The 121,896-nt window shown below is 43.8% G+C and overlaps 1 protein-coding gene and 1 pseudogene across 9 annotated transcripts; one reads left to right on the top strand and one right to left on the bottom strand.

The window, feature by feature from the left end:
* Positions 1 to 3,180: 3,180 nt before the first annotated feature.
* Positions 3,181 to 83,841, top strand: FAXC (failed axon connections homolog, metaxin like GST domain containing). Of its 9 annotated transcripts, none has more exons than XM_023254190.2 (8): positions 3,181 to 3,426; positions 4,211 to 4,332; positions 10,100 to 10,235; positions 14,662 to 14,742; positions 25,076 to 25,272; positions 34,039 to 34,262; positions 66,571 to 66,687; positions 75,019 to 83,841. In XM_023254190.2, the coding sequence occupies exons 2-8, from the start codon at positions 4,226 to 4,228 to the stop codon at positions 75,306 to 75,308; spliced, it is 1,152 nt and encodes a 383-aa protein (XP_023109958.2). In that variant the 5' UTR covers positions 3,181 to 3,426; positions 4,211 to 4,225; the 3' UTR covers positions 75,309 to 83,841. The 9 variants fall into 9 exon arrangements, 5 of the variants coding, with proteins under 5 accessions (XP_023109958.2, XP_019686558.3, XP_044913810.1 ...); XM_045057875.1 differs by lacking the exon at positions 3,181 to 3,426 and adding an exon at positions 3,515 to 3,711; XR_006598096.1 differs by lacking the exon at positions 3,181 to 3,426 and having other exon boundaries at positions 3,933 to 4,332; positions 75,019 to 76,563; positions 80,328 to 83,841.
* A 3,955-nt stretch (positions 83,842 to 87,796) lies between these two features.
* On the bottom strand, positions 87,797 to 87,885 carry LOC111560664 (annotated as a pseudogene).
* Between the last annotated feature and the right edge of the window lie 34,011 nt (positions 87,886 to 121,896).

Below are 121,896 nucleotides of genomic sequence, written 5' to 3'. Positions count from 1 at the left end.
GCTCAAAGAGCTCCTGGTGTGAGACACTGGGTTTGAATCTTGGCTGTATCATTACCTAGCTGTGGGAATTGAACTTGTTAATTTATGTCTCTTTGCCTCACTTTTCTCATTTGTAAATGGAGATGGCAATACTTATCTAATACAGGTTGTTTTGAAAAGTTACTGAAAAAAATATCGACAGACGGGTGTTCAATAAGTATTAGTCCCTTCCCTTTTCCTGTCTTGTAAAACCTCAATTAGAATTAGTGAAACAAAGTCCTTGAGAAAGAAAAATAATAAGATCCCTCTAGCGTGGAGCTTATATCCATGGTTATGACACCAAGGCAGTCAGAATTGATGGCGGTTGCGGAAGGGGTGGAGTGAAGATGTCCATCTGGCTCCCACGGTCTTCATACCATTTCTGTAGCTGAAGGAGTCCTAGGAGGGGAGCTGGAAGGCAGACATATTTAGTTCCCTATACCTTCACCCTGTAGGGCACGGTTCCTACACAGCCCCTGGGGATTCGGCCTGGGATCTGGCTCTACACAGGGGGTTCTGAGGGGCCATTCTTTGAAGAGTCCATCTCCTCAGCTCCTCTGTTAACCTAGTTCTGTTCAGTTCCCCTCTGGCTGTTAGTTACACCACCACCACTGCTCTGGGGCTGAGTCCCTGCCTCCCTTCCTTCTCTTTGTGGCTGGATTGCACCCCTTTGTGGAGCAGCTTTTCCATGTAGGACTCAGTCTGATCTTGCACAAAGTTTGGCTAAGGCTTGCATGGCTGCTGTGCCTTCACAGCTATAGATGCTTTCCTTTTCCTCAGAGCCTTGTTCTCACGTCCTCATACCAAACTTCTGTCCACCTCTTGTATCTATTGACTCCTCAGAGATTCCTGCCTCCTTTCACCTTAGAGAATAAAAAAAAAATTTTTTTTAGGGGTGCCTGGCTGGCTCAGTCGTTTTAGTGTCCAACTTCGGCTCAGGTCATATCTCACGGTTCACAAGTTCGAGTCCCACGTCGAGCCCCGAGTCGGGCTCCGTGCTGACAGCTCGGAGCCTGGAGCCTGCTTCGGATTGTGTCTCCCTCTGTCTCTTCCCCCGCTTATGCTCTATCTCTCAAATATAAATAAACATTAAAAAAAATTTTTTAACGTTTATTCATTTTTGAGAGACAAAGAGGGACAGAGCATGAATGGGGGAGGGGCAGAGATAGTGGAGACACAGAATCCGAAGCAGGCTCCAGGCTCCGAGTTGTCAGCACAGAGCCCGATGCAGGGGTTAAACCCACAAGCCTTGAGATCATGACCTGAGCCGAAGTCGGACGCTTAACCGATGGAGCCACCCAGGCGCCCCTTAAAATTTTTTTAAAGTTTATTTATTTTGAGACAGAAAGAGAGAGCATTTGCGTGTGTATGCATGTGTGCTTGCACACACCCCCACACACAAACAGACACACACATGTGGAGCAGGGGCAGAGAGAAGGAGAGATAGAATCCAAGGCAAGCTCTGAGTCGCCATCATGGGAGAGCCTGATTCAGGGCTCGAACTCAAGAACTGTGATATCACGACCTGAGCCAAGATCAAGAGCCCACCACTTTGTGCCACCCAGGCGCCCCTGCCTCCTTTCACTTTTATACAAACTGAGTTTTAATAATCTTTCTTCTCTGTCATAGGTCTAAAAGCTAACTTTTAATCTGCATCAGATTAAGATTATATTCTAGTTTTTCTCACAGGATTTATTTACACATGCATCTAAAAATAGTTCACCTCATGGTGTCTCTGAAAATGTAAACCACACTTGAACCAAAGGCCACATAATGTTCAAAGAGGATCTGACAAGTCCAGGAATGTCCACAGGCCCCCAAGAGTGAGTGGGGTAGGTTGGCCTACCAGAAGAGCTGTGACAGTAAAATGCAGTAAGTGGCTCTTGGGATCAGACCATTCAACTTCGTCTGGTTTCTAACTTGTTTCCCAGACACAGATTTTGCCAGTATTGATTCTCTCTTTTGCCTTCCATGAAGGCTTTGCTGAAGGTAACTTATGCTCATCCCCGTGACTGAACCTAGACACTCAGTCATAGAGCTCAGTACCGAAAAACAAACGGTTACTTTTTAAATATTGGCTCAACATTTAATGGGAGCAAAGGCTGAGTGCTCTGTGGAAGGTCACAGAAGAAGAATGAAGAATGGCTGGTGTCAGCTCCTTGTCTCATCTGGGCACAGAGCATTTCTGCTCTGATCCCGAACCTGCCCACTCTGCTTCTTGTGAACGAGGCCCCGAAGCCTTCTGGTCCTTCTCCCTGGAGGAATCTGGTGACCACCTGTGTCACTCCAGCAGGCCCTTGGGTTTCACTCCCACAAACCTGCTCAAAGGAGTTCCACTTCTGAGTACACACACTCCTTCTTCCGGAGAGGTCAGGGGTACCTACACACTGCTGTATGGGACCCCTCCCCAATCCTGGTTAGTACCTCCCATATCTCCTTCAGGCTGGCAAAAAGTCCATGTTTTAGGAATATGACAGCATTCCCTGCTCTTCTAAAGGGCTGATGTGGCAGCGGAAGTAGAAGGGAAGGGGGAGCTTTCCTTCACTCCAGTGTCCGCCCTCTCAGGAAAAAGCTTGGAGGGTTCCCACATCCATCCTTTCACCTTGGGAGTGATAGATAAATCCCCGACTTGAATTTCTTTTCCAGTTCCTCCAAACAATTTTAAGCTATCCATGCTCTTGCTAAAATTCATGTGTATATCATAAAACCATGAAACATGACCCTATTGTTTGGACTTATGATCTTTTTAAGTTTATTTATTTATTTTGAAAGAGAGAGAGAGAGAGGAAGGGCACAGAGACAGGGAGAGAGAGAATCTCAAGCAGGCTCCATGCTGTCAACTCAGAGCCTGATGCAGGGCTCAAACCCGCAAACTGTGAGATCTTGACCTGAGCCCAAGAGTCCCACGCTGCATTGACTGAGCCACCCAGGTGCCCCCTATAGACTTACCAACTTTTAAAAATGAAATTAACCATGAAGTTAATGGAAGAAAATTGAAAACACACACACACACACACACACACACACACACACACACACACACACACAGTTTGCGAGATTTTCTGCACCGAAAAGAAATGGAAAACAAACCAAAACACCCCACCTCTGCGGGTTCTCCCCATAATGACTTCAAAGGGGGAAAGACTTGAGCTGGGTCTGCCGGAGGGGAAATCTCTCTAGGGTGCATTGTTGCTGTTACTTGTCAAACCAGACAAGCTCTCCTCTCCGTGAGCACATGGCCAAAGCCTAGGTAACTGTGCCCTGTAATAAGAGTGTTTTTATAAATTATGCAAATACACAGCGCCTTCCTGATGGCCAGAACAATCTTAATTCCCGACCTTAATCCGGGCGTTCGTTCCCAGCCCCCGCCGGGTGGCGTCTCCTGCCTGCCACTCGGCGCGGCCTCAGGTGAGTCCCGCGCGCTCCCCGCTCTCCGGCCTGCGGGAGGGGCTGGAGCGACGGCGGAGGGCGGGCCGGGGCTTGGGGGGGACCGAGATCCGGGCCCTGACTGCAGCTTCCTCCCGGCGGAGCCGCATTTCCAGGCACCTCCGCAGCCCTAGCCCTCGCGCGCCGAGCCGTTCCCGGCCGTGCCGCCTGGAGGCGCGGAGCCCGCCGGGCGCGCCCAGCCCTGCAGCTCCGGCCGGGGCGGAGGCCGCCGGACCGCGGAGATGCGGGGCGGGGGCAGGGCGCGGGGTAGGTGACTTTATCCCGCCTCTGTTTCCCTGCCCCGGGGAGCAATGACATCACGCGGCCTTCTCCAGGCGCCGACACAAAGAGCGGCGCGGAGAGGCCGCTGCGGGGGGAGCCGGCGGCCGCCGCTGCCGCCCAGGGCCCCGGGGCCCCGCCGGCCAGGCCCGCCGCCCGCGGCCCTCGTCCTTCCTGCTCCTTCGCCGCCGCCGCCGCCGCCACCGCCGCCGCCGCCTCGGTCGCCTCCGCCCGCGCCGCCCGCGCCCCCAGCGCGCCGCTGAGCCCGCGCCGGGCCGCGCCGGCCTCTTCCCATGCGGGCGGCGCGGGCCCTGGGAGGGGCGCCCGCAGCCAGCCGCGCAGCATGCACTGGGGGGTTGGCTTTGCCTCGTCCAGGCCGTGCGTGGTGGATCTGAGCTGGAACCAGAGCGTCTCCTTCTTCGGCTGGTGGGCCGGGTCCGAGGAGCCCTTCTCCTTTTATGGGGACATCATCGCTTTCCCTTTGCAGGATTACGGTGGGATCATGGCAGGGCTGGGCTCCGATCCCTGGTGGAAGAAAACACTTTACTTGACCGGGGGAGCTTTGCTGGCCGCAGCTGCGTATCTGCTCCACGAACTCCTGGTCATTAGGTGAGCCGGAGAGAGGGCCCCGCGCAGGGGCGCCGAGAGGGGCACCTGGCCAGGGCAGGGCTGACGCGAGGGGGGACCGTGCCAGCCTCTCGGTCACGCCACCCAAAATGCCCAAGAATCCTGCCCTTACCTTTCCCTAGAGGCAGTCCGTGGTCACCTGCCCTGAGGGGCAGTTCGGAGATAACGGGAGAATTAACCCGGTACTGGGAGGGAAAAACATTGGTCTCCCAATCCTTCGGCGCTAAAAGCAAAAATTCTCTGGGTTGTTGTGGAGCAAAATAGTCTGTTATGAAATGCCCTTAGTAAGATCCTAAGTGCAATGTTTGCAACAATAGAACTAGGCCTTGTAGAAATATTAAGTTACACTTTTATGAAATGCCTTATTTGTTTATAGGTAATAATGCTGGAATGTTAACCACTAACCTTATCTTTTACTAGTTCTCCACTATCCTTCCCCATCTGTCAACATCATCAAAAGGCTGAAATTGCAAAAGCTTCCAGAGACCTCCGGGTCCCTGTTAAAGAGGCATGGTCAATTGTAGTGGTGTGCAGGTTTGATGCAGCCTTAACCTGGTTATCTGCTGATCAGGTATTTAACGCTAAGCACCATATTCCGGTTTCAGTGCCATTGTTGTGTGAACAGTAGAAGATCCGAGGACAGCACTAGCACATGGGCGTGTTTGACAGGAACACGGGAGTCACCCAGTGCCGTAAACAGTTTCATCCCCTGCCGCAGAATGTTTACAGGACTGACTCGGAAATACCAGGAAATGGAGGCCCCTACTGTTGGTACATCCAGAACGACATGAGATCTTTGAGTAGGGTAATACCATAGGCTCCTGGGATGGTCCTTTGGCTTGTGGATACATCGATTTATGGTTAAAATTTCCATGCGTTTGAGCCCTCTGTCCCCGGGAGAAGGCCAGAAGCAGGCGGTTCTCAGTAGCTCAGAAAATCCTTCGGCCAGTATTTTTTAAATAGCGAGAAATGTGTTCACACTGCCCTTTTCCAGCGGGGGAATCCTACACAATAGGCTATAAACAAAGACAGTGACAGGTGACCTTTAACAGGCCTGCGGGGATTCCTGGGCATGGTGACAGGCTAACGTAGGTATTTTGAATATTTCTAGTCTTTGAGAGGGTGGGAAATCATTTAGGTCTGAGGGAAGTACTGGCTTTCACTATTATTTAGCTATAATTGCGTAGTTTTATCTTGAACGTATTATATACATTGAATTCTCTCAGCACAGTGCCTTGAATCATCTAGTTGAACCAAGTAAAAAAAATTGTAAGTGGATTATTTCTCTGGATTATTTCCTACTTTTGCTAGTTTTAGAACTCTATTCCAAGTTAGGAGGCAAGCTGTATGAACAACTAAAACATTTGTGCAGTACTTTAAACAGTAACCCAGTTGTTTCTCAGTTATCTTCCAGCCCAAAGCCTTTTCAGGATCCAGAACTGTGTGACTTCTCACCGGTTTAACACTTTGTGGAGGGGGTGAAGGCACAGCTTCATAGGACCAGCTCTAAACCTTGCTTTAATGACCTTGCAGAAATAGGGAGTAGCCCAGAGCTCATCCTGGGAGCAGGCCACGCCCTGGCAGGTGTGGTTGCTGGACAAGGAAGACTTTCTGCCCACAGAAGTGTCCTTCCCCACTTAGTGGACCACTTGGATACTGACTTCGATCTAGGCGTGTTTAATCCTTGGTTGATTCACTTTTGTTTCTTGACAAATGTTTAAACCCTGGGTAGGAAATATGTTATAACGGGGTAGACAACCCTGTTATTATGCACATAATAAAAATGGCTGCCTGTTTTTGATCCCTTAGTAGGGACTCTTCATAGAGGTGCTTTCCTTGCACTTATTTATCCCTCACAGCTCTCGTTGGATGTTTGATTCCCATTTCGTAGATAAGGAGAGTACAGCTGAGGGAGGTTAAAACACTTGCCCAAGATCACACGGTAAGAGTAGTAGAATCCAGACCTGGGAATGTGTGTCTGTGGAGTCTGTACTTTTTTACCACTGGCTCCTAGAAAGTACCGATGTGAAATAAACTTGGATGGGGGAAGAGGAGGAGAAATGTAGAGAACTGGGGCATTGCTCAGGCAAGCGAGGCCTGTGGCGGGGACCAGAGTTTTTGACAGCCTCTAGTGGCACAAAAAGATAGGGGGGAAAGACGGAGCAAGGTCTGGAACTGACCATCGGAGGTCACAAGACAGAAACTTCCATTTAGGATGAACTTTAAGTTTCAGTTGTCTCAGTTTAAGCAAAACCAAACAATCCGGAATATGCAGGATGGAAAATACACCTGGAAAAGATCACAATGTCTGAGGTCATGGGCAACAGTAAAGTCGTGACCACTTGAATTGTCTGCTGCATGGACTTAACCCCAGTGTATGGCCAGGTCTCCAGTGTCTAAAGGAAAGCTGGCCAGTGAGAATTATTTAGGGAGTTAAATTCATGAGTATAAAACCAAAGGAGTAGTTTGGATTTTGTGCGTGCTTTTCCCGCTGCAGTATTTTTAAACAAATATTGCCTCAACCCTCTACTTTATTTCCTTGAGTGGGGATAGCCTAGCAGTTATCTTAAATTCAATCCATTTGGAAATGTGTTGTGTGTAAAGTGAATGACTAAGTGATGATTTCGTTGTTGGTAGCTCATTTGCACGTTGGGCACTTGGGCTCAGCCTGCCCTAGAGAACTTAGGGAATGACAGCAGCCCACAGGTCCACCAACACCTGACCTCCATACACAAACCGCTCATCAGCTGTACACAGAGGCATTGTCATCTGTGACAGCCTTCATGTTGGGAGGAGGGGCTAGTTTTGCTGCTCTGTGGGTATTCTTTCTTTTTTAAGATATTGTATTTTATCTATTTTTTAAAGCTTGTTTGTTTGTTTATTTATTTGTGAGGGCAAGCAGTGGAGAGGAGCGGAGAGAGAGAGAGAAAGAGAGACAAACTCCCCACACAGGGCTCTAACTCACGAAACTGTGAGATCATGACCTGAGCCGCAGTCAAGAGTCGGATGCTTAACCGACTGAGCCACCCAGGCTCCTGTAGATGACCTCTTATACAGCTCTCATTATAAGGCCACTTTAGAAAATACAGCTATGTAGGTGTTTTATAAAATACCTGCTCCTCTGATCCTAAGTTAGAGAGTAGTTCCGGCTGTGTGGAAGAAGGGCTCTGGAGCCAGAGTGGGTTCAAACTAACTTTGCTTTTAACCATGTAACCTTGAATATGAGAGTAAGCTTCTGGGCTACATGGTTTTCTCATCTGTAAAGTGGGGATAATAACAGTAGCCTTCCTTATAGAGTTAATTGAGTTGAATGTGAAATGCTTAGAACAGAGTTTGACATGTAAGAAAGCATTCTGTAAAAGTTGGCCATCATTAGCTATTATAACTTTTATTAGAAAGTTCCAGGCTTGAGCGACCTGAGTCACACTGGCTGTTTTGGTCAAATTAACTAAGAAATTGCCCATTTCAGTGTACTGCTTAAGACCTTGGGATCTGGAGGGGTGCCTGGGTGGCTCAGTCGGTTCGGCTTCCACTTTCAGCCCAGGTCATGATCTTGTGGTTCGTGAGTTCAAACCCCATGTTGGGCTCTGTGCTGACAGTTCAGAGCCTGGAGCCTGCTTCAGATTCTGTGTCTCCCTTTCTCTGTCCTTCCCCTGCTCACGCTCTATGTCTCTCTCTCAAAAATAAACATTAAAAAAAAAATTAAGACCTTGGGATCTGGAGCTATTAATGACCTGATCTTAAAACGATATTCCTTGGACAAGTTATTTGACCTCTGTTAAGCTTCAGTTTCTTTACCTACTGTATGATACACTAAATTTAAACCCTAACAATATCCACTCGGTGGTGTTACTGTCAACATGAAATAAAATAATATGCATGATGTATACAAAGTCATTGCCATATGCTTGTCACATCCATTCTTATTATGAGATGGCTCAAGTTAACCATTAGAATTAGATGTTTCTGGCCAGTGGACCAGAAGATTTTATATTTATCTCCCCTCTTAACAATTCTTAAATTTTGCCTGGCTAATTTACATGAAAATACCACTCTGTGACTTGAATTATTCGCCTGGACAAAATCAGCTAATTGTCAAATCTAGTTCACGCTCTCTAGGAATAGTCTAAGTGGCTCCTTGATTTTAGTATCTGACCTCCCCTGCCTTTCATCTAGACGAAAATCTTTGTTTTATACAGCAAATATTGCCAGAAAACAGCAAATATTTTTATTCTTTTGACCTGACCAGTATTTTCAAACTGAGTCATTCTCAACTCTTTAAGTGGAATGGACGCTTTGCCAGTAAACTTCTCCAAAAGAGTTTGTTTCGCTGAACGCAGATACTATAGTAAGTGAGCATCCATGGATGATGATACAAAGAGCTTGTCTCTTGCTTGGGTGAAAGTGGGTGTGGGATTAGACTGGGAGTGATGTGAGGGAAGCAGAGGCCCAGGGAAGGCCAAGGAGAAGGAACAGGCTTATCTGACTGGGAAGTGCTTGGGTGGAGGGAAAGAAGGGAGGGAATTGCAAAAGGTTCCTGAGGGTGGCGTAAGAGGGAAGCTGTGTGGAAGACGTTGTAGTTTAAGGAGATATTGTAGTTTAAAGGGATTAAAACTCTGTGAATGAGAATAGATTCTGTGACTCCTCTACAGTGTTTGAGAGCTTGACCAATGTTTACAGATTTTTAAAATTTAATCCTCATGATAATTGGTGCAGAACTGATACTGTGTGCACTTTCCATGTGTGAGAGGAAGAGAGGCCTAGGGTAACATGGCCAGTAGGAAGCAGGGCTTGGATTTGTACCCAGGTGTCCACCCTTGGAATCTAACGTTTTCTCTAATATACTGTGTCCGTTGAAAAGCTGTACCAGGGAAATCCTCCCACCGAAAAAAGTAGCCAAGGAAAAGATAGACATGTGGCTGAGGCTGGAGGAAGGGAAGAGGCAGGGGTATTAAGATCTATGCCTGTGGTGAGAGTGGGGACCCTGGGAAACTGGAGAAGGTGAAAGAGAGCTCAGAGGCCGGGTTCCTTGGTATCACACAGGTGAGAGGCCAGGTGAGGGCACACATAGTTTGGAGGAGGGACCAGAATATTCAAGGTCTCGGATTCCCTACAGACTGGTTCATAGCAGAGTAAATCTGCGCTGTTATTCTTGGGTTCTATGGACAGTTTCATCATATAGTCTAGAGGTCAAGAACATAGACTCTGATTGCCTGGTTCAGTCCAGGTTCTGGCATCTAGCAATGTGACCTTGGGCAAGTTAATCCTTTCTGCCTCAGTTTCCTCATCTATAAAACACGGATAATAAGTACCTCCCTCATAAAGTTATTGTGAAAATTAAGTGAAATAATACCTGTGACCCCCTTAGAACAATGCTTGACACCTAGTAAGCACACAGAATCATTTTTATCCATCCAACTTGTTTGTCCCTGGCAGGTAAACATAGCCAGCTGGAGAAGAGGTGGGCCTGTTATAGAAAGCACTCTTCCTGCTCATAGGGTATAGTTATCATCAGAAGGAGGTTGATATATAGTTACTAAGTCCTCGGGATCATGGTGGTAGTTTGTAAGGTTCTCCCGTGTTTTGGCTAAGCTTCTACTCTAAATGCTTCTGGGTGAGGTAAGCCCCTATGACAAAGAGATCTGCTTGTTCATTGAGGAGCTACAACCCACCAGGGACCTCTGAGGAACTAAGGGAATTGTATGTATAACATGTGGATTGTTCTTTATTTCTGTTTTGGTTTTGGCAGGAAACAGCAAGAGATTGACTCCAAAGATGCTATTATTTTGCATCAGTTTGCAAGACCTAACAATGGTGTCCCCAGTTTGTCTCCTTTCTGTTTGAAAATGGAAACTTACTTAAGGATGGCTGACTTACCCTATCAGGTACTTGTGAACAAATGTATCTTTTTTTTTTTAATGTTTTAAGTTTACTTTAATTTTTTTTTTTTTTTTTGAGAGAGAGAGAGAGAGAGAGAGAGAGAGCAAGAATGAGCGGGGGAGGGGCAGAGAGAGAGGGAGACGCAGAATCCAAAGCAGGCTCCAGGCTCCGAGCTGTCAACACAGAGCCCAAGGCAGGGCTCGAACCCACGAACCGTGAGATCATGACCTGAGCAGAAGTCGGGCACTCTGCCGACTGAGTCACCCAGCAGCCCCTAAACATGTTTTATTTTCATGACAGTCATGTCAGAGGGGGGAGTTCCTAATCTCACACCGTGGGAAGGACTTGCTCTTGGTGCTGAAGGGGTGGGTGTGAAATTAGCAGGGCCCAGTCCTTACTAGACACTTAGCAGAGACTTGATTCTAGTGTCTGCTGATTTTTACATTCAATTTAATGAGGGATCCAAAGGGTATGGACTTTTGTAGGGTTCAGGGTCATGGTATTGCTTTTCTGACATAGAGTAGGCTTTGGTTAAGATTGGATAGGCCTCCTGGGCAGCTACTAATAAAGGTGGGTGCCCACCTTTGCCCCACGTGGTTTTTTCCTTTAGGTTTCTGTTTGACGGCATTATATTTTGTCTCTCATGAACCCTGGGGGGCAGAGCACCCAGCAGGCCACCAGGGAGATAGTTGTGGATTTTGTGAGAGCTTTTCCATGGGGCTCCATGTTGTGTTCAGATGACTTTCAGTGAAACATTTGCCCATTTCAGCATTAAAGAATGAACAGAGGAACGCAGTTAAAGGTATACATTTTTCTGTGAGTTGTGTCTCACAAATTTGACAGGTTGTATTTTTGTTGTCATTCAATTCTATGTATTTTAAGAAAAATTTTCCCTTTTTCTTTTTCAGCTAAGATCTAGCCACATACAATATTTTAATGCTGTGGTTTTTGTTATTGTTTTTTAACTTTATGACCAGAGCAGATAGTCTCTGTGATAGTGATTCTTTGGAATTTGCTGAGGCTTTAGCCTAATGTGTGGCTGGTTTTTATAAACGTTGAAAATAATTACATATTCTCTGTTTGGGTGAAGAGCTCCCTAGATTTACTTGCTTGAGTGTGTTTAGTGTATTCTTTAGATCTTGTATATCTCTGCTTATTTTTTTTAGCCTGTTCTAGCAGTTTCCAAAAGGAGTGGGTTAAAATATCCAACGGTATTTGTTGATTTATCTTTTCTTCCTGCCATTCTCTCGCTTCTTGCTTTATGCAAGAGGTTATATGTTTAGGTACACATCATATGAAAGAACACATTTGTACTCTCTTGTTTCTTTTCCCAGTATATAGCACTCAGCTGAGACCCCCTTTAAAAAAAACTTTTTTTTTAATATTTTTATTTATTTTTGAGACAGAGAGAGACAGAGCATGAGCAGGGGAGGGGCAGAGAGAGAGAGCGAGACACAGAATCTGAAGCAGGCTCCAGGCTCTGAGCTGTCAGCACAGAGCCTGACGTGGGGCTCAAACTCACGAACCGTGAGATCATAACCTGAGCTGAAGTCGGTCGCTTAACCGACTGAGCCACCCAGGCGCCCCTCCCCTCTTTTTGTAATCTTGAATTTTTTATTATCAGATATTGAGATTGATTCTCCAGCTTTCTTTTTGTTCATAATTGCTTGGGATATCCTTCCCCATCCTCTTTATTTTTTGTGTATTGTCTTTCATGGGCAATGTATTACTTATAGCCAATCTAAGACTCCTTAACCGGTGAGTTTTTCCATTTATGCTTGTAATTATTCTCTTACTATGACTTATTTCTAACATCTTACTTAAAGTTTATTTATTTATTTTGAGAGAGAGAGGGAGAGAGAGAAAGAGAGGCAGAGAGAGAGGGAGAGAGAGAGAATCCTAAGCAGGTTCTGTGCTGTTAGAGCAGAGCCCAACGCAGGGTTCAAACTCATGAGCTATAGGGTCGTGACTTGAGCCAAAATCAGGAGTTGGACATGTAACCAATTGAGCCACCCAGGTACCCCTCTAACATATTATTTAGTATTTTTCTCCTTATCATACTTTTTTTTTTTCTCATTTCCTGCTCTGTAACAGATAGATAAAAGAAAAACTTTGTCATTTAAAGCAAATTCTATTTATGTCGTTCTGGTGGTTTCTCTGAAGATCCAAATTTGAGTTTACTTTATCTCTCCCCATTTCTCAAATGCTGTGTTGGTTGGTCCTCTGATGATACGAGTGTGTTACAGGTTCACATGACTCTTGGGTCTCTCTTTTCCCAGCCCTGATCCCAAGTGTGTTGTTGTCTAACGTTTTAATTCTGGGATTTTGGAAATCCTGGCTCTTTTTCAGCAATAAACCTTACTAAGTTTCTGACCAGCCTTATTTCCCATATATCTTCTCTGCCAGGATTATTTCTTTTTATTAGAGCACTTCCTTGATATTTTCCGATTGAGCCTCCATTGAGGCTTATTATGCAGTGAACTTCTAGTGGCTCTGTGTGCCTGACGACGTCTTCATTATGCCCTCACATTTGACACAGATACGTTCAAAGTTCTTTTCCTTCAGGGCTGTAGAAGTATTATTCCTTTGTCTTTCTGCATTGATATTGCTATTGAAAAATATGATGTCAGTCTGATTCTTTTTCTCTTTCTCTCTGGAAGCTTTTAGAATTTGCATTTAATCTTGACATACTTAAATTTCACTATGATGTGCCTTGGTGTGGGTCTTTATGTATCTTGTTTGGTCCTTTCTAAACTCTTTTAGTCTGAAGTCCTTAATCTTTTTTTTTAATTCTGGGGAATTACCAGTTTTCTTCAAATTCTTCTTCCTTTTTTATTTGTTTTACCCTTCTTTCTTGTAAGTGTTTTTCTTTTAAGTTTATTTGAGACAGAGAAAGTGAGAGTGTGAGAGAGAGCAAGGGAGGGGCAGAGAGAGAAGGAGAGAGAATCCCAAGCAGGTTCCATGCTGTCTGCACAGAGCGTAACACGAGGCTCGATCTCACGAATGGTGAGATCATGACCTGAGCCGATCAGGAATCAGATGCTTCACCGAATGAGCCACCCAGGCACCTCTACCCTTCTTTCTTGTGCCTTATTATCCAGATACTGAATCTCTGCCTTTATTTTCTGTACTTTTGAACATACTCCTTCATTCTTCTTCCTTCTGGGTGAATTCACCTTTCTGAGCCATTGTACCACTCTGTTCTCTTCTTGTATCTGTCATACTATTTATCTATTGAGGCCCACTTTTATTTTTCTTCGTAATACTTCTCCTGTGTTTGTATTACAACTTCTTCTCTTATACCTTAGATGACACTTATTATGCTAATTAAAACTGTTTGGTCTGTCCCCATAATCCTGCGTCATGTTGTATTTATTCAGTCTGTTGTTCTTCTGTTATAGTGGTTGTATGCCTCAGGTGTCTATTTTTGTTTCCGATTTCCTTTTACCAGAGATGTCGGCTTCCCTGCCTGGGAATTTGTAGGGGGCAAGGGCGAAAGCTTAGCCTCTGAGGGGATGTAGGAAAAGTAAGGAGGTGAGCCCCAGGCATCCCCAAACCGCTCCTCCAAATGCCTCCTACTGGTCTTACAAAGTAGCAGCATTGGGAGGAGGTGGTCTCCTTAGCCGGTAACAGGGGGAGCCAAGCTTTTGGCTTCCCTGATAGTGACGTTACCCCTCCAACTGCTGATGCCCCCAGGCCTCTGCTTTCTGAGCCAGTTTCTCTACAGAAGAGAAGGGGTGGGGTGGTAGTGATTCTCCTAAGGCGGGGCTGGGATGAGAGGCGTGGCATCCTCTTGGCTTGGGGGCCCCGACTGGGGGTGTGTCGGAGCGGCACCTGACCTGGGCTTCGGGTGAGGGGCCCTGGGAGGGCCTGTGGTATTTGGGGGACAGAAGGAGGTTCTTTATGACTGGGAACTGGAATGCAAGGGCTGAGTCTGGAGAGAGGAACAGAGAGATCATTCAGGACTTTCAAAGCAGGAATAGAGGATAAAATAGCACTGAAGACAGACAAATCTTGAACCATCTAAAGGCGGTGGATCAGAGTTCAAAGATCACTGTTCAGCTTGGTGTTGGCAGTCGGCACTGGAAAGCATATGTCACCGAGGGGCTCACACTGAAGGAAGGAACTGCTACCCAGCAGCTGCCTGTCTCTGTCCCATCATCACTCTTGACTAAATCATATCCATCAGCCTTGGCAGCTTTGGGGCAGTCAGGGTGCCAATACCAAACGTTGTGCTCGGTAGCCTCTCGTGGCTCCTGGGTCTCTTGCGCCCCCCCCCACCCGCCGTTGATGAAGCGGTTCTCCTGTTTGCGGGGCTGTGGCAGCTGCCAGGGCGTGCTCCCCTTTCCCTTCTTGTCTTCACGCCTGCAGGTACTGACTGCTGTGGCCCTGTCCTTACCAGTAGCCTGACTACCTTTGTTCGTGTTGCAGCTGCTTTTAGTTAGTGTGTCTGGAGCAGCGGGCACACATCTCACCATGAAGCCTGAAGCTGTTACAGAGGCCTTCGAGGAGGTGACCGCTTACCCCTTGCAAAATTATTATTTCCTGTGTGTGTGTGTGTGTGTGTGTGTGTGTGTGTGTGTGTGTAATTTTTTTTTTTCTTTTAAAGAAAGGTGTAGGTGTGCCTTTTCTTCTGTGAGGTCTCTATGGAAAATAAATGGAGGGGATGGTCGGTTCGGGCGGAGATTTAGGTAACAGAAAAATGGTTCTGTGGTTTAGAAAGGGATGCTCCGTGCCTGTCCCAGGCGCCTGGGGACCTGTGTGCCATCAGTGAGGGTTTGTGCTCATGTAAGTGGTGCCTGGGAGGTGCTGGAGGGCTCAGCGCCTGGACTCGTCTGTGCAGAGGCTTTTTGTCAGAGATCCAGAGAGCTCTACTCTCTGCCCCTTCTTTGCGCTGTGCCTTAAAAAAAAAAAAAAAAAAGGTTAAGATGCCATATTCCTAAGAGCACGACTTTATAGTTGAAGCTTCTTTATTTTGTAACCTAAGAGGGACTGGAATAAATATTTGATGACCATTAGTAGGAACTCACAAGGCCTTTTTTTTTTTTTTTAAAGCCTGATCTATTGGCCACAGTTATTATCTTCTAAAAATCAGGCTATAAATATTGGTAGGTCAATTTCAAAAACTTTTCATTTTGTAATAATTACAGATTCATATTGGGGTCCTGCAGATGTGGTTAATTTTTTTTTTCCAAAACGAAAATAGCTTTACCAGTGTTGTTCTGATTACACGTAGATGCCATATAGTCCTGATAAGAATTTCAAACAATACTTACACAGAAGTGTAAGTGGAAAATGAAAGTCACCTGCCATCCTGGAGGTTGGAGGTTACCATCACTGATACTTTGGTCTCCCTTCCGTACATTTCTCTGGACATGGATAAGGACACCTACATCATTTGCCATAACTGGTTGTAGAGGAAGCATGTATTTCACACAATGCTTCTTTTTATTTTTTATTTTTTTATTTTTTATTTTTTTTTCAACGTTTTTTATTTATTTTTGGGACAGAGAGAGACAGAGCATGAACGGGGGAGGGGCAGAGAGAGAGGGAGACACAGAATCGGAAACAGGCTCCAGGCTCCGAGCCATCAGCCCAGAGCCCGACGCGGGGCTCGAACTCACGGACCGCAAGATCGTGACCTGGCTGAAGTCGGACGCTTAACCGACTGCGCCACCCAGGCGCCCCTCACAATGCTTCTTTTTAAATAGGAGAAAGAAAAAGAAAGAAAATGGCTCCTTAGGAACTCTCTGCTTTGGCTTTCAGCCCTAACTTTTTATTTTTTATTTTTTTTTATTTTTTAACATTTATTTATTTTTGGGACAGAGAGAGACAGAGCATGAACGGGGGAGGGGCAGAGAGAGAGGGAGACACAGAATCGGAAGCAGGCTCCAGGCTCTGAGCCATCAGCCCAGAGCCTGACGCGGGGCTTGAACTCACGGACCGTGAGATCGTGACCTGAGCCAAAGTCGGACGCTCAACCGACTGCGCCATCCAGGCGCCCCATAACTTTTGATGGTTCTGTTTACTTGCTGATCCTGTCTGTTTTCCCCCACCATCTTTTTGTTTTGAAATTTTCTAAAGACAAGCTAAAAGAATAGTACTATAATACCCATATGACCTTCACCTAGATTCACCAGTTATTGCCTATTTTTGCTTTATTTCTCTTTATGTATACCTTTGTGAACAATTTTTTATGAACCATTTGAAAGTAAGCTGCAGGCATCATGACACTTCGCTCTTCAGTACTTCAGTAGGCATCTCCAAAAAATAAGGACACTGGGGCACCTGGGTGGCTCAGTTGGTTAAGCATCTGACCTCAGTGTCAGCTCAGGTCATGCCCGCATCAGGCTCTGTGCAACAGTGTAGAGCCTGCTTGGGATTCTCTTCCTCCCTCTCTCTCTGCCCCTCCCCTGCTTGCATGCTCTCTCTCTCAAAATAAAGAAAAACATAAAAAAAAATGGATATTTTGTTTACAAAGCTACAATACATAGTTGTAAGGAGAAGTACTCAAGTTTTTTCCTTCTTACACAGGGGAAAACCCAGTTTTTCCCTATTGTGTGTTTCTTGTGAGTCTCCTTTACTACTAACATAAAACCCTTCATTTCTGACACTTCTGACAGATGTGAGGAGGTTCTTCCCCCACACCAGGCAACTCTCTGTGACACCCTCTGGGTGTCCTACAATCTAATTCAATTCTGATACTCTACCTGGATGCACTGTCAGATCCCACACTTTAAAGGCTCAGTCTCACAGACTGTATCTCTCCCCCTCTACAGAACTCAGGGAAACACTTCTGTTTATCAGTTTATTAAAGAATACGGTAAAAGATACAAGTGAATTGAGGTGCCTGGGTGGCGAAGTCTGATTAGTGTCTGACTCTTGATTTCGTCTTGGATCATGATCCCGGGTTTTGTGAGATCAAGCCCCACATTGGGCTCTGTGCCAGCAGTGTGGGATTCTCTGTCTCCCTCTCTCAGAAATAAATAAATAAACAAACATTAAAAACAACAGCAACAACAACAAATGAACAGCCAGATGAAGTCATACTTAGGGTGAGGTGTGGGAGGGTCCCAGTGTAGAAGCTTCTGTCCTTGTGGAGTTGGGGTGGGTCACCCTCCCTCTATGGGTGTTTTTGCCCACTGGAAGCTCTCTGAACCCCATGCTTTTGGGATTTTATGGCTTCCTCACATAGACGTGATCAATTATTAACTCCATTTCCAGTCCCAGAGAGGATGGAGGAGGGGGTGGGGCTGAAAGTTCCTGGCTTCTAATCAAAAGGTTTGGTCTTTGTGGTGACGTGCCACCATCTAAAAGCCATCCAAGGAGCCCACCCAGAGTCACCTCATTAACACGAAAGATGTTTCTAGGAGCTCTTGTCCTGGTGCTTTTATTATTTATGAATTTTTATAAGGCTTTTAGGAGCTCAGTTCTGAGAACTAGGAGCAGAGACCAATGTATATATTTCTTATTATTTCGTGACAGTGGATGCATGGACTTTTTTTTTCCAATGTGGTATAATCCACAGAATTTCTCAAATATCTGAAATTTAGCCAGTGGGAGACCTTTCAAGATGGCTCCAGGGGTGCAGTGAATGTAATGGATATATATTTAGCTGAAAAGTTGGGGTACCATGGCTAATGTAGCAAGTCAGTGTCCCAAGACTTTGGGATTTCTTTTAAGGTTTCACATTCTGCATTTCCAAATGGTGATGGTGATGTTAATACTTCTGATGAAGGCACTTGTCAAACACTTCATTGTGCATTTTCTCATTTACTCCTATGATTCTGGATATCCCCATTGTGTAGTTGAGGAAGTTGAGGCCCAGGGGAGATTAAGGGAGACTCAGAGAGGGACCAGGGTCACACTGAATAAATGATGGAACCAGGCTTTTAAACCCAAAGCCTATGGTTTTCACTGCTTTGCTAATAATGTAGTGTAAGTATAGATTAATCTCACCCAGGGCAGACTTACAGAGGGAAACTTCAGCTCAGAAATAATACAGAGGTTTTACCTCTTCATTTTTCTTCTCAAAATTACTTTCAGAAACTCCCCTCAATGGGCCCAGTCAGACTCCAATTGCTTAAATAAAACAGACCAGGAGTTCTTTAATATATTTAAGGAAGTTAAAGAAAATTAAGTATTCTTTTTAAAATAAACACTTTTATTTTAAAAGTAACAAAACCACATTCTGAAGAATTGAAATTCATGGAAAGATCATCTGCATCTCATAGTCTTGCCGGTTACTTTAGACATTTTTGTGTTTCTCTTTTAAATGTTTTTTGAAAAAATAGAATTCATCTAATTTTTAATTAGGTACGATCATAGTGTCTCTAAAGTATTATTTTCTGCTTTTTTATCTAGTAAGCAAAATACATTTCTTCTTAGCTGATATTTTGTTATTTTTATTTTTATTGGAGTATAGTTGACATACAACGTTACGTTAGTTTCAGGCGTACAGCCTAGTGATTGACAATTCTACACGTCATAAAATCCCACAGTAGGTGTAGTTACCATCTGTGACCATACAAAGTTACTACAATACTATTGACTATATTCCCCATGCTGTACTTTTTCATCACTATGATTTATTTATTTTAGAACTGGAAGTTTGTGCTTCTTAATCCCCTTTACCTACTTTGCCTGACCCCTACATCCCTTCCCCCTGGCAATCACCAGTTTGTTTTCTGTTTTTATGAGTCTGTTTCTGGTTTGTGTGTTTGGGTTAGTTTTTTAGATTCCACCGATAAGTGAAATGGTATGGTATTTGTCTTTTCTGTCTGATTTATTTCACTTGGCATAATACCCTGTAGGTCCATCAATATTGTTCAGAGGGCAAATTTCATTCTTTTTTATGGCTGAGTAATATTCCACTGTCTCTCAGTCTGTCTCTCTATCTATGTATGTATCTATGTATCTATGTATCTATCTATGTATCTATCTATGTATCTATCTATCTATCTATGTATCTATGTATCTATGTATCTATCTATCTATCTATCTATCTATCTATCTATCTATCTATCTATTGGTGTATCTATCCCACATCTTCTTTATCCATTTACCTATTGATGGATCCTTAGGTTGCTTCCATACCTTGGCTATTGTAAATAATGCTGCAGTAAACCTAGAGGAGCCTATGTCTTTTCAAATTAGTGTTTTTGTTTTCTACGGGTAAATACCTAGTAGTGGAATCACTGGAGTGTATGTTCTGTTTTTAATTTGGAGGAACCTCCAAACTGTTTGGCATAGTGGTTACACAAATTGACATTCCTGCCAACAGTGCATGAGGGTTTCCTTTTTTCTATGTTCTCGCCAACATCTGTTGTTTCTTGACTTTTTGATACTAGCCATTCTGACTGGTCATATCTCATTGTGGTTTTGATTCGTATTTTCCTGATGATTAGTGATGTTGTGCATCTTTTCATGCATCTGTTGGCCATGTAAGCGTCTTCTTTGGAAAAATGCCTGTACAGGTCCTCTGACCTTTTCAAAATCAGTCTTTTAAAATTTTTTTAGTGTTGAATTGTAGGAGTTCTTTATATATTTATATATGACTCCTTATTGGATATATCATTTGCAAGTATTTTTTCCCATTCGGTAGGTTGCCCTTTTGTTTTGTTGATGGTTTCCTTTGCTGTGCAAAAGCTTCTTAGTTTGATGTACTCTCAGTTGCTTATTTTTGCCTTTGTTTCCCTTGCCTGAGGAAACAGATCCAGAAAAATATTGCTAAGGCTGATGTCCAAGAGATTACTGCCTGTGTTTTCTTTTAGAAGTCTTATGGTCTCAGGTCTTACATTTAGATATTTAATCTATTTTGAGTTTGTTTTTGTGTATCATGTAAGAAAGCTGTCCAGTTTCATTCTTTTGCATGTAGGTCTCTAGGTTTCCAGTGCCATTTATTGAAGAGACTGTCTTTTTTCCTTCATATATTCTTGCCTCCTTTCTCATGTAATTAACGGTATAAGCATGGGTTTTATTTCCGGGCTCTCTATTCTGTTCTGTTGATCTTGATCTATGTGTCTGTTTTTGTGCCAGTACCCATAGTGTTTTGATTACTATAGCTTTGTAGTATAGTTTGAAATCAGGGAGTGTGATGCCTTTGTTCTTCTTAAGATTGCTTTGGTATTCAGGGTCTTCTGTGGTTCTACACAAATTTTAGGATTATTAATTCTAGTTCTTTGATAAATATTAATGGTATTTTGATAGGAATTGCATTGAATCTGTAGATTGCTATGGGTAGAGTGGACATTTTAACAGTATTAATTCTTCTAATCAATGAGCAAGATGATATCTTTCTATTCATTTGTGTTGCCTTTCAGTTTCTTTCCTCAGTGTCTTCTAGTTTTCAGAGTATTGGTCTTTTACCTCCTTGGTTAAATTTATTCCTAGGTATTTTTTTCTTTTTGATGCAATTGTAAATGGGATTGTTTTCTTAATTTCTCTTTCTGCTCGTTCATTGTTAATGTATAGAGATGCAACAGATTTCTGTATATTAATTTTGTATTCTGCAACTTTACTGAATTTATTTGAATAGATTTTTGGTGGAGTCTTTAGGGTTTTCCATATTTAGTATCATGTCATCCACAAATAGTGACAGTTTATTTCTTAACAATTTGGACGCCTTTGATTTATTTTCCTTGGTTGATTGCTACAGCTAGGATTTCCAGTACTATGTTGGATAAAAGTGACAAGAGTGGGCATCCTTGCCTTGTTCCTGATCTTAGAGGAAAAGCTTTCAGCTTTTCACCATTGACTATGATGTTAGCTGTGTGTTTTTCACATATGGTCTTTATCCTCTTGAGGTGTGTTCTCTCTATACCCACTTTGTTGAGACTTTTTACCATGAATCGATGTTAAATTTTGTCAAATGCTTTTTCTGTTTCTAAAAATAAAATTTTTGATGATAATGACCTACTAGAACTTTCATTTCCGTAAGAGTCAGCCACTAATTTTTGCTAATCCAGTTTTTAAAAGCGATCTAGATAAAAATGTACCAAATACTCAGGGAGGGGCTGCTTCAGAAGGAAAGGCAGAGGTACAAACAGTAATATTATAAGAAGAGGGGAACGTACGCTGCATGACAGAAGCATGGAGGAAAGGAGATGATGGTTGCACCTGGGAGAAATAGTTCACCAACAAGGTGAAATTTGAACTAAATATTTTAGGATAGATACGACTTGGCAGAGGTTGGGGAAAAGGATCCCTGTAAAAGGTAAAGAGTGTGCAGAGTCAGAGGGGTGGCAAAGACCTTGACACGGGTGTGGGCAGTTTGAAATCCAGGAAACCGGAAGGGTTGATAGCAAGGGGGCTGGGCAGGTGGGCAGCAGCTAGAGGGCATAGGCCTAGACTGCTATGTGGAAAGGGTTAGAATAGCCCCATGTAAAACCACTGGATAATTTTGAGCAGCACAGAAATTTCTCTCTCTGCTGTTTGCATTGCAGTTTCCTCTGGTGTCAGTGTGCAGGATAGAATCCATCTGCAAATGACAAGAATCCTGAAGGGGCTGTGTTAGGAGGATATGGGTGCTATCAAGGGTGATCTGAAAGAGGTGCTATGTTATATGGTAAATCTAGATCTTTAGTGTACACATGAGAATGTCTGATGTAACAGCAACTTTTAGAGGCATGTGACATTTCTCCTGGTCAACATCAAGGGAAATGTCTAGGGTTGCCATGTATTGTTGTGCAGGTTGTTCGCTGCACAACAGAGCCTGGCTAGGGAGTAGGGGCGACATCTGGACCCACTTCTGCTTGCCAAGCTGTGAACCCTGGCATAGACTCTATTTACCCAGAGGATGTTCTGTTTTCCAAATCGCAACAAAAACATATGGCTAACAGCAGCCTCAATAACTCCCTTTTCTAGGCTAGGCACAGAATGAATTTCTTTAGAATAAACAATGAGATACAGCATACCAAGAGACAGGGACCAGTTAAAGTCCCCATTATTCTCTACCAAAGACAGGAGTGGCAACATTTAACTAGTACCTGCTCAACTCTGCAGAAAAGTGATATTACCTCAAAGGTTTGAGAAGCCCAGGACCTTCAAGCATAGTCTAAGCTCAGTTCTGTGGGCTTAAATAGATAATTGCCTTTAAGGGCCATGATATCCAGCTGTAACCCTGTTATCTTGCTGGAGGCCAACATAGTCTTCAGGTATGCTTAGTATATACCACGTGCAATTGGCAAGCGAAATTTCTAGACACAGAGAGACTTGACTTAGAAAACTGGCAACATTCTATGTTTTTATCCCTTGTGGTGAGATATATGGTTTGGTTTTGGGGGAAATTCATGCGCAAACCTTGCTGTGATTTGGGTGAGAACTAGAATGATAGTTACCATTGTTAAACCCAATGGTTTCTCACAAAAAACAGTCGTTTTTTCATTTCTCAGTAAATTTTGGTTTTGAGCCCAAAAGGAGGATTTGACCAGGTGTCTTCTTGAGTGGGGCCCTGGCAGAGTTTTCTGTCATCTTGGCAAGGAGGTATCTACTTGTCCAGGGCTTGATGCAAATGGTAATTTAAGATTATTTTGTTTCTCAAGGATGCGATGAGGGTTACTGGATACCCCTTGAGCAGAGGTCAGCAGGTTATAGGTTTGTGGATCAAATCGGGCCTGTGAGCTAGGAAGGACTTTTATATTTTTAAGTAGTTGAAAAAAGTCAAAAAGGAAATGAAAACTTCATTGCCCCCAAACAACCCTTTACTGCCACACTCGTTCGTTTCTATATTGTTTGTGGCTGCTTTTATGCCAGAACTGTGAAGTTGAGTTGTGACAGAGGCCCCCATGGCCTGCCTGAAATGTACTGGCTGGTCTTTCACAGAAAACGTTTGCTGACCTCTATTTCAGAGAAAAGTTTAAAGATGTAGAGGGTTGATACATTTAAAATTTATCTCATGCTATCTTTTTAAAGAAAAAAAAATAGCTTTATTGAGATATAATGGACATATAATAAGTTGCCCATATTTAAAACATATAACTTGGTAAATCTTGACATGTAAATACTCAAGTGAACATCACTGTAGTCAGGATAGCAAGTATCCCTCGCCCCCCAGATTTCTGTGCTCCTTTGTAATCCTGTCCCTGCCTGTCTCCCATCATCCCTAGCAAATATGGGTTGGCTTTCTGTCACTATAGATGAGTTTGTTTTATTTGGGGTTTGTTTTATATGAGTGGAATCCTACAGCAAGTACTCTTTCTTTGTCCGGCTTATCTCACGTAGCAACATTGTTTTGAGATTCATCTGTGGTTATGGAGTGTATCAATAGTTCATTCCTCTTCATTGCTGAGTGATGTTCCATTATAAGAATATACCAGAATTTGTTTATTTTTGTACTTCTCAAGGGCATTTCTGGTTTTTGTTTTTGTTTTGAAGTACAAATCAACCTTCTATGAACATTTACGTACACCCATTTGCATGGGTATATGCTTTCTTTTCTTTTGGGTAACTACCTAGGAGTGACATGGCTAGATCATATGGCCGGTGTATATTTAACTTCTAAAGAAATTGTCAAATGGTTTCAAAGTGGTTATAGCACTTTACTTTCCCACGCACAGTGTTTTGAGAGTTCTGTTCCTCTGCAGGAGCTAACATTGCTATTAGCCAATAGTATCTGAACTATCGACTTGCGTGAAGTATGAGGAAGAGTTTGTAATAATCTGATTAATTTAGGCTGTGTAGACAACCAAAAAATTGATTCAGATTTAAAAATTAACTTGGAGGTCTTAAATGACCCAGATTTACTGACAAAACTGATAGAATAAATGCCATCATTACCACAGAATCCTTTCCACCAGCATGGTTAAGATCTTGATGTTTTATATGGCGGGCAGCAAATGTCACTGTAATTCCCAGTGTTCATAAAGTGTATGACTCCCTCCCCCTCACCCCCCCCCCCCACTCCACCCCTATCTGGGACTACATCCTGCCAGATGCTGTAAGATTCTAGCATGGGTGTGAATCAAAGGGGAGCTTATCACAAACACAGATTTCTGGGCCCCCTTGCCAGGATTCTGCTGCAGAGGTCTGGGCTGGGACCCAGGAATCTACATTTTCACCCGCACAGGAGTTGAGTCGAGTAAATTGGATACACATTGTTATACCCAAGTGTTATAATTTCTGGGACCACTTGTTTGCAGTGTAGTGGTATTAAGCATTCTTCAGCCCTGAGCTGCTGGGTTTCAGATGAGGTCTTTGGTTACCAGCCTGGTCAGTGCCAGCCTCATTATGGTTTATTTACTCGTTTTGGCATTTGTGGATTGTTCATGCATTGGAACTGGACAACTGTTACCAGGATCATTTCAACACTACCTCTGCTCTCTGGTCTTTTTTTTTTTTTTTTTTAAATTTTTTTTTTCAACGTTTATTTATTTTTGGGACAGAGAGAGACAGAGCATGAACGGGGGAGGGGCAGAGAGAGAGGGAGACACAGAATCAGAAACAGGCTCCAGGCTCTGAGCCATCAGCCCAGAGCCCGACGTGGGGCTCGAACTCACGGACCGCGAGATCGTGACCTGGCTGAAGTCGGACGCTTAACCGACTGCGCCACCCAGGCGCCCCACTCTGGTCTTTTTTGTAACAATATACCAGAGCCCTGGATAAAATCTGTGGGAGTAAAGTAGTATCTTCATGTGAGGTAAATCCTTTTTTTTTTTTTTTTTCCTCCAAGAGTAACTATTTATTGCCTTAAAGAGTTTATGTGCTGAGTTCATTTACTTAAACGGTCTAATCGCTAGACCAATATATATTCCAACCAATATAGGGTTGGAATGTTTGTTTCTGTTAATCATACAGTGAAATTTAAACAAAACATTGCTTTTCTCTTTTTCAAATTTACTCTGCCCAGAATTATTTTGGTGGAAAACTCTCTGCTCAAGGGAAAATGCCTTGGATTGAATATAATCATGAGAAAGTTTCTGGCACAGAATTCATAATTGACTTTCTGGAAGAGAAACTTGGAGTGAATTTAAACAAAAACCTTGGCCCTCATGAAAGAGCCATCTCCAGAGCAGTGACCAAGATGGTGGAGGAGCACTTCTACTGGTGAGTCCCCCGGGCTTGCTGGGTGAGAGCCCAGGGCCTGTCCCCAGCCTTTGGAGGAAGCCCAGGTTCTGTTGCACTTCTCAGATACTCCCCAGCCTTTTCAAAGTTCTCTACATTCTGACTGACTTGGGGTCAAAGCTGTGACCATTAAGAGTCTAGGTCTCTAGACCAGGGGTAGACATTTTCTGTAGAGGCCCAGCTAGCACCTCTTTTAGGCTGAGCAGGCCCTGGCTCTATTGCAGCCGCTTAAACTCTGTCACTGTAATGCAAGTCATGGATGACGTGGAAGTGACGAACGTGACTCTGTTTCGCTAAAGCAGTGAAAACACTGACATTTGAAATTTCATTTAATACAAAATGTTATTCTTTTGGACCCCCCCCCCCCCGCCACTATTTAAAAACGTAAAATCTTCCTAGCTGTGGTTTGCTGCCCCCTGATCTCACTGAGGTGAGGAAGGGATTTCAATGGATTCTGCCCTTTACTACCACAAACTGCCGAATTAAAACAAAGTTACATCAGATACCCAGAGGAGGGAACAGAAGACTAAGTCAGGATAGAAGTCTCAGGTGAAGTAAATTATTCAAGCTTTGTAAAATTATTGCCAGTTTTCCTGAGACGACAAGAGCTTCTCTCGTGTTCCAGAAATAAACTGCAGTACTGCTCTCTGGGTGTCTTTGCCCCGACTGGCTGGCTCCTAGGTTGTCTTCCTTGTCTGTGTTGATGAGTTGTCTGTGTTCTGCATGTGGCATTGTGCTGGCTATGACACGTGAGTGAAATAGATGCGGTTCCTCTTGGTTTACAAAATCATGGTCATGCGGGGTTTTTTTTCTTTTCCCTTCATCCATTTTCTGGAGTTTTTGTACCTTTCTGTACACTCCAGTGGATAAGAGAAGTTTTCTCTCTGATTTCTGTAAACTTACCTTGTTCCATGATTAAGAATCATGAAGCCCACTTTTTTTTTGGCATTAATTGTTACTCCTGGGTCACTTGCTCACGCAGTAGTTTTTACGTCCTCCACTGAGAGAGCTGATTAGAGAAGTTCTTCCCCATTACCTTCCTATTTCATCAATTCAGCTCTCCTTCTAAATGGAAACTTGCTGTCCCCTGTCTTGGATTTTAAGTGACTCTCTACTTCTCTTTTCCTCTTTCTGCTTGCAGTTCCTGCCCGGTTGATTCCAGGGCAGACCCGAAACAACCACTTCTCTTCCCCCTCTCCTGCGGAGGTGAAAGGGGTGGGAGCAAGGGGGATCCAGGCAGAGAGTGGAGGCAGGGGTGCCGATTAGCATGGAAGTCATCATAGACTCCTCTCCCGGAATGAACCCAGGTGTTTTCCTTTTGAAACCTGTGAAGAACCGTTGGACTTCCCCTCTTAAAGAGTGCAGGGGTTGCAGGATGGGCCAAATGGATGACTGCATGCGATGTGCTTAGCCTCAGGAAAAAGCCTGTGGCACAGAGCCCGTGTCACTTGCTTGCCAGGTTCTGGTCCCCACCTTGCAGCAGTTGAGGGAAATGAAGAAACAGCACAGGGCCACCCTGACCCTCTGTGCCCTCTTTTGATGCAGCCCCCAGAGCATCTCATTTGATTGACGTCCCATTAATGCGGAGAGCTGTCGCTTTGTGAGCTGCCTGAAAAGAGGCTGAAAGTCACCTTACATTTTTATTGGTACTTTTGCTACAACCGTTTGATTTTTGTAGTGATTCATAAAGTGTATATTCCAGTTAGAAAGGCTTTGATCCAGCGAGATTCCCAAGTACCACCTGTCACTGCTTTTTGCTCTGGGTGTGCAGATGTTTTATATGTTTGCTCCCCGGTAGAAGTTCACCTTCTGCTCTTCCCTCCCCTTCTCTCCCTGCACAGGCGCCAGCTAATACTTGACGGGAGGCAGCTCTCTCCCCGTAGGGGAGGGTTGGGTATGGGCTGGGAGGTGGTACCCTAGTGGGGACGAATCTGAATTTTATGGACCATAAACACCCAAGTGCTTGGGGAGTTGCTTAGGTCATACGTAGACTCTTCTAAGGATACTTTTGCTTTTCTAATCCACTCTTTAATTACAGTGTATGTTTTTTTTTGGGGGGGGGTAGGAGGTTAGCTACTATTTCTCCTGTGTGCCTCCTCAAAGGTTAATTTGAGGAAGAAATAGTGAAGGTGGAAGGTCAGGTCTTGACTGAGATACAAATATCCAGTGAACTTGCAAAGACAAATGCCTAATTCCTTCAATCCCCTTTGGTCCCTAGCAGCAGAAGGAAAAACAAGCCTTCCTCTGTTTCATAAGGTCTCTTAACCTTTAGTCATGTTCTCGCCTTGAGGAGACCTCAAACGGGCTTTCTTATGAGCTCTAAATCCCAATGGAGAAGAGACCCCTGTCGCTCCGGTAAGAACATGCCTGAGGCAGAGAGTCTGTGGACATTCTTCCTCAGGCTCCTCTCCTTCCCCTGTCTTGTCTGAGGGCCACACACAAGATGTGCACCCGTAGAAACCAGGGCCGGCCTAAGGAATGGCCCATAGTATGTAGGACAATGCTGCAAGTATGAGCTTTTCATGAGAACTTGATAAATCCTGACACTCAGCAAGCTCCAAGGCTGTGTCTGTATTTACAGCGGTGGAGGGGAGGAAATCAATTGTTTGACCCAATTGATTCAAACTATCTGAAGTTTTCAGATACGTTTATTTTGGTCTGAAACTATAAAAGTACTCCAGGTATGATGTTCTGAAAAGCAAAGACAATGGCAAGCTGGCATTGTTATGTAAATACCATCACATAATTCCGAGGCTCTGCTTCAGCGTTGCTCAAGTAAGCACACTCTGCTATAAAAGTGGGCTCTCTTGCACTTGAAATCCATACAAGCATGTCCAACTTGCATTATAAAACTATTACTGGACATGAAGAAGACAGGTTTTTATCCTCTTCGTTCCACTGGATGCTTACGTTAGATCCAACGCAAGGAAGTTGGTATAAAGGGAAGCATGAGAGACACGTGGTCAAATCAGTGGAATGGCATTGAGTTTTGGTAACAGACACTGCAGCTGCTTTTGTATGAGACACTAGTGTGTTAAGAGTCTTCCAGACCCACAGGGAAGTGTGCAGGGCACTGTGGTCAAGCCATCTAGTCATCCCACTTTGACCCATTAAAATAGAGGCATTAGAACAGGGATTTCAGTTTTTCTTCTAGGTTGGCCATGATTTTTAAATTCTGAGTTTGGCTTTTGGTATAGTTTCACTGATTGGGGGAGGTAGGATCCTTACGAAAATGACTTACCCGAGATCTTGTCTAAAAGCCAGGAGTCTGTCTCTCTGATTACAACTGGGTTGATGTGTCCCCCTCTTCCCTGTTCCCCTTACCCCCATTTTATTTTTTTTTTTTAAATTTTTTTTCAACATTTATTTATTTTTGGGACAGAGAGAGACAGAGCATAAATGGGGGAGGGGCAGAGAGAGAGGGAGACACAGAATCGGAGACAGGCTCCAGGCTCTGAGCCATCAGCCCAGAGCCCGACGCGGGGCTCGAACTCCCAGACCGCGAGACCGTGACCTGGCTGAAGTCGGACGCTTAACCGACTGCGCCACCCAGGCGCCCCCTTACCCCCATTTTAGATGTAGCGAGAGGTCCTGTTTGGAGGGGCTTAGAGTCTAGTGCCTATGCAACTCGGTGAAACCACAGAAGCCGGTTGTATGCCCCTGCACCCTCATGCATGCAGAAGACAAGCAAAAGATGACAGGGATGTAGCAGGACATGGAGAAAGGCATCCTCATGGTCAGGAAGGGCACATGCAAAGACTCATCAAACGGTAGTTTGCCATGGTGTGTAGTTTCCCACAGGTTAATATCGTTTCTGCTATGGGCAAGGCCTCATGTTAGGTTATAACGAGAGATATCTTCATGGAAACAGCAGGGTCAGTTCTTCTTTCCTGGCCTCTTGAGCTCCTTTAAAAAGTGTTGAACAGTGTTTATTCTTCTGTTCCAACTAAGCTAATCAATCTTCAAAAGAAACCTTGACCCCGTTTTGCAGAAGAGATCAGATATATCAGTTGCGATAAAGAAAATGAGTATCAACTTCCTGAAAGAGGTTCTCAGAATGATGAATTATTTTAATTGTTCAGCCTAGTCTAGTTTCCACATTGGCCCTCCCTGCCCTCTCCAGTTAATGATTCATGAATCCTTGTGCAGTGGGCTTCTTCCCAGTAGAGAGTGACGCAGACCTCAGAAGGGAACATGTCAGCCCCTTCTTCATTCTTCAAAGGCATTTCTCTTTTTCCATCTTTCTGTTTAAATATTGTCACCCCATAGAAACACTACTTGGCAGTAGCTGGCTCAGAAGTGAAGCTTTTTTACATTTCAATCAATAGTTCATTCTTTTAGTAAACTTAATGAATGACTACTTGTGGCCGGGCTCCATGCTGGAGGGGGTGGTGGGGAAGCAAGGTGATCAGATGCTATCTCTGTCCTCAGGTGACTCTTAGGCAGGGGGAGACATTGAGCCATCCTAATGGTTGGTGCTGGGGTAGAATTTGAAGAACTGAGGAAAGGCAGCCTGCACCTGCTGGAGTGATGAGGGGAAGGCTTCCCAGAGGACACGATGTCACAACAGAAGCTAGGGACAGTCAGAGTGGTGGGTGAAGGGGCTCGGTGGCAGGGGAAGATTAGGATATCCAGGCAGAGTAGCAGCATCCGCAACAGGATGAGGCCAGAGAATGGCTAGACCAGGCCTGGGTCAGACTGTGGGAGCAGGGCTGGTGTGCAAGCTCAGGAATGGGGAGTTCATGAAGGACTCTGAGAAGCAGCCTGATATGACTAGATTTGTGTTTTAGGAGCTCACTGTGGCTGCCTTGGGGCAATTGGGTTTCTGAGGGGCCTTGAAGGGATGTCAGGAGACCTGTGGTGGATGATGTGCTAATTGAGTTGGAGAAAAGGGCAAATTCACAGGGGGGACTGGCTGTCAGGAGTGAGGGACAGAGAGCAGTGAGGAACAACACCTGGGATTCTTTCAGGTTTGGGCGAGGAGAAGCAGATTTGAAGGGAAGGAAGCTGATGCGTCTGATTTTGGAAATGTGGGTTTGCAGCTCCTGAGGACGCCTCACATGGATCCCTGGGTGTCAGGACAAAGGTCTGGGCTGGGTATGGGTTTGGGAGTCATCAGTTTGAAATCGGGGTGTGAATTAGATCACCCCACAAGTGTAGAGTAAGAGGTAGGAGGAATAGCGATGAAAATCTCAGGAATATGCACGAGGGGGCAGGAAAAGCAGTAGAGACCGACGTAAGCTGAGGGAGGGCTCTTCTATGAAAGACACCGATAGTGCCAGATGTTGCAGAAAGCCCAAGAAAGATAAATATAGAAAGAGTCTTTATTTGGATTTTGCAAGAAGGAGGTATCGTTGATTTGGAGGAGAGTGGTTTCCGTCAAGTGTCAATAGTTTGCCAGAAGCTTGGTTATGGGAGGAGGTGGATTCTTGGTTGTAATGACATGGAAGCATGTGTAAATGAGGTCTGTTGCCTGCAGTGATTGACTCAGGAATCCGTGAGTTACCCATTTTCTTTGGTATTCAAAGTTTGTACCCACTTCACAGGGGTTGACCCTTGTAGAGCCTGCCTGGCCCTCTGCTTCTCTTCCCTGACACTGGCCTACAGTATTGGGCACAGGGAGTGAATGAGGAAAGAAACCCAGAGCAGGGTGGGAAAGAGAACAGAGGAAGACCAGACAGTTTCTCGGGTTACCTCTAGCTATAGACTTCCAGATCAACCCATTGTTCCTTTTACTGTGCCCTGCATTCAACACGCTAAGGCAGGAAGAGAACCTTACACCGTTGCATTGGTAGGGTTTCCTACCAGCTTAGCTGTGTGACCTAGAACGGCTGCCTCTTCCAACCCCATCTGCTACTCGAACCCAGTAGTCATCCAAAGCTCTCTCTCCATCGCTGCATCCTCATCCTGTGCCCATGCCCCCATTTCCTGCTCTATGGAGGAAAGTGAAGTCACCAGGCAGGAGCTCTGAACCTCTCTGCAGCCCCTCACGTCTTGCGACACTTCCCTTCTCTCCATCTCCAAGAAAGCAGTGTCTCTACTGTCACCAAGCTGGCGTTTTTCCAGCCTGGCGTTTTCACCTTCTATCTTGGTCCTTGAACTGTGGATGCCCTATTACCACTCCTTACCCTAGAAACTTCCTTAGGTGACCCCTTTTCCTCTGACGGCTTTAGAACTCTCACTGATATGCCCTCACCCACAAATTCTCTATCTTGAATCCAAACCTGTCTCCTGAGTTCTCAACCTCTGGATATTCTCACTTGGGGGTTCCATGGGACCTTCAAATGCAACAGCTTAATGCATCTTTCATCACCTAAATCTGTACCTGATGTGTGCCCGCCTATAAAGGTTAATGGCATTATCATCCTCTCAAACCATCAGCCTGAGAGAAAATACCTAATCTCTCCTTTTATCTAATCCATTGGCCAACAGACTCTTTTTCTCATATCTCAGGGTTTCTCCTCTGCATTCCCTGTACACCCCCCACACCTGCCCACCACCCCTGCCATTGGTCTAGTTCTTGGGTCTTGCCATAGTCTTCTAAGCAGCCTTCCTACCGGTGGTTTCTCCACTTCCATCGACACATCGATTACGTTTCTTGTCTGCTTAAAATTTTCGGTGGATAAACTTTGCTTCCAAAATAAAGTTCAGCACCCTTTGTCTCAGGCCTGTCCATATCTGGTCCTGGCCCACCCTTCCAGCCTCTACTCTTACAGGCTTCCCCAGGCCTCCTGTATCCCCTGGCCAGTGCTCTTCACACACACTCCTTCTCTCCCTCTCCCTCTGCTCTGCCTGGTGAGCTTCTGCTCATCCTTCAGGACCAGTTATGCTTATCATAAAACCTGTGTAATTTGTCTACAAAGAAGGTACTTTTTTTTTTTTTTTTTCCAGATCAACCCGTCAGTGTAGAGCCACCATATTCCTCATTTTTACTGTTTAGATGCTTCCTGGATGCTATTACCTGGTCACACTTATTGGGATAATTTAGTTTTATTCTCAGATCACGGACTTGCAAAATAATCAAGGATGCCATAGCCCTTTTATTGCATTTCAATCTAGTACAATTAGAATCGAAGTGCTGAGTTATTCTAATGGAATGTGAGAATGTATACCTTAATAACTGCAGGTGTAAAAAGAAGAACAAACAGGAAAGCATTTAGTTTTCATGTTTTATAAAGAGTGTACTAGAGTAAATGTGAGATTCTTTTATGTCAAAGGATCCATTGACTGCTCTGACTGTACATATTCGTTACTTACCATTGCAATGTACTTTTTCCTGTTTTCAGCAAAATCCATTCCCTGACTCAATACTTTATTTTGAGAAATTTACAAAAAGAAGTACCCAAAGCTTTCTAACAAGATTTCTAAGCACTTTTAAAAAGGTACTAAAGAAGAGTTACGGTTACAGTACAAAGGGTATGTTGAAATTGGCTGTAGGACTTTTCCAGTAAAAATCAGGAATGCTTAAAGTTTTTTACAGAAATCTTCTGTTTCTTCCTTTTGTAGAGAAAAGAAGATGGGAAAGAATAGAATTATATAAAATGATCAACATTTCAGGGACTCTGTTTTTCTTTTAAAAAGACGAGGTAGAAAAGTAGCTATAATTTATTACGATTCCTTGTGTTCTCTCTGCAAACATATTTTTCCAAAGTGGCCATCATTGCTCTGTCAACTAACACTAGGAGTAGAGATGACTACCAGTACATCTTTTATTGCTCATTATGGGGAAAAACTAAAGTATCTTATGTCTCTACTCTCACAGCTATACTTTTCTCAGCCTTCAGCAGGAAACCGTTTTAATTTCTATCTACCAGCTTTATTAGCCGTAGAAACAGTCCTGCAATTGCACAAGTTCCGAGAACAAAATCAGTGTCGGCCTGAGTATCGCAGCCAGCACACCGCACCGACAGCGGGTAGCTGCTTAGCTGTCTGTGCACAGAACATGGGAACTCCTGGATGGGAGCGTTTGGCCACGAGCATCATCCAGATGGGAAAAACAACTCAACTAAGTTCCTTTGGCGTTTGTATTCGCTTTAAGAGCCCTGGAGAAACAAACTGAAGCAGAGTTGACTTTCTGGAGAGCAAATCCTATACGTAATATTTATAATTTATATAGTTTATAATAAACATGGACAGGTCTACCTACTCCCTAACCCTCTGTCAAAAAGGCAAAAGTTTTCCTTTTTAAGAAAACTCTTTGACTCTGTAGAATATAAAATGCACTCCCAAATTGCACCAGATTACAAAAGTGCAGCTTAATTAATTACCACAGAGCATATACCTGCATATCCATTACTTAGATCAAGAAAGAGTGAAGCCAGCACCGCAGTCACTGTGCCTCTTTCCTGGGGTCCCCGTAGGTACGCACCTAAAAGCCTGTTGTAGTGGGTTTCTAGTATTTTCTGAGGGGTTGCCTCAGAGGAAGCAGAAGCGTGCCTTGGGAGGTGTTGGGGGCCGGGGGGCGGGGGGTGAGGGGCGTGGATCTGAGGGCGGGTGCCAAGAGAGGTTTGGTGGCATTGTAGCATGGCATCGTTACCTGGATTTGTTTTAGTTTCTCTTCCAGACCCGAGGTCTAGGCCCTGACCAGAAACTGTGGTAATATCTGCCATGCACGCTGCTCTTTGTAAAAGCTGCGCTGACTCATTTCCTCCGGAGCGTGCGAACTTCTGACGCACTCCCTGGAAATGGACTCTGTGGAGCTGACATGTATCTAATGCCCGGTAGTAACCTGTTTCCACACAATTCCAGGACGTTAGCTTATTGCCAGTGGGTGGACAATCTCAATGAGACCCGGAAGATGCTCTCTCTTAGTGGTGGCGGTCCCTTCAGTAACCTGCTGAGGTGGGTCGTGTGCCACATAACGAAAGGAATTGTGAAGCGCGAGATGCACGGCCACGGCATTGGCCGCTTCTCGGAGGAGGAGATTTACATGCTGATGGAGAAGGACATGCGGTCCTTGGCAGGGCTCTTGGGTAACGTACCACACCTTCTATATTCTATGTTTTCTATCCTTGCTTTTTGCATGATTAGTAAAGCACTGTTAGCGTACTGATTTAAAGTTTTATTTTGGTTGGTTGGTTTCTTTGCTTCCACCTGGAGGCTGCAGTCCCCCCCACCCCCCTCCCCCCTCGCCATTTAACCAGATCGCCTTATTTCCAGGATCGAGCGTCTCTCTTCCCAGTCGCTAGGGCGAGACAGTCTCGTGCGGGGGTGGGGGGACCCGGGGGGACCCCCGCGAGCAGAGAACGTAGCACGCGGCGCGGCAGGCTGCCTGGCCGGAAACGCCGCTGGCGTCTCGGCGCGTGTTGTGAGCGGAGGGCGGTTCTGGGCAGGGAAGCTCGTTCACGTGTACACAGGCCAGGGTGAAAGGGCTGCTTGTAAGCACGCGTGCTTGAAGCGTCAACTGTGTATCCGGGGGACCTCAAGCTACTAGAAAGGCCGGCGGCGCAGATTCGTGCACGTGCCCCGAGTCCTTTTTCACGTTTCGCGTTTGTAATCTCAGGCCTCCTCTTACCAGCATGTCGTAACTCTTCTGAGTTTGCGTTCACTGCGCACAGTGGGTTGAACTGTGCTGGGGAAGCCCCTCAGAGAGAAGCCCGGAGCAGCGTCGGTCTGGGCAGCTGAGGCTACCGAGAGTGGAGTTATGTGTCCTTTGTCACCTCGCTGGACACTGGAGGTGGCTGGGCCGATGCGATTCTGTACTGGGCAGAGCTTGAGTCTTAACTATGTCAGCTAGTAAACACGGTCATTTGAATTCAGAAGCTCCTGTGTGTGAAATGATGGTTTCTCCTGGAGACAACTAGTGCATATCGGGAGCCAAGCCCTCTGTGTGACTAGTCACGGGACCTAGTCTTATGCGACTGCTTATTTTGCCTGGGGGACGTGGGTTTTTATTAACTGTCTTTTGGCCCCCTCCATTCTAGAGCACATTGGATTCCTCATCTCCTCTAGGAAGTGGGCTTTGGGGCTTGTTTTGTTGAAACCCATCTGGTGCTCCAGGAACTGGGGCCTTTGCTGGGTATAACCTGCCCCCTACAGGGTGACTCACTCTGGCTCCTTCCCTGCTCTGCATTCCAGATGTTCATAAGACCTGGAGTCCTCCCTTGAACCCTGGCCTGCAGGGGGAGAATCCCAACAGCATGGCCAGCTCTCTGCCACCTTTGTCTTGGGGGGTGGGGGGGTTGCTGTTGGCTCCTGCTCTACACAGACGTTCAAAAGCACTGCCTGGGTTGAAGACTGACGCTGCCTGTATCTTCTGGTTCTTTGCTTTTCTGGGCCCAGAGGGGCTTGCCTGTTGTAGGTATGAAGCGATTAGCCTCAAGTTTGCCTTGTTCCCGTGGAAACAGTACTGGACTCTCAGCCTCACAGAGCAGACATGCAGTGGGCCATTTTCTCCTTAGTAATGGCTCTCCCTGTTCTCAGCTTCCTTTCTAGCTCATGCTGTGGGAGCCCCAGCAAGCCAGGCATTGAGCTCTCAAAGTTAAGACAGAGATTATGCCAGTAAAGTGCTGCTCTTCAAGAAAAACTTAACAGTGTTGGTTTCTTAACCAGGGAGGTGGTGATCATCAGTTTCTGGAGAACTTTGGTTGGGAGAACCAGGGGAGCAGGGTGATAGCAATAAGAATAATAATAACCAGGGGCACCTGGGTGGCTCAGTCGGTTAAGTGTCCGACTTTGGCTTAGGTCATGATCTCACAGTTCATGGGTTCGAGCCCCGCGTTGGGCTGTGTGCTGACAGCTCAGAGCCTGGAGCCTGCTTTGGATTCTGTGTCTCCCCCTGTCTCTGCCCCTCCCCTGTTCATGCTCTGTCTCTTTCTCTCTCTTTCAAAAATAAAATAAAAAGAGTAATGGTAACTATCTATGTTTCTCTGGCACTTAATGAGTTAGCAAAATCCTTCTTCCCCAATTATGGTGAGATGGGAGGTAGATCTATTGTTGATGGCTAGGGTGGGTACCTGGCAAGTACTCCAGACAGCATCAAGTCTAGATGATTTCCTGAAATGAGAAATTGATTCAGTTACTTGAAAAGAAGGAGTTTGCTGGAGTTCTGTTCTGTGTGGGGGCCCCGGGAGCAGCCTAGTCTCTATAGGAGAAGCACTTTTGCTGCCTTTGGGGAGGGAGAGGCTCTTTGGCTGAACATCAGAGTTTTTCTTACTAAACGAGGCAAAAAGCATTACCTCCCCCGTCCCCTGAGGATATAGCTGACTTTTAAGATGCCTAAGAGACTGAAAATGCATAATGACTTTTGTTAAGGTAGTTCAAGATTTGGGGAAATTGTCCAGGGATGTATTTGACTCATCAGGAGAAATTAATTTTTGATGTTTCAGTTCAATTGACTTCAAGGATTGAACGCCTTCTATGTGGCAGGAGCTGGGGAATACAAAAATGAGTAAGAGATTGTCCCGTCTCTCAGATAGCTGATACCTGTTCAGTGGGAGAGATGAACTTATAACTAGGAGAGATGAACTTATAACTAGAAATAAGCAAATTATGGCCCATAGCTGGTGGCCTGTTTGTTTATTTATTTAATCGTCTCTGAGCTAAGACTCGTTTTTACTATTAAAATGTGAGGGGGGAAAAATGCAACAGAGATCAAATATGGCCCAGAAGGTGTAAAATATTTACCATCTGATGCTCCATGAAAATTTGCTGACCTCTGCTCTAAATAAGTACCCATGTTCAAGTTAGGCTGTGACAAGTCCCATGACAGAGGTCTGTGTGTGGTGCTCTGAAGACATGGCAAGAGCAGGGATGAAATGACAGGGAAGCTTGGGAAGCCAGAGTAGAGGTGGCAGTCATGTTGGCCCCAGAAAGTAAATGGTTGTCCCAAGGAAGAAAATAAGGAAGGACCATTTGGGGAAATCATGAGAAAAGGGATCATGAATGAGGGGGATTTTGGAATCATGGTCTAAATGAAGATTAAAAAGTAGTTTGGGGTCATCTTATAAAAAGTAATAATGATGCTGAGAGACTTTATCATACAGAAAACATGGAGGTGGTACAGACTTCCGAGTATAAGAGAGAAAGAGCCATATTTGTGATTTAGAAAAGTGGCTCTGTTGGTGTCATAGTGAATGGCTTGGGCCTGAGGGGGTAGGTGGTAGAGAGAGACTAAAATATAGTCAGTACATATCTACGGATGTAGTTTTAAAAATTGATTAAATTCAAATAAAAATAAAAAATTAAATTTAAACAATAAAAATTAGTTGAGAAAAGATGATGTCTTCATGTTGGGAAGGAGGAGACAGAATTTTTATTTATAGAAATGAAGAGATTATATAGCTAAAATAATGGAGAATCAATTAAAATTACAGTTAATGGAAAGAGTTCGACAAGTTTACAAAGTTACAGGTATGCAGATGGCTAACAGACACATGAAAAGATGCTCCACATCACTCACCATCAGGGAAATACAAATGAAAACTACAATGAGATATCACCTGACACCTGTCGGAATGGCTAAAATTAGCAACACAGGAAACAATAAGCATTGGTGAGGATGTGGAGAAAGGGGAACTCTTGCGCTGTCGGTGGGAATGCAAATTGGTGTAGCCATAGTGGAAATCAGTATGGAGGTTCCTCAAAAAAATTAAAAATAGAACTAGCCTGTGATCTAGGAACTGCACTGCTGGGTATTTATCCAAAATTTGCAAAAGCACTAACTCAAAGGGATACATGCACCCCTATGTTTATTGCAGCATTATTTATAATAACTAAACTATGGAAGCAGCCCAGGTGTCCATCAGTAGATGAATGGATAAAGAAGGTTCCATAATATAATGGAACATTATTCAGCCACAAAAAGAATGAAATCTTGCCATTTGCAACAACATAGATAGAGCTAGAGAGTATTGTGTTAAGTGAAATAAGTCAGTCAGAAAAAGATGAATACCATATGATCTCACTCATGTGGAATTTAAGAAACAAAACAAACGAGCAAAAGAAATAAAAAGAGAGAGAGACAGACCAAGAAACATACTCTTAATTACAGAGAACAAACTGATGGTTATCAGAGGGGAAGTGGGTAGGGGTATGGGGGAAATAGGGAATAGGGATTAAAGAGTACACTTACCACGATGAAATAAAAGAAAATGATAAAAAGTTTACAAAGTAATAAGCATATAAACATTTTGATATCTCAAATAAGCAATTAGAAAATATTTAAAATTTCCATTTACAATAATAAAAAATGAAAATACTAGAAATATGATATATGAGAAATATTCAGGACCTACAGAAATAAAATTAAGCCATCCTAATAAGAGATAGAGGGTTTTTTAGAAAATGGAGAACATACCTTCATTCATTCATTTGAGAGCAATGCCTCTAGAGCCAGAGGTCAAACCTTACCTCCATCGCCTCTTAGCTTTGTGACCGTGGGCCAGTTTCTTAACTTCTCTAGGCTTTAGTTTCCTTATGTATAAAATGGGGACCATAATGGTGAAAAGAAGCACATGTACAGTGCTCAGAATTGCAGCTGGCACATAGTAGGCAGTCAAGTAACAAGCAAGTGTAAAACGCAACTGTGATGAGGGCTGGAAAGAGAGGCTTGTGGTGCTGTGAGAGCCAGTAATGGGGGGAGGATTGCCTAGTGGTCAGTGCTAATCTCCATTCGGTTCTGCTTGTTCCCATGTCCCCTTTGGGAAGGTGGGTGTGTTTGAAGCAGAGATGCCACATGTAGTGGATGCCTGATTTTCATCTCATGCAAGAAGTGCATACATTGTCTGTTTCTATCCCCTCCCCAAAGGGTGAGAATTAACAAAGCATGGAAGATGTAAAAATCAAGAGCAGAAAGGTTAGGTTTTTGGGAAGTAGTTTATGAGAGAAGGATTTCTGGAGTCAGATCCCCAGGGTTTGCATCTTGGACTCCACACACTTAGCAGCTGTGTGACTTCCCATGAACAACTTGAACTTTTTCATCTACAGAAGGGGGGTCAGGACAATGCCTTCATCATAGAGTACGAGGACTCAATAAGCATTTATGTAATGTACTTTCTATAGCGTTTGGCACATAAAAATGCTAAATAAGTATTAGCTATTATCATTATCACTGCCACAGATTTTGTGTGTAACACAACTCCATTAAGAGCACTGGTTTTGGAGAAAGACAGATATCATATGTTTTCACTCTTATGTGGATCCTGATAAACTTAACAGAAACCCATGGGGGAGGGGAAGGGGAAAAAAAATGAGGTTAGAGTGGGAGAGAGCCAAAGCATAGGAGACTCTTAAAAACTGAGAACAAACTGAGGGTTGGGTGGGAGGGAGGGAAGGGTAGGTGATGGGCATTGAAGAGGGCATCTTTTGGGATGAGCACTGGATGTTGTATGGAAACCAATTTGATAATAAATTTCATATATTAAAAAAAAGCACTGTTTTTGGGGAAACAAGTCTAAAAAAACCTTTCCTCTGAGTTTTAAATTTAGTAGTAATTGTAGAAAGTTGGGAAGGTTCAGAAGAACACTGAGAAGGAAACTACGTCACTGTAATCTTATTACTTACTGCTAACCACAGTTGTCATTTTGGTGCATGTCTTTCCAGTATATATGTGTGTAATTTTGAGTCACGTATATGTATTTTTTTTTTTAATTTTTTTTTTCAACATTTATTTATTGTTGGGACAGAGACAGAGCATGAACGGGGGAGGGGAAGAGAGAGAGGGAGACACAGAATCGGAAACAGGCTCCAGGCTCTGAGCCATCAGCCCAGAGCCTGACGCGGGGCTCGAACTCACGGACCACGAGATCGTGACCTGGCTGAAGTCGGACGCTTAACCGACTGCGCCACCCAGGCGCCCCACGTATATGTATTTTTGAAAACACACACATAACACGCATATAATTTTCCAACCGTCTTTTCCTCACCTAATATATTGCAAGTATTTTTTTCTCTATCGTACAATTCTATGTGCCTGGTATTGCACTTGATGTTATAAAAATGACATAAAACTCATCAAAACCCCACCTTCTGCCTCTTTTATATTTCTTTTTTTTTTGTAAGTTTTAAAAAACTTATTTTGAGAGGGAGAGCGAGAGCATGAGCAGAGGAGGAACAGAGAGAGAGAATCCCAAACAGGCTCTGCACTGTCAGCACAGGACCTGATGTGGGACTCGAACCCACAAACCCCAAGATAATGACCTGAGCCAAAGCTGGATGCTTAACTGAGCCACCAGGGCGCCCCTCCTCAAGGATTCTTTGAGGAGGTGATACTTCAGCTGGACTCTGAAAGATAAGCCAGAGTTAGGCAGGCATGTGTGTGAGGAGCAGGAACGGGGTGGGATGGGAGGCTAGCATGGAATACAGAAGGGACTTCACAGGTGAAGGCTCTGACACGAAGAGCAGCTGGGAGCCTTCAAGGAGTGAAAAGATGGCTGGCGTGTTAGAAACTGTGTGAGAACCAAAGTGTGGCATGAGGTAGAGGTAGGAAGGAGCTAGATCACATGGTCTTCATATCACTTACATAATCTTGGGTTGTGTTCTAACACAAGTTGAAAGTAGGGAGGTGGCTTGACCTTATTTATATTTAATGCGCCAGAGGAACCAAGAGTGGATTTATTTGGGGGCCCAGTGAGGAGGCTGTTGAGGTCCAGGAAAAATAAGATGGCATTGTGGATTACAGCTATGGTGTAGAGTTGGACATAAAATGATGGATTAGAGCTATATTCTAGAGACAGGGTTGACTACAATTTGGGGACTTGATATGTGTGTGGGAGGGGAGAGAGATGGTGATGGAGAGGGCAGGGGTAAGGAGTAACCATGTTCTTGACGTGAAAACTTAGTGAACAAATAACCATTCAGAGTTGGAGAACGCTGGAGAAAAGGGGAAGGTCATGAATTTCAGGTGTGGGTATGCTGAGTCTCAGGTGCGTGTGAGGTGGACACAAGGGGAGACAAAGCATATGATAAAGGCGCCCTTTTGAATCGGTAAAAAAACACAAATTAATTCAGTAAATGGTGTTGGGACAGCTGGCTAACCATGTGGAGCAAAATAAGCACAGTACCCCTGCCTTTATTTCATGCACCTGAATAAATTCCAAAGAGATTAAGCATTTAAATGCAAAAAATGAAACCATCAAGGCGTCAGGATAAAATATAGGAAACTTTAATATAATCTTGAACTTGGGAAAGTGTTTCTAAATATGGTACCAAAGGGAAAAGTAACAAAAGAAAAGTTGAATCGCTAGGTTTCTGGAGCAAAATAAAACCTCTTGGATGTCAATAAACAAAGTTAAAATTGAAATGAAAACCTGGAAAAATGTTTGCAACATGTGACAAGGAATTAATGTTACTATTTGAAGAACTTGTACAAATCAGTAAGAAAAGTGAATATTTGAAGGAGAAAACTGGGTAGAAGACAAAAAGAGAATTTGTAAAAACAATACAAATGATGAATACGTGAAGAGCATTCAACCTCTGGTAATCAGAACAATTTAAGTTAACAAATGAGGCACCGCCCTGTCAATCAAATTGGCAAAGGTTTTATTTTTTCTGTTAGTTTTTTTTAATGTTTGTTTATTTTCGAGAGACAGAGAATGAGCAGGGGAGGGGCAGAGAGAGAGGGAGCCCAAGAATCCGAAGCAGGCTCCAGGCTTCAAGCTGTTAGCACAGAGCCTGACATGGGGCTCAAACTCAGGAAATGTGAGATCATGAGGTGAGCTGAAGTCAGACGCTTAACCGACTGAGCCACCCAGGCGCCCCTGTTTTGTTTTGTTTTGTTTTGTTTTGTTTTTTGTTTTTTTTTTTTTAAATATTTTTTTCAATGTTTATTTATTTTTGGGACAGAGAGAGACAGAGCATGAACGGGGGAGGAGCAGAGAGAGAGGGAGGCACAGAATCGGAAACAGGCTCCAGGCTCTGAGCCATCAGCCCAGAGCCCGACGCGGGGCTCGAACTCACGGACCGCGAGATCGTGACCTGGCTGAAGTCGGACGCTTAACCGACTGCGCCACCCAGGCACCCCTTGTTTTGTTTTTTAATGTGGCATGTTGGCGGGGGTGGGAAGGAGGCGCTGACATATTCTGATAGAAATAAAAACTAGTACCTACTTTCTGGAGTTGAGTCCCACAGTTTCAAAAGTCATACCATTTCACATATTTATTTATTAAATAATAAAAAAAAAAAACCCAGGAATCAAAGCTTTGAACCTTAACGGGAAGTCTAATAGGGATAAATGTCAAATTCTGTACTTAGGTCACCAAATTGAATTCCACAAATATAGGGTGGAGAGAAACATGTGAAAAAGAGACTTCAGGATTTTTGTGGATTTCATTCTCAGTATGCCGCAGGTATGATGGACTGTCAAAGAAGCCAATAAAAACCTAGCCTTTTAAATGCCACCCAGTGTTTCAGCTTAAAAGTTGTTTCCTTAAGGAAACCTTTCTGGGTCTTTCTCTCAGTGTGTCGGGCACATCTGTTCCTTGCTTCCAGGCACGTGGTGCTTTCCTCCTCAGAGCACTCCCTGCACCTTCTTTTAATGTTTTAATGATTTGGTTTGACTGTCTCCTCAGCTTCACTGGTGTTTTTATTTCTGTTTCTAGGGCCTGAGTGCCTGGCACCCACTAGGCATTCCACAAGTGTTCGTTGAACAGAGAGTTTCAATGTTAAGTTCTGGGAGCCATCTTTTTTTTTTTTTTTTTTTTTTTCCGAATCCCAAGCAGGTCTTGTCTGCAGGGCTCCAGCTCACAAACTGTGAGATCATGACCTGAGCCGAAATCAAGAGTCTGACGCTTCACCGACTGAACCACCCAGGTGCCCCTGGGATCCATCTTTTAAAGGAACTTGGTCAAACTAGGGTGTATCCAGAGAAGGGTGGTTAGGAAGGTGGTTAGTCTCAAAATAATTTCAGGCAAGGAATTTGAGGATCCTGGGGAAGGATGGTCTGCAGAAGCCAAGATGTACGGGTCATATAGCAGCTTTTTTCAAATATTGGAAATGGTGTTGCAGCAGATGATGGACATGTTTGGGGAGAGGGGAGGAGGACAGAGGAGAAGGTGGAGTGTGTACGTGGGGGAACGACCACAGATTACAAGTCAGGGTGAGGCGGCTCTTTAAAACGACCTGTCCTGAATTGGAAGGGCTTGTCTTGTGATGTGGTAAGGAGTGGCTGTTCTTTGGAATTATTCTAAGGTGAGCTTGCTGACCACCATCAGGATAGCTGAGGAGTCTTTTTATAGGCGGTGAGATCTCTAACTAGAGATGATCTCTGGGCGGGGGCGGGGGGGGGGTCCTTCTGGTTCTGATGGTTTCATGATTTTATATTGGTTCTCTAGAGAGGAGAACAGAGGTGACTTTCCAAGCTACAAAACAAGGCAGAGGCCAAAATAGAGATCACTCAAGTTTTGGTTGATCTCTTGGACTGTGTGTGATTTATGGTTGGCTGTCTCTCCTGCCTTCTGAAGGTCTGGTCCCTTAAATGATCTGTGTTTATATGTCTTGCTATTAAATCTACTTTATAAACAGTGGTTGGTTTTCAATAAACCTCCACTTCTTTGGAAGTTATTTTTACTCAAAGGTTTATGAACAGGGAAATTTTGTTTTTAAGTGAGCTTGGGAATAGGCTATTTTAATGGCTGCTCTTCCTACCCTGTTTAATTATATTATGCAAACAACACTCCATTCACATTAGGCATTTAGGCCTAGGCTGGGAGCCACCTGGGACACAGCAGCCACACATGATACCTCCCAGTGAAGGTGATGGGTTGGAGAAGCCTTCTGGACCAGGTATGAGAAAAAGATGAGAAGCATTAGGTTATATATCACACACGAACACATGTAGCATATGTTGAGGCCAGAGGAATAAAGACATAGAAGTAATTATGCCTGGGGTGCCTGGGTGGCTCAGTTGGTTAGTCCGACTCTTGTTTTTGGCTCAGGTCATGATCTCACTGTAGGTTTGAGGCCCACACTGGGCTCCATGCTAAGAGGGATTCTCCCTCTCCCTCTACCCCTCCCTTGCGTGCTCTGTCTCCTGAAATAAATAAAGTTAAATAAAAGCTTTAAAAAGAAAAAGAAGTAATTATGTCTGTCAATCTAGCTAGAAAGATGAAACACACAGATAAAAGAAGAAAATAATAGACACTAAAGGGAATGTTTTGGAACCTCAAAGCATTAGTGTTTCCTAATGCAGTTTCCAAACCCTTTCCAAATTACTGTCGCCTACTCAGCATAATAGTGGTTCTCAGCACTGATTATGCATTAGAATCACGTCAGGACCTTATAAAACACAGCTGCACAGGCCAAATAATTCAGATCTCTGGGAGGGAGTCTGGGGAAAGGTGTTTTTTAAACTCAGCAAGTGACTAAAATGTGTCTGTAATCTAATCTTGGGCAGCTAGGGAGGTTAGAAAGGCCGACCTGGGTGCTGGGAGGAGGGACTGGGTTGGGTAGAGGCCCCAAGAGGGGCCTGGGCCTTGCTTTGGGCAGCTATCAAAAGGGAGGAAATTCAGAACAAACTGAGCCTACTTCATTCAGTAGGGTGTGCGTATGGTGCCTTGCACAGTCTTTCCTTCTTTCCATGCCGAAAATCTAGTAGGCTGATTTTTTGTGTGGATAAATTCTAGACATTTAGATACATTAAAAATATTTTTAAATGTTTATTTATTTTTGAGAGAGTGTGCACGTGCACTTGTGTGAGAGTGGGGTAGGGGCAGAGAGAGAGAATCCCAAGCAGGCTCTGCTCTGTCAGTGCAGAGCCTGAAGGTGGGCTCGAACCTACAAACTGAGATCATGACCTGAGCCAAAGTCGAGAGTTGGATGCTTAACTGACTCAGCCTCCCAGGTGCCCCATAGATACATTTAAAATTTTTAACAGCATCTTCAAGATGTTGTATCTTACCACACCCCTGGGAGCTAGTTATTTTACAGATGAGAAAGCCCAGTGAGGGTCAGAGAGGGGAAGGAGTAGGTCTCAGGCTGCTCAGATAACAGTAACGCTTTTCTTTGGCTCTAGTACAACTTCCGTATGTTTGCATTGGTGGCTTGTTAAAATCACATGCAGGGATAGTAATAATTTGAGTTGAAAATCATAAATCCTGTTTTTACCTCTATTGATTGGGTTCCAGGGAGTGCCTAAGCTTTTTTGCAAGTTCCTGCTGGAGTACTGTACTCACCTCCTGAAGTGGAAGTGATTTACTCTGACAGGTCTATACATATTCTTCAATAACTCTAAATTGCTTGCAGGCCACTAATGGGCATCAACGCTTGTTTTCAGGAAGTCTGGACTTCCAGAGGGATGAGGGAGGAATGCATAGCCAGGGGCTGGTGGGGCTAGACCCTGCTCAAGGTGTTTGCGCCCTCATGGGAAGTAGGCAGTTGGGGCTAGACTGTGGCTTGTTTCTTTTGCATTTTCATTGTTGCTAACTCAGTGGGTCCAAATATATTGGCTATTCATGAAAACAACCAAAAAAAATGACTTTTAGCAGAATAAAATCAAATGCTAATGAGTACCGAGTTTTTAGAAATCTTTGCGGCTTATTTAGCAACACAGATTGGTTGGTATAATTCTGACAGAAGTGATCTGGTCTCTACTTTACCCTGGGAACGTTCTAGCTATTTCTTCCTCTGAGAAAAGTGTGTCTTTGACTTTATGTTTAAAATTTCAGGATTCCAATTCCTGAATGATTAGAATAAAAGAATGAAAAATTCACAAGATAGCACCGTGTAGATAATGCACTTTTAAAGTCTTTGCCAGTACGCATCCTTTCCTGTTGCCAGATATGGAAGCCCCTCTGCATTTGTGTTCTGGTGGGGTGAGTTGCCTGGATAAAATTCACTGGGTAGACTGCCTAACCCGGGGAGGAATTATAGATAAATGATGACCTGATATATGGTACTACATCATTTTTATTTAAAATTTTCAGTTTGTATTAAAAAGACTAATCAGTAGGGGTGCCTGCGTGGCTCAGTCAGCTGAGCATTTGACTCTTGATTTTGGCTCAGGTCATGACTGATCGATCCTGAGATCAGTCCCTGCATCAGGTTCTGTGCTGACAGCGTGGGGTCTGCTTGGGATTCTCTCTCTCTCTCTCTCTCTCTCTCTCTCTCTCTCTGCCCCTCCCCTGCTCATACATATTCTCTCTCTCTCTCTCAAAAATAAATAAACTTAAAAAAGACTAAACAACATTTAAAACAATGGAAAAAATTTTGGATACCATCATTCTGTTACATAACTCAGTAACAATTTTCTATCTTCCTCTATCTTCCACATGCAAATTCTTAGGAAATCTATGTGATGTACACATATCTTTGTATTCTGTTAATTTTTTAAAGCAAATGCTAAAATTAAATATACTTTACTTTGGAGTAGTAGACTCAGAGGAGTGAAATTACTGGGTGAAAGGTTATGAACATCATTAGGTCTGTTCCTAGGCATTGCCATGGTGTTTTCCAAAAGACAAGCACAGATTTGCAAAGTAACCAATAAAAGATAGAGGTACCAGTTTCACTGAAGGCTTATGAGTAACAGGTCTGATGACTAAAAAAAAAAAAAAAAAAAAGCTGACCACTTTATTCATTATAGACTGTTACCTTAAGGTTACTTTGTACTCTGATTCTTTAATCACCTCCAAGAATCTTTTTTTCCTTTTTAATTTTCTTGTTTCTTACGTGAATTCGCTGTTCCAATCCTTTGTCCATTTTTCTATCGAACTTGAGGTTTCCTTTAAAATGTAACTGATCTATTTATATCTCACAGATCTATGCTCAGTGATGTTTGAGGCAAGTATTTTCTCAATCTCACTTGGAATCTTAAAGATTTATGCAGATGGACAGCCAGACCCAAGGTTATCCTGACCAAGGTTTCAGTCCTGACCCCACCGTAGGCATCCACAGCACTTGTGTGGGCCTTTGTCCAACACCTCCCAGCCTCCACCCCGAACCCTGCAGCAACCTCTGCTCTGTCCACAGAGCTGCCTGCCTTCTCCCCTGGGCCAGCTCCGGACTCAGAGGGCACCTGGCGCTGTTGACTTCTGTCCAGGGCCTCAGAGCCTGTCGGCGCACCCTGAGTAGCCACCTCACTTCCACACTTGATCACTGATTGTCTCTCAACCCTAGGCTCCTTTCTCCTTCACCTTCTCCCCCCCACCCCTGCATTTTGTTAGCCCCCCCCTTCCCCTATTCACTTCACTGTCACTCAGCCTAGCCCGAGATCCATGACGGACGCTGTTCTCATCCCCTCGCCCAGCTCTCCTCCGCCTTTCCCGTCCTGCAGTGCCCCAGTCAGCCTGGTCAGCTTCAGCCTCGTCATTCTGAGGAGTCCCGCCCCCTCCCATCCTTCCCTCTTTAGGAGTCTGAGTTCAAATTCTCTCTTTCCTCTCTTCACCCTGTATTTCTTTACAGGCTCCTCCTACTTACATAGAAGTCTCTCCCTTCTGTCCGATCCCTTGACTTCCCTTCACAAAGCTTATCTGAAAAGCAGCGATTGTCATACTCACCTCCCATTCACTCTTTGCACCACTGTATCCAGACTCCTAGCCCTACCCTGCCCTCAGGTGCTCTTGGAAGGATAAATGGCAACCTGCCTGTTCACCAGATCTGCATAAAAGCCTTATTTCAGGCTTCATTTGGAAGTAGGAAATGTCTACCTGAGGGAGAGACTCTGAGGAGTGTCTCCTGCTGTAAGGCTAATGGAAATGAGGTTTCTTGGATGTGTTGAAGAACAAAGGATTCAGGCTTTCTCTTTCTCTGGAGCTTCATCCTCCATTTTCAAGTCACAGATTTCTGGGCATCCCCTGAGGAGGCATTAGTATCTTGCTGTTTCAGGCCGTGTCCTAATTGGCTATAACCTACCAACCCAATGCGGGCACTTACTTTGTATGAACTCCTTAGTGCTCACAGTGACCCTTCCCATGAAGAAATTTAGGCACAAAGAAGTCCCCTGCCCAGGGACACCCAGTTAGTAAATGGCGGAGCTTAGATTTGAACCCAAATGGTCTGGGAGAAGCCAGAAGTCTTTGCAGAACACTTTTTAGCCTTTATCTTACTTACTGGATCTGTCTGACCTTTCTTTCCTACTTTTGCTTTGCAAGTTCCTTAAATACTGATGGTGAAGGGAGTGAAAAATTCTTTTCTATCTTTTAAGGTCTTCCAGCTGGACTAAAAATTAAATTTACTTGAGATAGATTAACAGGAGGAAAAAAAAAAACAGTTTTATTGCACACATGCAGAGGCCCCATAATGAGATTGAGACCTAAAGAAATGACCAAGGCAGGCAGATTGCATATTTTTTGGACAAAGAGACAATAGATCTATGAGGAATTGATAGAAAAAAGAAAACTTTGGGAGCTTCAGTTAGTAAGGAATTCTAAACAGTATTTGGGCTGCAGTAATAAATTAGTAAAGGTAACACAGGTTGTTTATATGGCCTTCTCGGCTCTAAATTTCCAGTTTCTGGTGGTAAGATTGTCTCTTGTCTCCTGGTACAGGGAGGACACCTTTCACATGGGAGATTTATTTCCTGCTTTCAGGGGGTGGAAGATGGTCTGAGTGTCCTTGCACAGGCTTCTCTTAGTTAACTTTTATGTAAAATAATATGCCAAAGTGGCACATTTTGGGGACAGCCTGCCATTGGCCCCTACAGTGGTTCCTCAGATTCCCTTCCCCACATTCTGGTCATCTCCTGAGTCCAGCTGTTATTTTCATGTAGGTGTCCCACAGCCACCTGAAATTCAGCACATCCCCAAAGAACTCCTTACCCTCCCACCAAACCTGTGACTTCTCTGCGAATGGGATCAGCATCCATTCAGTTATTCAGGTCAGATGCTAAAAAGTCATTCGAGATTTCTCCTTTTCCGTTATCTTCTACCTGGCTTTCAAATCCCTATATTGCCAGAGCCCTGCCTGCTTTCCAGTCTCACTTCTTTTTTTTTTTTTTAATTTTTTTTTTTAACATTTTATTTTTATTTTTGAGACAGGGAGAGACAGAGCATGAACAGGGGAGGGTCAGAGAGAGGGAGACACAGAATCTGAAACAGGCTCCAGGCTCTGAGCGGTCAGCACAGAGCCCGACGCGGGGCTCGAACTCACGGACCGCGAGATCATGACCTGAGCCAAAGTCGGCCACTTAACCGACTGAGCCACCCAGGCACCCCTCCAGTCTCACTTCTTAATCCTACTTGTCCGTTATATGCCAGCTGCACTGGTCTTCTCTCTGCTTCATAAACCCACCAAGCTTGTTTCCCATCTAGGGCATTTGTCTTAGCTGTTCCTTGTGCCTAAAATTCTCGCCCTCAAGATCTTTGCATTGCTAGATCCTCCTGGACATTCATATCTCTGGGTAAATATCACCTCCACAGAGAGGCCTTCCCTGACTCACAGAACTGTTTAGTGTAGCTGTCAGCCACCCGCTGTCATGTCACCTTACTTTTATTCTCTGTGTGGCACTTATCACTTATTGATTGGCTTGTTTATCGTCACTTCATGTGATGTAAACTCCACAAGACCAGTGACCTTGTCTGTTCTGTTAGTCCCTGTATCCCAAGCCTCCAGAGCTGTCTTGCATATAACCAAAATAATATTGACAAGAGCTGATATTTGTGGAGCATTGCCAGTGTGCATAAGCAAATAGTAATACAGTATATAATACCCTCATTTGGTAGTCCCTACTTTCATAATAATTCATAATTTCATAGTAATTTCATAATATGCATAATAATTTCATAATATACATAATACATAATGCATATTATACATTGATTATATAATCTTTTACATTATACTTATTATATATGATATGGAATATCTACTATAAATATATGACACGTACATATAGGTGTATGTATATGTGTGTGTGTGTGTGTGTGTATCCTCACAGTGATATAATAACAATACCTATTCTCATACGATTTTGGTGAGAATTAAATGAGACAGGAACTATTCTCATTCATCCTCACGAAAGGTATATGAGGGTAGGTACATTGTTATTATTATCAGTAGTATTATGCCTGGTTTGTAAGTGAGGAAACTGAGGTACAGAGTGGTTTACTAACTGACCTAAGAGCACATAGCTAATAAGCGGTGGGGTGGGGTCAGGCTTGGACCCAGGAGTTGGTCTCTAGAGCTGAGGGCTCTATCAGTGCTTGCTCACCAAAGGAATGGATACACCTACCTCATCACCAGGGTGCTCACCAAATGCCTTCATCTCCAACTTCCTTTCTGCCCCATCGCTATAGGAGGGGCACCCAATGTCTCTTGCTTAGATTTTGCCACAGCTTCTTAGCTGATGTCCCAATCTCCAGGTCTGCTTTTTAATTCTGCTAGCGTGTTTAATCTAAGATGTAGGCTCTTAGCGTGTTTAATCTAACTGTTTAAGATGTAAATCTGAACTGTAGGCTCTCAGTCTTTTAGACTAACATCCAAACTCCTTTTCTTTACAACTTGAATTCTGCTCACATCTCAATCCTCATTTCCTACTTCTCCCTCTCATGCACATTGCTTTCTACCACAGTAAATTACCCTTGGATTCCTGAAGCACACTGTGCTGTTGGGCAGTTTCATGTCTTCACATAGGCGGTCTCCCTTGCCTTGCTTAATTCCACAGGTGTGTACGTTTTATTTCTACTTGGAAACTTTCTTGATGTTCTCAGCCTCCTCCAGCCCCATGGGGCTGCCTACATTGTATGTTGCTCTTCTCTCCTGTTTCATTTTGTAATGACTTCCATCATGGAGTACCATATTGTACTTGTCTGGCCTCTTTCTGTGCCTCCCACCCCCCCACCCCAACTTTCCCCAAACCTTGCCCGAGAACATTATTTATTATTTTGAAGGAATTGACTGACTGGCTTCCCTCTAACCCTCATACCTAACAGAAGGTCTAGAAAAATAGTAGGCACTCAGTAACTGTGTGCTGAATGAATACTAACTTCCAAAAGGAATTTGAGGCAATCCACATGTAAGGGAGGGGAATATAACATATGGAACCATAATACAAAACTTTCAGAAATTGAGTGAAAAAATCATGTACTTGGAATGAGTGTATTCTTGGAATCGGGCACAGTTTAAGTTTTTTTGGCCACCAAGGTAAGAAGGGAAACTTGAGGGGTACCTGGGTGGCTCAGTTGGTTAAGCTTCTGACTCTTGGTTTTGGCTCAGGTTCTGATCTCACAGTTTGTGAGTTCACAGTGCTGACAGTGTAGACCCTGCTTGGGATTCTTTCTGTTTCCTTCTCTCTCTTCCTCTCCCCTGCTCTCTTTCTCTCAAAATAAATAAGATCTGAGATCCAGAGTCACATGCTGTATGGACTGAACCAGTCAGGTGGCCCTTATAGACAGTGTTTTGTTTTGTTTTTTAATTTTTTTTAATGTTTACTTATTTTTGGGAGACAGAGAGACAGAGTGGGGGAGGGGCAGAGAGAGAAGGAAACACAGAATCGAAGCAAGCTCCAGTCTCCGAGCTGTCAGCACAGAGCCCGACATGGGACTTGAACCCACAAAGCGTGGGATCATGACCTGGGCCAAAGTTGGATGCTCAACCGACTGAGCCACCCAGGCACCCCTAGATAGTGTTTTTGAATGTAAACATTTATAAAAGTTTTCCTTAGTGAAAGCTCTAGGTCTAGCATTGAATTGCTGTTCCAAAGGCATATTTCTGGAGACCTACTTTAATGTAGTTCCTATATATTTTTTTTCTGATATAAGTTATTATAGACTTGGAGGTTAGAGAGCCTAAAGGTTTTTATAACTTATCCTATAGCCATAGCACAGGCACCTCATAGACCCACCGTTTAATATAAGATAGTTTTGGGGGCAGAAGTTGAGGGAAAGTTTTAGCTAGCCCTGAGTCAGCTCTTTTATGTTTAATTCTTTTGGTGACTACCAGAGGTAGAGCTCTTCCATGTTACTGGTTTAAGATAGTTCTCCTTGCATTAGAAACCAGGTGGTCCAGGCTTTGATGTTCTCTCATGAGAACTTAAGGTCCTGACTCATTGTGTTACCTGGTTAGAAGGCCATCTTGCCTCCATGGAACAGTGAGCTGTAGCTGTCTAGGACAGGGCCAAATAGTTCTTCATGAACTATTAGCTCAAGCACCTATACAAGCCTTTGGTTGTGCCCCGGAGTTCTAGATCCAAGAGTTCTATGCCATCACGTATGGGAGGGATAACTTTGGTCTAAAAGATTTGATATGTTTACTGAGTACCTACTAGGTGTGAGGCATGGGGCTGGGTACTGGGTGTACTGTGTTAGCACTCAAGTAGTGCTCATCATCTAGTGTGATTTCTTTCTTCATTGATTTCACAATCTAGACAGAGTCACAAGGAACCATTCTGATGAGACTGTCAGAGCATCTGGGTACCAAATAAACTCCAAGTAGTTCAGTTCAATAACCTGTTAGATGAGGGTGGTTTAGTATAGTCTATTTAAACATTGAGGTTTTCTGCCAAATGTTATAATGTTATAAGATTTAGTCTAGTTGATACAGTTTTCCTCCTTGATCCATTATTACTGAACAAGGTCAGGTGGTTTTGATTTTTTTCAATTAAGAAATTTTCCAGACACAGAAAAGTAGAATAGCAGTCCAATGAATAGCTTTATAATCGTCATCTTGATTTAATGATTGTTAACATTTTGCTATATTTGCTTTCGCTATTTGTGTGTGTGTGTGTGTGCGCGCGCTAGTATTTTAGAGCAAACTACAGGTATCATGACATTAAACTTCCAAATGCTTTTGAATGTAGCCCTGATAGATTCCTCCGGTAGTAGGCAGCCTCCAAGATGGCCCCCAGTGATTCCTGCCTCCTGGTGTTCATCCTTTTGTATAATCCCCTCCCCTTGAGTGTAAGCTAGATTTGTTGATTTGCTTCCAACAAATAGAATATGGCAGAAGCGATGGGATATCCTTTCCAAGGTGAGGTTATAAAAAGACTGTGGCTTCCATTTTGGGCATCTCCTCTCTCTTGCTCTTGCTGTCACTTGCTTGCTTTGACGGAAGCCAGCACTGTTGTGAGCTGCTCTATGGAGACGTCCATGTGGCAGGGAATGCATATCTCTGGCCAAGAGCCAGCAAGTACCCGAGGCCTGTGAATGAGTTTGGAAACAGCCTCCCTGAGTCAAGTCTTGAGTTAACTGCAACCCTGGCCAACTTCTTCATTATAGCCTGTGAGAAACCCTGAGCCTGAGGCACCCAGCTAAGGCTGCCTGGATTCTGGACCCGCAGAAACTGTGAGGCAATAAATGTTTGTTGTTTTAAGCTGCTGAGTTTTGGGTGCTTTGTTATTCAGGAATAAGAAATACACCTACATGGCTCCTGTCCTGTTAATCCCGGCAGGAGACTTAGTGACTGCTGAGTTGTGAAGAGTGATGCCAGGCTGTCAGCAGACCGAAGAGTGCTTATCCTGCTGTGGTGGGTGGCAGGCATCAGATCTCATTTGCCTCAAGTTTTTCAGTAAAAGGTTTTACATCTTTCAGAAGTAGAATCTTATCTTCCCGTCTCTCAAGATACTATTATGATTACCCATTCTGATTCTTAAAGGGTTATTTTTGTCTTGGCTCTGAAGAAATCTGTATCTTTTCCAAAGCAATAGAGCTTGGCACGTGGGAGGTTTCTGTCTCAGGATTCACTGATCTTGGAGAAAGCAGTCTGCACTGGGGAGAGAGTAATGTGGCACGTTTTAAACCGTATAATGGTCAGGATACATGGACAAAAGCATTCAGTACAGGAGTAATAAGGTTTCCTATAAAGTAGGATAAGAATTCTGTCCTGCACTTAAGAAGAAGCTTCACACAGAACTCTGATGTGATATTTAGCATGGTCATGGGCATAGCATTTAAGAACATATAGGATTTCCATGTTTAAAGATAAAATCGATAGCTTTGATTTTACCCCAAGGGACCTGTGCCCACTGAGTGAATCTGAGTAAGATCCATCACTCTGGGCAGGCCCTAAACAGTTCTGGTGGTGAAAGATCTTTACCAGTTTTTGGTGCTTGCTTCAATGTTCGAAAATGGTTGAGGATCCTGGGTTCTGACTAAGGTGAAACCTGAGATCTGTAAAATGAATAAAAGTCCTTGAGGGCTGTGGAGATTGCTTGCATGGCTTGATGGCCAAACACAAAACCTCCCATGGGAATCCACTACTAGTCAGTCTTCTTAAAAGGGTAAGTTCCTTATAAAAGGATTTGAACTTAAATTCAATGTGACATTGAGTTCTGTCTGATGTGTTGTTTCACTAACCAAACCAGAATGTGGGGGCTACCAGATAGTCCTTATTGAATACAGAGATGGAACAACAGGTTCCTTTGCCCGAATACAGGGCAGCCGAGACAGAAATGAAATTAAGGGGAAAGCCTCTTCTGGGATGTAGTTTGAGTTGAGTGATATGTATTCTTTACCCTCAGAAGGTGTACTTGGTGGGGGAGCCTGGGTGTCTCGGTTGGTTAAGTGTCTCACTCTTGGTTTTGGCTCAGGTCATGATCTTATGGTTTATGAGTTCAAGCCCTGCATTGGGCTCTGTGGTGACAGTGCAGAGCCTGCTTGGGATTCTCTCTCCATCTTTCTCTGCCCCTTCTCTGATTGTGCTCTCTCTCTCTTTTTCTCTCAAAATAAATAAACAAACTTAAAAAAGAAGAAAAAAGAAGGTGTACATGGGAAGGTGAGGTGAGATTGGGGAGACCCATGTGATTTTTAAACCCTTCAGATTTCAGTCCAGTGTGTAGTCAGACTCAGAAGCAACAGTATTGTAGCAACTTTAAGAAGAGAGATGAATAGGGGTACGTAGGTGGCTTAGTTGGTTGAGTATCCAACTTTTGATTTCAGCTGAGGTCATAATCCCAGGGTCGTGGGATCGAGCCCCACCTTGGGCTCTGTGCTGAGCATGGAGCCTGCTTAGCATTCTCTCTCTCTCTCTCTCTCTCTCTCTCTCTCTCTCTCTCTCCCTCTCCCTCTCTCTCCCTCTCTCTTCCTCTCTCTCCCTCTCCCTCTCCCTCCCTCCTTCCCTCCCTCCCTTCCTCTGCCTGTCTCTCCCTCTCGCTCTCTGTCTCCCCATCTCTAAAATTAAAAAAAAAAAAAGAAGAAGAAGAGAGATGAATAAGGCCAATCATCAGTGAGTCAGTAACATTACGTCATCATTTGAGAGGTTAGTTGTAGTTCTTTGTGATTTCCAGGAGCTACTGTTTAATGATATTAAATTATAATAATACGTGAGTCTTAGCAGGCATTTGCCTCATTCTGAGGAGTACTTTCCTAATCTAGATTTCCCATGTGTGAAGTTTTTCCACTTGGTGCAAATCCTTTCTCCAAGTTTTCTAAAGTTACAGTTATATGCCCATGGAGGCTTTGGGTGTGTGACGTTCATAAGGTCGGACACATTATGAACACATTATGAGGACACATTATGAGGACTGAAGTATAGAAGAACAAATGCGACTCGTTCCTTATAGTGGGGATGGTATATACTTCCTGGTCTCATCCATAGAGAATCTGAAGAGCCGGGACATCAGCAAAGAGGCGATGGGGAGGGAGAGGCGAGATGATTGGTTTTGGCCAGTGGGGACTCGGTCAAGATGATTCATACAAGCTGAGAAAAATTCTTTTTGGGTGTTCTTTCAGAGAATCTTACAGAAAATTGCAGGGCTAGCTAGTTGCTTTCTAGAATTAAATCTGAGGAGGCATGAAATTTAGGTGCTTCCTCTGGTGTTCTCCTTGATTAATAACTTCACATATAAGATAGCAGCTCCTTTCTCCCCCGTAATGGAAAGAATCACATACACAGCGATTTTAGAGTATGCTGGGAATATGGACAAGAGCTCTTTAAAGGAAGTAGCCCAACAAAGAGGGTCTGGTCAGGAGTGTAAGAGAGAACAGAAAGTAGATTTTATTTTTCCTTGTAGCTTTGCTCTGTTGGCGATTCATATGCGGAAAAAGAGCTTAATGTGTCTTCTGGAAAGTTGGCTGGCAAGATTCTGTGACATGTGCTATCCTTGGGGAAAGTATTCAGTAATTTTTATTTCTCAATTTTCCTCAAATTCGTAATTAAAGGTGAGAGAAGGACAAATAGACATGTTGGTGGTGTCCACATTGACTTCACTGGAATTATCTGCTTATAAGTCATATCAGTGCTCAAGTAGAAGGAAATTCACAATTTCTCTTTATTTCTTAGACTAACAGAAAAATGCATGCTTGAAATTTTTTTGACTTTAATTTCTCTCTTGAACTTATATTTTCTAGCAAAGCCCTTTCTCTCTCTCTCTTTTTAACTTTTTTAATGTTTATTTTTAAGAGAGAGAAAGACAGAGTGCAAGCAGGGGAGGGGCAGAGAGAGAGGGAGAGACAGTATCTGAAACAGGCTCCAGGCTCTGAGCTGTCAGCACAGAGCCTGACACAGGGCTCGAACTCGGGAATGGCAAGATCATGACCTGAGTCGAAGTCAGACGCTTAACTGACTGAGCCACGCAGGTGCCCCGCAGAGCTCTTTGTCTTAAGCTAAATGGCAGAAGCAGAGTTGGTCATGACCAGCGGAAAACGGGAGCAAAATTAGTAAGGGAGGGAACAGGCATGAGTCAGAGGTTCATTTCTGTAGCTATTTCCAATGCCCTGAAGTAAACTTACTACCCACTATTCCATACTGATATATGTGCAGGTGGTCAGCTTTTACTTGGAAATATGTTAGTGGAGATTTATTTTCCTAGGAATGGGTAGAGTAAATATGGCCATAATTTCTGTTGTGATTCCAAAGGAAAGAGCTGGGATGAATGATGGAAGTTCTAAGGAGTCATATTTTTGTCCAGTGTTTGGAACTGTCTAACCATAGAATAGTCTGTCCTGCCCCAGAAGTGATGGAGAAGTCCCCAGCAGGATTGGGTTGGGAAATAGGTGGTGGGAAAGTGGGAGAAGGGATTTCTACACTGGGATAGATGTTGGACTGGTTCTGTCCACAGGCAGGACTTGTTGTGACTACTGGGGTTAAAATAGCAGTTCTAGGGGTGCCTGGGTGGCTCAGTCAGTTAAGTGTCTGGCTTCACCTCCGGTCATGATCTTGCGGTCTGTGAGTTCAAGCCCTGTGTCGGTCTCTGTGCCGACAGCCCAGAGCCTGGAGCCTGCTTCTCCGTCTCTCTCTGCCCCTCCTCCCATTCACGCTCTGTTTCCCTCTGTCTCTCAAAAATGAATAAACATTAACAAAAATTTAAATAAAAAAATAGCACTTCTAGGGGCGCTTGGGTGGCTCAGTCAGTTGGGTGTCCGACTCCGGCTCAGGTCATGATCTCACGGTTTGTGAGTTCGAGCCCGGTGTTGGGCCCTGTGCTGACAGCTCAGAGCCTGGAGCCTACTTTGGATTCTATGTCCCCCTCTCTCTTTGCCCCTCCCCCACTCACACTCTGTCTCTGTCTCTCAAAAATGAATAAACATTAAAAAAAAATAGCACTTCTAGTTTGCAAAGTACTTTCACGTTATTTTATCTTTTAATCCTTACAATAGCTCTCCATTCTAAGAAAGGGCAGAGGTCAAACATAATTACAGCTATTATCATCTAATTGACAGTTTCTATTGTGATAGGTACCTGGTGGACAGAAAAGTAAACCAGAGGGTTAAATGTCCTCAAACAGCTTAAAAACTACGTGAGGAGACAGGACATGCACGTAAATAAGACTATGCGATGGCATGTATGAATTACCTGATGAGAGAGCTAGATCAGTGGTTCTCGAAGTGTGGTCCCTGGACCAGCAACATCAGCATTACCTGAGATCTGTTAGAAATGCAGATTCTTGAGTCCCACTCCATACCTACTGAATCAGAAACTCCTGGTGTGGGGGTAAGGGCATCAATCAGTGTTTTTTAAAAGGCCTCCAGGTGATTATGATGTGTACTTGAGTTGAAGATCGCTGATCTCGTCCAGACCAATACTTCTCAAACTCTAGCACGATAAGAATCACCTAGAACAGTGTCATTCAAAGTGTGGCCCAAGCTCTGCAGGCCCTCCAGGTGATTTTGACTGACCTGAAAGCTTATTGAAACACAGATTTTTCTAGTCTCACTCCCAGACATTCTAACTCAGTAGATGGGATGTGAGAATTTGTGATGCTCATGGTCTCAGATTATTCTTTGAGTAGCCTTGCTCTAAGCCGTTATACCTCTGGGATTTAGCAAAGGAGTGGGAAATGAGAGGTACTCTGTGGGACCACGACAGTGAGGGTGGTCTTCACCGAGTAGAAGAGGGAGGACCTGATCTGAGTCTGATGGGAAGACTTAGGTCAGATAAGAAGTTGTTTGAGGCTGGGGGAATAGGATGAACACTCAGCATGTTTGACTGAAGTAGAGCATGCATACTAGCTAGACCTTGGTGTGCCCAGCTGGGGACTCAGGAAAGTTAGCAGCTGTCAGCTCTCACCCGTTCTCCCCAAGGTGGAGGCTGAGAGCCAGGCGGCAGGCAAACAGCCTAGGACCCGGAGTTCTTTCTTAGTTGTGCCATTATGTGGTCCTACCTCTAAGTGAGACTTTTAAGACCCACTTAGAAAAGTTCTCTGCTTTTCTCCTCTTCCCTTGATTCCCCTGCTCACCAAACCTAGCTTGCTTCAACTCTACAGCTTGTTCTCTCAGTTTGGTCTGAATCTTCAGGCTTGGATTCTGACCATTCTTCTCAGACTCCATGTTGGTTTAGTTCTCCCTGGACAACTCTGTGGCTTCGTTCTCCATATTCACCCTTCCCCCTCATTTCTACCCATCATCTCAGTCCGTCCTAATGGGGGTGAGGGACCTGGCCAACATGCTCAGTCTTCTTCCATATACTCTCATCTTTGTTGTGTTCTGGTGTCTCCTGGTCAGCCCTGTGTTGCTGTCTGTGACAGGAGAAGTGGAAGATACTGTGGAAAGAGCCAGAGGTCAGGCTTGGACGTCAGGATAAGCAGCCTTATATTAATGGGACCACAAGATTTTGACCAGTGATCTTGAGAAAGTCCAATCACAGCTCAAGTCTGAGGTACAGAGAGCAAATATCCTCTGGGGTCCCAGAACATTTTTGTTATTCTTAACTTAGCACCCCCACTCAATTTCTGGTCATCCTTGGGTGCCCCAGTGGTTACTGCATCTGCATCATGGCGTTTGTCATGGAGAGGAGCTGCCCAAACCACTCAAGAAAGGTAAGATCAGATTCTAGAAACACCCAGGACCAGCTAGCATTCCCTAACGTTAGTCAGTGGAGCCAATTCCTTTTGCCCCTGCTGTGGGCTTTTCTTCTCCATGGCTCCTCCCCTCTGACTGTTTGGTCCCTGTACTTGCATTTCTTCACTGGTGTCTCAAGAAGACCACTGGAAGATCAGGGCATGGAGTTCTGTGAAATCACCCTGAGCACCTGAAGTCACCCTGCCGTCATTTGCTGGATATACTCCACACTCTTTTGTGACGGGGGCTCACCCTTATAGTCAGGAGCGCTCTGCAAGGGAGAGGTGTTCCAGGTGCTTGGAGACTGGCCTCTGGTGGAGTATCCCTCAGGGAGTCTGATATCCCTCACCTCCCAGGGTTTCTGATATGTTCAGCCTTCATTTGCCCTCACCAGTGGTTCTGGTCCACGCTCCCAGCCTGGAGGCTGGCAGGGAGTTGTGGGTGCTCAGATATCTCTTAGCTGCTTTTGTCCCTCCCTACAGAAGCTGGTGGGGGTAGTTTACCTACTGAAGATAAAGCTCGAGTTGCCTCATCCCCCAAGCCTGTTCCTTTAGTACCCTTCAAAAATGCCCTTAGTGTTTTGTTTTTGCAATGTCTGGCTGCAAGATCTGGAACTGCTTGGTGAAAGCTGGTAGTGCTGAAGTCTTGAGACCTTAGCTCGGCCTCTTTGTCTCTAAGCAGAGTCAAATCTAAATTCAATTTCCCTCTTAAAATTACTTCCTGCCAACGTCCAAAAGGCCACAACTAGAGCAATTTGAGCAATAAAATATATAATGAAAGTACTGGATTATAAGCCATAGAATAAGATAAGTATTGATGAATACATACTTACATAAATAAATAATTGAATACATTAGTAGATGGGGGATGTAGGGAATAGTAAAATACTAATCAATACAGGTAGAAGGAGTGAGAGAAACAGAAAATCCTGATGAGGCAAACGTCATAGTAGTAATGCTGAAATCAGTGGGCCAAAGTTTGCAGAGAAACATGCTATTTATATAGTTTCAAAATAGCTCTCCCAAGATTCTTAATTGCAAAAGGAAAAATAATACCACTACAGTGAAGAAATCTCACAGGTGCCATCTTTACCACATAGTCAAGGTTAACCTTACCAATGATAAGACACATAGACATTATGGATGCTCTATTATGATGCCCTGAGAAGGCATATTAGTCGCGGGTTCTTCAGAGAAACAGACCAATAAGCTGTATGTAAATAAATAAATATATTTGGTATATTTGGTATAAATATATTTAGTATAAAGTTTTAGTATAAGGCATTGGCCCATGCAGTTATAGAGGCTGATGTCACAAGATAAGCTGGGTGAGTCGGCAAGCTAGAGACCTGGGATTGCTGTTGGAGTGGTTCCAATCCAAACGTCAGCAGGCTCAAGACCCAGGATAAGCCAATGTTTCAATGTGAGTCCAAAGTCAGGAAAAAAGCCCACATCCCCATTTGAAGGCAGTCAGGCAGAAGGAATTCTCTCTTACTCTGGGGAGAGTCAGAACTTTTGTTTATTCTTCAACTGATTGGATGAGGCCCACCCATATTTGAGAAGGTAATTTGCTATACTCAGTCTCCACTTAAATATTAACCTCATCCAAAACACCCCCACAAAAATGTCCAAAGTAATGTTTGACCAAATAATTTAGCACTCCGTGGCCTAGTCACGTTGACACATAAAATTACCTATCACAGAAGGGTACATTATTACTTCCATGGAATTCTTGCCAAAAATGTATGACCTAATCTGTTTTTTAAAATTTGTTTATTTATTTTTAAGAGAGGTGGTGAGGGAGAGAGAAAGAAAGGAAGAAAGAGAGGCAGAGAGAGAATCCCAAGCAGTCTCTGTGCTGACATGGGGCTTGCAGCCGTCAACCGTGAGATCATGACCCGAACGGAAACTAAGTCAGATGCTTAACTGACTGAGCCACCCAGGCATCCCTGCGTGACCCAATCTAATCATAAAAAACCTTAGACAAACTCAAATTGATGAACATGGTGCAAAATAACTGACTAGTATTCTTTAAAAATGTTGAGGTTACGAAAGACAAGGAGAGTGAGGAAGTTTCACTTTGGAGGAGTTAAGGATACAGGACACCTAAATGTAGTGTGGGATCCTAGACTGGCTCCTGGAACACAAGGGGACGTTAGTTGGAAAACTAATAAAATTTGAATGGAGTCTATAGTGCAGTTAATAGTACTGTATTCGCGTTAATTTCTTAGTTTTGATAAATGTGCTGTGGTTATATAAGATGTTGATATAAGCAGAAGCTGATTAAGAGGTAAACAGGAACTCTGTTTTTGTAACTTTTCCATAAGTCTAAAATCATTTCAAAATAAAAAGGTGTTTAAGTATTTTTTTAAAAAGTTTATTTATTTATTTTTAGAGAAAGAGCAAGTGGGCGAGGGGCAGAGAGAAGGAGAGAGAGAATCCCAGACAGGCTCCGTACTGTGAGTACGGAGCCCGACATGGGGCTTGAACTCACAAACCATGAGATCATGACCTGAGCCAAGGTTGGATGCTTAACCGATTGAGCCACCCAGGTGCCCCTCAAAATAAAAAGGTTTTAAAAAGCTTCCTGCCATTTGGTACTTGAGGACTTTTTAATAGCAGAGTATATTTTAATATTCTCTAAATTTATAACGTGTGTGTGTGTGTGCATACACTTGTAATGTTGTATCTGTCAGTCAGCATTTTCCACAAATGCTAAACTCCATCCATTTTTTTTGGAGGCACCTTTAAAAATCCTAGACTTCTTTTCTTTCCTTTTTTGTTTTTTCTATATTCTGTATTCCTAACTAAAGCCTTTTTTTTTTTGTAAATGATCACAGCTCAACCCTCCTTCTGTTCCAGAAGGAACATCCCTGAGACTATGATCTGTGTATATGAGGCATGTTGCAGGGAGCAAAGAGTATGAGGCCAGAGATCAGAAGATCTGAATGTCAGGGGCACCTGGGTGGCTCAGTCGGTTGGATGTCTGACTTCAGCTCAGGTCATGATCTCGCCGTCAGTGAGTTTGGGCCCCGCGTTGGGCTCTGTGCTGACAGCTTAGAGCCTGGAGCCTGCTTCGGATTCTGTGTCTCCCTTTCTCTCTGCTCCTCCCTCACTCATGCTCTGTCTCTCTCTGTCTCTCAAAAGTGAATAAACATTAAAAAAAAAAAAAAAAGATCTGATGCCAGCCTTATTAGTCTGGTTCTATTACTAACTCTGTGAACTTTTAGTTTTAATGCTCTGACACTAAATGGGAAATTTGGGCTGAATACTATATGTACTACTTGAGGTACAGATTCAAATGATTTTATGTGTATATATTCTTTTTAATTTTTAATGTTTATTTTGAGAGAGAGAGAGACAGAGAACAAACAGGAGAGGGGCAGAGAGAGACAGAGACACAGAATCAGAAGCAGGCTCCAGGCTCTGAGCTGTCAGCACAGAGCCTGACGCAGGGTTTGAACACACAAACCATGAGATCATGACCTGAGCTGAAGTCAGATGCTTAACTGAGCCACCCAGGCGCCCTCAAATGATTATATTTTTTTTATTAATTTTTTGTTTTTATCAAGGTCCCATGTGCTCTGTTTTTAGGTTTCCCAAGGTTTTTTTTTTTTTTTTTTTAAGTTTATTTATCTATTTTGAGAGAGAGAGAGAGAGAGAGCACAAACAGGTGAGGGGCGGAGAGAAGGACAGAGACAATTCCAACCAGGCTCCAGGCTCCACGCTGTCACCACAGAGCCTGATGCGGGGCTTGAACTCAGGAACCATGAGATCATGACTAGCTGAGATCAAGCCTTGGATGCCTAACTGACTGAGCCACCCAGGTGCCCCCCCCCAATTTTTTTTGTTTATCCATATGCATTTTTGCCTCTTGCCCCCAGAGTCTTTGGATTCTACAACAGCCATCACAATTTACTGACTTCATTCTGGCGTTTCCCTTAGACTCTCTCTCTCTCTCTTTTTTAATCAAACTAAGGGGATCCACAGTTTCTTTTCTTTCTTTTGATCAGGAAGCTACTGTAGTTGTCCTCTATCTTGTTTTTCTTCTTTCTGGAGGGAAGAAAAGTTTTCTTATGTTAGGGCCTTGAATGGGCTGAGCCCTGGCACAATCCTGGAGGGACCATTGGCTGGCACACCTCTCTTGCCCCTGCACAGTGGCATGAGAGCTCTGGGGCAGGGTGCTTTGGCCAACCTGCGTCTCTCATGCCAGCACTAATGCCAAGGCATGGAGCCAGCAGGGAGCGCCATTTAAGAAATAACTGACACTCTTGAGAACAAATGATTTACCCAGGTTTGCTTTGTTATTTTTGCCCAGACAGTATTTTTTCCGTGTGTTCCCAGCATACAGGTAGTGGGCTTTTAGATCCCAGGGTTAGACCCAGATAAGGGAGACGTTGGTTGGCAATGGGAAACCCCTGAGGGCTCTGGCCTGAACAGCTTGCTCGTGTCGTCACCAGAAAAGACAATTTGGGCATGTTCAGCAAATTGTAGGGCTTTCCTTGGTCCTTGTGTTGTTGTTTTTAACTTCCTTTTAAAATTGAGATGTAATTGACATGAAACATTGTGTCAGGTGTACAAAGTGTTGATTGGATACATTTACATGTCGGTAGCCCCGTATCATTAGCCTCCAGCTTTACTTATGCCATGTTGGCCTGTTAAGTCACATTCACACCTCCAGCCGTTTCTCTTCCCAATTTGTTGACTGTCATTGGATACTTAGTGTTGTCAGCTTGCTGCTCAAGAGCAGTGAAGTGGGTGGATATTTTTAGAGTACAGCGTCTAGAACCATGCTGGCATGTAGTAAACATTGTATTTGAGTTTGTTTCATAAAAATAAGAAGTTTTTCCTACTTTCAAAGAACTTACCATATAGTTGGAAAGATAAAAACCCACCAGCACAGAGCACACTATGGGAAAAAAATGCTACTCAAGAGGCAGGGCGAGAAGAGGCAAGACCCTATCATCTTTTTTTAATTTTTTTTTTTTTTTTAATTTTAGAGACCAAGCATGTGAGTGGGGGAGAGGGGCAGAAGGAGAGAGAGAGAGAATCTTAAAAAAAATTTTTTTTTTACATTTATTTATTTTTGAGAGACAGAGCACTAGTGGGGAAGGGGCAGAGAGAGAGAGAGAGAGAGAGAGAGAGAGAGAGAGAGAGAATCCAGAGCAGGCTCCAGGCTCTGAGTTGTCAGCACAGAGCCTGACATGGGGTTCGAACTCACAAACCATGGGATTGTGACCTGAGCTGAAGTCGGACGCTCAACCGACTGAGCCACCCAGGCGCCCCAGAAGCAGAATCTTAAGCAGGCTGCACACTCAGCACAGAACCCAATGTGGGGCTCCATCTCATGACTTCGGATCATGACTTGAACCAAAATCAAGAGTAGGATGCTAGGGGTGCCTGGGTGGCTCAGTTGGTTAAACATCCAACTTGATTTGGCTCAGGTCATGATCTCACGGTTCATGAAATGGAGCCCTGCTTCAGGCTCTGTGCTGACAGCACAAGCCAGCTTGGGACTCTCTCTCTCCCTCTCTGTCTGCCCCTCTTCTGCTGGCACATGTGTGCTCTCTCTCAAAATAAACATTCAAGAAAAAAAAAAAGAAAAAAAAGAGAGACGCTTAACTGACTGAGCCACCCAAGCGCCCGAAGAACTATCTTCTGTGTGCTCTCCTCAGGTCACCTCATTTATTCGTCTAAACAACCAGCAATTCCTCCCATTTTGTGGTTCATAAATTGAAGTCAATAGGCGCAAAAGGCCTTAAAGTCCTATAAGGTCATGTGTGTAATAGCGAGATTTGAACACAGAGCTGTGTGAACTGAAAGCGCCCATTACCACCAGAAAGAATAGAGAAAGCTTTGGAAGGAGGCTGGTGCTGGACCTTGAAGGATGGATAGAATTTACCAAATGGAGAGAAGTGGGGGGCACATACAGGTTGTAGGGGGCAGGGAAAGGGGTGGGCACAGCATGGGCAAAAGTGTAACCTTGGGAAGCACGAAGCGTGCTTGGGAATGGCAGGTGTTCCCCAGGTGTGCTAGAATAAGGGAGGAGTGACAGACAAAGCTGGAACATGGGTTGGAGGCAGAGCATCCTGAGCCTGGAATTCTGAGTTCGGGCTTTATTTCATAACCCATTTTACAGCCTATTGAAGGTATTTGTGAAAGGGAGTGACATGGTGAAAAGTCTTGTCATGGTGACTTAAGTTCAGGTGGGATATGGAACGGGCTGGAGAAACAGAGGGGCTGCTGTCATGGAAGCTAATGTGTGAGGTACATAGATACGGTGCATGATGCCATTCAGCCTCACAATACCCCTAAGGGATGGGCACTGGTAATACCCCCATTTTCCAGGTGGGCAAACTGAGGCATTGAGAGGTTAAGTACTGACCAGCCTACCACAGTGAATAATGATGTTGCCAGGATATAAACCACCTGTGCTGCCTCTGTATGCCACAGCACCTGAGGAGACGTCCGGGGGCCATTTTAACAGGTCATGTGTGATAGTCCAGGTGGCGAGGACCGAACTAGTTCAGTAGTGATGGAAAAGGAGAGATGGGAGCAGCAGTTCGAAACACCATCATATGTGAGCCTGATCCCAGGGCTGGACCTGTAACTTCACGCCTTCTGTTTATTTTCTGTAATTTTCGCGGAGGCTGGTGCTCAGTGGCGAGAGCGTTGCCGAGACCGTGGGGCAGCATGGACAACCTCGCCTCCAAACTTCCTAAGTAACTTATTTTAGGCTTCTTGTTTTTCCTGAGGAAATGTATTAATCTAAAAAAGCAAGTGCTGAGGTTGGTGTTCTTGGTTTGAGTTACTTTTGAGACCATGTAAGCAAACTTCCAGGTATTCTCAAGCATCTCAGGCTTTCAGTTCTAGCGTTTGAGACAAGGAGGTGGCTCCAGAGGGCTGGGGGTGATCAGATCTCCCTTTTGCCCATGAACCTCCTCCCTCATCTGCTTCTCTTGATATGTTCCCAGTTACTTCCCTGTTTTGCTATTGTATGGGTTGACATATAAAATTATTTAATTTGTTTTACTTTTGTTTCTAATTTTTTTAAGAGAAAGGGGGTGCATGCATTTTGACTCTGCAAAGCTTTTGACGTGCAGTTAAATGAACCTAGAATTCATGTGTGCTGAATGCCATGGTGACTGTGTAGGGCAGTGTGGGCCAGCCCAATGACCTCTGTGCTCTGTCTGTTGCAGGTGATAAGAAGTACATCATGGGGCCCAAGCTTTCTACTCTCGATGCCACTGTCTTTGGACACTTGGCACAGGCAATGTGGACCTTACCTGGGACAAGACCTGAGCGGCTGATCAAAGGCAAGCCCTACAAACCTCTTCAGGTCTTGGGAGTCGCTGTGGGGTGAAGGCAGGGGTAACACAACAGAGAATTCTGGGCCATTGCCTGTGAGCTTGACTGTGCTTTATGGAGACATCAGGCTGTCGTGTCCAGGGCCAGGGTCAGTTTATTGTGCTTAGGATATGTAGGGGTTGAGGAGACGCTGGGCTTCTTACCTGCCATCTTGCGTCAACAAGGTTGACACAAATCGTACCGTGTTTTACACCAGGGCTTTTCTTTCAGCTCCTCACATAGTGGACTTAACACTTGTTGAAACAGGGCTTGTGTTCCACCTCATGCACTTGTCTTGTTGGTCTTCCTTAATTTCCTTTGGACAGTGGTGGCTCACCACTTTCTGGTATATCCAGTGCTGCAGTAACCATGGTGGGGTGGGGCTGATGGGGCTCACTGCCCATCTCGAGGCTCCTTTTGAGTCTGAACTGGTCTTACATATTTCGCATGTAGGTATAGGAACATATGTTTCTGTGTCATTTGACTTCAAAACATTCTTTTCTCCCCTTCCAGTGGGTGTTTGTAGATGATCCATTGAGAGCAGTAGAGCTAGTAAGTTCAAGCGGTAAAAATGGAGGCAATGTTAACCAATGTTTTGTAAGCTTGGTTCTATACAAAATACTGTTATTATTAGTAGTAGTAGTAGTTAGTAGTAGCCGCAGCCCTAGTAGTAGTACATTTTAGCCAGAGAAACACAGCCTTGTGTCTCTGTTGTGTGATCTTGGCTGTAAGGCCTACCAGAGTTAACTTATAGTTGGAGGGGTGGAAGTGAGGATGAATGGGACCAGCCTAGAGGATGAATGTATGTGTGGAGGTGAAGGTAGGGGTGTTAAGCCAGGAGTAAAATTCACGTTAGCAAGGGAGCAGGGAAAGTGAGCTCAACGTGGTTTGATGTCAAGGGACCAGATCTTGATGTGTGTGTGGGGAGGGCGGTGCAGACTGAAGTGGGGGGATGCACATGGCAGCTGGGCCATCTGGGAGAGTCTTGCCCTGTGTTGGTAGATGGGAGCTGTTTGGAGTCATCTCCACTTAAGTGCCTCAGGCCCGGGGATGTGGGGATCAAAGTCCGATATTTGGGTTTGGGAAAGGGTGTGACAGAGTTGACCAAGGTATTTATACCCCAACTGAGTAGGTTGGGGGTATAGATGAGATCACCAGTGAATAGTATATAGAATGCTTTTAATGTTGGGTGGATGGATGGTTGGAACCAAGCAAGGCAGAATCATATAAGAAACTAAGGCAGGTAAACACTCATGTGTGGTGGTCATAGGTGAGTGGATAGGAAGGTTGGTGAAGGCTGAAGTTCTGTGTGTGTGTGTGTGTGTGTGTGTGTGTGTGTGTGTGTGTGTGTGTTTATTTTTTTTTTTAATTTTTTTTTCAATGTTTATTTATTTTTGGGACAGAGAGAGACAGAGCATGAACGGGGGAGGGGCAGAGAGAGAGGGAGACACAGAATCGGAAACAGGCTCCAGGCTCTGAGCCATCAGCCCAGAGCCTGACGCGGGGCTCGAACTCACGGACCGCGAGATCGTGACCTGGCTGAAGTCGGACGCTTAACCGACTGTGCCACCCAGGCGCCCCTGTGTGTGTTTATTCATGTGAGGCCCAGAAGCCCAGACCAGGGCATGGACAGCAGGAGTCATTCTCCAGATCCTCATATTGGTGGTGGTGAGGCTTTAGATACATTGGTTGAAATGGAGGAAGCATTGACTGAAGGTTTTCCAGAACTTCAGCTGAGTGAGGGTAGGAATAGTATGGACTGATACTTAATTTCCTAAATGATCAACATGGAGATATTCCTTGTCTTGTGATGTGTTGGAACTTACGATACTTATAGTATTTAAAATAGTTTCCCTTTATTTTAATCAGATTTTCCAAGGTCACCTAAAATATATTGGTTCCCTTTAGTTAATTTAGAGGTTTGTTTTATATCTACTTTCTGTTCCTATTACTTCCTGCTCCCTCTCTCCATTTCCCTAGCACACCACTCTTACACACCTATGTACACACATCACCACCTCTGCTCACATACTTTTATACACACATATCCCATACACTTGTACACATAGACTTACATTTGTACCCAAGCGTGCACGCGCACACACACACACGCGCGCGCACACGACTGAGGTCATCTGGTATTTAGTCAGAGCATTTAGGTAATCACTATCAGTAGAACTCTCAAATTCTATAGAATCCCTTCTTGTAGGAATGAAGCATCTTTATGTTAAATTATTTATGACTTGGCCCTTTTCTCTTTTACTTCCTGGAAGGACTTGAAACATTTAATGTTATTTTTAAAGAAATGGCCAGCCTTTTTGGAGGATTGGAAGATTAGAGGATTGATTTTGAGTCCCACCCAAGACCCACACATCTGGGGGAATCTGACACCATCGTCTGTGAGGGACTTTGGCACACAGTTTCATGTACTTTGATTCTTAAACAAGGTAGCAGCTTCCAATTCTCCGTGGGGACTGGTATAGCATGAGTCATTAAAGTCCACAGAGGGTTTCTAGGGGCACCTGGGAGTCTGGTTAAGGATTCAGCTTCAGCTCAGGTTCTCATAGTTCGTGGGTTCGAGCCCTGCATCCGGCTCTGTGCTGGCAGCTCAGAGCCTAGAGCCTGCTTCAGATTCTGTGTCTCCCTCTCTCTCTGCCCCTACTCTGCTCATGCTCGGTGTCTGTCTCTCTCAAAAATGAATAAACATTAAAAAAAAGTCCACAGAGGGTCTTTAAATCTCATTTTGGTCATTGATTTCATGCCCTTCTAAATCTTCTGATTGGAGCTGCTAATAGACTAATATTTTGGTCTCAACTTCTTTCTCTGCCTTTGTTCTTCCTGTGGTGGAGACTTTCCCAAGAAGTAACAAGAGGAAGGAGAAGCAGAAACAACTAAGAACCTGTATGATTTAGAACTGGCTCAAATCCAGGAACGTGAATGGCTTAGATCAGGCAGTTTTCTGCCTAGCTTTGGAACAGCCAGGGCACTTTTGGCCTTGCTACATGTGTGAATGTGTGAGTGTATATATGCATAAATATTAGCTTTTGGTCCTAGATATTAATTACAGTAGGGAGCCACAGAGGCTGCTTCTGGAGTCATCTAAAGTAGGGAGAAACTTGCCTTAATTTAGGTGAGTAGGAGGACAGACTTTGAATATTCAACAGTTCTCAAAATATACATAAGTATGTGTTTGCATATATATAGATGTAGATATATGAAATATTATTTCCTTGCTGGAGAGAATCTAGAAAAAATAGAAAAGTTAAAAAAAAAATAACTTGTGTCCCTGTCACCCACAGACAACTGTTAGTTAATATTGTGGTATGTATCCTCATCTTTCATCAAGTACATGTATGTATATATTTTTCAAAATCAGGATCATGGTATTGATACAGTTATAAACCTATACATTTTAATTAGCTGTGTCTTCATTTCTCTTGTCATTCAATGTACCTTAAAACAATATGTTTAGTAGTTGCATAATATCCTGTATCCTATGGCTACACTGTAATTTATGTGATTAATCTTTTTCTGGTCTCATGGGTTATTTCACATACTTTTTTACCAATATTCCGAAGCGAATATTGTATAAATATATATTCTTGCTTATCTCTGGTTATTTCCTTAAGCTAAATTTGTAGTTGGGGAACTTCTGTCTCAAAAGGTATAAGCCCTTGGTCTGTATGGCTAAACTGCTTTCTAGAAAGACTGTAGCAGTTTATATTCTTGTGAGTACCGTCTGAAAGTACCTCGAATTTTGTTCCCCAATTAAGACTGTATAGAATTTATTTTGAAATTTTTGCCATTTTTCCAGTAAAGAATCTCAGTTTTACTCTCAGCAAATTCCTCCTGTAGAGTCCCATTTGACATTTTGTTCAGAGTGTCCTTATTAGGGAATTGCACGTGGATCTGGGCACTCTTTGAAACAGACATGGAGCACTACAGAGTGTGGAAAAGTGGACAGAAGTGCCAGAAGGGAAGGAGTTCTGCGACCTGTCTGCCCGCCTTGTAGCACGTAGCAGGCCCACAGCACGATGCTATTTTTCTGGGTGTGTGAGAACCACAACCTTCTTGTGCTGAGAAACACTTTATTCATTAGCTCTTTTACCAGCAGTCATTTGTTTCTGTTGGGTGACTTTTTGCTTCTTATTTGATTAATTGAAAGGTGGAAGAAATGCTGGATATCCTTGAGAGATAGCTGAGTCTGTCCCCACCCCCCACACTTACTGTTCTCCGTCTGGAAGTGTTCAGCAAGAGGTCTGGTCTCAGGAAGGGGATGGCTCAGATGACTTTTGTGGGTATTTGTATTTTGAGATCTACGAATTTGTATCCTTTAGCTTCAAGGAGATGAGGGGAAGGTGGTGTCCTCATCACAGCATTCAAGTTTGTTTTGAACTTAAAAAAATTTTTTTTATTAAATATTTTTAAATGTTTATCTTAGAGAGACAGAGCATGAGTGGAGGAGGGGCAGAAAGAGGGAGACACAGGATCCAAAGCAGGCTCCAAGCTCTGAGCTGTCAGCACAGAGCCTAATGAGGGGCTTGAACCCACCAACCTCGAGATCATGACCTGAGCTGAAGTCAGACACTTAACTGACTGAGCCACCCAGACACCTCTGTTTTTAGTACTTTTAAACCAAACAGTAGAATTGCTTTATACACATTACTTTGTAACTTGCTTTTTTTTTTTTAAATTGTTTTTTAATGTTTATTTTTGAGAGAGAGAGGGAGAGAGAGAGAGAGAATGCAAGCACGGGAGGGGTAGAGAAAGAGGGACACACAGAATCTGAAGCAGGCTCCAGGCTCTGAGCTGTCAGCATAGAGCCCGATGCAGGGCTCAAACCCGTGAACTGTGAGATCATGACCTGAGCCAAAGTCAGGTGTTTAACCAACTGAGCCACCCAGGTGCACGCTGCTTTTTTCACTTAATAGAATATCGTGTCTTTTTAACATCTGCAAAATATTATATAGAATTGATACACCATAATTTATTCAATCAGTCCCTATTGATGGACATTCAGGCTGTTTCCATATTTCTTTTCTTTCTTTTTTACTGACATAATGCTGTCGACGTTGGTATACATATATGTTTATAATACTAGTGCTTTTATTTTAGTAGAATAGAGAACTAAAAGTGGAGTTTTGGGCCAACAGGTACATTTAAAATTTCAATAGATGACATCAGATTACTTTCCAAAAAAGGTCGTAGCAATCTTATAATTCCACCAGACATGTGCTTACAATGCCTGACCCTCCACATTGGATGTTATCAAATCTTAATTTTTACCAGTTTGGTGGATGAAATTGTTACCTGATTATTGAGTACACTTTAAAAAAGTCAGTTTTTCCATTATTTCACAAAGTTTACATCCTCAGCGTAGGCATTTGTGTTGACAAAGGAATATCTCGCACACACACACAAAGCCATTTTCTACTGCCAACTTTTTTCTATTCTTTTGGCTGGGACATGTTGAGTCCGCTGATGGAGAATCTAGGCACAGAAGGAATTGGCAAAGCCAGACAGAATTGGCAAAGTCAAACATAAAATTTCATTCTTCGTTCTACTCTTTTTTATCAGTGGCAGGAAATGAGGATGGGTATGTGAGCTCCTAGTTTTTGCTTATCAAAGCAAACTCTTTCTGGACTGCATGATAGAATGATCACTTCTTGACAACTCATTATCTTTGAGGGGCAGCACCTATCCCCTCATAATTCTTAGTACCCCGGAGAGAATTTGAGAAAAATAATCTGTGACAGGGAGTGTGCATCTATGAATTCTCAAGTCAGGCTGTGAGATCACCAGTGGGGGGGGGGGGGAGAGGGGGAGAGAGAGAGAGAGGGAGAGAGAGGGAGAGAGAGAGAGAGAGAGAGGTGGTGAAGGGCATGGAGTCTGGAGACTGCTGGTATTTAAATCTTGGCTCTGCCACTTTCTTACTGTGTGACCTTAGGCAAGTTAATTAACCTCTCTGTTGCTTCAGTGTTCTCATGACAGATGGGGATCATAATAGTTCCTGCCTCATAGGATTGTTGCGAGGACTAATTCAACAGATGCATAAAAGCACTTCAAACAGTGCCCGGTACACAGTAAGGGCTATTTGTATGTTTGCTATTATTACTTTTTATTATTGCACACTGAAGTGGTATTAATGTCACCTAGTACAAAGGCAGGGCGGCTCTCCTGGAAGAAAAGTGAAGAAACAGGTGGTAGAAAAAACAGCCACAAAAGAAGTGGATAGAATCGTACATGGTGTAGATCCTGTGGCTATTGGGAATAGATTCTGACTTTCTAGCTGCTCCCTAAACAGCTCATAGGGAATGGACGTGATTGAGGCAAACACGGCTGTCCCCAGACCCTGCTATGAAGTGACCGTAATCCATCTCTGATTACCACCGCCCACCAAACCTTGGTGCCGCCTCCACATCTTTATCCGATTCTTGGTTACCAGTGACTGGGAGCCATACCTGCTGAGGTGTTTCATGACTGCTTTCCTGAGGGAGGATCTAAGTGAAGGTTTGGCATGCATCTTTTTAAGGAGCAATCCTGTGGCTCCTTGGCTTCTGGCTCCGGGGCGTGTGTGTAAACTCTTCGAGGAAGGGGCAATCAGAATGGGCGCATATATGGTATGAGTTGAACTGTTATGATCTGAGACAACTGAAAATGGTGACCTGCAACCAATACTGGCTCACTGTGTGATAGGATCTGTGAAGTAGGGGGATTTGCTTCGTTATATTTTACAGGAGATGTGCTTATGTAAGCAGAACAGCGATCAAGTTTTGAAAAATTTTCATGGGAAAATGTATATAACAACATCATACGAAGTAACAGGAAACATTAGTAATGACAGTAAATAGAAAACATACTGAAAGAAATTACATCAAAACGCTACTGTGATTACTTTGGATTGACGAGATTGTAGGGGGCTTTTGTTTTCTTCTTTATGGCGTTTCTATATACAGACTTCTAATCTTCCCAAATGAGAATGTATTATCTTCTTTGATAGAAAATAAAATAGAGTAGTTAAAGACTATAGTCAGTAGACCTGTTAATGTAGAAACAACCTAAATGGCCTTGAAGGGGGTGTGGTAAAAACAAAATGAAACTATGGTACATCTGAATAATGAACTGCTGTGCAGTTATCAAGGTGATAGTGTGAAATTGACAGTTTTTCATTATATGTTGTTAAGTGGAAAAAAGTAGCATAAGGGACAATATATAGTAAAATGCTAAATAGCAAATGTAAATATATGTAAATGTATATCCAAGGATATAAATGGAAATGTTAATATGGTGAATGTGATTATTGGTAATTCTTTTGTTTTCTGTGTGTTGGTATTTTCTAATATTCTTCAATAAAACCTGGGTTACCTCTATAATAAGTAGATGTTTATATAACTTAAAAAAAAAAAAATCCAAGGAATATTCTTAGGGCAATGAAGTCCGGTAAGGGAGTGCCAGATCATGTATTCGTAAGCAATAGTGCCATCTGGTGGATCAAAGGCAAAAACTCACCCTCTTTATTTTTCATTTGGAATTTGGAAATGAAAGTCAGTTCTGTGTCACGTTTCAGACAAATGCCGGGACAATTTTAGCAACTTAACAGAAGTGTTCCTTTGATTCACAGGAAAAAGAAGTAGCCCAGTAACTGAGTTGGGAACCTAATTATAAGTATAGCCGTTCAATTTTATTTAAAAAAAAAAAATCTGTTTTACTAAATGTACCTGGGGGGGCACACTCATCCGTAGACAATTCTGAATTATCCATTTTATTTAGGATCATTTAGGGCAAAATTTGCATCTTAACATAACTTTCTTCAACGACGTGGCATAGAACCCAGCCCTTAATAGCACCACCAATATTTGTGGAATGAGGAATTACTTCTGGCTGGCTGACCTCGCTGACAGTTGGTGGATTTACATGGGGCATAACTTAATTTAAATATGAACCAGTGGAAGTTCCAGTTCTCTTGATAAGCAAACACAAAATACTAAAATGCTTGACAACGCCCAATGATGGTAGTTGAGCTGCCATTCTGGATAAATTACCACCGCCACCCCCACCCCCACCATCACCCTACGACTCCCTGCCCACTCACACTTCACTCACCCAGCCCACTCACACTTAACTTTTTCCACTCGCCTTTCTTCTTCTGCGCGTGAAAATCTAAATATCTGATAGTCCGTCTTTGGAAAAACACTGTTAAGGTCTACCCCACCGCGTTCTTCCCAACCCCGCAGAAGGCCAAGCTGCTGGCAGATTGCTGCCTTTGAGAATTAACCCTGGCTTTCCTTACCACCCTGCAGGTGAGCTCATCAACCTTGCCATGTACTGTGAGAGGATAAGGAGGAAATTCTGGCCTGAGTGGCACCATGATGATGACAACACCATCTATGAGTCCGAGGAGAGCAGCGAAGGGAGCAAAACCCACACGCCCCTGCTGGATTTCAGCTTTTACTCAAGGACAGAGACCTTTGAAGATGAGGGAGCAGAGAACAGTTTTTCCAGAACCCCAGACACGGATTTCACCGGACACTCGCTCTTTGATTCTGACGTGGACATGGAGGACTACACAGACCACGAACAGTGCAAGTGACGTTCAGCCTCGCTGACCCTCTTCTGCCGGAGCGGCCACTCCCTGGGGTTGGTCCGATTTCCCAGGTGGAAATCCATCTGAGCTGGGAGGAGATCTTCGTGCTCGACACAGTTCTCACGAGCTAACTGGACGATAGCAGCCTTATTTCTTTTTGTACAAACGAGACACAGAACCATTCGGATGGCTCCATTTAAAACAAACAGGCAAAAAGGAAAAAAAAAAAAAAAGTCAGCATGGTTCCTGAAATCCATTTTTGTTTTCATTAGAAAACTAACACTGTGTGGCAGAGCAGGGGCAAGAGCAGATTGTCTGCGGATTGTGTCTATGTAGATCGTCTTCAACCCGAGGGCTTATTTGTGAGACGGATTCTCGAACGTCCTTCACCCACCGGGGTTCCAAGTAATGAGAGAAATCATCGGGGGAAATGTCCAAGAGACAAATATCCTATGGTGGCTGCTTGTATTTTATGTGTGTATATTGTATGTTGAGATAATTCAAATAAAAATCCATAGATATTCAGTGAACACCTACTATGTGCAAAGCACTGTGCTAGGTGCTAATCAGTATAAGATTTATTCTCAGTCCTGCCAGTGACTAGCTGTGTGATTTCGGGCGAGTCCCTTAATTCTTGTGTGCCTCATTTCCCCCACCTGTAAGGTGGGGATAACGATACTCTCCACCTACCTACCTCACAGGGGTGTTGTGAGGATTCATGTGGTAGCACCTCTTGGAAGAGGTGTGACATAAACACAACATTTTATTCTTTATTGTGCTTCCTGCGTATGAACATTTGAGGGCAGAGGAATTCCATATCCAGCCAACAGCAGCCACAGTCACTCGCCAAAGCCGAGCAGACGAAAACACACGCAAAGGCGCAGTTAGGATTCTGTCACCATTCTTCTTTGTGATCTTGCCTGAATGGAAATCTTTTACTGAAAGACCGTTGAAAATGCTTTCACAGAGCATCGACAGCTACACACAGTCTTCAGTTCTGTGTATTTGCAGACGTCTTTCTTCCGTTGCCTGACCGCACGCTGGAATGTTGTCCTTTGTAGACTCCCGAGTGTTAAGTTGCCTGTGTTTGATTTATTTGAAGGGAATAAAGCTCAGGAATATGATGGGTTTCGTAGAGGTGAAGGGGAAAGGATTTGACTGATTTTTCTAAGCAGATGCTTGCCAACGTGTAATGTCTTTTTGACAACAAATCTTGCAAGACGTATCGAAAAGATGAAGTCTGAAGAGGATCACGTGACAGGTATCAAAGCACTTTGTGCAGTGTAGACTCTATGCAGTTTTACTAATGCAACTTTTCTGGCGTTCTCAGCCATTGCCCCGTGAGAGGAAGGCAATGCTGGGGACAAATCTTAATGTTTCTTAAGGATCTCCCGTAGCTGCCCTGTGCTCCCTCTCTGTCCCTGTAGAGCACATGGACCCTTGGGGTTACTGTATTTACTAAAGCGCTCTATCTCTGAAGACATCCTTTTTGTTGACTTAGAACATTTTCCAGTGAAATATGGGGTGAAGATGCTGGGGTGACGGCCATGGATTTGGGCTAGGAGAGTCGGTGTTACGATTTACAACCGCAAGCAGAGCTGCTTTGCTTCTGATCTCAACGGACTCACTGGGTAATGGTTATTCATGGTGGGGCCAAAGAGGCATTTTTCAAAAGAGACAGCAATTTCTGCTGAGAAGTTCGTGTATTTGCTTGAAAAAGACTCTCTTTGAATATGGCTTTTGCAAAACAATCCTAAAATGCTGCGGATTCACAAAGAGGTAAAGGGGGAGGATTGCTGAGGCTGTTTACCATTGGAGCCACAGTGTAGGACCTGTGTAACTGGGGACAGATGCTGAGATACCCTCAGTTAGAGATTCTCATTGCACAGGAAACTCAGTCGTTAGTTTCTTATTAAAAGCATTCATCTTTGAGAGGACCGTTTGGTGCCTAATGAAAATGTGGGGGAGAAGATATGAATGGATGAGCGTGTTGTATCTCCAGCGACACTTGGGAGGACTCTTCACCTCGCCTGTCTCTAACACGTGTGTTCCAAGGTCAGCTGGTGGTAGTTCTGTGTGACTAGGGAAACTTCTGGCTTGCAAATGTGAATGTCATAACCAGCTAGGCTGTGGACCCGGCCACACAAAGACCGAGTTGACCTATCCCCATCCATAGCTGGAAAAAGTTGTGTTTGCAATCTTGCCTGCAATTTATTCTCACTGTATAGCACAAAGGGTGTTGTGTCCTCGCGTCAAGAATGATTTAAGTTATGGCTGTGCAGAGTCACATATCGTTTTACTGTGCATTGCTTGCAGGGCAAGTACATAGAGAGCCAGTGTTCATCGTGAAGTTGTAAAATAAGTCATTCTTTCCAGGTGCCTCTCACAGAGGCTTAAATGGACATTACCACTTGGAGTCTTGGGTACTAGCCTGCCAGCTCATGACTGGGCACTCAACATTCCGAAGGTGTAACTTGATTTGGAACCCTGGAATATACCCAGGTTTTACCTTCCCAATGTAGGTTATGGAAACAAAATGACCAAGACAAAATCACTGTCGGGTGGATGACCTAGGTAGTCTTTATTGGAAGGGCTTTAATTTTACCTGGTTTGTTCCTAAGTTCCCCAGATTTGAAGTGTTCTCCAATATGGTGAACAGGTGCTACTTAAAAGAAAATATAACAAGAAATTAGGGGACATTTTGGTCATCTGGCTTACTTATTCAAGTTGTGTTTCTTTTTTTCCTGGAAAGTGACTTAAGGAGGTGTGATCTTTAATGTTAACAGATGTTTTTTGGTTGGACAGAAGTCCCACTAGCTGTCCGGTTTTTTTGTTTGTGTGTTTGTTTTATTTTTTTCCTCTCAGTGTAAAAATAAATTCTGCCCCTCTATCCACTTCCCTTTGCCCCTCGTCCCCACTCATCAGGATTAAGGAGCAGCAGCAGTGTGATTTAATCTGCCTATGTCAGCTAGGCAGAGGTAAGCTATATTGTCAGAGTTGACCATTTTGTTGTTGTGACATAATGAACTGTGAACAGTTATGCTATTGTTGAGGCCATGAGCTAGCTACCCTGGTGACTGACCACAGACCCAAGAACTTGAATCATAGCTGTAGTCTGGCTCTCCAGTGAGCCCAGCCTGTGTATACTGTGGCATTAGGTATTAGGATACGTTTGCTTGAAATAGTTAGAGTTCAAGGAAGGGAAGAGCTAGGAATTTTAGCTTCATGGGTCTTGCCTAGGTTATTTAAGAGAAAACATAAAATCATAAGAATGTATATAGCTGGGTAATGGATTAGTTGTAGAACGCCCCTTACAAGAGAGCCTCTGAGGTTCTTACTGGCTCCATATCACACGCATATTCATTTGTAGGCAAGACCTGAACTGAAGTCTTTCACCTTGCCTTAGATGGTTCTTGCCGTTACGTTACTTTGACTTTGTTTCTTTTTAAAACCCACATTCCCTGAGAAATCAGTCCATGCTCATGGAACCAGCACATCCCCAGCCTCTCTCAAAGAGTGCTTGGAATCTTCCACTCTTGCTCTCCATGTCTGTTCAGCCCAGTCCAGACCAATTCAAGAATTTACTCTGTGCAAGGCACTGCTAGACTCTGAATGATACCAAGTCACCAAGACTCCATATTCTTTTTTATCTTTTAAAGAATCTATGCCATATTATCACTCCTTGCGTATTTACTGAGCACCTATCCTGTTCCTGGCCCTGAGATCCACAGGAGATCTAGAGGGTGAACAGAACAGACATGGCACCCTGATTTTAGGGCATCCGCTTTTGCCCAGACTAATGCAATGGCCTCTTCTAAATGCTTGGTCACTTCCCTGATCCATTCCACCCTACACCATTAATTTTTAAAAGAATTTCTGGCCCTGATGGGGTGCCATATTGCCTCAGGATGAGGGTCACTCTCTGGGCCCTGGTATTCTCAGCTCTTCCTTCATCTGTTTCCTGGGACATCTCCCAGGGCTTCTCCATATGAGCCATCCAGTGCATCCTGGTTGGTCTCCTTGCCATTGCCTAAACATGCCTCATGTCCCCACTCTGCTTCTGCTTATGCTAGCCTCCCTCCTGAAAGCCCTGCCCTTCCTGTCCACTGGCCCAACTCATGCCCACCTCCCAAAGCCCAACTTCATCAGTTCTGCAAGAAGACTTCCCAGCTCATTATAATCTCCCCTTCCTCTAGAAACACAGCACACATCGTTGGCTTCCCTGCTGGCTGCATGCGAAAGGTATGCCTAGAAAGCAGGCCACACACTAGAAAGTAGTGCTTTTAAACTGTTTGCGTCAGGGATTCCTTTGATAATCTAATGAAAGTCCTATACCTTATTACCAGAAAAATACATATATGCAAATATACAAAATTTTGCATGTAACTTCGGATTTAGAGACCTGAAATCATCCATGGATTCTTTAGGGGGCTCATGGACCCCAGTGGAAGAAGCCTTCTAAAGAGTCTTTAAAAGCTACTGTTGTTAGTGTTCATTCTTTCTTGCCTTTGACATATGCAGAGAGTAGAAAATTGGTATGGGATGTGCATGCAAAAGCAATCTTTGTTATTATCCGTGTTGGGTGTGTGTTGAGTGACAGGGAAGGAAGGAAGAAGAGCTGTCTTACGTTAATTGAGAGAATATCTTTGTTTTGACAGGCTTGGCATTTTGAAACTGACAAGGTTTTATTGTTATTGTTCTTGGTTATCTGTTAACCATCCAAAAAGTTGGTTTATCAAAATTAATTCAGGGCTAGGTAAGCTTCATTTCAGGCCTTAAACCCACCACTTCTGCATGAGTAGGCTTTGGCCCAGGGTTATTAAGGTAGGAGAGAAGAGGCTGGATTTTTCCTTATAGGAAAAAGATCGGCACAGTCAAGTTTTCCTGTATTCATCATTCATTAATTCATTCGTAGGATAACTGTTGAGTGTATTTTCAATAAAAGGATGGTGCCTTTGTTGATAGGTAACTACTCAGGTTCTTCTTTGTCGTCGTCTTCTTCTTCTTCTTTTTGTTTTTTTACAGGGTGAAGTTATTTTTATTGCTCCTGACTATGATCCAGGATCCTTTGTTCTCCTTTATGTGCAGTGCTGTTTAAGTTGAACAAGAACCAGTGAAAATACATTCGATGACATATACTTCCAAGTCTGAATGCTGAACTCTGGCAACACATCTTTAATAGGTCCAGCCATCAATTAATGTGTGATTGTGGAGTGCTTGACCTTTTTTCAATTGCTTCCAGTGGTGAAACTGGGTGAAGTTTGAAAGGATCCCCTTGGTAGGTGGGGCAGGAGGTCCCTCTTTCCCAGAGTTCTTTTGCTAGTACCAGGAGTAAATGTCAACAGATGATGAATATTTTCTTCATTTGAATTCCTTACCAGAAACTTGAGATTTTAGTCCCTGAATTTAAAGGATATCCTAAAGACATTTAAAGTTCCAGGGGCGCCTGGGTGGCTCAGTCGGTTAAGCGTCCAATGTCAGCTCAGGTCATGATTTCGCTGTTCCTGAGTTCAAGCCCTGGGTCAGGCTCTGTGCTGACTTCTCAGAGCCTGGAGCCTGCTTTGGAGTCTGTGTCTCCTTCTCTCTATGCCCCTCCCCTGCTCGCTCTCTGTCTCTCAAAAATAAACATTAAAAAAAAAAAAGATATTTACAGTTCCTTAATGTTTAGGATAAGATAACTGGAATGGATAACTTACTGGCCTTGCTCCTTAGAGATGGTTACAGAGGAAACTAAAAAAACGCTTAAAGGAAAGTGACTCAGCTCTTTTGGGGCTGACAATGGGACGTCCTTAACCATGCTGGCTCCTGCCAAGGCAGGGAACCTGTCCCCACAGCAAGGCTCTCTGAAGTTTCTGTTGTTGGCTAGATTATGACAAAGTGGTGATGCTCAAATTTCAAGAAGATTATGCCCCAAATTGTAAAACGTGTAGATAGATAAAGGGTCCCATCGCAGTAATAAAGTAACTTATGAATGTGGTCTAGCCAGCACCCACACTCCTGATCATTTTAGTGGAAGAAACAAGTTAGAGTAAAAGATTGATACAGTACTTTGGTGTTCTGTACACAACTAAATAATGTCATCAATGAACGTGATGGCCTTCATGAAGTTTAAAAAATTCTGGTTGTCCCTAATTACAACTTTATATTTTGAAACAATCCACTAATTGTAAAGCAATATATATTTATGATACTGGTTAATTTTATAAAAAGTAGTATTGCTACATATGACCATTCACCTCCCTCCCTCCCCATAGCAAGCAATTTTTTTTTTTTTTTTTTACTTTATGGCTCTGGAATAGAATAACTTTCATTTATCAATAATATTTAAACCTTTGGTCTTTCTTTAGTATTTTATACACCTACCTATGTCTTTAAAACCAATAGGAGTCAGCTGCTGAATTGCCATGTTAATTAGCTGTGGCTGAACAGGTAGCAGAGGGAGTACAGTTGTTCAGTGGAGGGCTAGGAAAGAGAACTGCTTTGGATATTTACCATCCCCCTCCTCTTAAAAAACAAAACAAACCCCAAACAACAATCTGTGGACTTTTTCCTTTAACAGTTGTTCAGAATTGAAAGTGTTCTGTCATATTTGCTTCTGTCTCTCCACAAGAGATCGCATTTGGCTTATTCAAACACAAACCATGTCCAGATGATTGTATTTTTACCTTAAACAAATTGTATCTGAATTCTTTTGCAGCAATAAGATTAAAAACAGTATCAAATTTTCAAGGAATCTCTGCTTCAGTAGGGGCGACATGTTTGTGTTACTCCTGTCAAAATGATTACCTCATGTGATCAGTCTCATGGGATCATGCTTATTGTAAACATGTGTTTTCCCCAGGAATCTGCATCAGGCAGCGTGTCTCACGACTCAAACGGTAATGATGGCTGGGAAGAGGAGGGTCTGAATCCTTCATTTGGCGATGCTAAGATTTCACTGAGTGGGAGGAGAGAAGGAAAGGGTGACAAAGGTGGCCTCTTCAGGCAGCACGTGGTACGGCTGTGTTGGAGACGTGTCAGTCACCTCGCAAGTTGTCTAAGGGGTGGCGTCAGTAACATAATACAAAATCCAGGTTTACAAATCAAAAACAAATGCAATTTGTAGGGAAGGATTGTTTGTGGATGTATGAAAGGCTGGTGCAGGAAGCACTGAAATAATGTTGATCTTTGTCTTAATTTATATGCTCAAGTGCTGGGATTGTGCCATCTGAAGCCAAGCCTGGGAAATGGGAGAGCAGCTGACAGCGATGACCTCTGCTCAGTTCCTTTGATTCTGGAACTTCCTTCTATTCTGTCAAAAGGGTCCGTGGTATATGGTTTCCATCTCATGAATATAAAATGTACAAAGTAACGTATATTTGTTTTATAGATGCCCTTTAAGTGGAGACACCCCAAATCATTCGTATTTAGGTAGTGGTCTCCAAACCTTTGTGCTCATTCACCTCATCAGTAAAACTTTCTGAGCATGCCCTTTAGCATATTTATTTATAAACACACACACATACACACACACACACACACACACACACACACACAGAGTGCTCATACTGCAGTACTGATGTATACATTAAAGACCATGGCAAACATAGAAATTTTTAAAGGCTGTTGTTCTGGACTCAGTAGAGTTTAGGGAATGGGGCAAGGAGTACTTACAGGCAGCACCTAGAAAGCTGCAACTGATTAAAGAATGTGTATGTAACATTTGTGGCAAAGTGGATGTAAAATAGGCATGGGCGCATGATTTTAGGTCAACGAATGTATGTATGTATGTATGTATGTATGTATGTATGTATGTATGTATGTATGTAAGTATTTTTACTTAAAATGGGCATTTGGGGTTGGGGAAGAGAATGGTGAATAAATAGATGTCCCCTTTACAAGAGCTATTTTAATTCTGTTTTTGGGACCACATGATCTAGAATGTTTTGAAAATTTCTGAAAGATTTCACAGTACATGGACTTAAGCAAAATAAGAAAAGATAGGAGGGGAAAAAGCAAATAATGCAAATACGGGATGCATTGCTTCAGAATTTCAATACCAATCGGAAAAGCATGTTTTGATAATTCCTGGTAACCAACATCTCACTGATTATAAATCTCTCTTCTGTTTGTTTATAATCCAATGTCACCAAATGTGTGGAAGGTGCACAGATTTATTTTCAGAGATCCGAGATGGGAAGGACCAATGTTGGTATAATTTGAACCCACATTTCAGCTGCTTGGGGGCTGATGGATGGACACTGCCCGGAAGCATTTACCTGCACCACCTGTTTTGCAAACACAATGAATAGCATCTTGCTGAACAAGGGCCTCAATGTCGAGGTGGCATTCCAGTGTTTATTTCTGGACCTATGAGTTACTTTAGCACAGTTATTGTTAGTAGTTTATAAAGCCATATTTAAACTTGTATACTTGATTGTAAGATAGATTTGAATTGTGCACTATGTTGATTACTGTATATAAATGTGGAAATTCTGTACATTTGGTCTTCATGCTGTATGTATTTGATGTGTAAATGATAACTAATGGTTATGAAATAGCTTGCTGTGAATGTCTTTATTCCAATTTGCTTCTCTCTTTGCAGATTTGAATGTTTTAACTTTACACTCGTGAGGAAAATCTGAAATCTTTGCATCGAACATACTGTTAAGTGGTAGTCTCTTAGATGATCGGGAAGATATTTTTCTTGTAAGGTTCTTGTATAATTAAAGCAGAGGTAATTAATTTTTTAGGCATATAATTTTCAGATAGAAATTCAACGGAATGTTTTTTAAGTAGAAAACAGGTCTTTGAATATGCTCTCCTACCCTCTCCTGCCTTTTAGTTCTTGCCCAGTGTGCCCCTCAGAGCTTTTGGGGAGTGATACCCACTAGTAGAAGAAAAGGGGGAGGGGAGCAGGACACATGCTAAGACCTTTGCTGTGGGTATGAGGCCTGATGATAGAGCAACTTCCCCTTCTGTTAATAGTGTCTAAATTAGTTTTTGTACCTCTCCAGTGAAGTAATTGTGATGTCCGTTTTGTAGATGAGGAAAGAGGCTTGGGGGGTAAATTAGGGTACAGTGGCTAAGACATGCTCAAGTCATTGATTTGCAGTGAGGTTTTAGAAATACAAATCTTACTTCCTAGTGTTCTGTCCATATGTGCCTGGCGATGAACCATGAAAGACAGCTGGATCTAAAGGCATGTCAGGATTGATGGAGACATTTAGGGTGTTTGAAATCCTATCTAGAAATTTGAGCAACTATTATCCAAATATTAGCTTCTTAGCATTTAGGGCAGATTGCAATAAGGTAACATCTAAAATCCCAAACTTCCCAAACCATGGGACTATCTATTAAGTGGAAGATGAGAGAACCCCCTAATCCCACATTCTAGAGGTAACAGTTTGGCTTTCAGACCCCCATTCTCTCTTGACTAATAAATCTCAACCATTCAGCACTGCTTATTAACATAGACCCTTATTACATAGGCCCATAATTGAAAATGCTTTGAGACAATGTGTATCCACTTCAACTTAAATGAGCTCCGGACCCTTCTAGAGCTTGTATGGGGGCTTTGGACTCAAGCCTGGTGTCTGTCCCACTAGGGAAGCTTGCTCTCCTTGCTTTCAGAGGCATCAGAAGGAAGGGGGGTGTTTGCCTTTCCAACATGCTGTGCTCAGAAGTGTTAAGAGAAGTATCTCGTTGCCAGTTGTCCTGAATATTCCATGACTTGATTTTTCATATTTTTGTCCTTTCCTTTTAGAGGAGAGGCAGAGCAGTTGGTGTCCTGGCTCTCTCAGGGGCCGCCTGTTTTGTTTGCACAGGATGCCACTGTCAGCACCCATTAAACACTTCCCAGCTGGGCTCGTTCCCATTAGCAACAGACTTTTCTTTTGAAACCTACCAAGGTTAAAGTCGCTTATGCTGTGGATGAAAGCAAACTCTGGAAAACGAAGGGAAGAGAACCAGCGTCTTCCCTCACAGTGTGGCTGCCTTGTGTGTCCAAGAGGTACCCGGTCTGTTTTCATGGTGGTGCACACATTGTGAAGGCTTAGGGGTCCTCTCCAGTTGAGGGCCTGTTAGAGTTGAAGGTCCACCTTACCCAGGATGGGCGGACACCCTAAGTGACTCATGCTCAACACGTATCCAGGTAAACCCTGATTGAAACAGCGTCACAGGGAGCCTCGAAAGGGAGGAGGAGAGTTGAGGGAAGGGCTGTGGGTGGCAGGGAGCAGCCCCGGACCCCTTCCCCAGCCCTACTGTATCCACACGTTTATTGTGTGCTGCTGCTTCCTTCTCCACTCTCACAGATCTCCCTCCAACTAGCTGGTGCATTTAAAGGCAAATGGTGGAAATCTTAGGGCTGCTCAGGGATGTCAAATAGTCCAGATTCACCAGTGGTACAAGTGTAAGATGGGGGGTAAGTGGGGAGGCAGCCTGGGCCACACTGTGTGGAAGTCATCCCTATAAGGGTGAGGAGGTTTTCTGAGCAGGGGACTCACACGAGGAGAGGATATTTAATTCAGGTTTATCTGATGACAACCTGGACACAGGACACCTCAGAGAGGAGGCCGCAACAGAGCAGCTGGGCAATCTCAGTGGTTCCCAGAGAAGTCAGAAGTGGGGCAGGGGGCGCAGGGGGAGTGGGGAGGGGGAGATGCCAGCCACAGAGCACAAGGACGTGCTGAGTCTTGGATGCAGGGAAGGAGAGGGCCAAGGCAATGAGGTCTTGCTGGGAGCTGGGGGCTGCCAGGTGTAGGAAATGCGGAAAAGGGACACGGGTCCGGGGAAAAGCTGTGTTTGATTTTAGCCTCGCTGAATGTGAGGAACCAGTAGGGGGTGCAGGGCTGGAACTTGTGAAGGGGGTAAAAGTGGAAGCAAATGGGCTGGAGAGAGAGAGAGAGTAAAAATCTTTAGCACCTGGGGAGCCTGGGCGGCTCAGTCAGTTAAGTGTTGGACTCTTGATTTGGGCTTAGGTCATGATCTCGCGGTTTGTGAATTTGAGCCCCGCCTTGGGCTTTGAGCTGACAGCATGAAGCCTGCTTGGGATTCTCTCTCTCCCTCTCCCTCTCCCTCTGCCCCTCTCCTGCTGTATGCTCTGTTTCTCTCTCAAAATAAGTAAGTAACTTGAAACAAAAGTCTTTAGCACCCTGCATTTGTATGTTCCACTGTCTCTAGGGTTAGTCTCTCAGTAACTCCTTGACCATGTCCCCTGGTGTCCTCGTATATAAGATGAGGGGTCTTGCAGTTTGATCTTCAAGCCCCTCCTCGCTCAAACCTCCTTTCATTGTTCCCGATGGCTGAATACCACTTAATACCAATAAACACCGATTCCACCTCCTGCTTTGTTGATTCTCATAGTGTTGGAAAGAGGAATTTAGTGACCAAATCAGCCAGCAATAGCTGACATTTACAGATCACTTACTATGTGCCAAGCACTGTGTTCTTGGCAACCTATATGCAGCAACTCATTTAACCTTCACAGCAGCCCAGTGAGATAGGTACTGTCACTGTCACCACTGCCACCATTATAATGACCGCCACCACCACTACCATCATTGTCACCACCACCTTCCTCCTCAGCGTCACCATCATCACCATCTGTAGTTTATAGATGAGGAACTGAAGCAAAGAGGGGTTTAAGTAACTTAACCCCGGATCTCTGCCAAGTGAACAGCAGAGCTGGGGTTCAAGTGCACGGTCTGTGTTTAAGAGCCTGGCTGTGACACCGCTGTGCCCCGCTAGCTCTACACCATTCTAGCATTTGCACCCCCAGACCACACAACCTCTCGAGTACAAGGCTGTGAAGATGCAGGGTGCTTGTGTTGAACCAGAAATGGCTTGACTTAACTCACTTCTCCCGAATCATTCCCAGCCAGCCCTGCGGGGTTTGCCTTCTTACAGAACACACACAGACCCTGTCATCAGGTTCCCTGATCTATGTTCAGACAGACTTTGGTTCTCTGTGGGGAGCTGTCTGGTTTCCCTGGTCAATTCGCTTTGCTTCTGGTGGTCATGGCCATTGGCCCCACACACCTCGTTCACCTTGACTCCTCACAGAGGGGATTCCTGGGCGAATGACTGAAAAAGGCAGGATTCTTAGGGTGCCTACTGCCTGCTGCCCAGAGGAGCTCACCGTGCACATTGTTCTCCACTGCCTATAAGATGCTGCACACGTCTCCACCTCTCACCCCAGACCTTGCTCCTCATTCTCCAGACCCACGTACACATATGCCCGTGGGATGCTGCCTGTGGGTGTCTCCACGTGTCCAGATGTGAGCTGTCAACTCTCTTTCTCCCAGTCTACCATTTCTCAGTGTTTCCAAGCCACCGAATGTCTAAGCAAGACCCCTGTAGTTCACCCAGTCCTGTGGCTTCTGCTTCCTGAAAACAGTTTAAATGCATCTCCTTCCTCAGCTCGGCCTGAACTTCCGGGGCTGCGGCCTCCCACTAGGTTCCTTCCTTCTGGTCTGCTTCCCCCGTACCCGTTCTCCACCTTGCTGCCAGGCGAGTCGAGAATTTGGGCGTCATCCTTGTGCAGGGGCCGTGCTAGTCTTCTCTGTGTCCTTCCAATTTTAGTACATGTGCCGCCGAAGCCAACGCCGTCAAGCCACTCAAAAAGGGAAACTGTCCGTGTTGCTTCTGTAGCGTTCAGGACGAAGCACGGGCACAAATGGCTCTCCGTGACCTGGAACCCGCCTCCCTCACCCGCCGTATTTCCCGCCGCTGCCCTTCCCATCTTCACACACCAAACTCCAGATCTACCACGATATGAAATTGCCACTTTGTTTTACCTGTCATTCCACCACTGAAGGAATGATGCTGTGTCAAAGAAAAATTTTTACTGGCATCTTGTGTCTCTTTACACTGATAATAAATGGTTGACTGTAGTTGATTTTTTTCTGTTTTCTCTGCTGAGTGCTTCCTTTTGCCAGACTTTCCCCAAGGAGAGACAGCCAAGGAGAAAGGTGTTCTCTTTCATCTCCTGACGTGGTGGGGGATAGAATGATAAATCAGACACTGACGCTACCCTCAGCGGTAGGTGAGACATGAACACATAAAAACTCTGGCAAAAGATAAATGCTGATAAATACCCCAAGAGAGGGACAAATAAGATGGCTTGGACCCTGTGGTGGGGAGAGTCCTTCCGGCCCAGGAATGCAAGAGATGGAGCCCACTGTGCCTCTCTCCACTGTTCCCCTGCTCTCGCAGTCCTGAAGGTAACGCACTTTTCCAAGTCATGACACTTCCCGAGGGGCCCTCTTCCCAGCACAGAAAGGAGGAAACAGTGTCTTTCTTTGGCTAACAGGGCTTTCAGGAATCTGGAGGTTTAAAAATGGTGGTCCACAGACCGTGTGATCTGAGTTGTAATAGGCGTAAGGAGCACCAGTACGGCTGGATCCTCATCTTTCTGAGACAACCCCCACTGTCAAGGACCCTCTCTCCACCATTAGCATCTCAGACAGGTAGATGCCATTAGTGCTGAAGGGATAAAGGAGGCAAAGAGGTGTCTTTAAAGAGTTAAAGTGGACGTGGAACACATCTGTGGCAGGGAAGGACAGGGCATTACACCAGCTGCTCGGAGGCAGGTGGTGTGGGCTGACTGGGTGGATGTGCCCTATGTCTTAGCATCAGCTAGATCAACCCCTTCTCCTTAAAAGCAGCTTTTGCAAGTCACTGTCCCGAAGCTTTTCCTATGAGTGCATATTAGCTTTGGGACACTCTTAGGACGGAGCACCGCCCACAAACGCTTGCGGTTGCATCCTTTGCAAACATTCGCTTTACTTGCTGTTGCTGGGTATTTATTCCCCAGGCAGGGCTCTCCAGTGGTTGTAGAGTGTCCAATTTCGGGTGTCGGATAACTTTAAGATTCGTGTGCAGTAGGTGGAGGCCCAAAGGGAACCGCACGTTCCGTCTCTTCCACAGCATGATACACATAGTAAATGCTCAATAAAGACTGGTTACAGGAATGGACACATCCTCGGGTAAAAGACAAATCAAATTGCTAAGAAATATCCAAAGTTTGAAGTTTGCAATGACATACTGTGCAGAGGCAGCCAGTAAATTACTCATAGAACAAACCACAAGTGACTGAAATATGGGGTAGTAATTTTTGTAAGCTCAAGTGGTTTATGCAGTCCTCAGGATCTCTCGATGGAATTATAGCCCCGTAATTCAAATAGCTCCCATTTCCTTGACACACAGACCATGGATCTGAATCCCAAATCCTGCCCATGGTTGGTATACTGCGTTTTTCTCCACCCTTGCAGTCTTATGCTGCCCAACAAAATCTTTTGTATGTACCTCTCGAGTGTGAGGTACCTTCACCTCCTCTTTGTCTTATATTGTTTTTCTGTATTATAATGTATTTAACTTATTGATGAGACTACATCCAATAAAACTGGCTTTCTTATGGGGTCTTGGAAGTTTACTCCTTTTAGCTACCAGCTTTTGAATCCTATAGGAAGAAGAGTGATGTTAGTGGTGCTTTCTTTGCTCAAGTATTAGCATGTATGGACTTAACCTGATCTCTGCACACAAAAGTAGAGGGAGAAATCCCTGGTAGGTAGGAGATAAGCCTTCTTCTTTACTCTTTTCCTCTCCTGCTTCAAGCCTTCCCTGATATGAGGAATTTGAATTCATTGTAATTGAATAGCTATTGTTGTTAGCTCTCTTTCCTATAGATGGTCTTATACATATGCAGCTAAGTACTTTAAAAGCAGACATGTCAGGTACAGTTATAAAGCAACTTATTGTTTTTTTTTTTTTAACTGGCTTTGCAAAGTTAGCCACAGTAGGACTAGTTGCCCCCCTAACACTGGGTGAAATTTTAGGCAAGTGTCATTGTTTATCTGCTTACTCTTGCATGGTGAAAAGTTGGGGGTCTCTTTAGTCTCTCAAAACAGGTGCAGTTCTGTTATGGATATGTGTAGTTGTGTAATAATCAAAACTCTGAATTGCATTCAACACTGAAGCTGCTCCCTTGCTTTGCTCGAAGCAAGAAGAGAGCATGGTACTTTTATTTTGCGTCTTCTGTCGACCTGTACCTCCTGACCCCTTTCCCACCCCATACGTGCATTGGCTAGCCATAACTTCTGACCATTCTAGGGTTAGAGCAGAGGAACGCAGAGGAAAACATGTCTAACTTGACTGCCACCTAAATGGTTGCAGATATTTGTAGATGTGTAAAGATGCCTCTGTGGTGGGCACTTTCACAGAAATTTTGGAGACCTCCCTGGTACTGGGAATCTTTCATCTGGCAGTTCCCATGACAGGCAAATTCATCTCCCCTTGGTTGGAACTCTACCGCTTTGCCAAAAGTGTCTTGAGCAAAGTGCCTTGAAGATGGTGCCATTATCTCTGTCTCTCTTCATGCTAAAATGTAGACCTCTCCACTAAAATGTTGAGCTCTCTACCAAACCCCAAGGGTGATTGGAAACTACTCCCACCCTTCCCCCACCTCTGCTAGACCTGCTTACGTGCTTTGAGACTCCACTGCAGAGTGGGATTCGTTGGAGCCTACTGTCCTGGGGCCTCAGTAGAAAGTGAGGGTATGCTCCCAATTTTACGTCCTCTAAAACATGGCATATACCTGTGAAAGAGAATCAAATAATTTTTATGTGGGCTTGCTAGTCATAAGCCACCGATGTCCTCACCTAAATGGGCAGGACTTTGGTGTCTCTCCTCAGGCTGGATGTAGGAGGCTTTTATCACAATGGCTGTGCTCCAAGCAGCTCACCTTTCCTGTTCCTTCTCATGGGCTCCTGCAAAATAAGAGAATCACTGCAAAATAAGAGAATGAAATATTCTCTGTTAGTCCAGTGAACTGGTTGATCTTGCTCTCAGATCCTGAGGAACTCTGAAGCTATCTATCCCCTTGGTATACAGGAATATTTCCAAGTGTCCTTTTCTTTCAGTAACTTAGAATGAAATTAACATCCATATATAAAAATTAATCATATAATCAATCTATGGGTATCTATTGCTCACCTTGTGCTTTGTTTTGTGCTAGTGATTTGGAGGGGCTAAATATATATGAGAATATAAACTATGTATATGTGAAAAGTATCTGGCAAGTGGGCAAGGGGGGCTGTCAGGGGGCCTGGGTTGGTGACTAGTAGGAGCCCTTGGCCTATGGAAAGCTGGTGGAATTTGATGGGAAAGATTAGTTATTAAAATTTCTCATCTAAAGCCAGGAATGAAGGATAAATTTTTCATAGAGGTTTATTCCCAAATTGTGATTCGGGGAAGTTGAAATGATTTGTGTTTTAATTATGCCTATGTATTAGATGAAGGTTAATCTAAGACTTATAAAAATAGTAGAAATCGATGCTTTTAAAGTCTGGGTGTTATGTGCTGGGTGCCATAGTGGTGCCCCTGACTAGTTGGATGCGGTGGAGGGGTCCTGGTGAGAGTAAGTGGCAAATGGGTTTGTAACCAGGTCTGTGAAAGACACTAGAGCATGGTGGATGCCAAAAGGAGGAGTTTGGACTTGGTGTGGGATGCAACGGGGACTTTCAAGTGGAAGGAAGATCAGCAAAACGATAAAGGAAGATTAATCCAGCAGCATTGGGTTTTAGAAGGGAAGAATAGAGTGTCTTATAGAACAGAGTGTTCTTTCCTTTTTATTCACATTGTTGCTCTCAACTTCTCAACTTGGGTCCTTATTGCTTCTTGTCAGAATTTCTTGCTCTGATGATTCCTTAGCCCCCTCCCCTACAGAGTAATCTCAACTCAGTAGCTTCATTGTCAAAGGCTTCCGACATCTGGTTCCTAAATTATTATTTTTGTGCTCCTCTATGTGAAGCTTTTTGATATGAACTGTATTCTCCACCTAAAAAGCTGCATTATTCAAAATTGTGTCATATCCTTGGCTACCTTCATGTCTTGGTCTATAGAGTTTTCATCCTTAATGGCTTGTGTGTTTCCATTCCATGCCTTATGGCCATATCAAATTCATCCTTCTCCAGGAAGTCTTCCTGCTTTGAGAAATGGTTCCTTCTTTTTAATTTCTGAAGTAATCACTGTTTGTCGGTCCATTGAGCACACCTAGCATGTGCCTATATGCTTTTCTATTTATCTCGTGTTGGATACCACATCCTACATTCTAGATTATAAACTTCCAGAGATGACACCTGAGTTTCCATATTTAAAAAATTTTCCTCTAGGCCTCAGTAAATGTATGTTGTCCAAGGTAAAGACAGTGGAAGTAGAGGGGAAGATACAGATGCATGAATGATTTTGAAGGAAGAATTCACAGAACTTTGTGATTACTGAGTTATTGAGATCCTTCTTGGGGGCCTATTTTTATTTGTATGCTGTTTAAACTCTTGAGATAATGGGTTCCATATACATCCATACTCCTGTGCAAAGAAATTCTTCCTTTTATTTGTCCTAAATTGCCCTTTATACTGATGATCCTATTTAAAGCATAAGGTCTATATGCCTTTTAAAGGTTAGGGCACTGTTTAGCCAGACGCCCAAATATTTATATACTGAGACCTACACGAGTGTTGTCTGATTAATACCTGTCTTCTTGGGAAAGCTGTGAATAATGTCAACATGAACTACATTATTCCTGCTAAAAATTCATCCATTTAGTTTAACTTGCATGTAATGACACCTGAAAGTCAGGAGCTGTTTGCTGAGCGCTGTTGCAATACTGTTGTAGCTCATTCATAACGAATGGCGATGAAGTACCCTCAGCATACCAAATGGGAGCATCAGCATAAATGGGAAATTTAGGGGCTCCTGGAAACCTTTAATATGTGATGAACATAAAAGGAAAATGCAGTGGGTCTCAGAGAAATCCTTGTTTGGAAAAAAAGACGCTTTCAGTAATAAAATTGAATTGGAAGTTAAAACTATGATATTAACCACATGCTTTATGTTAACGCCAGCTGAAATTTATCAAGATAGCTGAACAATGACGAAGGTGGAGCTGGAGCTATTAAATAGACTGAGGAGGGGCTGGGGAAAGGCAGAAACTCTCCATTTTCTTTTCATCCTTCTCCTTCCAATTTTTGATTCCTTCTTTTCTCTCCTGTTGTAAACATCAGCCTGTCCTCTCTCCTCTCTCTCATCTTTCCTACTCTGCGAGCCTACCTTCCCTCCTCAGCCGTCCTATTCCCTCTCTGTTGTAAGTTACAGAGTTTTGCAATTTGAGGGACCTTGAGACCATCTGATTTAGTCTCCTCCTTCTCATAGATGAGGCTAAAAAGCCCAAGAGGAATTAACTTCCTCGCTCAAGCCAGCCAGTGAGTGATAGGATCTGCCTGGGAAGCATCACATTTTAGTATCGAAAAGGCCTGGAATGTCATCTGTGCCACTCATCCAACCAATGCAGGAGCACGTTCTAAAATATCTAGAGTTAGCCTGGTGGAGAATATTTCCAGGGAAGGTAGCCTACTTCTTGGTTAGACGTGTTATTCTGTTGTTGGAACATTCTGATAGAAAGCTATGCTTTAGATTAAATTCTGATTCCCTTCCATTTTCTTCCACTGTTCCTACTTCTGTCTACTGAGTTTCAATGAAGGTTTCCTTTCCTGTGTTTGGTCTTTAAATTTGTGATGAAGGAACTCCACTTTTTAAACCTTATCTTCTGTAAACCAAACACCCCTGATTGTGTTAATGGTTCCTCCTGTCATATGGGTTACGCTTTATCTCTTACCGCTTTAGAGCCCTCCCCTTGGTGATCTCTAGTCAATGTCACCCTTAGAGAATGGCAACAGATTTAGACACAATACTTCAAACAATCTTTAATCCACACAGACTGCAGTGTCATCATTACCTATCAAGATCTGGAAATTTGATCAGTTTATTAGTGCTCATCATGTTAGCTTATTGGGAGGTAGACTCAGCTGAAACCCTCATGTCTTCTCCATTTACACAGCCAACAAGCCAGATCTTTCCAGCTCCTCATATCTGATTATGTAGATGATTATAACATTAAGTCTTAATCGCTATTCCCATCAAATTTGATCATTTTGGTTTTGTACAATTTTTCCCAGCAACCTCGGTTCTTTCTGGATTGGTAGCCTTCATCCACATTCCCACGTTTTACAGTGTGCTGGCAGCTTCCTGCTGAACAGCCAACTTCAATCAAGGTGTAAGTTTATTTGTAACTACAATTAATTTATTTCTAACGACAGTGATATCTGCCAGATAGGATGTTGGTGACAGAGTCACTTGATACAGAGTGGAGTGGAGTACTCCTTTGCCTGTATCAGTTAAGGTTCATTTGATTATAAGCAATGGAAATCAACTAGGAAAACCATTATATCTCACAGAGTTAAAGGAAGAATGGGACAACCAAATCTCAGAATGGGCAATTCTACAGGTAAGTGTTCGTGATGTCTTCTAGAGATTGGTGACTCCTAGTCTCTGGGTTTTTTCATTCTGTCTTTCAAAAGTCTTCATGAAAAACATCTAATTGATCCCACTTGGGTGCCATTGAGGTCCCTGGAGCTGTCTTGGTCCCTGGACCCCCCACTCTTGGTTGACTCACTATGCTCTGAGTCATGGAGTCAGAGGTACAAAATTTTGTTCCATATACACAGAGCCATCAGGACCCAGCTTCTGTGCCCTTGACTTCCTAGCAAAAAGGGAACAGTATAGGCTGGTAAGCCCCACTGAGGCCTACTAAGGGGACAGCAAAGTATAAAGAGAGTGCCAAAGGAAGAGAGTGTGCTCACTGGAATATATGAGAATGGAGCTTCATTAGTGTATAACACAGCAAGGTCAGGACAGTAAAAAGACTTTTGCAAACAGCTCTGCAGTGCTGGAGGGCAAACGTGGGAATAGTGGCAGGTTTAAAGACGCTACCAAATGGAGTTTTACTGTAGGGGTGATTCTGCCATAATTTTGCTGACCTCATTCGCTCAGCAAATGGTCATCAAATGCTTATTATGTGTTTACCATGTGTGAGTCATTAATACAGGGTTAGGAAAACCATGGTGAATAAGGCAGATATAGTCTTGCTCTGGTGGGGCTTATTTAGTGTGTGTATGGGCATATAATAGACAAGGAAACAGGATAACAGTAAATGTTATAAAGAACACAAAATGGGGTAGTGTTAAGAAGGACAACTGGCCCGGCGCATGGTCTGGGAAAGCCGTTCTAAGAAGATGACGGTTGAGCTGAGGTCTGAACATCTCAGGAGACTGCCATGTATTGATTTGGGGGGAATAGTGGTATCTGACTTGTTTAGTGTTGAGTCCTCCCCAGTAATTCTAGTATTTGAAAGTGAATCACAAACACAGCATGTCTGAGGGCCCAGCTGTAGGTACGTCACTATCAGGTGATGACTCTTGATGTGGCTCTGAGAACATGGAGGCTTTGGTGGCGTGAATGAGGCAGTAGTCCTTGGAGTTACCCAGCTTGGTATGGATGTATGAAGAATAGGCAGAAATTTAGATTTAGTTTCCCAAAGCTTCATAATGAAGAGTGGGAAGTTCTGATCCCGCCCCCCCCCCCCCCCCAAATTGCACTGCTCTGCTTTGTCCTCCATTTTCCCATTGGCTCCCTCCTTAGACACAGGTCCTGGAAGGACTCAGAGAGTTCTCAGAGATCAGCATGCCAAAATCTGCATTTGATAAATGAGAAAACTGAGAGGTCAGTTGCCTTGTCTAAGATCACACAGGTACTTAGGGCTTCCTCTGCGGATTTGACTCAGGTTTTCTGTTTCCTGGTTCAATCCTCATTCTTTCAGATCACCCTGGCCCTGAAGCTACAGGGGTGTTTTTTGAGAACTGCATTTCAAACTAGGGTGGGATCCAGGTTCACATTTAGTGTTAAAAATAATTATTTCATAAAACTTCTAAAGATGAAATTAGTATTAGATAAGAAACTTTTATAATCAAATATTGTATAGGTCAGTCAAATATATTATTGAGAACAATTAATAAGTGACGAATATGTTATAAAACTATTAAACAGTTACGGAATTACTCAAAGGGCCAATTGACCTTATAGTGGTGGGGAGTGGGAAAGTGGATCATGGGAAACTGCAGGGAGGAGCTCATGATTAACCTGCGTCTTAAAGGAAAAGTAGTAATTCACTGATGTAGTGGAGGTGGGAAGGACAGGAGAGCCATCCTGGAGAGACTAGTGTAAGCGATGGGTTAGGGGACTACGTATTAGGGAAGTTTGGAGAAAGAAGCCAGACAGGAGAGTAGGAAGGCAGATAGGACTAGGGTGTTAAGAGCCTTGTTTGTCTTGCCAAAGGCTTTTAGCCATCCTATAGAAAAATGCTGTTCAAAACTACTGATCACTGTCTGTGATTTTGGACACGTTTGATATTTGTGCTGTCCAATATGGCAGCCACATGTAGCTCCTGAGCCCTCGAGTTTTTTTTTTTTTCTTTTTAGCTACTGAGCGCTTGAAATATGACCAGTGCAATGGAGGGATTTTGATTTTAGTGAATTAAAATGTAAATTTTAATAGACACACACAGTTAGTGGCCATCATATTAGACAGTGCAACTTTAGAACGTGTGGGGCCGTAAGCAGTTCTAGGTAGGTGAGTGATACAATTAGATATGTGTTTAATGATTCCTCCAACGGAGCAATTATTACTATGAAGCTATATTTATGCAATTCTACGACAATCAAATAAGGAAAAAATAAATTCACTGATTTTTGTATCAACTAGCCTTAAAATGAAAACAATGATGATTTTGGTTTGGAGGAAGCTCAAAAAATAGGCTCTTCTAATGCGTATACTCCTGGGATCAGAAGGAATGCTCCAGTAATAGTGTTAGTAGCCATTGTATTGTGACATATCAATAAAAAGATAATGGCACATAAAATACTGTTAAAACTTACGTTATTATTTTTTTTCTAAAGTAAGCTGCGTGTCCAACATGGGGCTTGAACTCATGACCCTGAGATCAAGAATTGCAAGCTCTACTGACTGAGGCAGCCAGCTACCCCATAAACACTGTTTTATTAAGGTCCCCTTCTTTCCTTAAATTGTTAGAATGCTGCATTTCTGTAAGGTTTCTGAAATTTCATGTATATATTAAGAAGGTAATAATTAAAAAAAATCCATCCTAGTTCATTTATCTGTCACTAGTTAAGTTGCAAATTACGTGGTGGCTAACAGGGAAATCTTAAATCTTTCATTAGCACAGGATAGTCTCCAGAGAGACTGTGACTTCAACACACATTTTGGATATATTCCAAGCTAGGGAAGATATCTTTCAACATTCCTAAAAACAAAACAAAGAAATCCTTTTAGCTCCTGAAGGGCTAAGGTCTTGTTTGGCCCACTTGGGGTGGGACTTGGGCTGCGGCGGGGGCATGGTGTCTACTTCCCACCCAGACTACAGTGTGAATTCACCTCCCCTCCTGTTCCCTGGAGCCTGGTTTGGTTGATCTAGTTCAGGATTTCATGAGGGCCTAAGCCCCTGATCTCAGCTACTCTAGAGAAGATGTAACCCTCAGAAATCGGTCGTGGAATACCTCATCCTGCTATCTGTCCCAACTCCCAGCCGCCTTGACTGGCCTAGGGTTAGGCCAAGAGTCCAGATCCAGATCGGTACCATAGGAAAATTATACACCATGACGAATCAGAGCTTTTCTGTTTGTTTTGTTTTGTTTTTGTTTCTCTTCCTTCCCCTTTTCCTCCAAAGCTAAGGATATACCCGGACTTCCTATGGGTACCCAAGGCCCCATCCAGAACTAGGCCGATTTCTGGGCATGCAGGATGGTTGGGGACCAGGCAGACGTGCAGTTTTTCCAGTCCTTTGAAGAGGTGAGCAGGGCTTTTGGACATCATATTTATCCCCCCACCCCCTGCTTTTACAGGTCTCGAATCTCAGAAACCAGGCGGAAAGGATACCAAGTCACCCACAAGAGGGCAGCAAATGATTTCCATTCCAGTTTTGTTTCTCTGCCACAGAGCTTCTATTTAGTCAAGAAATAAAAATTTGATGCTGACGGGAAGAATGGGGCCCGGGGTTCATTTCCCTGTGCAGCTTTTGCACAATTCTCATGTACCCTTGTTAGTACGGCTTACTGCTGGAGTGTGGCAAGTCCCGGCTGGTGGTCTCCTGGCCCGAGCAGGCAGGATGGGGAGGCCTGTGGGACCTGGCCTTCCTCTCTGCTCAGCATTCAAGGTCAGGATTTGTTCCTGAGGAAAGGAACAACACAGACCTGCATTTGGTATTTTTCTTGTTTCAACCTCCTTGTTGTGAAAGATTCCTCAGTTTGTGCTTCGGCCCAAATTATCCGATGCTGGTCAGTTGCCAATGTGCCCAAACAGGAGACTGAACAGGTAGAGATGTCTCCAGGCCAGAGGACTCTCCCTCATTGGTCATCATGAGGAATACTGCCCTGTTGGTGAATGGAGTGTGATTATTCCCGTGTGCCCGCAGGGTGAGACTCAGACAGGCCTCGGTTCAGTTGTGAGATGGCCTAACCCGGCATCCTTTGATCACCTCCTTCTCTCTGCCCTTCTTTCTCATGAGAGGGGCTTTCTGTGGTCTCCGGGTCCAAACCAACAAATATTTATTAAGCACCTCCACTGGGTAGGTGCTCAAATGACGCTAATAACAACAACTTATTTATTTATACACATTTGTGTATGCCCAGCTGATATCATGATGTTTAATGAATCCCCTAAACAACCCTATGAGGTAGGTATTATTCCAAGTTTATAGATGAAGGAATCGAGGCTGTGAGAAGTTAAGCAGTTTGTCACTTAGCTAGCCCAGGGGAGGAACAGGAATTCGAACCTACGTGTGACTGATTCCAGTAACCCTAACTGGGGTGCCCATTGGTTTTCTTCCTAGAAAAGCCTTTAGTCTCAAAGACCTTGTAATTTAATGTGGTGGTTTTCCACTTGAGTGCACATCAGAATCATCTGGAGGGCTTTTAAAAGTTTTTTTTTTTTAATGTTTATTTATTTTTGAGAGAGAGAGAGAGAGAGAGAGAGAGAGAGAGAGAGATAGAGACAGGGTGTGAGCAGGGGAGGGGCAGAGTGAGAGGGAGACACAGAATCCGAAGCAGGCTCCAGGCTCTGAGCTGTCAGCACAGAGTCCGATGTGGGGCTCGAATCCATGAACCGCGAGATCGTGACCTGAGCTGAAGTCGGACGCTCAACCAACTGAGCCACCCAGGCACCCCTGGAGAGCTTTTAAAAATCCCAATTGCCAGGGTCCTATCCCAGGCCAGTTAAAGGTGTGTGTGTATGTGTGTGTGTGTGTGTGTGTAGGTGTGTGGACGGGGGTGATGGCACTGACATTTAAAAAAGCTCCCCAGGTGAGTCCTGTGTGCAGCCAGAGTTGAGAAGCCCAGCCCTTGTGGACAGGAAGGGATAGGTGATGTGAAGTCCAGGCAGCCAAATGAAGAGAAGGGTACACTTGTTTAGGTAGGGATCAGGGGTGTTGCACACCCCTCTCCAGCAGACAGTTGACTGTTCCTGTGGAGGTGGGTACTTATATGCGAAAAAAGCTCCCCTTTGGTAACAGTGACAATAACATTTTTTTCAAGCACTGGCCCCTCGTAAGGCAGTTTTACATTTTGACCATTATTAATGCTTTTAATCCTCGCAACAAGCTAACACAGTAGGGCCCTACCTCTTTATCGAGTCTAAGATGCTGTGGGTTCTAAGATGCACCATCATTTTATGTACACTAAGAAAGAAAGAAAAAAAAAAACCACTACCAACTAGTTGTACGTCCCTTTAAATGATGGTTTTTTTTTTTCAGAGATGTTAAAATGTGAGAAAACATGCATCTCGAAATTAATGAAGCATGGTGTTGTTATTTCCCTTAATAGATGAGGAAATGGAGGCGAGGGAAGGTGAGTGTCCAAGATCATCCAGGCAGGCAGGCGCATGAGCGTTTACCGTACCGTCAATATTCTGCCTCAATGTAATTTGTAATGGCAAGATTAAGTTTCATATAAATATGCCCTAATTACTTTAATTACTCCCCTAATTTTAGTTGATTATATCTTGATGCAGGTTTTTATATGTGTCTTTTCCCAGGGCACTGCCAACCATACATTAGGTGCTGACTATTTTACAGCCAGTGATTCCGTTAAACCACCCCCACTGGTTCTCATGTGTCCGGTGTGAGATTGAGGCTGGGACCTCGCAGGCCTCTTGTAGAGCTTTTGCATTTCACCACTTCATGATGAACTCTGTGGATGGTGGGATGCCGATCGGCTGCACATGGCTGCTTTCTTTGTCCAGCCTCTCAGGTCTCAGGTCGGCCGGGCTCGGATGGTCCTCCGCCCTGCACTCACTCGGCCGCTCTCTGGGACTAATGACTACTGGTTGCATAGTGATTCAGGTCTCGGGTGCATTGCTTCCCATCGAGCATCGGAAAGCGAGTGGATGGTTGTGACCTGAAGGCTGGGCGCACTTGATGATCAGGAAACAGTTGCTGGGGCTTTTTGCTTCTGACAGAGCCAAGTGTTTTCACTGCAAACATCTGTAGACGTTCCTCATGCATGATCCCTGATCAGATCTTGGCACTTCTACGAGAAGCCTGACCAGTTTCTGGTAGAGCCTTTCCTTCTCTTCTGAAGCCTGGGAGTTCAGACGTTAATGAAAGTGGCAAAGTTTATAGTTTAGGGGGGGAAGGTGGCAGGTTATCTCAGCTGCTTGAGGGTCTGGTTGGCCATACCTGAAAACAGTCAGTACCTCACTCTGAAGTAAGTATAGCTGGACCCCGACCTCCCTGTCCCTTTATCAATCCTCATCTGTTGGTCTGGGTATTACAGGATTTTCCCACATGCACTGGGACCACAACTGAGACATCATTCAACTGTTGGTGGGTCACGTGGATGTGTTGCTTATTTTCTTTCACAGGAAGTAGATTACTAATAGGTAGGGCTAGGATCTTGAGATTCCAAGACCATTCCTGATTTAGCAGAAATACATTGTTTTGGTTATTTATTGTTGTATAACAACCTCCCCTCCCCCCAAATTTAGGAGCTTAAGACAAAGGCCAATTTATTAGCTCTCATTTGGTTCTGTAGGTTGACTGGACTCAGCTGAGCAGTTCTGCATGTGTCACTTGGAGTCTCTCATGTGACTGTCGCCAGATGGTAAATGGAACTGGAGTCATCTGAAGCCAGACTTGGAAGCTGGTAGGACTGAGCCTCCCTCTCTGTCCATAGTCTCAGAGCCTCACCTGTTCATGGAGATTCTCCACCAGGGTAGACAGATTACCTACATGGTGACTCAGGGATCCCAAAAGAACAAAGATGGAAGTTCCTGGCTTTCTCAAGGCTTAGGCCTGGAACGGGCCTAGTGTCATATCTAATCATTAGAAATGTTAGTTAGAGGGCCAGTATAGATGCAAGGGGTGGTTAATAAATGACACTTTTATGGAGGGAGTTACAAAGCACTTTCTGCTGTCTTTAGTCTACCACATATGTTCACACTTTGCGTAGTGATATGGGTGAACGTAGGCTAAGAGATACATCTGACCCCAAGGATTTTAGGGTGTGAATGGCTTCTCTATTCTTGCTTTGATAAAGATGCCAAATGGGTCTGTGTCCACTGGGAAATGTTTTATTAAGAAGAAATAGGAAAGTGTAGTGGGTGAAAAGGGTATTTGGTGTCTCTTTGCTTCGGGCATTGACCATCTAATCTAAGTACAGAAAGGAAACTTAGGCACCTTTTCTAATTGACAATGAGATCTTACCTCTAATAGCTATCATTTTTTTTTTTTTTTTGTCATTTTTGCTGTGTTTTGGCTGGTGAAGCCCTTTTCTCAAGTGTTGGTGCCCTCGGAGAGCTCACAGCAGAGCCTCCACTGGGGTGAATGAGAAGAGAGAGTCTAGCTGTCCCCATTTAGACTGCATCTCCTAGAGGACAGGACCTCTCACCTACCCTTGTAACCATAGCACCGGACACAGGCTCTTCCTGAGTAGACAAGCGGTTAATTGGTTTTCACCGAGCCACCAGTATAAGGAATGAGACAGGGCAAACCTGGGCAAGCATGGATAATGACAAGCACAAGAGACAAAAGAAAACATAATGTCTTCCTACACACAGCTTCATATTCTATGAGAGGACAAAATAGCCCCAAGGGAAATACTTGAGACTGAAATCAGGACAGGATCACTAAGAAAATCTTCAGGGATGCTCGTAAAAAGGGAGAGAACTCAGGAGGGCCAAGTGAGTGTAGGAATAGGGAGAATGTAGCGTGGCTCAGCCTTCTCCAAGTTGTGTGTGCAGGGAAATGGGGAGGAAGCCCTGGTAAAAAGCAAATTCTTATTTAGTCGTGTGGGGTGGGGTCCGAAAGTCTGCATTTCGAAGGAGTTCCCAGCTCTTGCTGATGCTGCCAAGAAGGATCGATGCAGAGAAGAAAAATCAGAAAAGTTTTCAGGATGGAGAAAAGGAGGTGAAGTTTGGAGGTGTTGCTAGAGGATCCTGCTAATGGAATCACTTTTCTGTGGACAGCTCTTATCTTAGGAACACTTCTGTAGCAGGACTGTGAGACATCATGAGGCAATGCCCTTCTGGAAGAAAGCTGTGTGGGAGTGAATGGGAGAGCACTGTCTCGGGTTTTGTCTTTTTATTTCATATAACACCAGCCAGTTGAATTCAGATATTTTCTTAAATATTCCTTGCTCCGCACTCCCCAGTATATTGGGATTTGATTTTTCTTGTATTACCTGTCAAATGGTCTCAGGGATTCATTCCTGGGGGGCAATAGGGAATTTGCTAATTTTGGTACTGCTGAGAGATTATGGACAGATGCTATGATAGCCCCAAATCCATTTGAAGATGAAAATGATGTATCAAGACCTCAGATGGTCAAAAAGATGAGAAATGCTTGAAAAATCTATTGAAAGACCATTTCCTATTTAAGGTTATTATTTGTTTTCATTTTTCCTGCATGGCAAGACTTTAACTTTTTTCAGTTCAGTATGGTAACCATTTGAAGTTACCATACTTCTGCTTCTAAGAATATGCTTTTAGGCTCCCAATAAAACGCTGTTGATCATAGGGGCACTCAATACTGATGGACTACAGGGGATATTATACCCGAGAAACCACTGGCCTCCACTGTAGCTACATGGAGTTCCGTGTCTCTATTCTATCTGAGATGGATGGGTGCATGGCCACCATTATCACTTCCATGGTGAGGGCTGTTATAGACTGTAATGGGAGGTTAATACCTGTGCCGATTTATGACCTCCAACCACCCCAAGTTACTGTTCAGGTAGACAATATCTCTTCTTATCACATCTCTTCTGTTATAACATGGGAGATAGTGACCTGGGTCCAGATAAATAATACCACTTGAGTTCAATTAGTGATTTTTCTGTCATAGTAGTTATTTCACGTGTACTCTCCCAAGCTCTGTGAAATGTGGTCTCATGTCTTTCCTGTATAGGAACTGTTGATTTGTGACACTCATTTTCCAGATAATTGTTTTCCTTGGTCTTGTATTGCCACAAACCACTCCCTAGAAAGCTGATCCTGTATCTTCTTCTTTTAAAGTGGTCCAGTTTAGATAAGGAAACATGATTTCAGATTCTTATCCAAAGCCTATGCAAACCACTTTGGTGGAGAAAATTGGTCTGTAAATCTTACAGGGTTCGGGAGCTTCTTAGGCACTTACATGGGTTCAGGTGGATCAAAAATATTGATACAGCCTGTCCTTCAAATTACAGCGTGGCTCCTTGAAGCCAGCCTGTAATTGCAAATACTGAGCAGCGTTATAAGATGGAAAGGACAGATATCTGGATGTTCTGAACTCTAAAAGGAACTTTAATTTCCATTTCAGCTTCAAGTTAGTCCTCTCCAAAGGCAAAGCTTAGTTTGTCCTCTGGGGCTCACCCGGCCGTGATAAGAAACAGGGCCACAGCTCCAGGGGCCACAGCTGAAGGCAGTCAGGTTGAAGTAATGCTACATCTGCCTCATCTGGCTGAGTTGAACTGCGTGGGGTGGTTGTGGTAGCCAGTTACGGAGAATGGTGTACACAGCGCCGATGTGCATGCCCTGTTGGGGAGAAAATCAATGGTAACTGCTACTATTTATTGTACGCTTACTGAGTGCTGGGCTCCGTGTACTCATCATCTCATTTCATTCCCCCAGTAGCCCTGCAAGATAGGCATGATCATCCCCATTTCCCAACAGAGAAAGCTACAGCCTGGAGAAGAGAGATCTTCAACTTTCTGCCAGGACGACAATGGAAGGTCTTGTCAACATGGCTAGCTTTAACAGTGACAAAATAGCAATTGGATCGGTCTCCACCTCCAGCCTCATCTATCCTTTCAGCTTCTTTGTCCTGCCTGCGAGCCTTCCCCACCACCAGACCCTGCTTTTTCCCTGGGGAAATGCAAGGAGGGCAAGATTTGAAGAGGGGGAAGGAGCAGAGGAAGAGAATGATGTTAGTGGTTTAAGCTAAGAAAAGACCGCACAGACTGAGAGTGGAGATGAATGGAATAGAGTTGCCCCATCTGGATCCTCTAGGCCCATTTTTTCACAGGAAGGAGACACGAATGGCCCAGCCAAAGAAGACCCAGTCTTCTTTGCCTGGTGAATGGCAGGAGGGCAGGAATGGAGGAGAGGCTCCCTGGGGCCAGCTGTCTTTGGCATCATTGCCAGCACCAAGGATGCTATGGGGTGGAAGATACAAGAATCTGGCATAAGTGTAGGGGGCACTCTCCTATTCTTGAATTCTGGGTCAGTGGCTTCTATCTCATTAGCATTCAGAATTCAGATAGTTTTTTCACTTTGTTTTCAATACAGGGATCCAGACTTTGGGGGAGGCCCTTCCTTTCCTTTGTCACATCTACAGTGTGCCCCGGGGGGGGGGGGACTGGGGGGAAGTGTGCTGCTGCACGGTGCCTCACAGAGCCGCGAGGTGAGGCACCACAGACCCTGGTTCTGAAAAGTGGAGTCTTCCTTCTGGAATTCTCCATAGCGGCTCTGGGTTTGCAAGGCAGCTTGTCTCCCTCCTTTGAAACTGGGATTATTTGCTAAGCAAAGGCAGCACCATCACATCTTGCTGATGCTCCGAGCAAACATCAGTAGCAAATGATCCTCTTAAGCAAGTGCAAGTGGCTGGAGGCAATGCTGAGGGCTAAAAATATGGAATGGACTAAAACCAAAACAACCGCTCAGCCTCAATGCCACTGCGTCCGGAGGACCCCTTTAGAATACTGATGTGGGGAAGGTGTCTTGAAACCGCAGGCTGGAGGAGTAGGAGAAGGCGTTCCTTTCCCTCTGAGCAAATTGCTCACATCCTGGGGCGCCGACTCAGACTTTCAGCTTTTCTGCTCTGTCTTTGTGGCTGGAGAGAGGCCCAGGCTCTGAGACCAACTTGGATGAGGGTATAAGAGGACTATTGAGTGGAAAGGCAAATGCCTTCTGTACATTCTGGCTTCTTGATTTCAGCAAGCCGAATTCCTTTGAGCCCAATGGACCATTTCCCATTGCTTTCAATGGATGGCAGAAATCCCTGCTACTTGAGTGAATGGCCTATGTCTCGAGTTTGGAAAAGAGAAATCCTTGGATATCTTTCACATAATCCTTGCTCAGTCTTAGCATTCCTGTCAGCAGTTTATTCTAAATCACGGGAATTCTCTTTTCTGACAGAGGCCTGGGACAGGGCCTCTTTGCACGGAAGGGAGTCAGGGAATGTTGATGACTGGTGGCACTTGTGTGATTAGGTTACTAATGTCACTAGGTTACTGACGTAATTGGGGCACATAGAAGTGGGACCACATGAGGGTTCAAGCTTCTCAACTATAGAGCTATTTGTCAGGTGCATATGTTTTGAGATGCTTGTGGTGCTTGTTGGAATTGCACATGAGATGTTGGTGTTTGCGTTTTTCTGGAACCTGATCTCAGTTCTCCTTTCTTCTTACTGGAGTCATTAGGGTCCTGTTTGCTTCCCAGGTTGTTTAATTTCCAGCCTCTGTTGGCTCCTCTCCCCCAGGCTGGATCTTCCTGAACACATCTGTAGTCTCAGCTCTGCGCTGGGCCCTAGGACGAATCCCATTTCCAGGTAGGAGAGATTTAATGCGTTTCATGTTTCAGCATGAGTGGCCTTTGGTGCGAGTACAGCCATGACCAATTCTGATAACCTGAAGTTGTATGCTGGTCCAGAGACAACGTCTCACTCTGTGCCCTAGGTCTGAGAATTGATCTTCTGTCTGGTAGTTGTTGCTTTTTCATTGGAGAGTTTAATTTTTGTGTTATTTGCCTCTTACAAATTATTGTGTCGACAATCTGCCATTTGTTTTGGTTTCTCCAGGATGTGAGCTCTTCTCTTATTAGATGCCTCCCTGTTCTTTCTCCCTAAATACCTTCTACCTGCTGATGGATAGCTCTGGTGCTGCCTGCCTGTTGGAGCTGCTGAGTTTCTTTTGTGTTCCTCATGTCCCCTAATTGGGTACCTTTATTGGTAGCATACTATCTCTTTACAGACTCTGACTAAATGCCCATCCATCCATCCTTCCACCCACCCACCCAACCACCCACGCACTCACCCATCCATCCATCCATCCATCCATCCATCCATCCATCCATCCACTCATTCCTTCCTCCATCCATCTAGGAGTTACTGAGTGTCTACTGTGTGCCAGGCATCATTTTCTGTGACCATGCAAGAGAAAGAGAGAGAGAGAGGATGAGAGAGAGAGAGAGAGAGGAGAGGGGCAGAGGGAGAGGAGGACAGAGGATCTGAAGTGGGCTCTGAGTTAACAGCAGAGAGCCCGATGTGGGGCTTGAACTTATGAACCATGAGATCATGACCTGAGCTGAAGTCAGATGCTTAACTGACTGAACCACCCATGTGCCCCTCATCTTCTGTAACTATACTCTTTAAAGAACACATTGCACCCAGCAGGCCATATTTCCTTCCAGTGCTTATAACTAGGTCTATCCTTCAATTCCATTATAGGGATTCAGTCATGGGACATTCTTCCCTGATGTCAGGCCCCTCCAGCTGCTCTGTCTAGTTATACTTTATTGAGATTTCTTAAAAAAAGTTTTTTTAAGTTTATTTATTATTGAGAGACAGAGACAGAGCCTGAGCAGGGGAGGGGCTGAGAGACGGGGAGACACAGAATGTGAAGCAGGCTCCATCCAGGCTCCGAGCTGTCAGCACAGAGACTGACGTGGGGCTTGAACTCATAAACTGTGAGATCATGACCTGAGCCGAAGCTGGACGCTCAACCTGACGGAACCACCCAGGTGCCCCACTTTAGTGAGATTTCTTATTTGACCATTCATGACACGGTCTTCAATTCAGCTTTTTCATTCTTTCTTTATGATTCTGATCACCATATAAACATATTTAGTTTAACATTTTGAATTCAATTATTACTAACTCTGTGGTATTCCTTGAAGTTTATTAAGAGTCAGACTCTGGTCAATGTAAACATGATTCTCTTATTTCAGGTATGTTCAAACTCCTTCTAAGTTGTGCAATTAGTTCATATTAATTCCACTCCTACTTTCACCTTGATAAATTTTAATGTGTCCTTCTGAGAAATTTTATACCGTTTTGTCAAAATCTCTCATATTTTAAAGACACTTATGGAAAAAGTTGTGGAAAACACAGAGAAAAACAAGGTGAAAAGGAGTGTCTTGCCCAACTCAGGCAACCTCAGAGAGCAAGATCAGAGAGAAAGCCATTCACTGCTCTCTCTTCAGACTCCTCAAAGGTAATTATTGTTCAGCTTTGCAAATCAATCGTTTAACATTATTTTCTTTGAAGTGGTAGATTTGTTCTGCAAAACAGTCAAATGGTAGAAAAGAGTTAAGAAATTAAGGAGACATAACAAAATTAGTTGGTTTGAAGGAGCAGGAAAAGACTCTTAACAGTCTGAAAACGTGGTGAAGGAATTTTTTTTTTAAAGTTACAAAAATTAGTGGCGTGTATAACAAATTAGTCCAATAGCAAGTGCTAACATGCAAATTAAGTGCTAAACTCAGTGAACTGGTAGAATACATAAAGATCTCGGGTGAGGAGATGGGTCCTTTCTGAGGAAGATTGTTGGACGATGGGTGACATTTTCTGGCAGGTCGGAGGTCCCGGGGGATTAGGGTGGAGACATTTAAAGCAAGCGGACCCCACTGGAATCCTGGGCACTTTCATTTAAGCTTCCAGACCGTGTGTTCTGAACAAGTACTTGAATAGTTCCTCTGGGCAAAGTCCTTAGATGTGGTGGCTGAAAGCCAGTTCTATTATCTCCACAGTCCTCCTTCTCTCTGTTAACTTGATAACAATTCACTTGATTCCCAAATGAAATGTTTCTCACCCGTCAGAGTCTTTGATCTGGCATGTCAGCGTCACATCAGATTGCGTCACCTGCTCTCTTCTCTCCTTGCTATATCATCTTACTCTGTTTCCTCTGAACTGCGTGTCCCTTCACATTTGGATGATTATGTTTGAAAACGTGGCCTCGACATTTTCCCTATTGTATCATGTGTCTTATGCTCCCGCTCTCTGTTGGAAAGGAGAATGCACAGTGAAAAGAAACCCAAACATTTTAGTTAATAAGACAGGACAGAAACCTCCCTATTTGTGCCACGCACTGGAATTCATCTGATGAGGCACCCTTAAAAAAATCCCTCTTCTTTAGAGCATTGCATATAATTCATTTAAAGTAGTTTAATTTCGGGGTGCCTGGGTGGCGCAGTCGGTTAAGCGTCCGACTTCAGCCAGGTCACGATCTCGCGGTCCGTGAGTTCGAGCCCCGCGTCGGGCTCTGGGCTGATGGCTCGGAGCCTGGAGCCTGTTTCGGATTCTGTGCCTCCCTCTCTCTCTGCCCCTCCCCCGTTCATGCTCTGTCTCTCTCTGTCCCAAAAATAAATAAACGTTGAAAAAAAATTAAAAAAAAAAAGTTTAATTTCAAGTCTAGAAAACTCTGAAGTCCGCATAGACTCTGAATGGTTTACCCTCTTCTGCTCTTTTGGCAAATTGTTTAGCTAAGACCTACCTGCTAAGTTATATGGCTCTCTCTGCTCTTTATTACACCATGATATACATTATTTGTTATAGAAAAGTGTTATAGTACATGTTACCTAAATGTGACCACCATCATCTGGATCCTCAGCAAATTTACAATTACCATTGGTCATAGAGTGTTTTTCAAACTTGGGTGCTCCTCAGAATTACCAAGGGAGCTTTTACAAATCCCAATGCCCAGGCCACACCCTAGACCAATTAAGTGAGAATCTCTGGGAGTGGGACCCAGTCATTAGTATTTTTAAAAGTGTCTTGGCAAGGTTCCAGGGTCAGCTTTGGGAGCCCGTGGTGTACAATCTACTCAGGTCTTGGTCTGCATCCCAGAAGTATTGGTATCACCTGGGAGCCAGGCAGAACCCTTGGGCCCCGTTCCAGACTTGATCTGCATTTTATCAAGATCCCAAAATACTTCACCGTGAACTTTAAAATTTGGGAAGCACTGAATGGCACGGAAAGGCACGTGACGAAGCATTGTAAGGTGATTCATTCACAATTGATTACTTCTGTAGTGTGCCAGGCACTGCACAGGGCTCAAATTCATCATCACCCAGCAAAGGGGTATTTGAGCATTATATTGTGTGGTAACTGAGGTGTGGTCAGGCTAAATATCTCAAAAGAGGCTCAGCCAGGATTTGAACTCTGGTTTCTGTTACTCTAAAACACAAGCTTTTCCCACTGCACCGAACTGCTTCTAAGTATAACTCTTGGATAGTTTCTACAGTAAACCAAGTAAACAATACTTCCTAAATCTTTACCTTACTAATGACATCTTTAATCTACTTCTCAAGAGCAGAATTAAAGGTAAGATTGCCTGGTGAAACATGGAGTTCTTGCCAGAGAAACATAGTAAGGTGATGAGTTGTATGTCAGTCACTGATGCAGAAGGCAGGAAGCAGGACAGAAATATTCCCCGTTGGTTATGAGTGCATCTCAAGGGACACACTGAATATTCATTTTAAAGAGGAAATATCCTCAGTTAGTTATGTGGGAGCTCCTGTGTGCCTGACTTCGGGTAACTGGTCTGGAAGAACCAAAATCGCCTGTGGGGTCGCTTCACGTAATTCGACATACACTCTTGTCATCTCGCTCAGTTGTTTGCCTCAAGGGCATCATTCTGGGGCTACTTGTTCGAAGATTTTGTGTAAACAATTCACGGGGACTCTAGTAGCTAGGATGTGAGGGATATTTGATATGACTGAAAATGTGTTCAATGATGTATATTGCATGTACTGATATTATTTCAACTAAATAATAATAATTTGCCACTGTAGTTCTCTTCCACAAATCTAACTCTTGGCTATCTTGTGTCAGTTTGCTTCCCAAATTAGAGATAGTTTTAGTGAAACATTTCTGAGCTATGTTAGATGTAGTAAAATGGGAGAGGTAAAATAAACATTACCTTTTCACTCAATCTTGGTATTTTTCCTGTCATTAAAAACCATAAACATGCAACAGATTTTTAAAATTACTGTTTAATATTTTTCATGAATAATAATCTAGGGTGAAAGACGTGAAATCTTCTTCCCTCCATTTCCACACCAATTCCTGAAAATGATTCTAATTGATTGTGTTTCTGTCATATTTCCACCCATGAGTCAAACTCTATGTCCTGGGCGATGTATATTCTGATTGGCCAGCCAGAACCATGTGCCCATTTCTGGGTTTGAAAATTCCATCAGACAGAAGGGAAGCTACCCAAAGAAAAAGCTGGACAGACAAAAAAGTAAATGTGGAAGACAGAAATCATTCCTTGCCTCTCTGGGCTCCAGTTTCTTCAATAGTAAGACAAAGAAATTGGATGAAAGAAATCTTTAAATAAAAAAAAAAAACTGAGGACACACCTGGGTGGCTCAGTCTGTTAAGAGTCTGACTTCAGCTCAGGTCATGATCTCATGGTTTGTGAGTTCAAGCCCCACGTTGGGCTTTCTACTGTTAGCACAGAACTTGCTTTGGGTCCTCTGTCCCCTCTCTCTGTCCCTCCCCAACTTGTGCACTCTCTCTCTCTTTCAAGAATAAATAAATATTTAAAAAAAGAACACAAACAAACAAACAAAACAAAACTGTATTGACTTACCTGATTCCCAAAGTAATATATGTTGGTGTAAAAATTAAAACAATACACAAATTTATGATGTAAAAGAGGGAAGGTTTTACCTAATCTCCAATTTAGTAGATATCTTCTAGGCTTTCTTCCCCAATATTTGTTTTGTAAAATTCTATCTACTGTTGAGCTGTTATAATGAAATAATATAAAGAACAGAAATTTACTGCTTATAGTTCTGGGGGGCTGGAAGTCCAAGATCAGGTGTCAGCATGGTCTGGGGAGGGCCCTCTTCTGGGTTGCAGATTTTTCATTGTATCCTCATATGGTGGAAGGGATCTAGGGATCTTTCTGGAGCCTCCTTTATGTAAAAAGCACTAATCCCATTCAGAAGGGCTCCATCCTTATGACCTAATCACCTACTGTAATCACCTCAAAGCCCCTCCTCCTAATACAGTCACATTAGAGGTTAGGATTTCAAAATAGGACTTTTGGGAGAACACAAGCATTCAGTCCATAACAAAGGGTATATTCATTTCAAATATAAATATATGGTGTCAAGTGACTCACCAAAAAGTTGTATGAGTTTATATTCCCTCTGACAGTGATTGAGAGGGCTTGCTTCCCTACAACTTCATCAACAAGAGGCGTGTCTATTTTCTTAATTTCTGCCAATCCAAGAGATAAAATATATTTTCGTGTTATAATCATAATCACTATTGACCAAGTTCTTCAATTTTTCTTCAAGTCTTGCCACAAGGTGATCCTGGCTTATAGGGCCAATGATCACTTCTGTAATTTCACGCAAATTTGGGTTAATATGGTAACATTTTAAGGATTTTGAAGGTTTGCACATGAGTCACAACAGAATAGTACATGACTGTAGCATGTAGCAGACATTTCTGCATTTATTAATTCATTCAGCAACAATTTATTGAGAACCTACAATGTGTAAGCCACTATGTTCAGTAGTAAAGATGTAGAAGTGATTAAGGTAGATATGATTCCTGTCCTTTTCCTTCAGGAAGGACAATGGATATTGAACAATTGATTACCAAAAGGAAAATGGGATGCATTGGTATTTAAAATAGGGGGACCAGGGCTTGTCTGGAGAATTAATTAAGCTTGTTTGAGAAAGTGACATTCCTACTGAAACCCAAAGGATAAGATGGCTATAGGAGCAAAGACAGAGAATATTCCAGGCAGGAGAAGTAGCTTATGGGAAACATGGGGAGGACTTGAACTGAGAAGGACCCATTTAAAGAAACCCAGTTTGGCTGGCACAGACAAAACAAGAGTGGTACAAGTTGTGGCCAGACAGTTAGGCAGGGGCCAGATCCTGTAGGCCTTGTGGGCCATGCTAGACAGTTTGAGTCTTTTTCTAAAGGCATGGGGAAAGGTTTTCAGCAGCAAAGTGACACGATTATAATGCATTTTATTTATTTATTTTTATGTATTATTATTTTTAAAGTTTATTTATTTATTTTGAGAGAGACAGAGACAGCATGAGGTGGGGGGGGGGGGCGGTGGGAAGAGAAAGAGGGAGAGAAAGAATCCTAAGCAGGCTCCGCATTGTCAGTGCAAGCCCGAAGCGGGGCTCTAACTCACGAACCCGTGAGGTCGTGACTTGAGCTGAAACCAAGAGTTGGATGCTTACCCCACTGAGCCATCCAGGCGCCCCTATATTTGCATTTTATTTTTTTTTATTTATTAAAAAAAAATTTTTTTTTTTAACGTTTATTTATTTTTGGGACAGAGAGAGACAGAGCATGAACGGGGGAGGGTCAGAGAGAGAGGGAGACACAGAATCGGAAACAGGCTCCAGGCTCTGAGCCATCAGCCCAGAGCCTGACGCGGGGCTCGAACTCCCGGACCGCGAGGTCGTGACCTGGCTGAAGTCGGACGCTTAACCGACTGCGCCACCCAGGCGCCCCTATATTTGCATTTTAAAAGACCCCTCCAGCTGAAGTGTAGGTAATGGGTAGGAAATGAGCAAGACTAGAGTGTGCAATTTAGCAGGAGGCTGTTGCCATGGTCTAGCAAGGCAGGGTAGTGTCTGGACCAGGTGAGCACAGTGGAGGTAGAGAAATGGGGAGAGACACGGGAGATGGGCAGGAGAGAGAACCAACAGGACTTGGATGCGGGGGTGCAAGAAGGGTAACGGGTGCGTTTGAAATAAGGTTGGTCTAGATGACATTCAGAGTCCGTTGCTCCTCTGAAGTGATAACATTCCATAAGCCTTGGGCATATACAAGGTCACACAAACTTGAAAACTTTTTGTTAGAAATGCCCTTGGCTGTAGGGAGAAAATGACCCTCCTCCAACCCTGGAGGAATTCTCAAAGCCAGCAGAAAAGTAAGCATGACAATGATGATAATAACATTTGTATATTACTTTTTCAGTATTTAGTGCTTATTTATTTTGACATAGCTTTATTAATATATAAATGACATTCAGTAAACTGCATATATTTAAAGACTATACACTGCATATATTTAAAGACTATACAGCTTTGACCTGTATATACAACCACGACACCACAACAATCAAGATCCTGAACATATCCATCACCCCCAAATGTCCTCTTATGCTTCTTAGGAGTCCCTCCCTGGCACCTCCTCCCTGGGCAACCTCTCATCTGCTTTTTGTTCCTATGGACCAGTTTGTATTTTTTAGTTTTATGTCTATGGAATCATACAATATTGTATTCTTTTGTGGAGGAAATCTGTCTTCATTCACGAAGCTCTTTTATATACATTATCTTATCTAATTATTATGTGGATAACTCTATTACCATGAAACTGATATCCAGAGAGGCTAAGTCTCAAGGTCACCCAGCTGAACAGTGGCAGTGGAGCCCAGGCTTTCCCCATTGCTGTGCACAGCCTGGCTGGGACACCCTCACAGCACACACAGTCTCTGAAGTGCTACGTCGCCATGGCATGAGTCTAAGAGCAGGGGCCGAGCCCGTGTCTCATGGGTTTGTGAGCCTGGAATCATGACCTAAAGATCTGAAGACGAGCCTCTTACCTCCCACCACCGTCGACTTGTGAAGGATTCTAGTGCCGGGGCAAACAGACACTAGTGGTCCGAAATTTTGCAAGATCTTTGTTTGTGAAGGCCCCTGGAAACCCGGGCTGGTGGAAACAGAGGGTCAGAGAGGGGAGGGGGGAAGATGACAGACTCTCTTGGTTTTGAAACAGAAGCCAGTGCAGATCTGAGTTCAGGGACAGGTGGGAGGAGGGCTCTGGCTGCCCACCTCCACACCAACCACGGCAGCTCTGTTCTTACCTATTTCTCTTATTGTGCATCTGGGGAAGGGTTCTTTTGACAGAAGAACTTTGTCCTTAAAGAAGCTTGAAAATCAGTGATCTGGCTTAATATTCCATTTAGATGGGGAAACTGAAGTCTTGATAGGGTTGCCAGATAAAATGTAGGATACCCAGTCAAATTTGAATTTCAAATGAACAAAGAAGAATTTTTTTTTAGTGTATCTCAAATATTGCACGGCACATATTTATGTTAAAAATGATTTACTTTTGGGGCGCCTGGGTGGCTCAGCCGGTTGGGTGTCTGACTTCGGCTCAGGTCATGATCTCACGGTTTGTGAGTTCGAGCCCCGCATCAGGCCCTGTGCTGACAGCTCAGAGCCTGGAGCCTGCTTCGGATTCTGTGTCTGCCCCTTCCCCGCTCGCACTCTTTCTCCATCTCTCTTAGAAATAAACATTACAATAAATTTAAAAAATATTATTCACCTTTACTGAATCTGACAACCTTAGGCCTAGGGAGCATAGCTGCCCTACTCAAGAGGAGGTCAGGGCTGCTGTGGTGTAGGAGGAGGTATGGGGCTGATTCGAATGAATAGCCTTCCCCCCAGAAATGGACCTTGGCCGCCTACATTGTATAACAGTACAAAGCCTCCCTTTGCTGGAGGCCTACATGCTTATATCAGAGCCACACCTGTTTAGGTGCTCACACGAGAGGGGCTAGAGGGGGCAGGCCTTGGTTAGGCCAGTGGCCCTGTGCCATCCACTGTGCCTGCCTCTTCCCTGCGTGTCATCCTGTCCTCTTCCCCTCCCAGCTGTGACCTGGGGTTTGGGGTTCTGGCAGCCCAGGACACTTGGGGCGATGAGTTTTGTTATGGCTGAGCATTGGTGCCTGGTGAAGGGGGACACTGAGTCCTCATCCTGAAAGCTTTCAGCATTCTCTCTGGAGCACGGGAGAGAGGACAGGCCTGAAAGTTAACAAGCAAAATCACTCAAATGATCTCCCTTCTTACTCTTCCCTGACTCAGCCTCATTAACACAAGGAGGCTAATATTTGGCTCTAGAGCGAAGGCAGGACTGAAGCTCTCTCCAGGGGCTCTGTTAAATGTCAGAAATTGCGAGAGCGCAGCTTGAGGAGTTTGTGAATGGCATCTGAGCCCGAGGCCATCTAGTAATATTTATACTGTGGAAGTTCAGCCTTTTTCCCCTTTAGAAAAAGTTTCCGATTTGTTTCAGAGGATGTCCATCTTAATCACTGTTTCTGGTGCTCTAATGGGCAAGATTCTCAGTTCCTGGATGCCAGGGGAAGGCCATGGAAGAAACAAGCTTCGTTCTTGAGGAGGTGCTTACTGGAGCCCAGATTGTGGACCTTTTATTCCACCCGATGCCTTCTTTCTGTTTGGGATACAGTTAGGAAACAGGTCTCTAGCTGTTGGGGGAAATGAGAATCATTCTTATTTTTAGTCTATAAAATCCGAAGAATGAATTAAATATGACTGTTTAGCCATATCCAAAGGACATGAAACTCTTCAACAGGGATGCTGAAATATTACCCCCCCCCCAAATAAAATAATACCGGACACATAGCTAGAATTTATTATTTGCCAGGTTCCCTGTTCTAATGAATATATATAGTATATACATGTATACATATTCATACATATGTGAGAGAGAGCTTATATAGCTAAACAAACATACATATCCATTTTAGTTTTGGAACAATACTATGAAGTAGGTACTGTTATTATCCCCATTTCAGAGGCTAAGAAACTGAGGCTGAGGTCTTAACCACTAATCTCTGTTATAGACCCAAGCAGAAGATCATACTAGCCGTTCACACCTAGATTGGCTTCTGAACCCCAAAGTCTAGCATTCAGAATGAACATTCTTCTATTACACACTGTTTACCTGTCATGTAACTTCTTTTTTCCTTCTCAAAATTTAATGAACAGAGACCAGTCTTAGGACCTAGAACAAGGGTAGAGACACAGTGAATTCAAGACTGTGCTAAGGTAGAGCTGTCCCCGCCTGTCTATGTGCACGTTTCCACTAGAATCTTGCTGATCTTTCAACGTCTTATTCAAATGTCACTTTCTCTTAAAAAAAATTCTGTGATTGGAATTACCTTGAGTCCCTCCCTGATTCTATGGTAGAGTCCCTTTTACTTCTGTAGTAGAACTCTGTAAAATCTGTCTTATTTTATAGCTTTTTAAAAAGTGTTTATTTATTTTTGAGAGAGAGGGAGAGAGACAGAGTGTGAGTGGGGGAGAGGTAGAGAGAGAGGCAGAGAGAGAGGTAGACACAGAATCTGAAGCAGGCTCCAGGCTCTGAGCTGTCAGCACAGAGCCTGATGCGGGACTCAAACTCACAAACTGTGAGTTCATGACCTGAGCCAAAATCAGATGCTTAACCGACTGAGCCTCCCAGTCGCCCCTTATTTTGTGGCTTTTTGATAATAAAAATAATAACAACCTTCCCATAGTGCTTTGTGATTTATAAAGCATTTTTCACATATCTTATCTCCCGACAACCTGCTAGTGTAAATAGTACTGCAAATTTATAGATGAAGAAACTTAAGCTCAAACAGCTTAAAACAGACTTTTAAACTCAAATGCCTGTACGGGGCGCCTGGGTGGCGCAGTCGGTTAAGCGTCTGACTTCAGCCAGGTCACGATCTCGCGGTCCGTGAGTTCGAGCCCCGCGTCAGGCTCTGGGCTGATGGCTCAGAGCCTGGAGCCTATTTCCGATTCTGTGTCTCCCTCTCTCTCTGCCCCTCCCCCGTTCATGCTCTGTCTCTCTCTGTTCCAAAAATAAATAAACGTTGAAAAAAAAAAATTTAAACTCAAATGCCTGTAAATACAAATACAAATTAATCTTTTCGGGTATGTATCCGTCAGCACACACTAAAGTATTTGCAGTAATAAAGCGATCCCCAAATCTTGGTGGCTTGTATCAGCAAAGGTTTACTTCTCAATCACGTTCCATGTTCGTTGCATGTTGACTATGGTCCTGTTCCATATATTTTCCCTCTGGGATCCAGACTCACCGCAGGGACATTGCTAGGAGTGAGAAAAAGATAATATGGTGCAGTCATGTGATGCGTTTTAAAGATCCTACTTGGAAGTGCTACACATCTCTTCTCACAAATCAAAACATGTCCTTTATCTCAGGCTTCTCTAGAAGACCCGTATGAACCAGATATTCATCCCGCATTAGGGGTTGGCAGACTAATGCTCACGGGCCACTGCTTGTTTTTGCATGGCTTGTAAGCTAAGAATGGTGTTTAGATTTGCAAAAGGTTGAAAAAACTTGAAAGAAAAATATCTGTGATACGTGAAAATTACATGAAAGTCAGATTGTCGTGTTTTTGTAAATAAAGTTTCACTTGGACAAAAGCACTCATTTGTTTATTGTCTACGGCTGCTTTCATGCTCCAGTGGCAGAAAAGAATGGTGGTGACAGAGACTGTATGGCCTGCAAAGCCTAAAATATTTACTGTCTGGCCTTTTACAGAACAAGTTTGCTGCACCGTGTCCTGTATCGTTGGTCAGAAATCAACTCAGGTAGGATCTCAGTCTAAGTCTCAGCTCCTTTTCGTTTGTTTGTTTGCAGTCTCTACGGACAACCCAGGATGGCTGCATGCCCCTGTGCATACCGGGAGTGTTGTTCAGATAGCTTTCAGCGTGGATGCGCTTGGGTGACATGGTGGAGTTGTCCCCCCCCCCCCCCCAGTGGATGTTAGGGTTCTTACCTCCTTCTTGGAACACTTTCCAAATTAAATTGTAACTAATAAATAAATTGTAACTAATACAAAAAATGCCCTAAGTGATATTAAGAAGCAAATGATAGATAGCCTCTGGGAAATACTGGTGACAATATGCTAGACCAAAGATGGATATTTTTAGTGCATAAAGAGCTCTTCAAAATAAATAAAAATAGATACTACAATATAAAAAAATAGATAAAAGTTATACATACTTAAGTGAATGTCCAAAGAGCATACGATAAAATATTCAATCTCACTAGTAAACAAAGAAATGCCAATTAGAACAGCGTGCCCTTTGGGGAGCCTGGGTGGCTCAGTCGGTTAAGCAACCAACTTTGGCTCGGGTCATGAGCTCATGGCTCATGAGTTCGAGCCCTGTGACAGGCTTTCTGCTGTCAGGGCAGAGGTGGCTTCAGATCCTCTGTCTTCCTTTCTCTGTCCCTCCCCCATGAGCGGGCTCTGTCCCTCTCAAAAATAAACAAACATTAAAAGAAAACAGAGTGCTCTCAATTTCATATATTAAATTGGCCAAAAAAAGGGAAATGTCCACAATTGACAAAGATATATGGGACAGGGCATATTAAAAAAAAAAAAAAAAGGAATAGGGTGTATTCTACAAATGTGTACAACTTTTGTTTGGCAACTTGTGAATATAAATCGAAAGCTTAAAAACATTCATATTTCCTGACTTTGTCTACTTTAAGGAATTTATCATAAGAAACTAATAAGTAGAGATGCACAAGAAGAACTTTTACTACTGATGTTATTCGTAACAGAGAAAATTAGAAACAACTTAAATATGTGACAGTAAATACTATGTAACCCTTATAATTATTTTATAGAAGAAAAATTAATGTCATAGGAAAATATTTCAGATAGATCATTAAGAGAAATAAACAGGATACAAATAGCATATATAATATGTTTCCATTTTTGTAAAAACACAAAAACAGAAGAGAGAAATGTGTATGCGTGTAATATAAAAGACTGGAATATATTCACTAAAATGCTAATAGCAGTTATCTCCGAATTACTGGATAATGATTGATTTCAGGTTTTTGTGCTTTTCTGTACTTTTTAAATTCTTTACTATAAATACATATTATTAGCAATAAGAAAAGAAAATTAAGCACATTAGGACTGAGGAAACATTGTACTTAGAGGGTGCTCACGGCTATAGTAGGGACCATATGATCGTCCTCATTATCTTCTTCAACTTGGAGAAAATCATTCTGAACCACTTTTTGTGTGAATCATGGGCTTTGCTGTCCTTGATACACGAGAAAATGTGTGATTTCTGATCCTGCTTTGGTCTTCCTTATCTGGGTCTTAAAGACAAGACTGTGGGATGCTCTGAGGTATTTAGAGAATTGCCTCAGTTCAACAGATCGCTTTATTCTATAGCCACGGCTTGAGACAATCCGAGGCCAGAGTGCTTCTGAGACGGAATGAGTCAGCTTTGAACAGAAGCATCTTCTAAATTGGGGTAGGACCTGCAGCATGTGGTTTCCATTGAGAGTCGGTGCGCTTCCCCACCCCCCTGGCCCATGCCTGAGTGTCAGCAGGGAGCAGCCTGGTGTGGGGCCTCCCTTGCAAAGCCTGCTGGCTGCTACTCAAGAAAATTGCTTTCGTTCTCTAGTTCTCCTCACTGCCAGTCTGGCCCTGGCTGTCTGTGGTCAGTGAAATTCTAAGCAAAGTTGGAACAAAGTTGAATACTTGAGTCTGAGGCTAGAAATCCAGAAAGCTCTGGGCAAAAGCCCGTTCACTTTTTTGGAGGTTGGCTTTTGCTTAGCCTTTTGACATGGTGCTATCACGGAGGCTGTTAACCTGACATCTCTGGTGCCCTAGTGTTTCCTGTCCTTTTTTTTTTTTTTAATTTCTTGAAGTGTTTATTTATTTGAGGGGGGGAGGTGCAGAGCAAGAGGGAGACACGGGATCTGAAGCAGGCCCCAGGCTCCGAGCTGTCAGCACAAAACCTGATACAGGGCTCCTCAAACTCACAAACCGTGAGATCATGACCTGAGCCGAAGTCGGACCCTTAACCCACTGAGCCACCCAGGCGCCCCTCCTGTCCTTGTTTGAGACACACACCGCCCAGGGTCACACGCTCACATGCAGATGGGGGAGACTGAGGCGAATTGGATAGAGGCTGGGAATAGCTCCCGGTCAGCGGCAGAGGCCACGAGAGGACTGGTCGGGCCAGAGCAGCACAGAGTCCAAGGAACAGGGACATGGCCTGGCCCAGCCCAGCCATGCAGTCAGCAATGGGGATCCAAGACAAAGGTAGCTGGGGGCCCCAACGGAGAGGCAGATCCCAGCAGAAAGAGTTATTCAGTGTTCTGAATTTCCAGTGAGTAGCCAGTCAGTGGGTAGCAGGGTGTCAGAGGGTGAGGGCTTAGAGATGCCGGATGCTTAGAACATGCAGCACAAGAGCATGGAAGGGGTCTAGCACTGGCCATGTGGTACAGCTGGAGGGGCATAGGCTTTGCAGCCAGACAGACCTCAGTTCGATCCTGGCCTCACTGCTGACTGGCTTGTGCTGTTGGTAAAAGCCTCCAGGTCTGTTCTACCTTCAAGTAGAGCTAACACCACCTAGCTCGGCGGGGGAGGGGGGGGGTAGGTGCAACAATTAAATACGTTGAATAAATTGTATAATGCATTCAGAACAGAGTAGACGTGCAAAGGGACTTTCTTAGATCTCTTTTGCCCCATCTGGGAATTAGAACCAGGAATGGGGCTGGGCTTGCAAATGGAGAAGAAGTAGCCCAACTGGGGTGACCTGTTGTGCTGAGGCCCAGAGCCAGCCTGGGTCTCACACTGTTGAAGGGGTTTTAGAAAAGCGTTCCTGCTGGGTTTCCTAAATTCTTTTCTAATGACTTCCCTGTGCGAGGTCAAGGACTTTGATATGACTGATTATGTCTGAGATGATTAGAAAAGAATGAGGATTGTCCAACAGAAGCTGGACTTGTGGAAAGAATTCCAAGATGTGGCAGGAATTCTTGCAAATAAATAAAATTATAAATGTCTATGGAGAGAGACAATAAAAATGTAAAGATTATTGTTCATCTGACACATTGCCTTCTAATTTCAGTTAAGGAAAATGAGTAGGGGCCTATTCTTATGGTTTTAGGCACTTTGCAAATAATCTAAAAAGATTTATTGAGGTCAGTATTTTTTTCATTAGTTTGTAGAATTACTATCATTGTAACCCTTTCAGCACTGCATTAAAAAATTCCAGCTTTTCGGGGCATCTGGGTGGCTCAGTCGGTTAAACACTGGACTTCAGCTTAGGTCATGATCTCATGGTTTGTGGGGTTCGAGCTCTGCATGGGGCTCTGTGCTGACAGCTCGGAGCCTGGAGTCTGCTTCAGATTCTGTGTATCCCTCTCTCTCTACCCCTCCCTTGCTCACACTCTCTCTCTCTCAAAAATAAATAAACATTAAAAAATTTTTTTTAAAGGGGCGCCTGGGTGGCTCAGTCGGTTGAGCGTCCGACTTTGGCTCCGGTCATGATCTCGCGGTTTGTGGGTTCGAGCCCCGTGTCGGGCTCTGTGCTGACAGCTCAGAGCCTGGAACCTGCTTCA

Source organism: Felis catus, chromosome B2 (assembly GCF_018350175.1).
Source record: "Felis catus isolate Fca126 chromosome B2, F.catus_Fca126_mat1.0, whole genome shotgun sequence".
NCBI lineage: Eukaryota > Metazoa > Chordata > Mammalia > Carnivora > Felidae > Felis > Felis catus.
The sequence above is the reverse complement of the archived record's forward strand: the minus strand, read 5'-3'. Positions and strand labels throughout refer to the sequence as shown.

Bases quoted from the DNA above. Each gene is read 5' to 3' on its own strand.
- FAXC (XM_019830998.3), top strand. From the start codon at position 4,067: ATGCACTGGGGGGTTGGCTTTGCCTCGTCCAGGCCGTGCGTGGTGGAT. The intron at 10,236-14,661 runs GTACTTGTGAAC...TTCGTGTTGCAG, and splicing joins TGGCTGACTTACCCTATCAG to CTGCTTTTAGTTAGTGTGTC. The intron at 25,273-34,038 runs GTGAGTCCCCCG...ACACAATTCCAG, and splicing joins GTGGAGGAGCACTTCTACTG to GACGTTAGCTTATTGCCAGT.